The sequence below is a fragment of the Salvelinus fontinalis genome, chromosome 8 (genome assembly GCF_029448725.1).
Source record: "Salvelinus fontinalis isolate EN_2023a chromosome 8, ASM2944872v1, whole genome shotgun sequence".
NCBI lineage: Eukaryota > Metazoa > Chordata > Actinopteri > Salmoniformes > Salmonidae > Salvelinus > Salvelinus fontinalis.
The window spans coordinates 816688-960866 of NC_074672.1; the positions used below are offsets into that span (position 1 = coordinate 816688).

General features: G+C 42.7%; 2 protein-coding genes across 4 annotated transcripts; both read right to left on the reverse strand.

Moving 5' to 3' along the window:
* Positions 1 to 438: 438 nt before the first annotated feature.
* Positions 439 to 19987, reverse strand: LOC129860337 (telomere length regulation protein TEL2 homolog). Of its 2 annotated transcripts, none has more exons than XM_055930656.1 (20): positions 19681 to 19987; positions 19055 to 19408; positions 17821 to 18098; positions 17600 to 17668; positions 17340 to 17487; positions 17126 to 17228; positions 16971 to 17039; positions 16742 to 16883; positions 16450 to 16586; positions 15991 to 16187; positions 15697 to 15785; positions 8269 to 8360; positions 8062 to 8178; positions 7334 to 7405; positions 7058 to 7231; positions 6830 to 6921; positions 6566 to 6665; positions 6305 to 6369; positions 6079 to 6194; positions 439 to 1159 (listed from the first exon to the last, which is right to left on the reverse strand). In XM_055930656.1, exons 2-20 carry the CDS (start codon positions 19396 to 19398, stop codon positions 1041 to 1043), a joined length of 2523 nt encoding a protein of 840 aa, XP_055786631.1. In that variant the 5' UTR covers positions 19399 to 19408; positions 19681 to 19987; the 3' UTR covers positions 439 to 1040. The 2 variants fall into 2 exon arrangements, with proteins under 2 accessions (XP_055786631.1, XP_055786630.1); XM_055930655.1 differs by having other exon boundaries at positions 17821 to 18101; positions 19681 to 19984.
* Positions 19988 to 25887: 5900 nt separating this feature from the next.
* On the reverse strand, positions 25888 to 115987 carry LOC129860335 (rab11 family-interacting protein 3-like). Of its 2 annotated transcripts, XM_055930653.1 has the most exons (13): positions 112729 to 115987; positions 101039 to 101132; positions 96348 to 96424; positions 77764 to 77936; positions 58140 to 58343; positions 55731 to 55868; positions 52382 to 52417; positions 52077 to 52167; positions 51498 to 51742; positions 45069 to 45150; positions 44358 to 44495; positions 35078 to 35374; positions 25888 to 33100 (listed from the first exon to the last, which is right to left on the reverse strand). In XM_055930653.1, the coding sequence occupies exons 1-13, from the start codon at positions 114397 to 114399 to the stop codon at positions 32984 to 32986; spliced, it is 3363 nt and encodes a 1120-aa protein (XP_055786628.1). In that variant the 5' UTR covers positions 114400 to 115987; the 3' UTR covers positions 25888 to 32983. The 2 variants fall into 2 exon arrangements, with proteins under 2 accessions (XP_055786628.1, XP_055786629.1); XM_055930654.1 differs by lacking the exon at positions 55731 to 55868.
* Between the last annotated feature and the right edge of the window lie 28192 nt (positions 115988 to 144179).

The window sequence follows — 144179 nt, forward strand, 5'->3', positions numbered from 1 at the left end:
ATGTTTTTATAAAAGGCGACATTTTTCTTGTGCAAAGCAGAAGAAACATAGGCCTATCTGATATAGCCTAGCCTAAGCCCACTCCACCTCGCTCTGCATTGGACAGTTTGATTTCACAGAAGTGTGATTGACTTGGAGTTACATTGTGTTGTTTAAGTGTTCCCTTTATTTTTTTGAGCAGTGTATATATATATATATATACATTTTTTATTATGGAGGATTCTACTGTTTCAGGCAGCTGAAATTAATCTCCCAAATAATCACTTGTTGAGGTACACACAAGTCCACATGCGTGGTCTTTCTCCGGAGGAAGGATGCATATTATACACGTGTGTAAGGAAACATCATTTGCAGGACTTCCTGTGTAAGCAAACACCTATAGTACAGAGGGATGTTCCTGGTCAGGAAACAGAAAAAAAAAGACATCCTCCACAAACATTTTAATACATGTCATTTATTTTTGTCTAATGACATCCTCCTTTCCAGTCTTGGTATGTTTCAACTGCTTAATGAATTAGTTTGTGTGTGTATATACACTGAGTGTACAAAACATTAGGAACACCTGCTCTATCCATGACAGACTCAATCCAGATGAAAGCTATGATTCCTTATTGGATTTCAATCAATCACATGTATCTATGAAGCCCTTTTTACATCAGCCGATGTCACAAAGTGCTACACAGAAACACAGCCTACTACCCCAAACAGCAAGCAATGCAGTGCACTGTTCCACACTCCTCCTTCACATAAACATTCTTTCCTTTGGCGTGCATGTATTCATTTCAGGATATGGTGGACCAGCAGCACCTGTAGTTCTAGCTTAAAGGACATCCTTCAGTGTCCAGTGTCCGCCACATCCTCAGGCTTTCTGCCAGCCAGTTCCTTTTGGCAAACATAATTTGTACTCCTGTCACAACCAGTGTCCTAAAGCAGTCACTACCAATACACCAGCAGTCACAACCAATACACTAGCTGTCTGTTGCCTTTTGTACACCAGAGGGATAGGACTTAAAGGTCCACTGTGTATCATCATGTTGTGATCATGACTGCAGGACCAGTGCAGCAGGGTTCATTTCAGTCTTCAGACTCTTCTCCAGCAGCACCAGGCTCTGCACGGCCAGGTTCCTGCAATCTGCATCAGGGTCCACTTCAGCTACGTCTGTCAACAGCACAACAGGTTGGACCATGAGTATCATTATTACCGTAAACAGGTAGAAATTAACCATAAGGAACAATGAGGCTGTTCAATAAAACAAGCATGTCTTTTTTTAATGCAAGGCTTTTTAAAAATGTAACACAGTTGATTCACATTGAAAACCCAAACGTTTATGATTCTGTAACATTTTTAACATTCATGTGTCTTCTGGACTATTGGTAATGTCCTTGGGAGAATTTAAATTCCCATTGATGAGTGAATGGCGTCACAGACAGTCTGCGCAGGACAGGATATCCTGGATTCCCTCCATTTCCCAGCAATGCTCACCCCAGCTGTGTGTGTGTGTGTGTGTGTGTTATCTCAGATTGACACACACTGAGCAGCTGCATGAACATCTGGACTGTGCTCTTTTTAACCACATTCTTCTGGTCATCACTAAAATACACATAAACCAAGGTCAGCCCTGAATGATGTCATCAAGGGTGTGTAAAACTTACAGCGCTAATGTGACATGCTAGAGACCCAATGGTAGTCTTAGGGTCAGAAATACCCTGAAAACAATCTGCCATTTTCAGTTCATCAACAAAATCATTATATTTGAGAAGTGGGACTACTTTGAACTGATGTGCGGTGAGCTTTTTAGCACCAGTGACAGCTAAAGCATCACTCAAGTGGGTGCACGAACTAACTTGTCCCAGACCATTATACCAAATCAAATTGTTTTCGTCACATTAGCTGAATACAACAGGTGTAGACCTTACAGTGTAATGCTTACTTATAAGCCCTTAACCAACAATGCAGTTAAGAAAAAAAGTGGAGTAAAAACTAGATGAGTAAAAAATGAAAATAACAAATAAAGAGCAGCAGTAAAATAACAGTAGCGAGGCAATATACATGGGGTACCGGAAAAGAGTCAACAAGCAGGGGCACAGATTAGTCGAAGTAATATGTACATGTAAACTCAAAAAAATAAATGTCCCTTATTCAGGACCCTGTTTTTCAAAGATAATTCGTAAAAATCCAAATAACATCACAGATCTTCATTGTAAAGGGTTTAAACAGTTTCCCATGCTTGTTCAATGAACCATAAACAATTAATGAACATGCATCTGTGGAACGGTCGTTAAGACACTAACTGCTTACAGACGGTGGACAAAACTTAGGACACTAAGGAGGCCTTTCTACTAACTCTGAAAAACCCCAAAAGAAAGATGCCCAGGGTCCCCGCTCATCTGAACGTGCCTTGGGCATGCTGCAAGGAGGCATGAGGACTGCAGACGTGGCCAGGACAATAAATTGCAATGTCCGTACAGTGAGACGCCTAAGACAGCGCTACAGGGAGACAGGACGTACAGCTGATCATCCTCGCAGTTGCAGACCACGTGTAACAACACCTGCACAGGATCGGTACATCCGAACGTCACACCTGCGGGACAGGTACAGGATGGCAACAACAACTGCCCGAGTTACACTAGGAATGCACAATCCCTCCATCAGTGCTCAGACTGTCCGCAATAGGCTGAGAGAGGCTTAACTGAGGGCTTATAGGCCTGTTGTAAGGCAGGTCCTCACCAGACATCACCAGCAACAACATCATCGCCTATGGGCAAAAACCCACCGTCGCTGGACTAGACAAGGAAAAAGTGCTCTTTACTGATGAGATGCAGTTTTGTCTCACCAGGGGTGATGGTCGGATTCACGTTTACCGTCGAAGGAATGAGCGTTACACAGAGGCCTGTACAGAGAGGCCTCTGGAGCGGGATCGATTTGGAGGTGGAGGGTCCGTCATGGTCTGGGGCGGTGTGTCACAGCATCATCAGACTTTACCTTGTTGTCATTGCAGGCAATCTCAACGCTGTGCGTTACAGGGAAGAAGACCTCCTCCCTCATGTGGTACCCTTCCTGCAGGCTCATCCTGACATGACCCTCCAGCATGACAATGCCACCAGCCATACTGCTCGTTCTGTGCGTGATTTCCTGCAAGACAGGAATGTCAGTGTTCTGCCATGGCCAGCGAAGAGCCCGGATCTCAATCCCATTGAGCACCTCTGGGACCTGTTTGATCGTAGGGTGAGGGCTAGTGCCATTCAACCCAGAAATGTCCGGGACCTTGCAGGTGCCTTGGTGGAAGAGTGGGGTACCATCTCACAGCAAGAACTGGCAAATAGAAGGAGATGCGCTGCAGTACTTAATGCAGCTGGTGGCCACACAAGATACTAACTGTTTCTTTTGATTTTGACCCCCCCTTTGTTCAGGGACACATTATTCAATTTCTGTTAGTCACATATCTGTGGAACTTGTTCAGTTTATGTTTCAGTTGTTGAATCTTATGTTCATACAAATATTTACACGTTAAATTTGCTGAAAATAAACGCAGTTGACAGTGAGAGGACGTTTCTTTTTTTCTGAGTTTAGGTAGTTAAAGTGACTAGGTATAGATAACAAACATAGTAGCAGCAGTGTAAAGGAGGGGGGTGGGGGAGACAATGCAAATAGTCTGGGTAGTCATTTGATTAGGTATTCAGGAGTCTTATGGCTTGGGGTAGAAGTTGTTAAGGAGCCTTTGGACCGAGACTTGGCACTCCTGTACCGCTTGCCATGCAGTAGCAGAGAGAACAGTCTATGACTAGGGTGGCTGGAGTCTGACAATTTTTAGGGCCTTCCTCTGACACTGCCTGGTGTAGAGGTCCTGGATGGCAGGAAGCTTGGCCCCAGTAATGTACTGGGCCGTTCGCAATACGGTCGGAGACCGAGCAGTTGCCATACCAGGCAGTGATGCAACAAGCCAAAATGCTCTCGATGGTGCAGCTGTAGAGATTTTTGCGGATCTAAGGACCCATGCCAAATCTTTTCAGTCTCCTGAGGGGGAAAATGTGTTGTAGTGCTCTCTTCATGATTGTCTTGGTGTGTTTGGACCATTAAGGTTTTTTGGTGATGTGGACACCAAGGAACTTGAAGCTCTCAACCTGCTCCACTACAGCCCCAACGATGAGAATGGGTCCTCCTTTTCCTGTAGTCCACAATCATCACCTTTGTCTTGATCACGTAGAGGGAGAGGTTGCTATCCTGGCACCACACGGCCAGGTCTATGACCTCCTCCCTATAGATTGTCTCATCTTTGTCGGTGATCAGGCCTATCAATGTTGTGTCATCGGCAAACTTAATGATGGTGTAGGAGTTGTACCTGGCCGTGTAGTCATGAGTGAACAGGGAGTACAAGAGGGAACTGAGCACGCACTCCTGAGGTGCCCCTGTGTTGAGGATCAGCGTGACGGATGTGTTGTTACCTACCCTTTCCACCTGGGGGCAGCCCATCAGGAAGTCCAATATACAGTTGCAGAGGGAGGTGTTTAGTCCCAGGGTCCTTTTGTACAAGAAAGGGCAGTGTGGAGTACAATAGAGATTGCATCATCTGTGGATCTGTTGGGGTGTTATCCAAATTGGAGTGGGTCTAGGGTTTCTGGGATAATGGTGTTGATGTGAGCCATGACCAGCCTTTCAAAGCACTTCATTGCGAAAGACGTGAGTGCTATGGGTCGGCAGTCATTTAGGCAGGTTACCTTAGTGTTCTTGGGCACAGGCACTATGATAGTCTGTAATACCAACATGTTTCAAGCAGACTCAGTCAGGGTCAGGTTGAAAATGTCAGTGTAGACACCTACCAGTTCGTCAGCGCATGCTCGGAGTACACGTCCTGGTAATCCGCCTGGCCCTCTGGCCTAGAGGAAGTTTACCTGTTTAAAGGTCTTACTCACATCGGCTACAGAGAGCGTGATCACACAGTCTTCCGGAACAGCTGATTCTCTCATGCATGCTTCAGTGTTGATTGCCTCGAAGCGAACATAGAAGTAATTTAGCTCGTCTGGTAGGCTCGTGTCACTGGGCAGCTCGCAGCTGTGCTTCTCTTTTGTAGTCTGTAATAGTTTGCAAACCCTGCCACATCCGATGAGCATCGGAGCCGGTGTAGTACGATTCAATCTTAGTCCTATATTGATGCTTTGCCTGTTTGATGGTTCGTCGGAGGGCATAGCGTAATTTCTTAAAGATTCCGGTTGAATTTTTTTTCAATTTGACCTTTATTTAACTAGGCAAGTCAGTTAAGAACAAATTCTTATTTTCAATGACGGCCTATGACCAGTGGGTTAACTACCTTGTTCAGGGGCAGAACAACAGATTTTTACCTTGTCAGCTCGGGATTCGATCTTGCAACCTTTCGATTACTAGTCCAAAGCTCTGTCCCGCTCCTTGAAAGAGACAGCTCTACTCTTAGCTCAGTGCAGATGTTGCCTGTAATCCATGGCTTCTGATTTGGGTATGTACTGTCGTGGCCAAAAGTTTTGAGAATGACACAAATATTAATTTTCACAGTCTGCTGCCTCAGTTTGTATGATGGCAATTTGCATATACTCCAGAATGTTATGAAGAATGATCAGATGAATTGCAATTAATTGCAAAGTCCCTCTTTGCCATGTAAATCCTTCGTGTCCGACTCGTTATAGAAAAATTCTTCCAGTACGAGATGAGTAATCGATGTCCTGATATCTAGAAGCTCTTTTCGGTCATAAGAGACAACGGCAGTAACATTATGTACAAAATAACTTACAAATAATGCAAAAAAACACACACAATAGAACAATTGGTTAGGAGACCTTAAAACGGCAGCCATCTCCTTCGGCGCTATTATCCAGCGGCCAAGTGATTTTCCAAAGTTGTTTATGTTCCGTGTACTGCAAATCAGCTTTAGCTGCCAAGTACGGCCTACATGTAATCATAATAAACTACTACTAATGTCAATAAACTGTACTTCCTGAATTGACTGGGTGAGACAACTCTGTCAAGTATGTTGAGATACAGTAGTCTGGTCTCTACTCTTGTATATAGTAACAGAAGTGATACTCTATTGCTCTGCCCTGTATTCTCACCTGCCAGCCATGCTCTGGTCTCAAACAGCTGATCACTGAGCTCCACCAGCAAACTCTGACTGGGCATGCTCAGAAAGACGGAGCAGACAGCAAATAGGACTCCTCGCCGCACCATCCTATGTTGGAAATACAGAGGTTGGGTAAGCCATAGACCAGTTGGACAAAAGACCTTCCTTCCTACCCACACTCAAACAGTTTCCTATTTATGACGTGTGTATAGACTCACTGGTCAACGTGGTAGCGTACGGCCCAGACAAAATCCAACAGAGCTCTGCCCATCTGAGTGGCCACCTGCAAAACACCAGACAACCCATTCAATCACACAGTCAAGACACAGCAATGGGGATATTTTCTGAGGTGACATTATGATATGCAGTAGCGAATAATGGACATGTTTTAGACACCTCACTCAGTCAAATACTAGCCTAGTCAAAGCAAGGAGGACATTTTATGAGGTGACACCAGAAGAAATCAAGTTGTAGCCTACCGGAGCATTGACTGATAGGTGCATAAGGAGTCCCAGCGTGTGGATCAGTCTCCCCAGGACCAGGTGGTCACTGCCCAGCAGGTCAAAGGTCACCTGAGGCCTAGGAGTCAAGGTCAAGGAGAACTCTAATACAATTGTGTAGCAAAAGAGGTGTAAGACAAATAAACTTTGCTTCAAATGAAGAATACTGTATCTCTCACACACACACACACACTCTCACACTCACTTGCTAGGGACCCATACACATACATTCCAACACATTACCTGTCATAGTTTCTGAGCAGAGGGAAGAAGAAGTGGCCAGCAACAGGGGCATAACGGTTTGGGGTGGGCTTGGCTGGGGGGCGAGTGACGCCCTGAAATGAGGGCAGAACAAAACCCATCTTAACATTGATCAGGAATCAGATGTAGCTACTGTATGGTTATAGTCTTAATTCCAGTATTATTTAAAAGGCAAAGAAATAACTTTATTGAAGCTGTTGTGCAGCCTACCTTACTGAGCCGTTTGGTCTTACTCTGAATCCGCCTCTCCACCACTTGTCGCCAGTGTATGGGGTCATCGCCGGGGTAAAGGGGTGTATCTATGGTAACCCGCTGAATGGCCTTGGACGGACCTCCTTTGTCAGTGATTGGTTGAGAGAGCTCCTGCGCAGACATAATGAGGACCTGACATAGGGGAGACACAACAGTTAATAAATAGTTATGAAGCCTTTATAAAGGCATTCTACATTCACAAAAGATACTAGGGAGGAACCGTGTTCTCCTCACCTCTAAAATATCCAGCCGTTGTCGTATACTGTAGTTCATGGAGTAGAACTCCGTGGTCAGATACTCAGTCACCTGTGAATGAAAGGGATGAAAATTAAAAAGGACATGGTGTATTTAGCAGTGAATATTGATAATAGACACTGACTGTACAAAACATTAGGAACACGTTCCTGATATTGAGCTGCACCCCCCCTTTCCCTCAGAACAGCCTCAACTTATAGGTGCATGGACTCTACAAGGCGTCGAAAACGTTCCACAGGGATGCTGGATTCCAATGCTTCCCACAGTTGTGTCCAGTTGGCTGGATGTCATTTGGGTGGTGGACCATTCTTGATACAAACGGGAAACTGTTGAGTGTGAAAAACCCTGCAGCGTTGCAGTTCTTGACACAAACCAGTGCGCCTGGCACCTACTACCATACCCCATTCAAAGCCACTTAAATAGTTTGTCTTACCCATTCACCCTCTGAATGGCACACACACAATCCATGTCTCAATTGTCTCAAGGCTTCAAAATCCTTCTTTAACCAGTCTCCTCCCCTTCATCTACACTGATTGAAGTGGATTTAACAAGTGACATCAATAAGGGATTATAGCTTTGCCTGGATTCATCTGGTCAGTCGATGTCATTGAAAGAGCAGGTGTTCCTAATGTTTTGTACACTCAGTGTATGAAACTAAACCATAATATAAAAAGGTAGATGATTAAGATTAAGGTGAAATATCTTACGGGGACAGAGTCGGTGACAGTGAGTGCCACCATAGCAGCCTGCCTGAGACTCAGGAAGCCCACAGTGTTGTACCTGTCCTCCATATGCAGCAGCACCTTGCTCAGCTCAACACTGACCTGAGGAGCGACAAACATTAAGGGAACGACTATAACAAGGGAACTATATGCTTATCATTTGAATGTAGTAAACAGTGTGTGACCTCTCACCTCTCGGGCTGTAGAAGTGTTCTTCCTCACCAAGCCCTCAATGGCTCTCAGACTGAGATCCACCCTCACTGGGTCCTCAGATGAGAGGACGGCTGGGGAGAGATGGATGGAAGGTTAATGGACCAATCATTTAACAAGTTAGTAAAATAAAGAGAGCATTAGTAATCTTAAATGGGAAAGGGGGATACCTAGTCAGTTGCACATCTGAATGCATTCAAAAGACACTTGCACATATGAGCAATCTTTTTTTTACAGGTACATGGTAACAGTTGAATAAAATGAGAAACAAGAAGAAACATAAAAAGCTTTAATTCATATTCACATTTACAAAATGTACAGCATTTCATTTTTAAGACCTTCAGGAAAAAATGTCTGGAGGGTGAAAATCCCAAAACATTCTCTTTTGCTCAGAGTACTATTTCTATCCTAACTTCCTCTACGCCACAAAATCTTTTCTATTTTAAAGGTAGAAATGTCATGTTTCGGGTCATTAAAATGTTCTGCGATTGGATAATCCCTGTCATTTCTCCTGATTTATCGTTTATGTTCACAAATTCTGTTTGAGAGGACGGGTTTTACCTACATAACACAGCCCACATGGACATTTAATCATGTAGATAACATGGGTGGTGGAGCACGTAATAATGTCATTTATTTGGAACCGTTTTCCTGTCAGTCGGTGGCAGAAATTTTCACACTACATCATATTGTTGCACTGTGCGCAATCTCTGCATTTATAGCTACCATTCGGCAAGAGGCCGTAAAAAAGCCTGGCTGATTTTCTTTTGTGGCTGGCAGGCATTGAATTCTTTGAGTTAAAGCTGAATGAGTCAACAGACTGTCGGACCTGGCACAGCTCCTGGTATATGTCCGTTACGTTTATGGGGAGGTCAAGACCAATGTATCGCGTAAATTGCAACATCTCCTATATACAATAAGTGGTGGATTCTTAAATTTCGCTGGCAAAGCTAGGTCCGATGATAAAACATGCCAGTGTTTCTCGACAGCATCTGCCACTTTTCGCAAGTTCAAAGTATATGTGGTGGTGAACACGACAGAGTGTTCTTTAGCTCTAGTGGGTATTTTTGTAGCAGTTCATCTCGTGTTTTCACACATTGTGTGTAGCCTCTTCTTAGAAACATATTGCGCATCTCCGCTGCTTTTTCTAGATAGTCCTCTGTGGAGTGGCAGTCTGAAGAAATGGCTTCTTGGAAGTTTGAATGCATTCTCAATTTAACCCAACTCCTCTGAATCAGAGAGGTGCGGAGGGCTGCCTTAACTTCAACAAAAACATTTCTCAATGGCTGGCCATGCCTTCCACCTGGCGACTCCAACCTTGGCCAACAGCCCCGCCCCCCCCGCTGCTACTCGCCCAAGCCTCCCCAGCTTCTCCTTTACCCATATCCAGATAGCAGATGTTCTGAAAGAGCTGGAAAACCTGGACCCATACAAATCAGCTGGGCTTGACAATCTGGACCCCCTATTTCTGAAACTGTCCGCCGCCATTGTCGCACCCCCTATTACCAGCCTGTTCAACCTCTCCTTCGTATCATCTGAGATCCCCAAGGATTGGAAAGCTGCCGCTGTCATCCCCCTCTTCAAAGGGGGAGACACCCTGGACCCAAACTGTTACAGACCTATATCCATCCTGCCCTGCCTAGCTAAGGTCTTCGAAAGCCAAGTCAACAAACAGATCACTGACCATCTCGAATCCCACCGTACCTTCTCCGCTGTGCAATCCGGTTTCCGAGCCGGTCACGGGTGCACCTCAGCCACGCTCAAGGTACTAAACGATATCATAACCGCCATCGATAAAAGACATTACTGTGCAGCCGTCTTCATCGACCTGGCCAAGGCTTTCGACTCTGTCAATCACCATATTCTTATCGGCAGACTCAATAGCCTCGGTTTTTCTAATGACTGCCTTGCCTGGTTCACCAACTACTTTGCAGACAGAGTTCAGTGTGTCAAATCGGAGGGCATGTTGTCCGGTCCTCTGGCAGTCTCTATGGGGGTACCACAGGGTTCAATTCTCGGGCCGACTCTTTTCTCTGTATACATCAATGATGTTGCTCTTGCTGCGGGCGATTCCCTGATCCACCTCTACGCAGACGACACCATTCTGTATACTTTCGGCCCTTCCCTGGACACTGTGCTATCTAACCTCCAAACGAGCTTCAATGCCATACAACACTCCTTCCGTGGCCTCCAACTGCTCTTAAACGCTAGTAAAACCAAATGCATGCTTTTCAACCGCTCGCTGCCTGCACCCGCACGCCCGACTAGCATCACCACCCTGGACGGTTCCGACCTAGAATATGTGGACATCTATAAGTACCTAGGTGTGTGGCTAGACTGCAAACTCTCCTTCCAGACTCATGTCAAACATCTCCAATCCAAAATCAAATCTAGAGTCGGCTTTCTATTCCGGAACAAAGCCTCCTTCACTCACGCCGCCAAACTTACCCTAGTAAAACTGACTATCCTACCGATCCTCGACTTCGGCGATGTCATCTACAAAATAGCTTCCAATACTCTACTCAGCAAACTGGATGCAGTTTATCACAGTGCCATCCGTTTTGTTACTAAAGCACCTTATACGACCCACCACTGCGACCTGTATGCCCTAGTCGGCTGGCCCTCGCTACATGTTCGTCGTCAGACCCACTGGCTCCAGGTCATCTACAAGGCTATGCTAGGTAAAGTGCCGCCTTATCTCAGTTCACTGGTCACGATGGCTACACCCACCCGTAGCACGCGCTCCAGCAGGTGTATCTCACTGATCATCCCTAAAGCCAAAACCTCATTTGGACGCCTTTCCTTCCAGTTCTCTGCTGCCTGCGACTGGAACGAATTGCAAAAATCTCTGAAGTTGGAGACTTTTATCTCCCTCAACAACTTTAAAAATCTGCTATCCGAGCAGCTAACCGATCGCTGCAGCTGTACATAGTCCATCTGTAAACTACCCACCCAACTTACCTACCTCACCCCCATACTGCTTTTATTTATTTACTTTTCTGCTCTTTTGCACACCAGTATCTCTTCTTGCACATGATCATCTGATGATTTATCACTCCAGTGTTAATCTGCTAAATTGTAATTATTCGATTTATTGCCTACCTCATGCCTTTTGCACACTTTGTATATAGATTCTCTTTTTTCTACCATGTTATTGACTTGTCTATTGTTTACTCCATGTGTAACTCTGTGTTGTTGTCTGTTCACACTGCTATGCTTTATCTTGGCCAGGTCGCAGTTGCAAATGAGAACTTGTTCTCAACTAGCCTACCTGGTTAAATAAAGGTGAAATAAAAAAAATAAAAAAATAAAAATCGATGTCCACGTCATCGGCGGCCAGGAGCAGTTGTTGTTGGGGGTTAACTGCATTGCTCAATGGCAGAACAGCAGATTTTTCCACCCTGCCGGCTCAAGGATTCGAACCAGCAACCTTTCGGTTACTGGCACAACGCTTTTAACCACTAGGCTACCCCCCCCTATTGTCACATGACAATAGTAATGGAAACATTGTGATTTTAGAGACACAAAGTAATAAACAGCCTCTATGATGAAAGGGATCAGAGTCAATCTGTTACTGGGGCTCTTACCATCATCATGATTTACATCATTCAAATTCACCAAATCACTTTGTTTATAAGACCACTAGGCTTCTCATTTGTTGTCATTAAAATGTCCTGAATAACAGAAAGGAAATACCTTGGGTGTTCCGTGCAATAGCCTAGGCCAGGTATTCCCAAGCTGGAGTAGCAAAGCCGATGGAGGTACGCCAAATAAAAACGCGATTCACATAAAAAAACATATATAATAATCTATATATACCATTTTCCCCCTCCAAAAAATTCACATTTTCAAACAGTTTATTTCTAATAAATTTGGGTGAGTTTTTTCCACCCTCGCCTGAGTAGCCATAGAGACACATACCAGCTCTACCAGCAGTACTACACATCCACCTGTCAACGACACAAGTTGTTCTGCTTCCACGAGCACATCCAATGCTAGCATCAGTAATTCTACATTGGTTGTTAGCCCAGCTAGCATGGACACTGACAGTTGTGAATCTGATGTAGCCGAAGAGCTACTACACCCCTTACCCGGGAAAGCGCCGAACAGACATCGAAGGGGCACAAATATTTATTTGAATTTAACTAGGCGAGTCAGTTAAGAACAAATTCATATTTACAATGTTCAGGGGCAAAATGACAGATTTTTACCTTGTCAGCTTGGGGATTAAATCCAGCAACCTCTTGGTTACGGGCCCAACGCTCTAACCACTAGGCTACCGGCCGCCCCAATATGATGAGAACTACATTGATTTGGGGTTTACGTATATTGGGAGTAGTGCCTTTCCTCAGCCAGAGTGTGTTATGTGCAAAAGTACTATCTCATAACTCAATGAAACCTTCACTCTTGCGCAGAAACAAAACATGACAATTTGAAAAAGCCAAGGGAGTTTTTTGAGTGAGAATAAAGACGACTTTAGAGTAGTAAGATGTGTAACAGCAACAGATAACATTAATAAGAAGGGGCTAGATGAGTCTTATATGGTGAGCTACCGAGTGGCAAAGACAAGCAAGCCCTATACTATTTTGGAGGACTTAATTCTTCCTGCTGCCGCGGATATAGCTGGGGGAAAATGCTGGGGGAAAAAATACAAAAAAAACTATACAGACGATGACTTCATCAAAAAACACTGTTTCACAACGCATCAGTGACATGGCAGGAGATGTTTTGAAACAATTACTGCTTCGTATACAAGCCAGTGAATTCTATGTGTTACAGATGGATGAGTCAACAGACGTGGCGGACCTGGCACAGCTCATGGTATATACCCGTTACGTTTATGGGGAGGTCAATTAGGAAGACTTCCTCTTCTGCAAACCAGGACAACAGAAGAGGATATTTTTAAAGTACTGGACAGCTTTGTGACATCAAATAGACTTTGGTGGTCAACATGTATCTGTACTGATGGCGCAAAAACCATGACAGGGAGACATAGTGGAGTGGTAATGCGCTTGCAAGCAGTTGCTCCTGACGCCACTTGGGTACACTGCAGCATCCACTGAGAGGCTCTTGCTGTCAAAGGTATGCCTGACAGCTTGAAAGACGCTTTGGACACAACATTGAAAAATGTTAGGTTTGTTAAAGCAAAGCCCCTGAACTCTTGTGTATTTTATGCACTATACAATGATATGGGCAAACCATGTAACACTTTTACAACATACAGAAGTGCGCTGGTTATCAAGGGGAAAAGTATTGACACAATTATTTTAAATTGAGAGACGAGCTTTGTTTACTGACCATAATTTTCACTTGTCTGACCGCTTGTCTGATGACGAGTTTCACACGACTGGCCTATCTGGGTGATGTTTTTTCCACGCCTGAATGATCTGAATCTAGGATTACAGGGACTCTCCACAACTATATTCAATGTGCAGGACAACATTGAGGCTATGATTAAGAAGTTGGAGCTCTTCTTGGTCTGCATTAACAAGGAAAAGACACAGGTCTTTCCATCATTGAATATTTTTTTGTGTGCAAATGAACTCGAGCTTACGGACAATGTCAAATGTGATATAGAGAAGCACCTGAGTGAGCTGGGTGCGCAATTATGCAGGTCCTTTCCCGAAACGGATGACACAAACAACTGGATTCGTTCTCTCTTTCATTCCCTGCCTCCAGTCCACTTACCGATATCTGAACAAGAGAGCCTCATCGAAAGTGCAACAAGCGGTTCTGTGAAAATTGAATTTAAATCAGAAGCCTGCCAGATCTCTGGTTTGGGCTGTGCACTGTTAAGACACAGATACCCTTTGCAACCACGTACCTATGTGAGAGTGGATTGTCAGCCCTCACTAGCATGAAAACTAAATAAAAGGACAGACTGTGTGTGGAAAATGATTTAAGACAGACTCTCTCTAATACAACCCAACATTAAAGAGTTATGTGCCTCATTTCAAGCACACCCTTCTCATTAACCTGTGGTGAATTTTCGATGAACAAATAAAGTTGTATATGTAAGATGGCTAAATAAAGAGCAAAATTATTGATTATTATTATATTATTATTTGTGCCCTGGTCCTATAAGAGCTATTTGTCACTTCCCACGAGTCGGGTTGTGACAAAAACTCAAGCTCATTCTTATGTTTAATAAATGTATTGAATAGTGTGTGTGTGTGGCAGGCTTACAATGATGTAAAAAAAAACATTTGAAAGTGCGCTGACCATGGTGCTAGAGGGGGTACGCAGTTGGAGGTTGTATGTTTCGAGGGGTATAGGACTATTAAAAAAAAAAGTTTGGGAACCACTGGCCTAGGCTTTCCTACACAATTGCACACAGCAGCCTAGACTCCGTGTCTAATCCGACGCACAGAAACATGAAAACATTAACACGTTACATTGATGCTTTCTCTGTTAAATCTTGTAGACACGGCTGTAAATCCAGCAGACAGTAGCAGACAATCAACATAAATGAAGGGGTATTGGATTGGATCCAACTGACTTGACTGGCGCAATGAACAAGACATCAAAATATTCTGGACATTCTTACGAACACTGTTGTCCCGCACAGGCTGTTTTTTCATCGCATGCTAAAGGCTGTTTGTCACTTGACTGTCATTCAGAAAAACATTTCCTGGATCAGCTGATGATGGTCGACAATATCACTAGGCCTAACTAAACAATTGGATACCAAATGCGCACCCCACAAGAAGGTCTATTAGCCTACGCATAGCCTATTGAAGAATCGCGCAAGTTAGGTGATGGCCTATAATGGGTCTCCTATTCAGATGATAACGTTCACCCCTAGCCTACTGGTTAATCAGCTCACAGTCGTCTGGACACTCTCCTACGTGCAGTGGAGTAATATTTCCCTCTTTTTCATATCTAAAAAAATGCAACTCGTAGCCTATTTATAGACTTTACACAGGCTACTGGTACCGATCACTACAGCCTAATACTTTTTACAATGTTGACATTGAATTTATTTATATGTGCACATTTTTATGAATTAATGCATGAGTAGGCTTATGGATTACATTTTTCAAGATATTCCCCCAAACTTGTTTTATTTATTTAGTCTAAAATGAAGGCAACGAATGCAGGGCATTTTTCTTAATTTTATACAATATTCTGCCCATATAAACAAACATAATTTTAGAGCATAAATTAACCTATATATGATAGCCTTCAGACAGGTTTAAATGGGTTAACCCACGGAAGACATATGAAAGCCTTAACAAGTTTCCCCACGGAGCCCTCAGCACAAACGTGTTGTTCCCCAGCCAGTTGCGCACACGCGGGCGAGGACGAAGGACAAAAGGAGTTCGCTTCTGCTGCAGCTTTTGCTGTAAAATACAACGCGTTGCTTTGTCCATCTCCCACCCATGGAGAGACCTATATACTGTATCTTACCCGCCAGACAGTCTCGGAGGTAGCGAGGTGGGGCAGCTTGGCTCATCTCCTGGTCAGCTGACATGTCATAGGGGGTGAGCTCATCATCACTGGTTCAAACACACACAGGACAGGGACATAGAGCCTAATCAATACGACACTACTATACCATGCTTTCTTAACTGTCCATTGTAGTGATTTGAATTAAATATAAAACTTCAGTCTCACAGACAAAAATTATGTTAATACATGTAGTGTATAACAAGAGGTATCACAGAGTGTTATGGGTTTGATTATGATAATACTATCTCTTACCTATCCAGCTCTGAGTCTGGGTCAGCTCCTGATTTCTGGGCCACGGAAGCAGCCTGGGATGGTACTGCCTGAGAGGGTACAGTCTGCCCGTTGACGTCTTGAGGAAGATCCAATCTGTCATCAAGCGGCTCTGTTTCTTCCTCAGACAGTGGAGTCATCAGTGAGAGCAGCTCCTTGGTCTCCTCATCCTGCTCATACTGAGCGGGAGAAACACAACAAATGAACACACACCCTTTCCCGAGTCCTACACAGGACTCATAACAAGACAGACATAGCCTATCTCCTTTAATGTGCACTGATCTGAACAGTAAATAGGAGAAAGCATTATGGTATTTGTTTTCACCCGTTCAGTTCTTTCAGATCAGTATGAGCAGAGAAAAGAAAAATAGGGACAGTGAGCCACTTCAGACTATAGAGATGCACCCAAAGCCTTGGGAAGGGTGCCATACAATACAGTACTTCGAATTTGAGTTTGGCTCCATTGACGTCCATGCGGGAGCTGAGACACTCCCCCACCACCATGCCCATGCGCCTCACACGGACTACACTGCTGTCCAGGTGGCTCTGCATCCCTCCCAGCATGCACTGCAGCAGCTCTGACAGGGAGGAAGGAGAAAGGACAACAGGGTCGTGTTTGATTGGGCAGGAAAATGCCCAAAAGAACACCACCCAGAGACGGACAGGGCAGAAAGTAGTGTGAACACCTCTGACCGTGTTACATAATTCTGTGCCGTAGTGCTGGGAGTGTTACCTGAGCGTAGGTCCTGTAGCTCTGCATCACTCAGTAGTCCCACACACAGCAGCAGAGCCCGGCTCACATAGAGCTGCTGCTCCAGAGGGGTGTGTCTGACTGCACTGGGGTTAGCCCAGGCCTGGCACAGCGACCGCAGCACCTGGACACACGCACACACACAGTCAATAACATGATCATAAATACCCATATATCATAACAACACAAGTCTTATACATTATACACTCACCTGTATAAGTAGTGGCCTTCTCTCCCTGTCCTGAGCCAGGTAGCCCAGAAGAATGCTCAACACACGAGTCTGGGAGAAAGGAAGTTAAAGACTTCAGCTATAACAATTTCCAACAATGATAGATTGACTAGACTAACATCAGTTCACCGTCTCACCTCATACTTGTATTGGAGCAGCAGCAGTTTATGGGTGATGACAAACTGGGCCTTTTTGTTCTTCAACACCAGGTTCCCCATGATCCTGGACAGAGCATCAGGTCTAGGGGAAAAATAACACTTACATTACGAGAGAGAGAGGGGTAAATGGGGTGCATTAAAAAGTCTATTTTTGACACCTTTTGATAACTTCTAGCTATCTCCCATCCCTCACCCGTTGACAGCCTGCACCATTCCAGTGAGCACACTCTCCAGCCAGCGCTCTGGGACATTCTCCAGCAGCTTCCAGCACACCCTTTGCCACACCATGTCTGAACGCGTGCAGAAGGAGAGGCGAGGGGCCAGCACCCCAAATACTAACCCTGCAGAGAGAAACACACAATTATGTAACATTTCTGATGATACAATGGGAAAGTGTTACAGTTGACAATCATCAATGCATGAGGAACACATGCTGTTTGCAGCCTTGCTTACCACTGTGTCCCTGAACACAGGCCTTCCCCAGTGCCTGGGCCACAAAAGTCAGAGAGCAGTCTTTTCTATCTGGGAACAACAGTGTATTGACAGTGAGTTACACACATAAATAAAATAAATTTCCAATAAGACAGTTAAAGTTAAAACAGCCATAAATAGGCCCTTAATCAATCTTCTGCATTATATAAAGTAGACATAAACTGATGGATGGGCATACACACCTCTCAGAGCCTGACAGGTTCTCTCTAGCACAGTGAGCATATCTCTGGCCAATAGGGGGTAGTACTGCTGGGGGAGGAAGATGGTCTTGTTGTGGTGGTGCAGCTGGTTGGCAGTCAGGTCAGGCAGAGCCACCAGGCGGCCCAGCAGGGTCTCTCTGAGCTGGGGAGAGTCGGAGAGACCCTTCCCCTGACAGCGGGTCCACAGTAGGACTGTCAGACGACCACTCTGAAGGAACCGCTCTAGGATGCTGACTAAACGGTCCAGACCTGCACTGGGGCTGCTGGAGATAGATGATCACACACATTCATGCACACCAAAACACACACACAAACAAGGAGAATCAATTAGAGAAATGTACAAGATGAGTATATCATTACCAAACAGGTCGCCGGCAGCAAAGACACAGTTATTCACAAAGTCAAGTAGCCCATTATATTGACTGTCAATGCATTGTAATGCATCAATGTCAATTTACCTTCCTGTCTCGCTGTCGCATGGAATGTGCAAACAGCCCAGATGCTCTGTTTAAACATTAACAATCCTCACTTATGGTTTTGAAAACCTTTGGAAATGTAATATCATTGAGTAATATACTACCGTTCAAAAGTTTGGGGTCAATTAGAAATGTACTTGTCACTTAAAAATGTACACTTACAAAAATCACATTTTTTGGTCCATTAAAATACCATAAAATAGATCAGAAATACAGTGTAGACATTGTTAATGTTGTAAAAGACTGTTGTAACTGGAAACGGCTGATAATTAATGGAATATCTACATAGGCATACAGAGGCCCGTTATCAGCAACCATCACACCTGTGTTCCAATGGCACGTTGTGTTAGCTAATCCAAGTTTATCATTTTAAAAGGATAATTGATCATTAGAAAACCCTTTTGCAATTATGTTAGCTATCCAGCATCTCTGAATGCCTTCGTGTAACGGAAGAAGAAAGACAGAAAAGGGTAACTGAAAAATACTGTCAGCTGCAACTGTTTAGAAGGTGTACAGTACGTATATATTTTATATTTGTAAAATTATTTCTAGATGATATTAAAGTTAACTTCCAAAGATTCCAAAACCGACTTGCACTATTAACGTTTAGACATATAGCGTTGGGATTGTTGTATACATTGGCCGCGCTGTGGTCCATGGTTCGAATGAGTATGGGTATGGCCCCATGGATTCTAAAAGACTAAGTATCCACTATTAACATCTTCAAACATTTTTCTCACCTCATTGAGCTGATACCATCCATCAGCACTAACAGAGTCTGGTCTGGAGGACCTCGGAGGAACAAACCATCCCACAATTCTGTGCACTGGGCAACGGTAAGAAGCTGGAGCCAATCAGCATTGATGTTACTGATGAGAAACTGTAGGGTCCGGGTGTAGTGGGCTCGACTGAACTCTGCTCGCTGAGCTGATGTAATTGTACTCTGAGGCCCATCGTCCAGGTAACTGGTTAGTGTGTGTAGAGTTTTGGTCACCTCTTCCTTCTCGTTGGAGGTAGTGAGAGTTCGGACGCATTGGCCCACTGAGAGTCGAACTTCAACATCTGGGGTTACGGACTGCATCATTCTCCAACACCTGTTGGGGACAAGATTAGTTTATATGGTTCACGTGTTCTACCAATACTTTCAAATCACTGCTAGCTAGCTTCCTACCTAGGTAACGTTAACGTTACATAATAAATGCATACATCTGTCTGTTAACAGCATCATGAGATTTTATTTAGCTAGCTAACGACAGCCCGATCCCTTATTTGCTATTATTGGTCCAATTAACTACAGACGTTCACACAGACGTCAATAGAAGAAGTCCTATGTTGGGATACTGATGAAAGACTATTAGGCACTCACCTGAATGTTTAGCTAACTAGCCAGGAGCCACCATTAGCCAGAATAGCAGGTTGTATTCCCACACCTTTGGTCTACTCACGGGGTGATAAACGACACATTTGAAACGGTTTCACCCTGTGAATTAATCTAATTGAACAAATACTGCAGCCCAAAACAGACTAAGGTTCAAACTGCTTTAAAAACAACCTATATTCTTCTAGCTAGTCTTAGCTACTTTTTCACGATACAAAATAACAAAACGCCTGCTGCGCTAAATGAGTGCGCTAACAAAATATGTCCGTACTGAATAAAAGTACGCAATGTGTATCAACAAAAGTTCCGTGAGAGGACTTTTGAGTTACATTCAACAGGGCAACATGTTTGTAACAAGTCAGACTTTTTATTGCGACTTATCTTTTATTCTGAGCGAACCTGAATTGAAAACATGCATACACATACCAGTGTAAGTAAAATCAATATTCGACATCGAGGTAGGCGGCTACTTTCCACAATATAAAAATGAAATGATAATATTGTACTGGTCATATAAAACTCAATATTGTACTAAATATGTTTTATTGTACAAGCCTCTCCTAGCCCTATCAGACGAGGTGGTCAAACTGGCCAAGAGGAATATGACTGCTGTACAGCTGTGCTAGGATTGATCCGTCACTCCAGCATCTCTCCTCCTCAGAACTGTTGAATGATGCCAGAATATCCTCCATCTCCTCCTTCCAAAGCAGATCCATCCTCGGGTTCATTTCCATGAACCGTTGGGCTGTTAACCGCACACTACCCAAGCCTATCCCAACCACAGGGACCACTGGTATACCTGACACCATCATGGCTACCATCAGAGGACACACAGGCCCTATCTGTTCCAACACCCGCTTGTCATAGGTGGGGGTTTGTGGTACCTTTATCGGTGGTGGCAACCATGGAGCACCCTGATACTGCATGGTATGGTAGTGATCTCCATGGGAGAGGGGATAATTGTAGACGTTTCCATACTGTTGCTCAGTATGAGAGGATGGTGTATAGCCAGTATAGCTAGGACTTTGCTGTTCCCAGGGGACAGAGGCTGGTGGTGGGCTCTGGTAGTACATGTCCATAGCCAGCAGGTGGGTGTGATGGGTTGGAGATGAAGGGCTCCAGTATTGATAAGGTTGAGAGTGGAAAAAGGCAGGGACCTTGCTGGGGATGTTCTGGGGATGGACAAGGTCTCCATGGGACAGCGGAGTTGGGGATAGAGGGGGAAAGGCTTCCTCTGCATAGAATGGACGACACAAGAGAGAGCTATGTCAAACTATTGTATTAGACAGTTGTTTTTCATCCAAAACATAGACATATAATATTAATTACCTGAAGATTATACTGGGCACATGTTTGAATGCCTGCACAATTTACAAAGAAACTTACCATTTGAGTTCTCCCTTGTCACATAGAGGGACATTCTTTTATTAATTTGGTAAAATAAAACACTGGATTTGCAGCAAAATTATGTGAGAAAATGAATTATTGGTACAATCCTCCAATGAGCAGCAATCGAGGAAATATAATGGTCTATATCACAAAAACTTTTGGTCAAGACACTTCAAAGGATACTGCATTCTTCTCCATGGAAACCACATCCTTACCATGGTTACGAGATACCATTGTCTTTTTCATTATGTAGGTCTTCATTTTTTAAATTTGATTAAAACAACAACAATACAATGATAATACAAATAGTCGATCCATCAGTGGGTGCTCTGGTCAGTATGTGGTCTCGTATGCCTTCATATATTCTGTATCTACAGTCATGGCCAAACGTTTTGAAAATGACACAAATATTAATTTCCACAAAGTTTGCTGCTTCAGTGTCTTTAGATATTTTTGTCAGATGTTACTATGGAATACTGAAGTATAATTACAAGTATTTCATAAGTGTCAAATACTTTTATTGTCAATTACATGAAGTTGATGCAAAGAGTCTTTTTCAAGAACTCTGCAATCCGCCCTGGCATGCTGTCAATTAACTTCTGGGCCACATCCTGACTGATGGCAGCTCATTCTTGCATAATCAATGCTTGGAGTTTGTCAGAATTTGTTGGGTTTTGTTTGTCCACCCGCCTCGTGAGGATTGACCACAAGTTCTCAATGGGATTAAGGTCTGGGGAGTTTCCTGGCCATGGACCCAAAATATCGATGTTTTGTTCCCCGAGCCACTTAGTTTTCACTTTTGCCTTATGGCAAGGTGCTCCATTATGCTGGAAAAGGCATTGTTCGTCACCAAACTGTTCCTGGATGGTTGGGTGAAGTTGCTCTCGGAGGATGTTGGTACCATTCTTTATTCATGGCTGTGTTCTTAGGCAAAACTGTGAGTGAGCCCACTCCCTTGGCTAAGAAGCAACCCCACACATGAATGGTCTCAGGATGCTTTACTCTTGGCATGACACAGGACTGATGGTACGCTCACCTTTTCTTCTCCGGACAAGCTTTTTTTCCGGATGTCCCAAACAATTGGAAAGGGAATTCAGAGACAATGACTTTACCCCAGTCCTCAGCAGTCCAATCCCTGTACCCTTTGCAGAATATCAGTCTGTCACTGATGTTTTTCCTGGAGAGAAGTGGCTTCTGGACACAAGGCAATCCTCCAAAAGTCTTCGCCTAACTGTGCGAGCAGATGCACTCACACCTGCCTGCTGCCATTCCTGAGCAAGCTCTGTACTGGTGGTGCTCCGATCCCACAGCTGAATCAACTTTAGGAGACGGTCCTGGCGCTTGCTGGACTTTTTTGGGCGCCCTGAAGCCTTCTTCACAACAATTGAACCACTCTCCTTGAAGTTCTTGATGATCCGATAAATGGTTGATTTAGATGCAATCTTAATGGCAGCGATATCCTTGCCTGTAACTTCCGGCGCCGACCGAGATGGCCGCCTCGCTTCGCGTTCCTAGGGAACTATGCAGTATTTTGTTTTTTTATGTGTTATTCCTTACATTGGTACCCCAGGTAATCTTAGGTTTCATTACATACAGTCGGGAGGAACTACTGAATATAAGAACAACGTCAACTCACCATCGTTACAACCAGGAATATGACTGTCCCGAAGAGGATCCTGTGTTTTGCCATCCACCCAATACAATGGATCTGATTCCAGCCGGTGACCCTAAACAACGACGCCGAAAAAGGGGCAAACGAAGCGGTCTCCTGGTCAGGCTTCGGAGAGGGGCACATCGCGCTCCACTCCCTAGCATACTACTCGCCAATGTCCAGTCTCTTGACAATAAGGTTGATGAAATCCGAGCAAGGGTAACATTCCAGAGAGACATCAGGGATTGTAACGTTCTTTGCTTCACGGAAACATGGCTCACTCAAGAGACGCTAACGGAGTCGGTGCAGCCAGCTGGTTTCTTCACACATCGCGCCGACAGAAACAAACATCTTTCTGGTAAGAAGAGGGGCGGGGGTGTATGCCTTATGATCAACGAGACGTGGTGTGATCATAACAACATACAGGAACTCAAGTCATTCTGTTCACCAGATTTAGAACTCCTCACAATCAAATGTCGACCGCATTATCTACCAAGGGAATTCTCTTCGATTATAATCACAGCCGTATATATCCCCCCCCCCCCAAGCAGACACATCGATGGCCCTGAACGAACTTTATCTAACTCTTTGTAAACTGGAAACCACACACCCTGAGGCTGCATTCATCGTAGCTGGGGATTTTAACAAGGCTAATCTGAAAACAAAACTCCCTAAATTCTATCAGCATATCGATTGTGCTACCAGGGCTGGTAAAACCTTGGATCATTGTTATACTAACTTCCGCGACGCATATAAGGCCCTCCCCCGCCCTCCTTTCGGAAAAGCTGACCACGACTCCATTTTGTTGCTTCCAGCCTACAAACAGAAACTAAAACAGCAAGCTCCCGCGCTCAGATCTGTTCAACGCTGGTCCGACCAGTCTGATTCCACGCTTCAAGACTGCTTCGATCACGTGGATTGGGATATGTTCCGCATTGCGTCCAACAACAACATTGACGAATACGCTGATTCGGTGAGCGAGTTCATTAGAAAATGCATTGACGATGTCGTACCCACAGCAACGATTAAAACATTCCCAAACCAGAAACCGTGGATTGATGGCAGCATTCGCGTGAAACTGAAAGCGCGAACCACTGCTTTTAACCAGGGCAAGGTGACCGGAAACATGACCGAATAAAAAACAGTGTAGCTATTCCCTCCGCAAGAAAATCAAACGAGCTAAGTCCCAGTATAGAGACAAAGTAGAGTTGCAATTCAATGGCTCAGACACAAGAGGTATGTGGCAGGGTCTACAGTCAATCACGGATTACAAAAAGAAAACCAGCCCCGTCTCGGACCAGGATGTCTTGCTCCCAGACAGACTAAATAACTTTTTTGCTCGCTTTGAGGACAATACAGCGCCACTGACACGGCCCGCTACCAAAACCTGCGGGCTCTCCTTCACTGCAGCCGAGGTGAGTAAAACATTTAAACGTGTTAACCCTCGCAAGGCTGCAGGCCCAGACGGCATTTCCAGCCGCGTCCTCAGAGCATGCGCAGACCAGCTGGCTGGTGTGTTTAAGGACATATTCAATCAATCATTATCCCAGTCTGCTGTTCCCACATGCTTCAAGAGGGCCACCATTGTTCCTGTTCCCAAGAAAGGTAACTGAGCTAAACGACTACCGCCCCGTAGCACTCACTTCCGTCATCATGAAGTGCTTTGAGAGACTAGTCAAGGACCATATCACCTCCACCCTACCTGACACACTAGACCCACTCCAATTTGCTTACCGACCCAATAGGTCCACAGACGATGCAATCGCAACCACACTGCACACTGCCCTAACCCATCTGGACAAGAGGAATACCTATGTGAGAAAGCTGTTCATCGACTACAGCTCAGCATTTAACACCATAGTACCCTCCAAACTCGTCATCAAGCTCGAGACCCTGGGTCTCGACCCCGCCCTGTACAACTGGGTCCTGGACTTCCTGACGGGCCGCCCCTGGTGGTGAGGGTAGGTAACAACATCTCCACCCAGCTGATCCTCAACACCGGGGCCCCACAAGGGTGCGTTCTGAGCCCTCTCCTGTACTCCCTGTTCACCCACGACTGCGTGGCCATGCACGCCTCCAAATCAATCATCAAGTTTGCGGACGACACTACAGTGGTAGGCTTGATTACCAACAACGACGAGACGGCCTACAGGGAGGAGGTGAGGGCCCTCGGAGTGTGGTGTCAGGAAAATAACCTCACACTCAACATCAACAAAACAAAGGAGATGATTGTGGACTTCAGGAAACAGCAGAGGGAGCACCCCCCTATCCACATCGACGGGACAGTAGTGGAGAAGGTGGAAAGTTAAGTTCCTCGGTGTACACATCACGGACAAACTGAATTGGTCCACCCACACAGACAGCGTCGTGAAGAAGGCGCAGCAGCGCCTCTTCAACCTCAGGAGGCTGAAGAAATTCGTCTTGTCACCAAAAGCACTCACAAACTTCTACAGATGCACAATCGAGAGCATCCTGTCGGGCTGTATCACCGCCTGGTACGGCAACTGCTCCGCCCACAAGCGTAAGGCTCTCCAGAGGGTAGTGAGGTCTGCACAACGCATCACCGGGGGCAAACTACCTGCCCTCCAGGACACCTACACCACCCGATGTCACAGGAAGGCCATAAAGATCATCAAGGACAACAACCACCCAAGCCACTGCCTGTTCACCCCGCTATCATCCAGAAGGCGAGGTCAGTACAGGTGCATCAAAGCAGGGACCGAGAGACTGAAAAACAGCTTCTATCTCAAGGCCATCAGACTGTTAAACAGCCACCACTAACATTTAGTGGCCGCTGCCAACATACTGACTCAACTCCAGCCACTTTAATAATGGGAATTGATGGAAATTATGTAAAAATGTACCACTAGCCACTTTAAACAATGCCACTTAATATAATGTTTACATACCCTACATTACTCATCTCATATGTATATACTGTACTCTATACCATCTACTGCATCTTGCCTATGCCGTTCTGTACCATCACTCATTCATATATCTTTATGTACATATTCTTTATCCCTTTACACTTGTGTGTATAAGGTAGTAGTTGTGGAATTGTTAGATTACTTGTTGGTTATTACTGCATTGTCGGAACTAGAAGCACAAGCATTTCGTAAATGGAAATGTGATGAGCAATATTATACTAAATATCAAGATCAAACAAAATATCATTTTATTATTTGATTGATTTTCTTACTTCACTGTTTTCTTTGACCTTTTTACAATTACTTGAAATTATTATTCCCCAATAACAATAAGCAGGGGCGCAACTTTGGTTTTAGAAGAGGGTGGGACATAATATATATGTTTTATCCAGTCAGATAAACACTCCACACAGACTACCCGAATCATGGCCCTAAAGCACACTGTCTCTTTTTGTATCACAATTCAATTTTAAAACAGGGTGGCCCCCCTACAGTGAAAGTTGCGCCCCTGATAATAAGGATTGCATCTTTCAGGGGATATTCATTGAAAAATATACAGCAGTGAACAATACTTTTATCATAATTTACACATTATCCTTCGGAGTAAGAATAAACTTCAGTTGTACAATTTTTGTTTCCACAATATTCTATTTTTATAATTTAACAAACTGACAGTCACATATGGTCAGTGCTTTTCCAGGGCTCATCATCAGGTTAGTAATAGGCAAAAGTATGAATGACAGAGGCACAGTGTTAAGACTATCAGGCCAGATCTTCAGGGCTTAACAATGACAATTGGGCTTAGCGATGACAATTAATAACTTTTTTGTTTATGTTTTCAAATTACAGTGAAGGAGTGTGTGAGCTGATAGGTTTTACTTCTGACCATTTTAACTAATTATTTTGTTAGTTTGAACATTTAAGTGTTAAAAGAAATTGGAACTTGTTTAAAGTGCATAAGAGAATCCTATTGAATCAAGTTTAACCACGCAAAACAGAATGCCTGGACAGGACTCCGTCTAATCAGTCAGCTAACAATTATGCAAAGTCTCACAACTAGCTGTCTGAACTAGACAGTCTGAAATAAAAAATGAAACAAGGAATAATACAAAAAAATAAGGTAATCCTGCTGCTGTATACAGGTAACATAGGGTACAGTATGTGGGAAGATATGTCTTACGGTTTCCTCCTAGTAATGCACCACTGGCTGCTGGGTACTGTAGTAGTAAATGATTGCCTCAAGCCTCGTAAGCCTCATATCTGCTGGGGAAAGCTATCAATTACACTCAAAGGCAGAATGACTTGAACCAATTAGACAGTTGCATTGGTTTATGATTGACATAACACGTGGGCTTTATGAGGCCTCACTACCTGTCCCCAGGCAACAGGCGTAGTGCAACTCCACTGACCTCCATATGATATGGATGGGTAAACCTAAAGATCAGTTTAAAAGATTCAGAAAGTGATATACAGAAGAGATCTGTAGTTCTGTACAGTGCCTGTTCTCAGCTGGGGAGATATCAGTGACACATGCCAACTCTGTTAACTACAATGACCTTTAAGAGGTCACTGTCTGCAACGTCAGGATTACAGTGGATCACACTTCAGTTGGGCTGAAGTGGAATGACCACACCATATAAAAAACCATTTTGAATTGATCAGACCAGACTGAAACACATCAGTGTTGCCAATTCTATGGGTGCTCAATGCAACACTTTTGAAATGTACTGTGTGCTACCTTGATTACAAGACAACAATTTCAATCTAAATATTTCTCTCAATTCAACAATTTCTCCCCATGAGTAGCATTCAACTATTAAATCCATTAAATACCAGAATCGCTTGTGAATCCAGAAATGCCAAAACTATTTACAAACTTTTCCCTAAAAAACAACTTGTATTAGGGAGAAACAACAGAAAATAATCATTAACAAAGAGTGTGAAGTAATGTGAACTGTGGAATAAATGTATGAATGTGATTCACAGATGGGAGAAAATTATGTGTACATGCTAGAGTGGCATACATAAGACCTACTCATGGGGGAGGATCATATTATTTCTTAGCAGAAGAACAAAAAATAAAACAACAACATAAAAATACCTAGAATCTACAAGGTTAGAAAAAAACTTTACATGTTCCAGTGTGATTCACAGATGGGAGAAAATTATGTGTACATGCTACATGCTAGAGTGGCATACATAAGACCTACCCATGGGGGAGGATCATATTATTTCTTAGCAGAAGAACAAAAAATAAAATAACAACATAAAAATACCTAGAATCTACAAGGTTAGAAAAAAACTTTACATGATCAAGTTATTTACATCCAAGGCCATTTTTCATGGAGTGCTGAAAAGAAGGAGAAGAGCGTGATGACAGAGCAAGAGTTTTATAGGTGAAAGGTGGAGGAGGCTGCATTTGTCTTTAGTATAGCTGTGTGGTTGATACAGAATGCTACAAGTTGTCTGCAGTTCGAGCGGTTAAGAGACAGCAACAATAATATCCTTCAATATGTCAAGTATCTCAACCGTGTCAGAGAGTGCATTGGTGAATAGGCAGCGGTGATGATGTGTATCAATAGTCTGCCATTTTCATTTCCTCTTGCTTATTTCCAGAAATGTGGTTAAAAGTTCAAAAGATTCAGATTGGGGCTTAGTCAACCGAGGCTCTTACAGTAAAGAAGAGAGTTTTGTCCGTTTGTTGACGTCCGTTTGTGGTGTCTGTCCATCGCTCCCCACTGTTCTTCACAACGTTATTGCTTCATCGAAGTGTTAAACATTTTCTGCTCCTTTAAATCAAAAAGCTGCGGGAGAGTTACAAGATCTAACCTCTGACTTTCCGTTAGCCACAAGCAACAAGTCCGTTTTCAAATAATTTTTGCATTCTTAAGTAATTCATGTGGTCTTGAAGCAAAAGATATCTTCAAATTCCGATTACATTCCTTAACAATAAACTTTTTACATTTTGTTTTACAAACAATACTTTTTGTCTTAATCAAAAAATGAGTGCAAAAGTACAACCGATTCCATTCCCTCAATAAGTCAATAATGTCAAATATATTCAGCTTTTTTTATCAACATTTCATGGAAAGTAAGTCACTCATTATGGGTAACAAGCAGACCAGACATGTACTTCCCAATTGATAAGATGTCTCCCTTTTTGCTTTCACTCAGCTTGATTCCACGAAGGATCAGTTGGGTCAGTCACATGCCAAAGAACTACACTTCCCAGTGATCTCAGCTCAAATACAAAAATATAAACTAGTCAGAGCAACATTTTCTATCAATTTGATTTAGTGTCCAAGTTACACCATCCAATTCTTTCATGTCAGTATGAGCATCATTTAGTACAGTATCTATATCAGTTTTTAACTACCCCAAAGTTACATTAGAGGGAGTGATGTGATGGGATAGTGTTCTCTTATTGGAGTATTTAGCCCACCTGACCCCCTAGAACTCTGTTTCATTGTAAAACAGAGGTAAGGCCTCCCTTACCTGGGTTGCCTTAACTCACACTGAGAAGAAAATCCAAGTCAAATCAGGATAAACACGGTTAATGTAGTAGGCGGCACCACAAGACTGTATTCAAGAGAGCAGGCAGGGTCGACTTAATCTGACCTCGTCTCCTGACCAGTGCTTCATACAGTTTAAATGTGGTTTCAACACGGTTCAGTCTAATACAGGAGAACGCTCTCAAACGTCCCATGAGTTCCTTAATTTATTGATCTCACGGTGAAAGATGGTTTCGGCTGATATGTAGTTTAAGGAAAATACGTTTTAGAATCATGTTAGCATTGAGGCTCATAAGATTTAATTGCCTAAAATATGTTTAAGATGACAGCAACAAGTTAACTAGCTCTTCCACGCAGTCCAACTATCGAAAGAGTTCCCGCATAGAAAACACATTCGCACAGACAAGGGAAACTCAGGTCCTCAGAACCAAAGCCTACTGTATTCAGGGGGAACAGACAAGCACACAAAGCAAAGCTCAAATACCAGGGACGTTTAAACCACGTACCTTATTTTCTCAGATAACAGCCACAAACAGTGACAAACATTTTTTTTCATTAAAATCTTCAAGGGTAATCGGAGTGTTTTTTCCCACCTAAAATAGCTATACATATACAGTACATATATATACACAGTTGAAGTCGGAAGTTTACACACACTTAGGTTGGAGTCATTAAAACACATTTTTCAACCACTCCACAAATTTCTTAAGGGTAATCGGAGTGTTTTTTCCCACCTAAAATAGCTATACACATACAGTACATATATATACAGTTGAAGTCGGAAGTTTACACACACTTAGGTTGGAGTCATTAAAACAAATTTTTCAACCACTCCACAAATTTCTTGTTAAAAAACTATAGTTTTGGCAAGTCGGTTAGTAATTGTAAAGTAATTGTTCCAACAATTGTTAATTGATAATTTCAATTATAATTCACTGTATCACAATTCCAGTGGGTCAGAAGTTTACATACACTAAGATGACTGTGCCTTTAAAAAAACTTGGAAAATTCCAGAAAATTATGTCATGGCTTTAGAAGCTTCTGATAGGCTATTTGACATCATTTGAGTCAATTGGAGGTGTACCTGTGGATGTATTTCAAGGACTACCTTCAAACTCAGTGCCTCTTTGCTTGACATCATGGGAAAATCAAAAGAAATCAGCCAAGACCTCAGAAAAAAAATTGTAGCCCTCCACAAGTCTGGTTCATCCTTAGGAGCAATTTCCAAATGCCTGAAGGTACCACGTTCATCTGTACAAACAATAGTACGCAAGTATAAACACCATGGGACCACACAGCCGTCATACTGCTCAGGAAGGAGACGAGTTCTGTCTCCTAGAGATGAACGTACTTTGGTGCGAAAAGTGCAAATCAATCCCAGAACAGCAGCAAAGGACCTTGTGAAGATGCTGGAGGATACAGGTACAAAAGTATCTATATCCACAGTAAAATGAGTCCTATATCGACATAACCTGAAATGCTGCTCACCAAGGAAGAAGCCACTGCTCCAAAACCACAATAAAAAAGCCAGACTACGGTTTGCAACTGCACATGGGGACAAATATCATACCTTTTGGAGAAATGTCCTCTAGTCTGATGAAACAAAAATATAACTGTTTGGCCATAATGACCATCGTTATGTTTGGAGGAAAAAAGGGGAGGCTTGCAAGCTGAAGAACACCATCCCAACCATGAAGCACGGTTGTGGCAGGGTGGCAGCATCATGTTATGGGGGTGCTTTGCTGCAGGAGGGACTGGTGCACTTCACAAAATAGATGGCATGATGAGGGGAAATTATGTGGATATATTGAAGCAACATCTCAAGACATCAGTCAGGAAGTTAAAGCTTTCAAATGGGTCTTCCAAATGGACATTGACCCCAAACATACTTCCAAAGTTGTGGCAAAATGGCTTAAGGAAAACAAAGTCAAGGTATTGGAGTGGCCATCACAAAGCCCTGACCTCAATCCTATAGAAAATGTACCCAACTTATTGTGGGATGCTTGTGGAAGGCTACCCGAAACGTTTGACCCAAGTTAAACAATTTAAACGCAATGCTATCAAATACTAATTGAGTGTATGTAAACTTCTGACCCACTGGGAATGTGATGAAAGAAATAAAAGCTGAAATAAATAATTCTTTCTACTATTATTCTGACATTTCACATTCTGAAACAAAGTGGTGATCCTAACTGACCTAAGATAGGGAATTTATACTAGAATTAAATGTCAGGAATCATAAAAAAACTGAGTTTAAATGTATTTGCTAAGGTGTATGTAAACTTCCGACTCCAACTGTGTGTGTATATATATATATATATGTATATATATATACACAGTACAAGTCAAAAGTTGACACACCTTCTCATTCCATTTTTTTCTTTGTTTTTCCTACTTTCTACTTTCTGGAAAAATAGTGCAGCCATGAACACAATGAAATAACACATATGGAATCGATGTAATAACCAAAAAAGTGTTAAAGAAATCAAAATAGATTTGAGATTCTTCAAAGTAGCCAACCTTTGCCTTTGCTATGCATACTCTTGGCATTCTCTCAACCAGCTTCATGAGGTAGTCACCTGGAATGCATTTCAATTAACAGGCGTGCCATGTTAAAAGTTAATTTGTGGAATTGATTTCCTTCTGAATGCGTTTGAGCCAATCAGTTGTGTTGTGACAAGGTAGGGGTAGCATACAGAAGATAGCCCTATTTGGCAAAATACCAAGTCCATATTATGGCAAGAAGAACAGCTCAAATAAGCAAAGAGAAATGACAGTCCATCATTACTTTAGGACATGAAGGTCAGTCAATCCGGGACATCTGAAGAACTCTGAAAGTTTCTTCAAGTGCAGTCGCAAAAACCTTTACGGGCTATGATGTAACTGTTTTTATTTTATTTAACTAGGCAAGTCAGTTAAGAACAAATTCTTATTTTACAATGACGGCCTACCCCGGCCAAACCCTCCCCTAACCGGACAATGCTGGGCCAATTGTGCACCACCCTATGGGACTCCTGGGATCGAACCAGGGTCTGTAGTGACACCTCTAGCACTGAGATGCAGTTCCGTAGACCGCTGTGCCACTCGGGAAATTAGATAGGTGGAAATCTGTCATTTGGTCTGATGAGTCCAAATTGGAGATTTTTAGTTCCAACGGCTGTGTCTTTGTGAGATGTAGAGTAGGTGAACGGATGATCTCCACATATGTGGTTCCCACCGTGAAGCATGGAGGAGAAGGTTTGATGGTGTGGGGGTGCTTCGCTGGAGACAGTCAGTGATTTATTTAGAATTCAAGGCACACTTAACCAGCATGGCTACCACAGCATTCTCCAGCGATACGCCATCCCATCTGGTTTGCGCTTAGTGGGACTATCATTTGTTTTTCAACAGGACAATAACCCAACACACCTCCAGGCTGTGTAAGGGCTATTTGAGAAAGATGGTTTGGGATGAGTTGGACCGCAGAGTGAAGGAAAAGCAGCCAACAAGTGCTTAGCATATGCGGGTACTCCTTCAACACTGTTGGAAAAGCATTCCTCATGAAGGTGGTTGAGAGAATGCCAAGAGTGTGCACAGTTTTCATCAAGGCAAAAGGTGTCTACTTAGAATCTAAAATCAAAAATATATTTTGATTTGTTTAACACTTTTTTTTTTACATACGACATGATTCCATTTGTGTTACTTCATAGTTTTGAAAAACCCTTGAATGAGTAGGTGTGTCCAAACTTTTGACTGGAACTGTATATTTGTGGTCAGTCCCAGCAGTCAGTCTTTAAGTGTTTAGCCAGTCTCTCCCAAAATGGCCGTCTCTAGTGCTTGACCTCAAGCATGGAGGGGTTGGACTCCATGATGGCCACAATGATGCGGTCGATGTAGTCCTGTAGTCGGAAGTTGACATCCTCCTGCTTGCGGATGGCTTCCATCAACTGCAAACAACAAAACAGATGAAATGTTTAGAAGGATAGTAACTTATATGAACTTTTCATTTGCATTGAACAATTATTTAAGAAGTTAAAAAAAGGGACAGAACAATACAGATTTCAACAATCTGCATTTAAGATTCAGAATTTTGATGGGGGATGCATCATGGGCACCAAAGTTGCAAGAAATGTATTTTATTCCACCTTTATTCATCCAAATTAGTCTTACTGAGGTAAAAATGGACATGGAAATACAGTATATTTATAACCTGTATATCAATGCGGCAGGTAGCCTAGTGGTTAGAACGTTGGACTATTAACCAAAAGGTTGCAAGATCAAATCTCCGAGCTGACAAGGTAAAAATCTGTCTTTCTGCCCCTGAACAAGGTAGTTAACCCACTGTTCCTAGGCCGTCATTGAAAATAAGAAATCGTTCTTAACTGACTTGCCTAGTTAAATAAAAGTTGAAAAAAAAATGCGAAGCCTTCTCTGTATATCTAGTGCCTTCAGAAAGTATTCACACCGCTTGCCTTTTTCCACATTTTGTTTAGTTACAAAGTAGGAATAAAATGGATTTAATTGTCATTTGGTGTCAACAATCTACACAAAATACTCTAATGTCAAAGCGGAAGAAAAATGATAACATTTGTAAAAAATGTAAGAAAAATAAAACACTAATACATCTTGATTAGATAGGTATTCAACCCTCAGTCAATACAACTGAGAGTCTTTCTTGGTAAGTCTCTAAGAGCTTTCCACACCCGTTATTCTTCTCAACATTTTTCAATGTCTGTCAATTTAGTTATTTATCATTGCTAGCAGATTTAAGTCAAAAACAGTAACTCGGCCACTCAGGAACATTCACGGCTTTATTGGTAAGCAACTCCAGTGTACATTTAGCCTTGTGTTTTAGGTTATTGTCCTGCAGAAAGGTGGATTAATCTCCAGATGTCTGGTGTAAAACGCACAGAAACAGGTTTTCCTCTAGGATTTTGCCTCTGCTTAGCTCCATTAAGTTCATTTTTTTATCCTGAAAAATTCCCCAGTCCTTTAACGATTACAAGCACACCCATAAGATGACGCAGCCACCACTACGCTTGAAAATATGGAAAGTGGTCGTCAGTAATGTCTTGTGTTGGACACTTTGTATTCTGGATAAAAGTGAATTGCTTGCCACATTATTTGCAGTATTACTTTAGTGCCTCGTTGCAAACCGGATGCATGTTTTGGAATATTTGTATTCTGTACAGGCTTCCTTCTTCCCATTCTGTCAATTAGGTTAGTATTGTGGAGTAACTACAATGTTGTTAATCCATCCTCAGTGTACTCTTATCACAGCCATTGAACTCTGTAACTGTTTTAAAGTCACCATTGGCCTTGTGGTGTTTCCTTCCTGTCCAGCAACTGAGTTAGGAAGGATGCCTGTATCTATGTAGTGACTGGGTGTATTGATACACCATCCAAAACGTAATTAATAACTTCACCAAGCTCAAACGGATACTCAATGTCTGCTTTTTTTTCTTTTCCATTTACCAAAAGGTGCTTTTCTTTGTGAGCCACGGAAAACCTCCGTGGTCTTTGTGGTTGAATCCGTGTTTAAAATGCACTGCTTGATTTAGGGACCTAACAGGTAATTGTATGTGTGGGGTACACTATTACATGCAACTTATTATGTGACTTGTTAAGCATATGTTGTCCTGAACTAATTTAGGCTTGCCATAACAAAGGAGTTGAATACTTATTGGCTCGAGACATTTCAGTTTGTCACTTGCAATACATTTAGAAGATTTTTGAAAAACATACTTCCATGTTCACATTATGGGGTATTGTGTGCAGGCCAGTGACAAAAAAATATAGAAATGTTATCAATTTTAAATTCAGGCTATAACACAATAAAATGTTGAAAAAGTCAAGGGGTGTGAATACTTTTTGAAGGCACTGTATATGTGTATCTGCTGTCTACTATCTATATTGTGACTCACTTCTCCCCGGGACACAGAGTTGATCTCGGCCGCCAGTGACTCGGAGAAGGAGGCCGTCATCAGGTTCTTGGCTCCCTGGATGCTCAGGTTGATGATCTGGCAGTTTAGCTCGTCGTTCTGCTCCTTCAGACTGCGGTTGTCTTGCTTGAGGCGTCGGATCTCCTGCTCCAGCTCGGCCTCACGGGTGCGGCTCTGGTACTCTTGCAGCCCAGCACTGGGCGAGAGCCCCCTCCTGGCCTCTGCCTCCAGCTTGTACAGCTGTAGGTGCTCCAGCTGCTTCCGCAGGTCCTCAATCAGCTGGTTGAGGGAGGGGAGAGAGACAGAATGCTGTTAGAGAGAGATACTCTTGCAGTCTATTCTGCAAGAGCAACTAGTCACCAACCGTTGGAAGGGTTGGATGAGAAAAAAACAATAATTGTAGGTATCCTTTTTTACTAGGGCACTCAAACGATTTAAATAAATGTGATTAATCACATGATTTTCTATAGTTAATTGCGATAAATCAAATGTTTTGAATTTGCTCAAATTTGTCCCTAAAGAAAGATTTTTCAATTTAAAAAGCAGTGCATTGAGTTACAGGCATACTATGCTTTGATTGTAAGGGATGGAAACACAAAATAATCTCTATCAGAAACAAAATGCTCCAAATGTTTAAGTAGGCCTATTCTCTGGTATCAATGTTTTTGATGTTTAACATTTTGCATGCACGCGCACACATTCTGTTAAAGCTTCAGGTTAACTGTAGGAAAAAAATAGAACTGGCTCACTGGATACAAAGAGCATTTCAACCTGTCCAACAATATTATGAATTCCACAGATGACAATAACAACAGATCAGCCAGAGGAGTATACTACGACTGAAGCTAGATCTACTCAGGGTTTTCTAAAGCTAGCCAGCTTCAGTTAGCTTCACATTCAAGCTCAGGCTTTATCCGTACTACGGCGGTAGATATTGCTTGTCCGCCTGCTGCTAACTACATTTTACATTTTAGTCATTTAGCAGACGCTCTTATCCAGAGCGACTTACAGTAGAGTGCATACATTTTTTATTACATTTTTATTTTTTTACATACTGAGACAAGGATATCCCCTACCGGCCAAACCCTCCCTAACCCGGACGACGCTATGCCAATTGTGCGTCGCCCCACGGACCTCCCGGTTGCGGCCGGCTGCGACAGAGCCTGGGCGCGAACCCAGCCCAGCCTGGGCGCGAACCCAGAGACTCTGGTGGCGCAGCTAGCACTGCGATGCAGTGCCCTAGACCACTTGTAACTGCGTGCATTGAGATAATGCTGAAACATCAATCAATGGGTGGGGGTCTGTGCCACATTTTAATTTTTTCCGAAATCAAAATGAAAGAAAAGTTATCTTTCAAATTCAGCAGGCTATGGTGTGAAATAGGCTTGTTGAAGTGCCGTCTTTATTTTATTACTTATCGTTAATGCCGTCTTTGGTGTGCTTATCAATGCACAAGCACCTTTTTTCACATTCCTATCGATAAAATAATTATATTAAGTTATACACAAGTTTTACTGTGCGTGAAGTTTAAAATCTATTCTGACATTACTAAATGTAAAATGCAATAGGTATTTTAACATGACTATTTTTTAACACACAAAGAAACATTTTATCAGTCGTCTTCCTCAAATGAAGGGGATGATGACGCAATCTTTGCGAGAGGGAGGGAATATGATTTAATAGGTTCGCAACTCGCAGTTCAGACACTTCATTCAGAATAAATGGAGTTAGCCTGCGCGGGAGCAGGTTAGTTCTGAAGGATTCGTTGCCATTGAAATGAACCTGTCTAAAAGGTGAGCCACTTTGATGGTACCGGTTATCCCATGTTGAACTGGATGACCATTGTTGCCTTGCTAACTCCTCAAACCACGTACGTAGTATACGGCTAACATCTGAGTTAATGTAATACAGCTATTAGATCTAGCCTAGGAACAACTTATCCATGTTCTTCAACATGAACTAGCTACAAGTTGCTTCTACTAGAATTGTGATAATGTGCTTAAAGATGCACTATGCAGAAATCGCGACGCCATTTTAGTAGTTTAGTTTTCCTAATTTCAGTTTATGTGACAAAACAAGCAAATATAGTGTACCATTGTGCAACCTAAACTGCTGTCAAATATATTTTCAATAACCAAAAACATTTTATTTGAAGCAGGTGTACAAAACCTAAAAACGAAACTTAAGAACGGGAAGCATACAAATAACAGACATAACAGATCTATCACTTCTTAGACTGGTTTTTAATTAGAATGATAGATCTATAACTCACATTTCTATATAAATTTGGTCGGGTCTCCCAAAAAGTTACATATTGCAGCTTTAAATCTTTGACTGGAGAACTACAACAAAACAGTAGCTAAATGGAATGGATGTCCTGTTCAGATTCAAATCAATGTTGGAAGTTCGAGTTATATAAAGAGGCATTCAGCGATGGCCATTTTCAATATTTGTTTGGTTAGCTACAGTAGCTAGCTAACGTTAGCGTAACCAGGTCTTAATTAGAGCCGCATCCTGTCGGCACCTCTCAGACTTGCCCTTGTGTGTTCCGGCGCCTATGTGCCCGGCTTCGTTACCTCACACGGCATAATTTTTTATACAATTTGTTCACTGTAAACATAAAAAAGTGATCAGAGTTAAATAAAGTTGACTCCTGGTTATTTCTCCCGCTTCCCAGAAAGAAAAAAAAGTAAAAGCATGGTGATCCTTCTGTGGAATCATCCTAATCTGTCACGACTTCCGTCGAAGTCGGGTCCTCTCCTTGTTCGGGCGGCGCTCGGCATCGCCGGTCTTCTAGCCATCGTCGATCCACTTTTCATTTTCCATTGTGCACATTCCCCGTGAGCGCACAACGGGTTATTTTTGCTCAAGGTAGTAAGGATCTGCTGTCTCTTTGGCCTCTCCTCCCCACAAGTCATAATAGGGTCTGTCTGGGAAGTTGTTGGCTGCCGTTTTTGCCTTTAACGTTTTAGTTGCCTGTCTGCGGTTCAAGAGCCGTTTCTCTCTCCTTAGACCGGTGCTGGTTGGCCCTCTCCAGGAGTCTGAGGTGCGGGAGGTTCCTCCGCTCCCTCTGGACATCGAGGGGGCCCCGGCGTACTCCGTTCGCTCTATACTGGATTCGAGGCGTCGGGCGAGGGGCCTTCAGTGCCTTGTGGAGTGGGAGGGGTACGGTCCGGAGGAGAGGTGCTGGGTTCCGGTGGAGGAAGTGTTGGACCCTTCAATGCTGCGGGAGTTCCACTCGCCCTCCGGGTCGTCCCCGAGGCCGGCGTTGGCGTGCGGTCAAGGGAGGGTACTGTCACGACTTCCGCCGAAGTCGGGTGCTCTCCTTGTTCGAGCGGTGCTCGGCGTCGCCGGTCTTCTAGCCATTGTCGATACACTTTTCATTTTCCATTTGTTTTGTCTTGTTTTTCCACACACCTGGTTTCAATTCCCTAATTTTCTTGTTGTGTATTTAACCCTCTGTTCCCCCCATTGTCTTTGTGTGGGATTGTTTATTGTAGTGCTTATGCACATTCCCCGTGAGTGCACGACGGGTTATTTTTGTGCCCATTAATCTTGTTTTTCTGGATGCCGTTGGTTTTGCTTATTAAATCTCCGGTTATTACCCAGTTCTGCTCTCCTGCGCCTGACTTCTCTGCCGCCAATTACCTACCCCGCTACATAATCCTTCCACATTGATTTCAAACCTGCTCTCTTATTTGTACATATTGGTTATGGGGCGGACCCGGCGAGGTAAGTAACTGATCTTGAAACAGATCTTGGCAGTGGTGGTCAGCTGGTGAAGAGGTCCCTACGTAATCACGTCACGTAGCCTAGGCTAGTCGTCTCCCTACTAAATTTGAAACTGAGGGAGAGCCAAATCAAAAATGTATAAGAAAAGGCAATCAACTTTGATTAAGTTTTTCAAGTCCAAACGTCATGAAAAATATGGTGAATCAAACCCGAAACGAGCCAGAGAACTGTCAGTGCCGGATGAGAGGAGTGAGAAGAAAACTGCTCCTGATGGCAATGCCTTAGATAGCAGCGCTGCTTATCCTGCCAGTTCAGCATCACCACTGGCACCTCCACTAGCTAGTAGGTCTATTAATGAGTCAGTGCATCCACCAACGTAGTGCCCGGAACAGGTGCAATTTGGACAGAGGCTCAGTTCAAGACCAAGCAAACTTATAAGCCCTGGCTTGTCAAGTAAAATTCAAAGCTTGGCTGTCCAACATGCAAAAAGGTATGGAGTTTGGGCCCAGAATACACTGGAGGGATGAAACTAGCAAAAGAGTGAGTGAAATGTACAGTAACAAAGAGCCCCGAACATGCCCAAACCAAGGCCCCTTTAGCTGCAACATGCATTGTAGACAAGTCTAAAGAGAACACCTTAACACAGGTTGTAGTTAAAGCTCAAAATAAAAACATAGACACTACAGCTAGTCTTTTGAACAGTTTATACGGAGGCTAAACATCACAGACCCGCTCACGGTTTTGAGCAAGAAATTGACTGTCAGGAGTTAAATTAACTTGAGATGGGGAGAATTCTCCATTCCAATGTTGCTTGCTCCAACATACAGCAACATATTTAATCCAAAATGAAGCAAAAACGATTTGAAAGAATAGTACAGCTCTCTCCCAAAATCAGCCTAATGCTCGATGAGGCTACTAGTTTGAATAAAAGAGTGCCATCATTGTATATATCAGACTTCAGCTGGCAGATATGGATATACCGGCAAACATTTTTGTTGATCTTGTGGAACTGGAGGATTTATCTGCTGAGGGAATTGTCTGTAATCTGTATTAGAGGGTATAACGTTTACTGAGGACTTTCTCTCCAAAACCCTCATTGAAATTACGTGTGATGGTGCGTCTGTCATGCTGGGATGCAAGAGTGGAGAAGCAACAAGGCTCCAGGTCCTCTTCCCTAATTTAACTGTTTGGCACTGCTCGGCACACAGGCTTGAGCTTGCAGTAGGCGATGTGGTAAAAGTGATGGGATCTATCAATCATTTAAAAATACTAAAGGACAAGCTATTTGCGCTTTATAGAATATCCAACAAAAAATTAATGGAGCTGAGGGAGTGCACAGAGTGTTTAGACATTCAGCTGTGCAAAATCGGCAGGATCTTGGACACTAGATGGGTGGCATCCAGTTTTAGAACTGGAGAGTCTGTGTGGAACAATTACCCGGCTCTTCACAAGCATTAACAAGTATTTCACAACAGAAGCTGAGGATGCTTCCCACGACGGCGTGACCCATCAGAGCTGTAGTGGCCTGGCCATGCGCATTTCCTTGCATGCATTTGTTAACAATCTAGGCCTTATATGTGATGCACTTCCAGAACTATCAGAATTGTCACTCAAGCTCCAAAAGAGAGACTGCACAATTATTACTGCACACAAGGCAGTCACCAGGGAAGCGAGGGTGTTCAGGGCAATGGCAGAGCAGCCAGGCCGACACGACACACACAACTCAGCCAGAGAGGGATTCAGGAGAACTCTTTCCAATGTGTCAAACTGAATGGTGGAAGACCCAGTGCCTCTCTGCATACCTCCACCATATCAGGGCTACTCTTTCTGAACCTTGTTGGCCCACCCCTGACCCAATACAACCCAGTCCCCTATATGAGGTCATGGATTGCTAAAGGACACAAATGCGTCACAGACACCAGGAGCAAAACAAGAAATAGGGAGGAGAATACGCACAAGGAAATGGCTGTGTTGTGGGAGGTTTTGGAAAACTAAGGTAGGAACATCTTTTTCCATTACAAACTTGTTCTGTAAAGTTAATCTGAATATGCGCTTCATATTATCACATAGGCAGGAGGCCTATGTATTATAATATATGTTCTGCTATAGCTTACATTTATTTATTTGAAGTATATTCTGATATCAAATCAAATGATTGTGATATGTTTGTTCTACTGCTACATTGATGTCTTGAAAGGTATATGAAATTCGAGTCTTGCAAGCCCCACAGCTGGCTATGTGTGCATATGCATATGGCGGGTGTTCTGCAATGACGCCTAAATATTATGCTGGACATTCTGCCCTATCAAGCAAAAGAGCAGTAAATGCATTTGTTCAAAAAAATGTGTTTACATTTTTTATACATGCTTTATCATGTGGACAAAAATCCTGACTCCATTGTGTTGTGTTATGGAGAAAATGGGAGGGGTCATGTTTGCAGTAACTGCAAAAAGTTACAGTGAAACCAAGGAAAAAGTCAGAAACTGCCATCACACACACGTTAGTTACTGCCTTTTACCTTGGTTTCACTGAGCTTTGGGCTGCAGTGTCTATGGTTGACCATGGTATCATTTATTATTCTTTGCGGATACAAGTATCGAACTATATGACACTGACAGCTACATACAAACAAATATATTAACACAAGTTGGTGTTAAAAAAAAATCGTAATGGAAACGTATTCCAGTGGGTGTACCAAGCAAGAAGGTAACTGGTAACTAGGGTCAAAGGTCATATTAGAGGTCAGGGTAAATATAAATAAAAAATAACCTCACAGTAAGACAACATCTCAAATGGTCTGTTACAATTGTGACCCGTTTCAGGAAACTAGGCATATGTCGCCGTTCACTACTTCACAGGAGAGCTGTTTGAACAACTTTTTTTAAATATCAAAATGCATTCTTTGGCAGAAATGCCTTCTCGAACATGGGAACTTTCATGTGCCTTAATAACAAACGTGTATGCCATCTGTAAATACAAATAAAATTGTTAAATTACAAGCCTAGTTGGTTTAGCCACAGAAAAAGTCAGCAACCTTCCCGCTAGCCATGATTGGCTGAGATAATGAGTGGGCTGGATATGCCGAGAGATGAGTTTGGATTGGTTTGCCATACAGCACGCTTCTGTCCATTTAAGCTGGTCAGTATGTGTAGGTAATCCTGCTTAACGCAGCTTTAAAAATGTTTTTATCGCGTAGTTAACTGCATATATGTTGCTCTACATTTCCTGGAGCACCGAGTTTTGAAATCAGTGTAATTGAGTATGATAGCTAAGGTAATGGAGAAAACACCTGTCTCCGGATTACATCTTCAAACTAAGGGCAACCATGGCATCCGTGACAGGAGAAGCTTCCATCCATGATGTATATGGGTAAGATGGTCTAGCTAGCTACATTCAGATATTACACGTTTCTAATTTTGACAGAAAGTGGTTTAATTTCAAGTTAAAGTGTACTGTTAGCTAGCTAACATTAGCTTTCTGGCTCGCTAGCTAACGTTACGTGTATGATCTTATTATTCGTATCTCAGAAACATTTGCTTGGCTAGTTATAGCCTAATGTTAGTTAGCTAACATTGAACCTTGTTGGTTAGCTACCTGCAGATTCATGCAGGCTAGTAACGTCATTAGGTGGGATTACGGTTAATTGTTTACCTAGCTAGCTACATGTCTTAACAAAAGACTCCACTATGCAAGTAACCATTTCGGGTGCGTTCCTAAATTCAGTCTGGCCATTTACTCAGATTTCAGAACACTCTCGTCTGAGTGTGCTAGAGTGCAAATAACGGATGAATTTACGAACGCTCAACACCCATTGAATATGGACAGTGTCAGTAAACCTCTGCAAAAAAAACATAAATTAAATTATTGCCAGCAGCACAGTTACCAACGCTCTGGATAACATGAAAACAGCCTAACCAGCTCTGCTACGGTGAGTAAAATGGTCAGCGTTTGGGTGGCGGCTAAAGCTTAAGAGGGTGTGAATGATGTTGAATGGGTGTAGACAAAGAAGAGCTCTCCAGTAAGTACCAAAACATTCAAAGGACATTTTCTCAAAAGTGAAGTTATCAAATTTCAAAGCAGATTTACTTAACCATTGTTCCTCAAATGCAGTGTATGATATACCATTTTGTAGCTCTGTGTCTCTGATTTTATCTAATGTAAAAAACACAATTTCAAATTTTGCTACATAAGACCGAATCAAGGCGGTCGGTCACAGATTGGCTGGACAATGAAAAAATGTTTGAAGTAATTTTTCTCAGTTTCACTCTATGAGCAGTTACTAAGCTTTTACTTGGTAGGGCAGCATTGAAAATTAGGCTATAAGAAATTCAGACCTGTAAGCCCCACAGCTATACTAGAGTATGTGGGGATAGTATATGTTTGAGACCAACGTGACCGTGGCTGTGTGAGAAGTGCGCCAGTATCTCACATAACTAGAATGAGATTCACTTTCTATGATCTCTCTCGCTCTCTGCTCCGATAGACATGAGCCTGAACACTCATCTCTCAAGTGTTGCACTTAATCATTTATTTAGACTATGCTGTAGGCCACCAAAATATTGAATCAACTTCCAAATATTGAGAGATAGGCTTTTGGCACGAGTGCATCGGCCATCACCAGTGAGTGAGCTGCCCATCATTGGGGGAATCAGTGAAACTGGAAAGCATTTTTAGGACTATAATTCCTCCTCATATTGTAGCCTACAATATGTGTCTCCACACACCTAGGCCTAGGCTATTGATGGATTCAAGACAAGGTCGTTTTTATTGATCTCTGATTCTCAGTTTGTCAGTGTCAAAGAAGCCTGCAATTTTGATCATTTGTGTGGTATTAACAAAGATTCCAGTCATGAAAAAGTTCGTAGAATTGCATGAAATGCGTTTATAAAAGGCCAACATTTTATGCAACTACAAATGTACCCCCATGTATGCAACTTCTGTAAGTGCCTCTACTCTACTGCTCTATGCCACTACTCAAATGATATGAATGCAATGCTTTAATATAAAGGATTTTTTTTTCATGCATCGGGGGGGGTCCCCCCCCCCCCCCCCCCGTGCTCACTGTTTGTTCCTGCACCTCCCGGTTTACAAATTAAGCACTGAGCATGACTCGCTAGCTACTTGATGCTTTTGCGGTTATCTAAAGAAATACCTGGGAATGTGTTTATCATTAAACTTTCAGTAAGTTTTTCCTTGTTGCTCAAAGCTGTGCATATAGTGGATGTTTAATTAAGCACCACATTCAGACAGACATCACTACACAACAGAAGCTGCTGCCACCGAGTGAACACTGTGTTGTGTGTTGCACTTCATAGAGTCCGTGCAGAAACTTTGACAGACATATTTATTTCTTTATTATTATTTTTTCTACCCAGGAGATGAAAAATAACGAAAGCCAAAAGGAATCCTAATCCCAGTCATTGACGGAGCAAAACTAAATGACAGACAGGACAACATTTGACGTTTATTCAGAGTCAGATGGACGTACAGTGGGTTGCTATGTACAGGTGTTACCCTCATGACCTCTCACCTGCTGCGTGTGCTCCTTCTCCTTCTGGTTTTGGTGGCGTTCGTGGGTCAGCTTGTCGGACGTCTTCCTGCGGGTTTCCAGCTCCTCGTTCAGCCTCTCAGTCACATCCTCCACCTCATCCTCTAGCTTCCTCTTCTCCTAATGGGCAAACAAGAGGAAGGAGGGATGAGAGGAGAGATACAGTGAGTTCCAAAAGTATTGGGACAGTGACAATTTGTTGGTTGTTTTGGCTCTGTACTCCAGCACTTTGGAATGTGAAATTCCTACTTTTGGTCCCCTAAAATGGCGGAACTATTTACAAAAAGTGCTGTAATTTCTAAACAGTTCACCTGATATGGATGAAAACACCATCAAAGGAAAGCTGACCGCTTGCACTTTAACCTCAGTCATTGTATAATTTAAAATCCAAAGTGCTGAAGTACAGAGCCCCCCCCTCCCCTAAATAAGTGTGTCACTATACTTTTGGAGCTCGCTGTAAATACACAAGGTGTGCGAGGGAAGAGAAAGAGATGAGGGGAAGAGATAGAAACTGGAGAAATGGGGGTCATAAAGGAGAGAAGAGGTAAATAGACAAGCGATTGGAGCAAAGAGCTAAATAGACAAAGGATTGGCGGGAAAAGAGATGGGGGAAGAAAAGAAAACTGGAGAATTGGCACGATATGGAGGTGAAAGGAGAGGAACGGGAGGGACGGGAGAAAACAGTGCTCTTACCTCCTCTAGTCTCTCAATGTTGGCACGGTAACAGGGTACACAGGACCTCAGCTCACTTTTCTCCTCATCCAGCTGCTGCAGCCTACGATAGAAAACAGCACCGTTTGATAACATACACCAATGATATAGCCACAGTGCAGTACACATTGACAACCCCTATTCAAAATCAAATTATATTGTATTCGTCACATGCTTAGTAAACAACAGGTGTGGACTAACAATGAAATCCTTACTTATGGGTACTTCCCAACAATGCAGAGAAAGAAAATAGTGAAATAATAGAAAAGTAAAACATAAAAGTAATAACAGATACACAATGAGTAACGATAACATGTCTATGTACAAGGGGTACGAGTACAGAGTTTATGTGAAGGGGTACATGGTAACTGAGGTATATATGTACACATTAGGGATGCACGATATATCAGAATCGGATGATAATAGCTAAAAAATGACAACATAGGAATCGGCCCGATGTCGTCTAGTTTAACGCAGATGTGCTAAACCAATGTCAAAGCTGACGTGCATACAGTTGAAGTCGGAAGTTTACATACACCTAGGTGTTAGTTTACATACGCTCATTTTTCAACCACTGCACACATTTCTTGTTAACAAACTACAGTTTTGGCAAGTCGGTTAGGACATCTACTTTGTGCATGATACAAGTAATTTTTTGTTTATAGACAGATAATTTCACTTATAATTCACTGTATCACAATTCCAGTGGGTCAGAAGTTTACATACACTAAGTTGACTGTGCCTTTAAAAAACTTGGAAAATTCCAGAAAATGATGTCATGGCTTTAGAAGCTTCTGATAGGCTATTTGACATAATTTGAGTCAATTGGAGGTGTACCTGTGGATGTATTTCAAGGCCTACCTTTAAACGCAGTGCCTCTTTGCTTGACATCATGTGAAATTCAAAAGAAATCAGCCAAGACCTCAGAAAAATAATTATAGCACTCCACAGGTCTGGTTCAACCTTGGGAGAAATTTCCAAACGCCTGAAGGGACCACGTTCATCTGTACAAACAATAGTACGCAAGTATAAACACCATGGGACCACACAGCCATCATACTGCTCAGGAAGGAGACGAGTTCTGTCTCCTAGAGATGAACGTATTTTGGTGCAAAAAGTGCAAATAAATCCCAGAACCACAGCAAAGGACCTTGTAAAGATGCTGGAGGAAACAGGTACAAAAGTATCTATATCCACAGTAAAACGGGTTCTATATTGACAAAACCTGAAAGGCCGCGCAGCAAGGAAGAAGCCACTGCTCCAAAACCGCCATAAACAAGCCAAACTACAGTTTGCAACTGCACATGGGGACAAAGATCGTACTTTTTTGAGAAATGTCCTCTGGTCTGATTAAACAAAAATAGAACTGTTAAGCCATAATGGCCATCGTTATGTTTGGAGGAAAAGGGGGGAGGTTTGCAAGCTGAAGAACACTATCCCACCCGTGAAGTACGGGGGTGGCAGCATCATATTATGGGGGTGCTTTGCTGCAGGAGGGACTGGTGCACTTCACAAAATAGATGGCATCATGAGGGAGGAACAATATGTGGATATATTGAAGCAACATCTCAAGACATCAGTCAGGAAGTTAAAGCTTGTTCGCAAATGGGTCTTCCAAATGGACAATGACCCCAAGCATACTTCCAAAGTTGTGGCAAAATTGCTTAAGGACAACAAAGTCAAGGTATTGGAGTGGCTATCACAAAGCCCTGACCTCAATCCCATAGAAAGTTTGTGGGTAGAACTGAAAAAGCGTGCGTGAGCAAGGAGGCCTCCAAACCTGGCTCAGTTACTCCAGCTCTGTCAGGAGGAATGGGACAAAATTCACCCAACTTATTGTGGGAAGCTTGTGGAAGGCTACCCGAAACGTTTGACCCAAGATAAACAATTTAAAGACAATGCTACCAAATACTAATTGAGTGTATGTAAACTTCTGACCCATTGGGAATGTGATGAAAGAAATAAAAGCTGAAATAAATTATTCTCTCTACTATTATTCTGACATTTCACATTCTTAAAATAAAGTGGTGATCCTAACTGAGAGATTTTACTATAATTAAATGTCAGGAATTATGAAAAACTGAGTTTAAATGTATTTGGCTAGGGTGTATGTAAACTTCCGACTTCAAATTTATATCACGTACACCACAGTTCAAAAGCTTGGGGTCGCTTAGAAATGTCCTTGTTTTTAAAAGAAAAGAAAATTTTTAGTCCATTAAAATAACATCAAATTGATCAGAAATACAGTGTTTGTTAATGTTGTAAATGACTATTGTAGCTGGAACAGCTGATTTTTGATGGAATATCTGCATAGGCGTACAGAGGCCCATTATCAGCAACCCTCACTCCTGTGTTCCAACGGCGCGTTGTGTTAGCTAATCCAAGTTTATAATTTTAGAAAACCCTTTTGCAATTATGTTAGCACAGCTAAAAACTGTTGTCCTGATTAAACAAGCAATACAACTGGCCTTCTTTAGACTAGTTGAGTATCTGGAGCATCAGCATTTGTGCGCTCGATTACAGGCTCAAAATGGCCAGAAACCAAGAACTTTCTTCTGAAACTCGTCAGTCTATTCTTGTTCTGAGAAATTAAGGCTATTCCATGCAAGAAATGTCCAAGAAACTGAAGATCTCATATAACGCTGTGTACTACTCCCTTCAAAGAACAGCACAAACTGGCTCTAACCAGAATAGAAAGAGGAGTGGGAGGCCCGGTGCACAACTGAGCAAGAGGACAAGTACATTAGAGTGTCTAGTTTGTGAAACAGATGCCGCACAAACCCTCAACTGGCAGCTTCATTAAATAGTACCCACAAAACACCAGTCTCAACGTCAACAGTGAAAAGGCGACTCTGGGATGCTGGCCTTCTAGGCAGAGTTGCAAAGAAAAAGCCATATCTCAGACTGGCCAATAAAAATAAAATATTAAGATGGGCAAAAGAACACAGACACTGGAAAGAGGAACTCTGCCTAGAAGGCCAGCAACGTTTGTGCTGCTATTATTTCCAGAGGGGAGAAAGTGAAATCTTTCAATACCACAAACCTAATTATTCATTTGAAAGTGCATAGCCCCCCAGACGTTCAACGACTACTTAGAACAAAAGAAGAAAAAAACGAAGCACACACTTCCAACAACTAAACAAGTTCAAGGCGAGTAGTCATTTGAAAGAGTAAGAAAATTTCAGCGAGACTTCTTGCTATTAGCTTCACGAATGACATTTGGACCAGCGATGTCAGCCCCATGAGCATGCTGAGTCTGACAGCACAGTGGGTCGACAAGGATTTTGTACTGAGGAAAGCCGTATTGCATGCTTAAGAAGGTGCTGGTTCTCATTCCGCTGCCATTTCAATAGCATTTGAGAACATGTTTAAAACTTGGAAACATGAACACACTCCTAGCTCCATTCGAACAACTGACTCGAGAATTAAACTTATCAACTGCGTCTGCAGCAGATGTGATACCCTCTGTCATGGCATTGAAATGCCTGCTCAACAAACCTGCCGACAGACCGTGGGGTTAAAACTTGCAAAAGTACTCTACTAGAGGCTGTGAACAAGCGATTCGGTGGCATTCTCTCTGAGCCTCTTTACTGTGTCGCCACCATGCTCGATGCTAGGTACAAGGACCGCTACTTCGATGCAGACAAAACACAGGGTTTACGTGAAATGTTACAGACATAGCTGGACAAGATGGAAACGGACACAGTGCGTACGGCGAAGAGGACCCACGACAGAAGAGGCCACGGACAGAGAGAGCTGAAACTTCACCGCTTGACATGTATAATGAAATCCTGTTTGAGAATGAAACGACTGAATAAATGAACAACAAAACAGCACAGCAAGGAACTGAAAGAAATATATTTGGATGATGTTTTACTGGTAATGGGAACATATGTAAATTCCAACAAAATAACCATCAAACAGGCAAAGTGTCAATACAGGACTAAGAATGAGTCCTACTACACCGGCTCTGACACTCGTCGGATGTGGCCGGGCTTGCAAACTATTACGGACTACAAAGGGAAACCCAGCCACGAGCTGCCCAGTGTTGCGAGCCTACCAGACGAGCTAAATGCCTTTTATAATCGCTTTAATGCAAACAACACTGAAGTATGCATGAGAGCACCAGCTGTTCCGGGCGACTGTGTGATCACACTCTCCGTAGCCGATGTGAGCAAGACCTTTAAACAGGTCAACCTTCACAAGGCAGCGGGGCTAGACGGCTTACCAGGACGTGTACTCAGAGCATGCGCGGACAAACTGGCAAGTGTCTTCACTGACATTTTCAACCTCTCCCTGACCGAGTCTGTAATACCTACATGTTTCAAGCAGACCACCATAGTCCCTTGTGCCCAATAAAGTGAAGGTAACCTGCTTAAATGACTTCTGCCCCGTAGCACTCACGTCGATAGCCATGAAGTGCTTAAAAAGGCTGGTCATGGCTCACAACACCATCATTCCAGAAACCCTAGACCCACTTCCATTCGCATACCACCCCAACAGATCCGCAGATGACACAATCTCAATCGCAGTCCACACTGCCCTTTCCCATCTGGACAAAAGCAACACCTATGTGAGAATGCTATTTATTGACTACAGCTCAGTGTTCAACACCATGGTGCCCTCAAAGCTCATCACTAAGCTAAGGACCCTAGAACTTAACACCTTTCTCTGCAACTGGATCCTGGACTTCCTAACGGGCCGCCCCCAGGTGGAAAGTGTAGCCAACAACACACCTGCCACACTGATCATCAACACGGGGACCCCTCAGGGATGCGTTTTTAATCCCCTCCTGTACTCCCTGTTCACTCAGGGCTGCGTGGCCAAGCATTACAACAGTGATAGGCCTGATCACCGTCAATGATGAGACAGCCTATTGGGAGGAGGTGAGAGACCTGGCAGTGTTGTACAACCTCTCCCTCAATATGAGCAAGACAAAGGAGCTGATTGTGGACTACAGGAAAAGGAGGGCTGAACGCGCCCCCATTCACATGGACGGGACTGTATTGGAGCAGGTCGAGAGTTTCAAGTTCCTTGATGTCCACATCACCAACAAACTATCATGGTCCAAAATCACCAAGACAGTCATGAAGAGGGCACGACAACACCTTTTCCCCCTCAGGAGACTGAAAAGATTTTGCATGGGTCCCCAGATCCTAAAAAAGTTATACAGCTGCACCGTTGAGAGCATCCTGACTGGTTGCATCACCGCCTAATGTGGTTACTGCTTGGCATCCAACCGCAAGGCGCTAAAGAGGGTAGTGCGTATGGACCAGTACATCACTGGGGCCAAGCTTCCTGCCATCCAGGACCTAAATACTAGGCAGTGTCAGAGGAAGGCCCCAAAAATTGTCAAAGACTCCAGTCACGCAAGTCATAGACTGTTCTCTATGCTACCGCACGGAAAGCGGTACCAGAGCGCCAAGTCTAGGTCCAAAAGGCTCCTTAACAGCTTCTACCCACAAGCCATAAGACTGTTGAACTATTAATCAAATGGCCACCGGACTATTTATATTAATCCCTTTTTGTTTTTACATTGCTGCTACTTGCTGTTTAGTATCTATGCATAGTCACTTTACCTCTACCTACATGTACAAATTACCTAGACTAACCTGTACCCCCGCACATTGAATCTGTACCGGTACCCCCTGTATTATAGCCTTGTTATTGTTACTTTTATTTTTTACTTTAATTTATTTAGTAAATATTTTCTTAACTCTATTTATTGAACTGCATTGTTGGTTAAGGGCTCGTAAGTAAGCAATTCACGGTAAGGTCTACACCTGTTGTATTCGGCGCATGTGACAAATACAATTTCATTTGAATGTTTTTGGATCAATCCCAACCGCCCTATTAAAATGATTCATTCAACAAATTCAAATAATTCCTATTCTGTTCCACACACTGACATTCACAGCTGAGCAGACACAGCACAACAAAACTAAGCTGCTGTGACACCTATGTGTCTACTCTACTAAAAGATTACTGCTTTGAACTCAAAGGATTTGCAAGGGTCAGTGGTAATCTAGACCAGTAGGAGGCAGTGATGTCTCACAGTGCAATTGACATACACAGTCATTTGCAGTGTTCACAATCACAGTCTCTAAAGGCCTATGCAACAGGAACAACTGCTGGCCACCCTCACTATATTTGTATATAGAAATCGAAAAGTTGCTTGCCATGCACCTGGCCTATGGGTCCATCCATCCACTTCAACCCATCTCTCCATACTCACATACACAGTGCAGATATACATATAAACACCTGCGCCAGGTCCCCCATACACTTACAGACATACAAACAGACCTGCCCTATTAGCGTCTATAAGTCAACTTATTGTAGTTCTCACACATGCACACACACAACCGACACACATTCACCCCAACCGCCCACTCACCCCATACCACTGACCTAGCTTGCAGGTTCTCCAGCTCCAGGCTCCTCTCCCGCTCCAGCTTGGAGAGGGCGTCTTTGTGGCGGCGGGTCTCCTGGTGGAGGTGGTCCTCAGCGTGGAGCTCCTGCTCCTTGAGCTGCTCCTCTAGGGCATTGGCCCGGTGCACCAGCTGCAGGTTCTCCTGGCGGAGCCGTGTGTGCTGCTCCCCGCTGGCCTCCGAGTCCTTCTCCAGCTCTGCTGCACGACGCTCCAGCAGGAGCACCTGGGAGAGGGATGGGGTGAGGGTTAGAACAGAGCAGTGCTGTTTGTTTAATAGGATCTCTTTTAGTCCACAACAGGGGGGGGGGGGGGGGGGGGGCTAATCTGTTATGTGGTACAACAGTGTGTGGAACTGCCAGGTTTTTTGTGGCATTTAAGTGATGTTATTGAGAACTACATGATATTTTCTTTGATGTTCAGTGCTGTATAATATGGTGCTATTTGATGCTGAACTTTTTCTTTACATTAATATTCAGTGCTGTATAATGCTGTTTGATACTGTTTGATAAACTCTGTATGATGCTGTATAATGTTATGATGCCGTGTTGAACTCTGACCTTCTCAGTGATGTCGGTGTCGGCCAGATCCAGTATGTCCCGGGACAGTTCGCCCATGCTGTCCAGCGTCATGGAGCTGTTCCGGAGGTGTCTGAAACACCGGAGAGGAAATATGATAAATGGTTTTCATAAAGAAAGCCCTGTTCTGTCCCTGAAAGCTTTTGCTATTCCACACCAGACTTAGCTACAATTTCAAGATAAGTCAAGATAGCTGGTTATGTTTATCCCAAAAAGACAACATATTTTCACATTCAATTTCAAATAATATTCTACAGAATGAATTCAACGAATACATTTTGACCTACCGTGCTACTTTCTTGCTGGACAGCCTCTTGCTGGAGCTGAATGGAAACCAGACAGGAAACCAGTCAGGAAGAGAGAAAGTATAAGAGGAAAGAGACACTGTCCATCTCCTGGTGTCCCTCTTTCCTACTCCCCACCCCCTCATCCCTCGCTCCAAAAAGCAGAGGGATAAAGAGGTTGTTATACTGAGAGGATAGGGTCCTAAAGTATCGTACATGTTCATATGCACATCTGAGTACTCACACACACAACCAGGGTCGTGTTCATTAGGGCACGCAACAGAAGATGTTATAAAATGTGTTGCAACAGGAAACGAACATGCGTGTTTCTTATTGGACAAGTGTGAGGCAGGCCTAGTCCCTCCCTGTTACAGTACATTTTCTTATGTTATGTGCCTAATGAACACAACCCAGGCACAATTTATTAATATTTTTTTTATCAGCACTCATTGAAGAGGCACAAGATGATTAAGTCTATTTGCAAGGTTGCAATGGAATACTTGAAATGGAACATGAGAGCAATGACATAAGCCATACACCAATCATAATTTTATCTCGGCAGGCTTTTTATTTGAGAGAAACAGTGGTGAAGTTGACCCTGCTCAGTCAATCGACTGCTCTTCCCTCTGCCAGCCTTTAGCTGACTCGACAGTTAACCCGTCAACTTCTAGTGAATCTTTGCTTTCAATTCAATAATGTACTATCTGTGATGTGCTTTATACCTGCTTAAGATTGATGTAAAAAAACACACAAAAAAAACAGCTGGATCTGATATGCTTGATCCATTTTTACTGTAGCTCTCATGATTGTTGATTCATTAATCCATATTTCTAACCTGACGATTATATCTGGTACTATCCCCAAGGTTTGGAAGGAGGCCCATGTACTCCACCTTCGCCAAGGTGGTGACCCTTGTGACCTAAATAACTATTGGCCTATTTCTAAACTTTCTTGCCTAGCTAAAATATTAGAATCCTTGATTCAAATCTCAGCTGAGATCTTTCTTATCTTTGAAATATATTCTAAATGTACATCAGTTGGGTTTTAAACCAGATCATATAGCCTTATTTCTGCTGCATTCCTAGTTATACATGTGGTTAACTGTTACACATGTGGTTAACATGTGGTTAACTCTTCATTGACATGAAGAGGGCAGCACTATACACACAGGTACACATGGATTTTGTGTTGTAGATATGTGGTAGTGGATTATGGGCCTGAGTGCACACATTTAGTGTGTTCTGAATTCTGTAATGAATGTATTGTAATGTTTTAAAAATTGTATATCTGCCTTAATTTTGTCGGACCCCAGGAAGAGTAGCTGCTGCCTTGGCATCAGCTACTGGGGATCCATAATAAATACAAATGTCAAAGGCTTTCGATACTGTTGATCACTCACTGGTAATTCAGAGGCTTTCCTCAAATTGGCCTAGACAAGGCTGCATGTAACTGGTTAAAAAATGACTTAACGGATAGATCCCCATTAGCTGCTGCTTTTGCAACAGCTAATGGGGATCCTAATAAAATACCAAAAATGTATATCTACTGATGGTGTTAAATCAGGTTTTCTGGATATTATGAAAGGTGTAGCGCAGAGGTCGATTCATGGTCTTGTACTTTTTACGGTTTAGATTACCAATATCGAGTTGTCTGTAAAAAATTGTAACCTGCACTTGTATGCCGATTATACTGTCGTGTATGCTATTGCCCCCACGGTTGACCATGCTCTATCTGAACTACAGACTGCCTTCATTGTATTAGAAAAAAAACTTTATTGACCTGAAATGTGTACTGAATGCTGATAAAACTAAGTATATGAGCTAGAGCGCATAAAAATAAGTCTGATGATTTAAGCATATGTATTTTGGATGGTGTCCATATTGATCGTGTCCATGCTTACAAATAACTGGGCATCTGGATAGATGAAAAGCTGTCGTTTAAAAAGCATATTGCGGAGTTAGTTAAGAAGCTGAGAATAAAAATGGCATTTTTCTATAGAAATAGGTCCTACCTCTCGCTAAATAGTAGAAAGCAGATCATTCAGTTGACGTTCGTATTGGTCCGATGCTTTGGCGACGTCATCTATATGAACGCAGCTGACAATTCAGCCGTTAGATGCAGTTTATAATAGCGCAGTGCGCTGTAATACGAGCAAACATTTTTGTTCTCATCACTGCATTCACTGCAACCAGAAAGTTGGTTGGCCCTCTTTGATGTCACTTAACTTGATACATTGCTACGTGTTCATTTATAAAGCCCTTTTACAAAAAGTCCCACTATACCTAACAGCACCACTAAACTTTAGATGCACGAGTTACCACGCCCGGTCTCAGGGATGGCTAACTGTGGAAATTCCTTTGTTCTCTACTGAGTTAGATAAATCAGCTTGAAGTTTTCCTGCACCTTATTTGTGGAACAATCTTTCTTAAAGGTGATGTTCTGGTGGCTGTAGGGCAATTCAGAAGGCTGATTGAGAACTTTATTACTGATGAAAGTGTGTTTTTAACGACTGTTTTTCTTTCAGCTTGCATTTTGTATTTATATTTTGATGTGTGCATTTTCTGTAATTTAGGGCTCATCTGTAAGAGAATTTGGTCTCAGTATGACTCCCTGATAAAACAAAGGTTCAAACCATTGTAATTGACATCACTGACCTGTGAAGTTAATTCAGATTTATTATATTTTTTTTTACATTTGTCACTGCACAGATAGAATTCTTTCCATGAGCTTGACAGGATGTGAGATACAGTATGTATATATGAAACGTATAAGGCATGCACTGATATGAGCAATGGGAACTCCGGGCAAACCTTCTGTTGGCAACATAGCACCAACAGCTAGAGCAAAGCATGACAGTCCACCAAACTCAGTTTAAAAACAACCATGCCCTTTAACCTTATGAATCCTATTATAACAATGCAGTACAGATACGATGAGCAAGCTTGAGTTTGAGTGAGAGGTTCTCCCCAAAACAAGCTCAGTCAAGCCAAACACCAATGCTGTCAACACACCACAACTCACACACAAACGTGCACTGAAGAGTGAAGATGAGTGGAGCGAGTGAGATGTGTGTGACGAACCTATTCAAAAACACCGCCATAATCTGTGCATGTGTCTGTCTATTTGACATTAAACACAGCACGCGTGTGTGCATCTTACCAATTGAACATAACAGGGCAGCACATGCACAGACAACTAAAGTCATGTGTTTCCTTGTCCACACACACACACACACACACACACACACACACACACACACACACACACACACACACACACACACACACACACACACACACACACACACACACACACACACACGGGTAAGCTTAGTGGTGGTGAGAAGTGTTACCTATTCATCTCTAGGAAATTGAGGCGGGTGGAGAGGTCCTCCAGGCGAGAGATTTGTTTGTGACATTGGTTACAGAAAAAGTCCAGCGCCTCCTCCCTAAGGAAGCTCTGAAAGCTTGCAGGGAGAGTAGTTGGGGCGCTGGGGAGAGGAAGAGAGGGGGGGGAAAGGAGAGGGAGTGAGTGCCGGAAAAGTGGGGTGCACAGTGAGGAAGCTTTGGGGATCAAGAGCGCAGGATTATCAGAGTTTGTGAAAAGTGAGACAAATTGGGCTGTGGGGTTTACTGAAAGGTTGGAATCCATCTCAGTGTTGTTGCATCCGAGGTTTCGTCCTGTCATTGGGCTCACTTTAATACACTGAGTGTGTAAAACATTTAAGAACACCTGCTCTTTCCATGACATAGACTGACCAGGTGAATACAGGTGAAAGTTATGATCCCTTATTGATGTCACTTGTTAAATCCACTTCAAATCAGTGTAGATGAAGGGGAGAAGACTGGTTAAAAGAATGATTTTTAAGCCTCGAGACAATTGAGACATGGATTGTGTATGTGTGCCATTCAGAGGGTGAGTGGGCAAGACAAAAGATTTAAGTGCCTTTGAACCGGGTATGGTAGTAGGTGCCAGGCGCACTGGTTAGTGTCAAGAACTGTAACGCTGCTGGGTTTTTCACACTCAACAATTTCCTGTGTGTATCAAGAATGGTCCACCACCCAAAGAACATCCAGCCAACTTGACACAACTGTGGGAAGAATTGGTGTCAACATGGGCCAACATCCCTGTGGAATGCGTTCAACACCTAATAGAGTCCATTCCCTGACGAATTGAGGCTGTTCTGAGTGCAAAAGGTGAGTGTGCAACTCAATATTAGGAAGGTATAGTGAAGGACACTAATGTGAAGTAACAGCGGCAGTAGGTTATGTATGTGTGTGTTGCAGTAGGTAGTGACGCAACAGCGTGTGTTTGTAGACAGAGTGGCAGTGAAGCAGCAGTGTACCGTCTCTAGGTGTGTGTGTTTGTCTTGTAAGACGAGGAGAGTGGTTAACATCCTGTGTGTACAGAGGTGTCGTTTACACACATCTGTGTGAAAGGGGTCAGATCAATTTTACAGCTTTGACCAGTCGTACGTCTCTTGGCATCACCGCACACAGCACTGCACTAACCACAATGCTCCTGCAACACACTGTAAATCACAGTGGACTGATTCAAACTGGCTTAGTGCCCATTAATTCTAGTTGGAAGGAAGTTATGGTTGTAACGTTGAATTACCGAGGGGGAGAAAGGTTTAGTATTACTTGTAACTCAGAAGGAATCAATAAAGCCAAGCCATTTAGGCCAGCTTATTTCCATATTGTGACCGAGAGAGAAAATCTAGGTAGTTAGCTGGCTAAGCGCTTGGGAAAATATCACGCAAACGGGAATTACGCATTATCCGGCTTAGCGTCTCTGATGTAAACAAAGGGGGGGGGTGGAGTGACCGCAGAAAAACGAGAGGAAGTGCTCAGGGGTGTTCAGGCAGAGCAGTACCGTGTCAGAGGAAGGAGAGAGGGGAGTGAGTGGTCAGGTGAAACAGACACGTATCCATATTGCCCGGCTCAACCCCCAGCTTTGTTAGGCAGCATATGGACTTTCAATGTTGTCTAAATTCCATTCCAGAAACATGGCTCTGTTTCCCCTTGATAACTTGCCCTTGCAAACTCAAGGGGACTGGATGTGTGAAAGTATATGGTGTGAAGTAGCTCTGCCTGTCCTTCAAACCAATTTTTTTTTTATAAATGAGTTTGCACCATATTGCTTTCACCTGCCTAGTCCTTTCAGATACCTCAGAGCGAGCAATGAAGGGCAGAGAAGGGAGCGAGTATTTTGGAATGGAATCCAGCCAGTGTCCTCAGTTTCACTGAGTAAGCAGCAACAGGGAGAGAGAGTGTGAGTAAGTGAACTTTGCCCATGTTCCCTTTTATCTCACCCTTCAGGAACAGGAGGCAGTAGGGGTGGAATGGGAAGGACGTCTCCAGAGAGTCCTTGTCATGTTTGACCTCCAGTCTTTCCAAACATATAGCCAGTCAGTCTGGTTATAATCGGGGGAGGTTGTGACTGTTAAAATGTAGCTAATTAAATCTACCCTGCTACTCTATCCAGCAGGACAACAATTTCCCTGTTCCCAGACAGGAGCCAATGACGAAGACTACAAACAACTGTGTTTGACTTTAGAGGTGATATCCTAGGATTAAATAATATTATCGTTGGTAACAATATGGCAGATACTGTGGGAGACCTTCATCCGACATGTCTGTTTTCAACTGATTAGTGGTACTAAGCCTAGCCTACACATTCCTATATGTCACAGTCATACTTTGAGTGCTTAGTTGGTGTGGGCTATTGACTGGGTCCGTTCTTTAAGGGTGGTCCGTACCTGGGAGAGAGTAGCAGGGAGGAGCAGTTGTTCTGGTCCAGGGTCTGGAGGTGGGACGAGTCCCCCTCTCCATCTGTCCCCTCCTCAGTGGTGTCCAGCAGCAGCTCCGAGGTGTTGCTCTCCCCAAAGTCCTCAAAGTGCTCTTCCTCCCTGCCGATCACTGTCACCAGGGAGAGGCTGTGCAGCTCTGAGCTCAAGGAGAACCTGAGGGAGAGAGGGAAAAGGGAGGATAACAATGAGTGTGTATAAAAGAGAAAAATAGGATTAGAATGGCCCTTCAGGTACACACAGCAAACCTATTAAAAAAAAAAGTATTTTCCTGCACAATTTTGGAGGTACTGGATTTTGTGTGAATGTTGTCAGGGGTGGAAATGCAGGTAAATGCTGGTAAACCTTGATTGATCATTTACAGGCTTCATGGTTTGTGGTTCTATGCATCTACAAAGCATTCAGAAAGTATTCAGACCCCTTGACTTTTTCCACATTCTGTTACGTTGCAGCCTTATTCAAAAATGTATTAAAATATTTTTTTTGTCAACCATCAATACACAATACCCTATAATCACAAAGCGAAAACAGGTTTTTAGAAATTTTTGCAAATCTAAACAAAAACCCCCAGAAATACCTTATTTACATAAGTATTCAGACCCTTTGCTATGAGACTCGAAATTGAGCTCAGGTGCATCCTGTTTTCATTGACCATCCTTAAGATGTTTCTACAACTTGATTGGAGTCCACCTGTGGGAAATTCAATTGATTGGACATGATCTGGAAGGGCATACATCTGTCTATATACAGTCACACAGTTGACAGTGCATGTCAGCACAAAAACTAAGCCATGAGGTCGAAAAAATTGTCCGTAGAGTTCCGAGACAGGATTTTGTTGAGGCACAGATCTGGGGAAGGGTTTCAAAAAAATTATACAGCATTGAAGGTCCCCAAGAACGCAGTGGCCTCCATCATTCTTAAATGGAAGAAGTGGAACCGAACTGGAACCACCAAGACTTTTCCTAGAGCTGGCCGCACGGCCAAACTGAGCAATCGGGGGAGAAGGACCTTGGTCAGGGAGGTGACCAAGAACCCAATGGTCACTCGACAGAGCTTCAGAGTTCCTCTGTAAATATGGAGAAACTTCCAGAAGGACAACCATCTCTGCAGCACTCCACCAATCAGGCTTTTATGGCCAGACAGAAGCCACTCCTCAGTAAAAGGCACATGACAGCCCGCTTCGAGTTCGCCAAAAGGCACTTAAAGCACGCAGACCATAAGAAACAAGATTCTCTGGTTTGATGAAACCAAGATTGAACTCTTTGGCCTGAATGCCAAGAGTTACGTCTGGAGGAAACCTGGCACCATCCCTGCGGTGAAGCATGGTGGTGGCAGCATCATGCTGTGGGGGATGTTTTTCAACAGCAGGGACTGGGAGACTAGTGAGGATAGAGGCAAAGTTGAACAGAGCAAAGTACAAAACCTGCTCCAGAGCGCTCAGGACCTTAGGCAGGGATGAAGGTTCACCTTCCAACAGGACAACGACCCTAAGCACACAGCCAAGACAACGCAGGAGTGGCTTCGGGACAAGTCTCTGAATGTCCTTGAGTGGCCCAGCCAGAGCCCGCACTTGAACCCGATCGAACATCTCTGGAGAGACCTGAAAATAGCTGTGCAGCAATGTTCCCCATCCGACCTGACAGAGCTTGAGAGAATCTGCAGAGGAGAATGGGATAAACTCCCCAAATACAGCTGTGCCAAGCTTGTAGTGTCATACCCAATAAGACTCAAGGCTGAAATCGCTACCAAATGTGCTTCAACAAAAGTACTGAGTAAAGGGTCTGAATACTTGTGTAAATGTAATATTTAAGTTTTAAATTTTTAATAGATTTGCAAAAAATTCTAAAAAACTATTTTTGCTTTTCATTATGGGGTATTGTGTGAAAATCGATGAGGGAAAAAAACTATTTGATCCATTTTAGAATAAGGCTGTAAGGTAACAACATGTGGAAAAAGCCAAGGGGTCTGAATACTTTCCGAATGCACTGTACATGTCTGTGTGATTGTGAACAGCCCGTTCCACAAATCTCATTAACACTTATGAGGCTTTAGCTAAAGTAAGGTTAAGTTAGTCTCTCTTCACTTGACTCGCATCTATTACTGTTTATCACTGCTTTTATAAAAACTAGAGGTCAACCGATTAATCGGCATGGTAGGCAATGGCATGGCAATGCGGTGCCTGTTAATTTATCATCGAATCACAGCCTACTTCGCCAAACGGGTGATGATTTAACAAAAACGCAGTTGCGAAAAAAGCACAATCGTTGCACCAATGCACCGAACCATAAACATCAATGCCTTCCTTAAAATCAATACACAAGTATATTTTTTTTAAACCCGCATATTTAGTTAAAATAAATTCATGTTAGCAGGTAATATTAACTCGGGAAATTGTGTCACTTCTCTTGCGTTCAGTGTAAGCAGAGTCAGGGTATTTGCAGCAGTTTGGGCCGCCTGGCTCGTTGCGAACTGTGTGAAGACCATTTCTTCCTAACAAAGACCGTAATTAATTTGCCAGAATTTTACATAATTATGACATAACATTGAAGGATGTGCAATGTAACAGCAATAATTACTTAGGGTTGCCACCCGTTCGATATAATACGGAATGGTTCTGTATTTCACTCAAAGAATAAACATTGTTTTCCCCGAAATGATAGTTTCTGGATTTGACCATATTAATGACCTAAGGCTTGTATTTCTGTATGTTTATTATATTATAATTAAGTCTATGATTTGATATTTGACAGAGCAGTCTGACTGAGCCGTGGTAGGCAGCAGCAGGCTCGTAAGCATTCATTCAAACAGCACTTTCCTGTGTTTGCCAGCAGCTCTTCGCAATGCTTGAAGCACAGCACTGTTTATGACTTCAAGCCTATCAACTCCCGAGATTAGGCTGGCATTACTATAGTGCCTATAAGAACACCCAATAGTCAAAGGTATATGAAATACAAATGGTATAGAGAGAAATAGTACTATAATTCCTATAATAACTACAACCTAAAACTTCTTAACTGGCAATATTGAAGACTCATGTTAAAAGGAACCACCAGCTTTCATATGTTCCAACGTGCTGAGCAAGGAACTAAAACATGAGCTTTTTTTACATGGCACATATTGCACTTTTAGCTTTCTTCTCCAACACTGTGTTTTTGCATTATTTAAACCAAATTGAACATGTTTCATTATTTATTTGAAACGAAATAGATTTTATTTATGTATTATATTAAGTTAAAATAAAAGTGTTAATTCAGTATTGTTGTAATTGTATATAATTTATATAATTGTATATATATATATATATATATATATATAAATAAAAATCTGAGGATTAATCGGTATAGGCTTTTTTTGGTCCTCCAATAATCGGTATCGGCGTTGAAAAATCATAATCGGTCAACCTCTAATAAAAACAGATCTGGGTTCATCCACCTCCAGACCACAGTGGCATCATTAGTTAACATGGCTATACTAAACAAAAATATAAATGCAACAATTTCAAAGATTTTACTGAGTTACAGTTCATATAAGGAAATTAAACCATGAACCATAAATTCATTAGGGCCTAATCTACGGATTAGGGCCTCCCACTGGGGAGCCAGGCCAAGGCAAATTAGAATGAGTTTTCCCCCACAAAAGGGCTTTTTTACAGACAGAAATACTCCTCAGCCCCCGGCTCAGACGATTCCGCAGGTGAAGAAGCCAGATGTAGAGGTCCTCGACTGGCGTGGTTACACATGGTCTGTGGTTGTGAGGCCGGTTGGATGTACTGCCAAATTCTCTAAAACGATGTTGGAGGTGCCTTATGGTAGAGAAATGAATATTCAATATTCTGGCAACAGCTCTGACGATGCTGATAAAGATGGCAGCTTCGCTTCTAGTCCTTAAAAACAAAAAAAATACTGCACAGTTTTCTATGTATTATTTCTTACATTGTTAGCCCAGAAAACCTTAAGTGTTATTACATACAGTCGGGAATAACTATTGGATATCAGCGAGACGTCAACTTACAACCAGCACTACGACCAGGAATACAACTTTCCCAAAGTGCACCTCCCAGGGCATTCGAACTGATTCCAGAGGCCAACCCAAAACAACGCCTCCGGAGGAGAGGGTGCCGGAGCGGTCTTCTAGTCAGGCTTCGGATGCGCGCACACCAACCACCGCTTCCGAGTATATTACTCGCTAATCTCCAGTCCCTAGTTAACAAAGTCAACGAAATTAGGGCAAGAGTTACTTTCCAAAGAGATATACAGGATTGTAACATACTCTGTTTCACGGAAACAAGGCTAGCTTGTACAGCCAACGCAATTTTCTGTGCATCGCGCGACAGGAATAAACATCTCTCCGGTAAGAAGAAGGGCGGTGGTGTATGTTTCATGATTAACGACTCATGGTGTAATTGTAACAACATACAGGAACTCAAGTCCATTTGTTCACCTGACCTAGAATTCCTCACAATCAAATGCCAACATTATTATCTCCCAAGTGAACTCTCTTCCGTTATTGTCACAGCCGTGTATATCCCCCTGCAAGCGGATACCAAGACGGCCATCAAGGAACTTCACTGGACTTTATGCAAACTGGAAACCATATATCCTGAGGCTGCATTTATTGTAGCTGGGGATTTTAACAAAGCTAATTTGAGAACAAGGCTACCTAAATTCTATCAGCATATCGATTGCAGTACACGAACGAGTAACACGCTCGACCATTGCTACTCCAACTTCCGCGATGCATACAAGGCCCTCCCCCGCCCACCTTGTTGCTCCCCTCCTATTGGCAGAAACTAAAGCAGGAAGCGCCCATGCTTAGGTCTATCCAATGCTGGTCTGACCAATCGGATTCCACGCTTCAAGACTAACTTTTACAGGTGCACAATCGAGGGCTTTCGGGCTGCATCACCGCCTGGTACGGCATCAGCACCGCCCACAACCGCAGGGCTCTCCAGAGGGTGGTGCGGTCTGCACAACACATCACTGGGGACAAACTACCTGCCCTCTAGGACAGCTACAACACCCGCTGTCACAGGAAGGAAAAAAATATCATCAAGGACAACAACCACCCGAGCCACTGCCTGTTCACCCCGCTTCCATCCAGAAGGCGAGGTCGGTACAGGTGCATCAAAGCTGGGACCGAGATACTGAAAAACAGCTTCTCTCTCAAGGCCATCAGACTATTAAATAGCCATCACTAGCACAAGCAAGTAGCAACTCACCCACTACTCAGCCCAACACTGAAGTCCCTAGTAAGGTCCCGCACATAGAGGGCGGGTGATGAGAGAGACCGCATCTTTAAACGCTGTCCGCTGCCCCCGCATCTCAACCTCGGAGCAACTGGAAACAGACAACCTCCAGCCAACCAGAGCGGAATCCTGAACACTCATTTGCTACACCAACCCGAGTAGTACTGCCCAGTTCTCCAGTTAAGAGACGATCCCAAAGACCTTGTCCACTTGAGATCAGTCTACTATCCCCAGAAAATGGTAATGTAAATTGCACTCTTCTTTCCTTACAGTGAATGTTTAAAACCTTTCTGGGATAGGGGGCAGTATTTTCACATCCGGATAAAAAGCGTGCCCAAAGTAAACTGCCTGCTACTCAGGCCCAGAAGCTAGGATATGCATATAATTAGTAGATTTGGATAGAAAACACTCTGAAGTTTCTAAAACTGTTAATAATGTCTGTGAGTATAACAGAACTGACTTGGCAGGCGAAACCCCGAGCACAATCCATCCAGGGAATTTTTTGTTGTTGATGTCACTGTTTTCCAATGGGTTTCTAGGGGAGACCTGATTTATTAGGGCCCAGATTGCAGTTCCTATGGCTTCCACTAGATGTCAACAGCCTTTAGAAATTGTTCAATGTTTTACTTTTGAGAAATGAAGAAGTATGGCTGTTCTTTGTAGGTGTTACTCTGAAGGGCTTTAGTATTTTGTTGCGCGTGAACTGGAGCGGCTTCACGTTGTTTTTATCCGGTATTAGAAACAGAAACAGAAATTCCGTCTTAAATTGTATCATTTCTTTACATTTTAGGATACCTGAGGTTGGATTAGGAACATTGTTTGAAATGTTTGGACCAAGTTTACAGGTAACTTATTAGACACTTTGTAGTCATGTTGGAACCGATGTATTTCTGAATCAAACGCACCAAATAAATGGAAATTTTTGGGATATAAAAGGAATTTATCGAACAAAACGACCATTCAGTGTCACTGAGACATTTGAGATTGCAAAAAGAAGATCTTCAAAGGTAAGGCATTTATTATATCGCTATTTCTGACTTTTGTGGTGTCGCACCTGCCTGGTTGAAAAATTATTTCATGTGTTTGTAAACGGGGCACTGTCCTCAGAAAATCGCATGGTTTGCTTTCGCCTTTTTGAAAAGCCTTTAAAGCCTTTTTGAAATCTGACACAGCAGCTGGATTAACAAGAAATTAAGCTTTATTTTGATGTATTACAATTATACAACCAATTATAAGGTTGAATATTGATATTCCTGTAGTTTGAATTTGGCGCGCTACAATTTCACTGGATGTTGTCAAATCAATCTCGCTAACGGGATTCGAGCAGGATTCACGCTTAGGGATCCCTAAGAGGTTAATTAATAGGTTACCACCAACGTGGGCGACTAGAAAGTGTTCACCATAGTCTGTTCCCACAAATGATCAGTACTCACAAGTGACCAGTCGGTCATTCCCTGTTACCATGGGCTCTTCCTCATAGACTTGAGTCAAGATGAGGAGGCAGGCTGTGAGTGCCTGAGGGTTAATCAAATTTAGGGCTAAACAGGGGCACCAGGCAGGCGCAGTGACTGGCCAGGGCCCAGCCTAGTGGGGGGATGCTGGGGTAGGACAGGACGGGTGGATGGGGTAGGGTGGGTAATCCTGTTAAACTCCTAATCCCCAACCAAGAGCCAAGGCATCCCCAGTCAAGGCATTCACGGACTAGGTTTGATGGGAAGTTGTGAAGTCATCAGCCATCCCCCTTGCTAGAGGCGCAATAGAGAACAAAATAGAAAAGGCCCATCACCCACATTTGCTATGTCATGACATACCTGGACCACCTATTGAGATGTGCCGTTTGTTCAGTAGATCTGGTGTTAAATTAAGTGAAAAGGGCACTGGAGTGCCCTATTGTTAAACGTTACTGACACAGTGTTGAGTCATCGTGTGTGGGATCAGGAAATTAGTCTAGTTGTTAATGCAAGAGCACATGACTGAGGCAGGAGTGTGTTGTTATTGTGCTGATTTGCTTAATTTGTTTTGTTTACCTTTACCTCTGATGGTCAAATGTGACTATTGATCCCACCCCTGCCAATTGTAAACCTTTTTACACTGACATCAACTAAAAATGGTTGTGGTTGGTTTCTGTAATTCACCTGCAGTGATCTTCTGACCCATCAGTGACAGACAAGACAGGAAATGTGAAACTTAAAGAAGGAACTGAATTGAAACAGACAAATCTGCATCAGGGAAGACTGTATAGGTAAGGCCTGAGATAACCACTCTAAGCTGAAGTGAGAAAGTTATATAAGAAAACACCTGTATGGCAAGAGTAACAGGAGCATGATCTGACATAGTTAGCAGAGTAGAAAAGGGATGTCAGATAGACTGTTGTTTGGCAGTGGAATATATTTCCATTCAAAATGTGTCAACAAGTTGCCTGACAGCACAGAGAAAGGTCAACATTTACAGAAAGTGATTTATTCCAGGGGAAGTTCAGCTCTGGAGAGCCAGGGGAAGACCTTCCATAATTACGGCCAAATCGCTAAAAGTGCAGGACTGCTGAAACAGGATCAAGTGGAAGTGTTAGAGTCTCTGCCGGCCCGGGCTTTGGCCCCTTTCCGCATGAACGAAAGAGGTGTCAGGGAGCAGAGGAGGGAAGATGGGGCCCTCTCCAGAAGAAAAAAGGAAAAAAGTGGAAAAAAAGCGAACTCCACACTTCCTGGAATTCAAGGCTCAACTGTGAACAGGAAGTCCAAACACATCCCCTCCTTTCCGTCATCAAGCCGGAGAGATGGGTAAACGCAATCAGCAGACAAGGCCTTATATGCCCCTACACTTCCTCCTCCCTCGTGACTGACCCCAGCACTACATGCAAAAACAACTCATAAATACACTCAGAATAAAGACCCCAAACAGCAGCTATTGTACACTGCTCAAAAAAATAATGGGAACACTTAAACAACACAATGTAACTCCAAGTCAATCACACTTCTGTGAAATCAAACTGTCCACTTAGGAAGCAACACTGATTGACAATAAATTTTACATGCTGTTGTGCAAATGGAATAGACAACAGATGGAAATTATAGGCAATTAGCAAGACACCCCCAATAAAGGAGTGGTTCTGCAGGTGGTGACCACAGACCACTTCTCAGTTCCTATGCTTCCTGGCTGATGTTTTGGTCACTTTTGAATGCTGGCGGTGCGTTCACTCTAGTGGTAGCAAGACACGGAGTCTACACCCCACACAAGTGGTTCAGGTAGTGCAGCTCATCCAGGATGGCACATCAACGCGAGCTGTGGCAAGAAGGTTTGCTGTGTCTGTCAGCGTAGTGTCCAGAGCATGGAGGCACTACCAGGAGACAGGCCAGTACATCAGGAGACGTGGAGGAGGCCGTAGGAGGGCAACAACCCAGCAGCAGGACTGCTACCTCCGCCTTTGTGCAAGGAGGAGCACTGCCAGAGCCCTGCAAAATGAACTCCAGCAGGCCACAAATGTGCATGTGTCTGCTCAAACAGTCAGAAACAGACTCCATGAGGGTGGTGTGAGGGCCCGACGTCCACAGGTGGGGGTTGTGCTTACAGCCCAACACCGTGCAGGAAGTTTGGCATTTGCCAGAGAACACCAATATTGGCAAATTTGCCACTGGCGCCCTATGCTCTTCACAGATGAAAGCAGGTTCACACTGAGCACATGTGACAGACGTGACAGAGTCTGGAGATGCCGTGGAGAACGTTCTGCTGCCTGCAACATCCTCCAGCATGACCGGTTTGGCGGTGGGTCAGTCATGGTGTGGGGTGGCATTTCTTTGGGGGGCCGCACAGCCCTACATGGGCTCGCCAGAAGTAGCCTGACTGCCATTAGGTACCAAGATGAGATCCTCAGACCCCTTGTGAGACCATATGCTGGTGCGGTTGGCCCTGGGTTCCTCCTAATGCAAGACAATGCTAGACCTCATGTGGCTGGAGTGTGTCAGCAGTTCCTGCAAGAGGAAGGCATTGATGCTATGGACTGGCCCGCCCGTTCCCCAGACCTGAATCTAATTGAGCGGTTTGGCGGTGGGTCAGTCATGGGTCATTGATCCAATTGAGCACATCTGGGACATGTCGCGCTCCATCCACCAACGCCACGTTGCACCACAGACTGTCCAGGAGTTGGCGGATGCTTTAGTCCAGGTCTGGGAGGAGATCCCTCAGGAGACTATCCGCCACCTCATCAGGAGCATGCCCAGGCGTTGTAGGTAGGTCATACAGGCACGTGGAGGCCACACACACTACTGAACCTCATTTTGACTTGTTTTAAGGACATTACATCAAAGTTGGATCAGCCTGTAGTGTGGTTTTCCACTTTAATTTTGAGTGTGACTCCAAATCCAGACCTCCATGGGTTGATAAATTCCATTGATCATTTTTGTGTGATTTTGTTGTCAGCACATTCAACTATGTAAAGAAAAAAGTATTTAATAAGAATATTTCATTCATTCAGATCTAGGATGTGTTATTTTAGTGTTCCCTTTATTTTTTTGAGCAGTGTATTTACTTACACTGAGGGCAGACACCCTCTCGCTTTCATAGAGCAGATTGATATGGTCAACCTATAGGCCTAAAGTAAAATCAAGTTAATATAGTCGTAGCCTACATCAAAAATGGCTTGATGTAGGCTACATTTCTTCAATTGGTATCAAACACTTGACAGAGATATCTGGAACGTGAAAAGGACATTGTCAAGTGGGGTGGCAGGTAGCCTCGTGGTTAGAGCGTTGGGCCAGTAACCGAAAGGTTCCTAGATCGAATCCCCGAACAAATGAACAAAGCAGTTAACCAACTGTTCCTAGGCCATCATTGTAAATAAGAATTTGTTCTTAACTGACTTGCCTAGTTAAATAAAGGTAAAAGGAGAAAACAAAGTGGCTGTTCCAAACAGGTGATTGTTAATACTACAAAAACAGGCAAAAGGTGCCTTCCCCTAAACAGAAAACATAGTTAACACGTAACCTATCTGAGTTTAGGTGTGATAGGTTATAACATGTGTTGACACCTTCTGTTCTTGCACATTATCTCATTAAACGCTTATTTCAACACTGTCTGCTCAGGCAAATTTTCCAAGCAATATGGAATATGGAATATTTTTAAATGGTCATACCAAGGATAATTTTGCTATATGATTTAGGTTAAGACCATATATATATATATATATATATATATATATATATATATATATATATATATATATATATATATATATATATTTTTTTTTATATATATATATATATATATTTTTGCCTGTTTCTGATGAGGTGGCGGATCCATCCCTATATATATATATAGACATAAAATTAACAGATTCACTACATGGAACAACAGATAGTCCCCCAAAAAATCTAAAGTAAGTCTGTTCTGAAGTGTCTGCCCTATATCTCTCATAACACTGTCATGACCCATATATTTACACCTGTTGACATATATTGTGTTATTTTATGGCTGGTTATGACACCTACATACGAGTGTCAAAACCCACATTTATTCAAATTAGTTGTTCCCTGCCTAGAAGTTTCCTTGTATTATTTCTTACATTATTAGCCCAGAAATTTGATTATGTTATTACATACAGCCGGGAAGAACTATTGGATATCAGAGCGGTGGTAACTCACCAGCACTGCCAGCATTACGACTTTCCCAAAGTGAATCCTTTGTTCGCAACCCCCAGGGCAATTGAACTGATTCCAGAGGCCGACCCGAAATACCGCCGGCAGAGAAGAGGTACTTGGAGTGGTCTTTTAGTCCGACTTAGGAGACGCACACACCACCCACCGCTCCCGAGTATATTACTCGCTGATGTTCAGTCTCTAGATAATAAAGTTGACGAGCTCATGGCAAGGGTTTCTTTCAAGAGAGACATCAGGGATTGTAACACATTCTGTTTCACGGAGACATGGCACTCTCGGGATATACTGTCTGAGTCCGTCCAGCCGTCTGGGTTCTCAGTTCATCGCATAGACAGGAATAAATATATATCTGGGAAGAAGGGCGGGGGAGTATGTTTCATGATTAACGACTATGATTGTGATAACATACAGGAACTCAGTCATTTTGTTCTCCCGACCTAGGATACAACACAAGCGAATTCTCTTCGGTTACAGTCACAGCCGTGTATATCCCCCCTCAAGCCGATACCACAACGGCCCTCAAAGAACTTCAATGAACTTTATGCAAAGGCCGCATTTATTGTAGCTGGGGATTTTAACAAAGCAGATTTCAGGAGGCCGCCGAAGTTCTATCAACACATTGACTGTAGTACTTGCGCGGCTAAAGCACTCGACCACTGCTACTCCAACTTCCGGGATGCCTACAAGGACCTCACCAGCCCACTTCTCTGCAAATCTGACCACGACTCCATTTTGCTCCTCCCGTCCTATAGGCAGAAACTCAAACAGGAAGTACCCGTGCTAAGGACTATTCAACGCAGGTCTGACCAATCAGAATCCATGCTTCAAGATTGTTTAGATCACGCGGACTGGGATATATTCCGAGTAGCTTCCAAGAATAATATTGACGAATATACTGATATGGTGACTGAGTTTATCAGGAAGTGTATAGCAGATGTTGTACCCACAGTGACTATTAAAACCTAACCTAATCAGAAACCTTTCAGCAAAACTGAAAGGGCGAACCACCGCATTTAACCATGGCAAGGTGACTGGGAATATAGCAGCATACAAACAGTGTAGTTATTCCCTCCGCAAGGCAATCAAAATGGCAAAACGCAATTCAACGGCTCAGACACGAGACGTATGTGGTATGGTCTACAGACAATCACGGATTACAAAAGGAAAACCAGTCACGTCGCGGACACCAACGTCTTGCTTTCGGACAAACTAAACACCTTCTGCTGCCAGGCCTGACGGCATCTCTAGCCCGTCCTCAGAGCATGTGCAGACCAGCTGGCTGGTGTGTTTACGGACATATTCAATCTCTCAATCTCTCTCTGAAGTGCTTTGAGAGACTAGCCAAGGATCATAACACCCCTACCTTACCTGTCACCCTAGACCCACTTCAAACCCTTCTGGACAAGAGGAATACCTATGTAAGAATGCTGTTAATTACTATAGCTCAGCACTCAACAACATAGTACCCTCCAAGCGCATCATTAAACTTGAGGCCTTGGGTCTGAACCCCGGCCTGTGCAACTGGGTCCTGGACTTCCTGATGGGCTGCATCCCTGGTGGGGAAGGTAGGAAACAACACCTCCACTTCGTTGATCCTCAACACTGGGGCCCCACAAGGATGCGTGCTCAGACCCCTCCTGTACTCCATGTTCACCCATGACTGTGTGGCCATACATGCCTCCAACTCAATCAGTTTGCAGATGACACAAAAGTAGTTGGCCTGATTACCAACAATGACGAGACAGGGAAGAGGTGAGTGCCTCTCCAACCTCAAGAGGCTGAAGAAATTTGGCTTGGCACCTAAAACCCTCAAACTTTTACAGAGCATCCTGTCAGGCTGTATCAACGCCTGGTATGGCAACAGCACCACCCGCAACTGTATGGCTCTCCAGAGGGTGGTCCAGTCTGCCCAACGCATCACCATGGGCAAACTACCTGCCCTCCAGGACACCTACACCACCCGATGTCACAGGAAGACCAAAAATATAATCAAGGACAACAACCACCCAGGCCACTGCCTGTTCACCCCGCTATCATCCAAAAGGCGAGGTCAGTACAGGTGCATCAAAGCTGGGACCGAGAGACTGAAAAACAGCTTCACTCTCAAGGCCATCAGACTGTTAAATAGCCATCACTAGCACATAGAGGCTGCTGCCTATATATAGACTTGAAATCACTGGCCACTTTAATAAATGGAACACTAGTCACTTTAATAATGTTTACATATCTTGCATTACTCATCTCATATGGTATTATATACTATTCTACTGTATCTTAGTCTATTCCGCTCTGACATTCCATTCCTTTACTTAGATTTGTGTGTATTGGGTAAATGTTGTGAAATTGTTAGATATTACTTGTTAGATATTATTGCACTGTCAGAGCTAGAAACATAAGCATTTCGCTACACCCGCAATAACATCCGCTAAACACGTGTATGTGACCAATAAAATGTGATTTGATTTGCTTCATCTTAGCTAACCAGTCACCACCAGCTTTCTAGTGAGCTACCCTTTGCCTGGTTAAGAAACACAAGCTGCTTTACGAGTTAAATAGTAAAACAGTCTAGCAATGTTTTTTTCTCCCTTGAGTAGGCTATAGAAAAGTAGTCTAAATCTGTAGTCTTGCTCAACTCTCCCACTGCATTTCATATACAGTTTTGGTTGCCAACGTAGCCAAGTCTCCACCTTTTCCTCTGTCGTGCATAGGCAGGCCGCATTTTACATTCATAAAGCATATCGCGGGCTGTTCTAAAACTAGGGTACTTGCGGACTGGACCATTAACCATTTGTTTAGGCTAGGGCTGAACCCATTAAGTCTACTCGTCGATAGGCTGTTGGTTGACCGAGATTTCTTTTAGTTGAGCTGTCGCAAATAGATTTTTTCCCATGGCACAACGAGACACCTGTCTGATTTGCAAGGCACGTCTCTCTCCAATGCACTCTCTCCCGCCATTTCATGTCTATTCATTGTTTCATAACTTCATTGTGTGCATTGTTTGCAGTGTCTATCAATTCCCCATTACATACATCAACAGTAGTAGCCTATGGTTAATTCCCATTATTTCTAATCTGCAATGTTTGGTTACGGTAATTTCAATGTATTATTATTACAGTCCTTTACGATTCTCATTGTCAGAGTGGACACGTTGTATGCAGAACTCACAACCTATACCACACTTGTGAGAAACAAGTTTTTGTTTATTACATTCCATTTACGATTTCTGTAAATGTATTAATTGTCTTTTGTTTTAAACGCTCCTGTCAATATTGAGTAAGGATGCGCATCTGATTACGCATATAGAAGTAGGACTGGTCTACCTGGCCTGCGTGCAAATATAGGCCTATAAATGTGGCCATTTGGGGATGTCTGATAGTATTTCTGATTGTCTTAACTTACCATTACTAACAAGCTGTGGAACTTCTCAAATAAATGTTTTCTTCACCTCAAACAGTAAGTAAACAAAGTCTGTTTTAGAATCAATTGAGAATGACAATAGTTCCTCAAAGTACTTGAAAAATATGAACAGCTTTCATCCTTTAAATAACCACTCGGCATGAAAGGGAAAAATGTAATACTCTGATCCAGTGGAAACGTCATAAAATACCCGATTACTTCAAATCCCTTCCACAAATAGCCCACAGATGTGTTTGTCCCGAGCTCACTGACGCTGGAAACTGTGGGCCCAGAATATTTTGTATTATGTACGCTAATTCTACATAGCTGGAAATGGTAATAAAAGTTACTTTTAGATTTGTATCATTAACTACAGACAATGATTTTTAGAGAAAAGGTATATTATAAATGAAACTGTTCCACGAAAATGTGCATACGTGCAAATGTGCACCATCTCGCCTGACTAGCATCACTACTCTGGACAGTTTTGACTTAGAATATGTGGACAACTCCAAATACCTAGGTGTCTGGTTAGACTGTGAACTCTCCTTCCAGACTCACATTAAGCATCTCCAATCCAAAATGAAATCTAGAATCGGCTTCCTATTTCCCAATACAGCCTCCTTCACTCATGCTGCAAAACATACCCTCGTAAAACTGACTATCCTACCGATCCTTGACTTCGGCGATGTCATTTACAAAATAGCCTCCAACACTCTACTCTGCAAATTGGATGAAGTCTATCACAGGGCCATCTGTTTTGTCGCCAAAGCCCCATTTACTACCCACCACTGCGACCTGTATGCTCTCGTTGGATGGCCCTCACTACATATTTGTTGCCAAACCCACTTGCTCCAGGTCATTTATAAAAGTCTATTCTAGGTAAAGCCCCGCCTTACCTCAGCTCACTGGTCACCATAACAACACCCACCCGTAGCACGCACTCCAGCAGGTATATTTCACTGGTCACCCCCAAAGCCAACACTTCCTTTGGCCGGCTTTCTTTCCTTCCAGATCTCTGCTACCAATGACCGGAATGAATTGCAAAAATAACCAAAGCAGGAGTCTTATATCTCCCTCTCTAACTTTAAGCATCACCTGTCAGAGCAGCTTACCGATCACTGTACCTGTACACAGCCAATCTGTAAATAGCACACCCAACTACCTCGTCCCCATGTTGTTACTTATCCTCTTGCTCTTTTGCACCCCAGTATCTCTACTTGTACATCATCATCTGCACATCTATCACTCCAGCGTTAATGCTAAATTGTAATTATTTCGCCTCCATGCCTTATTTATTGCCTTACCTCCCTACTCTTCTACATTTGCACACACTGTACATATATTTTTCTATTGTGTAATTGACTGTACATTTGTTTATGTGTAACTCTGTGCTGTTGTTTTTGTCACACTGCTTTGCTTTATCTTGGCCAGGTCGCAGTTGTAAATGAGAACTTGTTCTCAACTGGCCTACCTGGTTAATAGATAGATAGGCTGTGATGGCTGGGGCTAGTATTACTTTGACTTTTCCGAGTTGGTCACCGATAGTATTTAGTCAAAGGCCTCATACATTTACTTTATCTGTTACAGTGCAAACCCTAGTGTCTGAGTGATGAGCAGTGATATCGTGGTTTCAGGACAGCTTTTAGTGGTGCGTGGGTAAGCTGTTTGTTCACCCGCACCGGCCCGCAATTGCTAATAGCCCATCCGCAACTGCCAACTATATGTGATAAAGTGAAAATCTGAGGCTGGCAAACAACCATAACCCTCTAATATAGAAAATGCACTACAGTCAGAGACAGCAGAACAATTTGACAGGATTTTGTTTGCGTAACTTAGATATGTTTCTGTTTATAATTTCTGATTTTTTTTGTAGGCTCTTTTGAGAGCTTGGGACTATACGGTTCTATCTGAATTTGTCCCAAAAAAATTATTAGGCCTCCCGAGTGGCGCAGTGGTCTAAGGCACTGCATAGTACACTAAATACCCCAATCCATGCTAATAAGTTTAAAAGAAAACAAAATATAAGTTGCTGACAATTCAAACCAATGAGGGTTTGTAAAGCCAATTATATCAGAATCATCTCTTTCCAAGCTCTCGATTTGTTAGTCAACTGTCTATAATTAGATACAAGCAGCTTCTCTTCTGTCATTATACAGTGCCTTCAGAATTCAGACTCCTTGACTTTTTCCACATTTTGTTAGGTTACAGCCCTTTTCTAAAATTGATAAAATCGTTTTTTTCCTCATCAATACCCCATAATGACAAAGCAGAAACAGTATTTTTTTGGTTGTTGAAATGTTTGCAAATGTATAAAAAATATCACATTTACATAAGTATGCTCAGTTTGGCCGGGCGGGCCAGCTATAGGAAGAGTCTTGGTGGTTCCAAACTTCTTCCATTTAAGAATGATGGAGGCCACTGTGTACTTGGGGACCTTCAATGCTGCAGACATTTTTTGGTACCCTTCCCCAGATCTGTGCCGACACAATCCTGTCTCGGGAGCTCTACGGGCAATTTCCTCGACCTCATTGCTTGGTTTTTGCTCTGACATGCACTGTTAAACGTGGGACCTTATATAGACAGGTCTGTGCCCTACCAAATCGTGTCCAATCAATTGATTTACTCACAGGTGGACTCGAGTCTCATTGCAAAGGGTCTGAATACTTACGTAAATGTGCAAAAAATTCAAAAAAACTGTTTTCACTTTGTCATTATGGGGTATTGTGTTTAGATTGTTGAGGATTATAATCTTTTTTAATCCATTTTAGAATAAGGTTGTAACGTAACATGTGTAAAAAGTCAAGGGGCCTGAATACTTTCTGAAGGCACTGTATGTTGCCCTAGAAGCCTAAATAAACCCTTGCTCACCAGAATGTCATAAATTGATAGAATGAATGCTTCAATCTAGTTGACATCGGTAAGTTCTCTCTCATCTCTGCTTCTTTCGCGGAGCAAAGACGTTTAAGCACAGAGAAAATGCAATAACCGTGCAAAAGAACGGAAAAGGTTTTCTGCGCAAAATGTCTAAATGACATCAGTTTGACCAGCTGAAAGGAAATAGAAAGCTGTGAAAATGATCCAACATGTTTCTGATAATATTTCAGTTCGGGTTGGATGCATATTTTACGTGGTTGAAATACCACTTTTTATGGCGCTGATAGAGATAGGGACGTCTGTAGAGGTACTAACTGTGCATTTACATTCTCTCAAACGCTGAAATAAATCAATCATATTTCTCCACTCCTGTTCCCGAGTCAAAATATACATTTGTGACCCACAACCTGGATTGGGTCCTATGTAGCAACATTTTAAATGGCGTGTTTTACATTGGATAAAAGTAGAGACTCAGAGCTAGAAAATTGTATATTGTACACTGCAGTTGAGGAACAATGGGAAAGTAATTCTACTTTGAAAGTTGATAAACTTGTTATCCCACTTTTGAGAAAATGGCCCTTGAATGTTTTGGTACACCTACTGGAGAGCCCTTCTTTGTCTACACCCATTCAGCATCGTTCACACCCTCTTAAGCTTTAGCGCCACCCATCTCTTTAAGGATTCACATGTGAATCCATGTGTTAAACAGAGTGAGTAGTGTAGGTAACAACCAAATATTTCATGACTAAAAGTGGTAAAAGTAGTAGCCTACAGGAAGGAAAAACTCCAGGTAAAAAAAAACACTTTTGGCCTATATCCTAACCTGACTTTGGTGCAGGTCATGTTGTTCTTACTGTCTCTGGTAAACACAGACTAAATCAAATCTAAGTTTATTTGTCACATGCGCAAGATAAAGAAGGTGTAAACGGTACAGTGAAATGGTTACTTGCATATTTGCATAGTAGCAATATCAAAAACAAAAAGTGTCCAGATAATTATTAGATGACGTTTACCCAGACACACTTGTCGAAAATTGATGGGTCATGTGAAAGAAATGCTATAGCCACCCCCCAGCCACATCTAGCTAAGTGGATGGGTCAATATTGTCTAGACATGTACACATGTTCATGAAATACAATAGATGCCAGTAATCTGCGGTAGAAAGGATTATCAACACACACTGAGCAGGCCACGTTAGACAGAAGGAAGCTGCATGGTAGACCAATCCAAACTCATCTCCCGGCATGTCCAGCCCAGCCATTAGCGCAGCCAATCATGGCGAGCGGGAAGATTCCTGTCTGTCTTTTTCCGTGGCTAAACCAACTAGGCTCGTGATTTAATAATTGTATTTGTAACGGCGGTCCTCCTCCTCTTCGCCCGAAAAGGAGGAGTATTGATCGAACCAAGGATGTTCAAATGCCTCTCCTGTGAAGTAGTGACGTGCGACATACGCCTAGCTTCTTGAAACTGGTCACATTTGGTATATAATGTTACTGCAAGAAATACTTAATTCTGCAGGCTATGTGAAAAGTTACAGCCCTAAAGTCAGTGTCTAGATTTCAGTGTCCCATCTGAATAGTAGGCTACAGTTCACTTGATGTGCCATAGGCCTATTTGAAGGCCTTGTCTTGTGACTGTCGAATCTGTATAGCACCTCACAATAATAACACACAAACAACATAGCCAGCACTGCTATCATACTATTTTACCACTTCACCAAATCTTTCGCAAACATTACTTTTACAGCCCTGCCTTCTCATTATTTTCAACTCTCCATTTCGTAGCTTTTCTCTTACTGAATTCAACTCTGACATTGTTCCATTTGCTTCAGTGGATCAACATGGACTTTTTCCTGCCCTTTTCCAAAAGCACTAAAGCTTATACTATTATGCACTAATGCCATATAGCCTGAAAACAATTAAAGATACATGTCAATGTAGCCTATAGATACAAATGTAAAATTCTTGTGCAATTTTATTTTTTATATATTGTTTTCTCTATTCAATTCAAGCTGCCCGCCACACACCCACCCTTCATCCACACAATATTTCATGAGCCTAAACCTGCCCTCCCCGTGGATTTAACTACGGGACATGAGTCAACCCGTACATCACTAATAGTTTTGACCCACTTCTGCCTCAACTGCTTCACCTCGACTTAGCTACAGATGTCATTGAAACATTACCTCAAGGTTAATGTTTATGGTAGTTCTAAGTAGGAGGGGAACGTGTATGGGGTTAGGGTTTGACTTTGGCCAACGGTATGTGGGTCGGGTTAAGGTTAGAGGTCACGGTCAGGACTGACTATTGGACCATGGGCCTGTCCTGAGGAGAAGCAGAGAAAAACGCAAAAGGACATGCAGCCCTATGCTCCACATGGAGTAAAGAGGCTTAAGTAAGTCAGAACTGACCTGTTGTGGCTGTCCTCGGGGTCGTGCAGCGTTGCGTCGATGCCACTGTCCGTCTCCACATCCTCGTGCATCTCTGGCTGGACTAGGGCTCCCGTGTCTTCGTCTGTGAACATCTCACACTCACTGTAGTTGCTCTCCGAGCCCAGGTAGGCACTATCCGTCACCTCGTTCTGCTACAGGAGGGAAATAGGAACATTTTAGTAATGTTATTAGATCAAGTTGGGAATCCTATAACTTCACAATAGTGGTCCAAAGTATCTGGGACAGAGAGAGAGTTAAGTGGACATCGTTTAAATTGAGAAACCATTAACAGGTGACTAAAAATAGCAGTATGAGGGCTGGTACAGTAGCGGATATGTGGGTGGACTGTATGTATTAGCTAACGAACAGTAAACACACCCAGTTGAGAGGTGATGACTACATACTGTAGGCTGTATTGTATACCAGTTTGAATGTTACACCCTACTTTTTTCCTAACTGTAACTTTGCTGACAGACTTGCTGACAAACAGGTAAGAAACTTTACTTGACACCCAACATCATAACACGGTCATAACCATGTCATAATATGTCATAACAGCTGACCCAACTTTGTCATTACACTGTCATGACACATTTTTACCTGTTGTGACATACACTACATGACCAAAAGTATGTGAACACCTGCTCGTCAAACATCACGCAAGATCAGGAAGAGGCCTCATACCTCGCGTTGGTCAACGTGTGAAGCTGGGCACAGTGAGCAGTTTGACAAGGCTACTGATATTCCCTGGGGTTGGTCAGCATGAAAAATAACTTGCAGGTCATTGACTGTCAACACAATTACATGCTTAGTTCAACACTGAAGGAGAGGACGCATCAGTTCTACATCTGCATGGCTTGCTGTTTGGGGATTTAAGCTGGGTTTCTGTATAGCACTTTGTGACATCGGCTGATGTATTTTTATAAATACATTTGATTGATTGATCAGTTGTCACAAAAGATGAGGTGTTTTCAGAAGGAAGAAAGTCATATGAGAAAAACATTTCAGTGAATCTGTGATTCATAACGTTTGAATACATTTGCTGACCAATGCATGATACATTTGGATCGGTTTGGGGTCTGCGGAACGATGCAGTCGTATCTTAAACATTTGAATCGTCACAAGCATACAATATAGGTCATTATTTGAATTACATATAGTGCATTCATAAGGAATTCAGACCCCTTCCCTTTTCCACATTTTGTTATGTTAGAGCCTTATTCTAAAATTGATTTAAAATATTTTCAAAATCCCTCTATATACACACAATACCCCATAATGACAAAAGGAAGAGGTTCTTAGAAATGTTAGCAATTTTTTTCCAAATACAAATAAATACCTTATTTACATAAGTATTCAGATCCTTTGCTACGAGACTCAAAATTGAACTCAGGTGCATCCTGATATGGGAGGTGCCCAAGAACCTGATGGTCACTCTGACAGAGCTCCAGAGTTCCTCTGTGGAGATGGGAGAACATTCCAGAGGAACAACCATCTCTACAGCACTCCACCAATCAGGCCTTTATGGTAGAGTGGCCAGACAGAAGCCACTCCTCAGTAAAAGGCACATGACAGCCCGCTTGGAGTTTGCCAAAAGCCACTTAAAGGACTCCCAGGCCATGAGAAACAAGATTCTCTGGTCTGATGAAAGCAAGATTGAACTCTTTTCCTTGAATGCCAAGTGTCACGTCGGGAGGAAACCTGGCACCATCCCTACGGTGAAGCACGGTGGTGGCAGAATCATGCTGCAAGAATGTTTTTCAACGGCATGGACTGGGAGACTAGTCAGGATCGAGGGAAAGATGAACTGAGCAAAGTACAAAGAGATACTTGATGAAAACCTGGTCCAGAGCACTCAGGACCTCAGACTGGGGTGAAGGTTCGCCTTACAACAGGACAACGACCCTAAGCACATAGCCAAAACAACACAGGAGTGGCTTCGGGACAAGTCTCTGAATATCCTTAAGGACCTTGGGAGTGTGGTGCCAGGGAAACAACTTCTCACCCAACGTCAACAAAACAAAGGAGCTGATCGTGGACTTCAGGAAACAGCAGAGGGAGCAAGCCCCTATCCACATCGATGGGACCGCAGTGGAGAAGGTGGAAAGCTTCAAGTTCCTTGGCGTACACATCACTGACTAACTGAAATGGTCCACCCACACAGAGTGTGGTGAAGAAGGCACAACAGGACCTCTTCAACCTTGGGCGGCTGAAGAAATTTGGCTTGGAACCTAAAACCCTCAAACTTTTACAGATCCACAATTGAGAGAATTCTGTTGGGCTGTATCACCGCCTGGTACGGCAACTGCACCGCCCGCAACCGCAGGGCTCTCCAGAGGGTGGTGTGGTTATTATTGGTCACATACACATGGTTAGCAGATGTTATTTCGAGTGTAGCGAAATGCTTGTGCTTCTAGTTCCGACAGTGCAGCAATATCTAACATGTAATCTAACAATTCCACAACAACTAACACACAAAAATCTAAGTAAAGGAATGGAATAAGAATATATACATATAAAAATATGGATGAGCAATGACAGAGCGGCATAGGCAAGATGCAATAAAATGGTATAAAATACAGTATATACATTTGAGATGAGTAATGCAAGATATGTAAACATTATAAAGTGGTATTATTAAAGTGACTAGTGACCCATTTATTAAAGTGGCCAATGATTTCAAGTCGGTATGTAGGCAGCAGCCTCTCTGTGTTAGTGATGGCTGTTTAACAGTCTGATGGCCTTGAGATAGAAGCTGTCTCTCGGTCCCAGCTTTAATGCACCGGTACAGACCTCACCTTCTGGATGGTAGCGGGATGAACAGGCAGTGGCTCGGGTGGTTGTTGTCCTTGATTATCTATTTTATTTAACCTTTATTTAACTAGGCAGGTCAGTTAAGAACAACTTCTTATTTACAATGACAGCCTACCCTGGCCAAACCCTAACTTGTACGGCGCTGTGCCAATTGTGCTCCGACTTATGGGATTCCCAATCACGGCCAGTTGTGATACAGCCTGGAATCGAACCAGGGTCTGTAGTACAACCTATAGACTGAGATCTAGTGCCTTAGACCGGTGCGCCATTCGGGAGCCCAAATGGCTCAGGGTTTTTGAGACTGCACTTGAAGAAACTTTCAAAGTAATTTCTGACTGTCGTTTCTCTTTGCTTATTTCAGCTGTTTCTTCCATACTATGGACTTGTTTTTTTTACCAAATAGGGCTATCTTCTGTATACCACCCCTAACTTATACAACCGATTGGCTCAAATGCATTGAGGAAAGAAATTCCACAAATTAACTTTCAACAAGGCACACCTGTTAATTGAAATGCATGCGTGCCAAGATTGTGCAAAGCTGTCATCAAGGCAAAGGGTGGCTACTTTGAAGAATTTGTTTAACACTTTTTTGGTTACTACATGATTCCATATATGTTATGTCTTCACTATTATTCTACAATGTAAAAATAAAGAAAAACCCTTGAATGAGTTGTGTACAAACTTTTGACAAACTATGTAAATGTGATATTTTTGGGGGGTTTTTTGCAAACATTTTTAAAAACCTGTTTTTGCTTTGTCATTATGGGGTAATGTGTAGATTGATGAGGGGGGAAAAAAGATGTACTACATTTTAGAATAAGGCTGTAACATAACAAAATGTGGAAAAAGTCAAGGTGTCTGAATACTTTCCGAATGCACTGTATTTTATAGTTGTTTTTGCTCATGTTTTTCAAGGGTGCCAACAATTGTTCCATACCAGAACGTACTATAATTTTGGTTACTTTCGGTACTTCTGTGAAAATGTCTCTCACAGATCAACTCTGTCCATCAACGCAGCTGCTGTCCCCCTACAGCACGAGGCGTGCACCGTGCCTATTCTACTTACTAATTCCTAGCCTGCACTGGGAGTCTAAGCTACATCATGTTAGCTCCCTACTCATGCTGCACAGAAATTAACACAATTGAATAGTGCGACAAGGCATGTCTACATTTGAAACTTAATTACTGTTTGCAAAACAATGTACATGCACACTACAACACTTTGCAATGCTTGAAGATAATTAGCTTACAACTGAAACTAACAAATTCACTACCTGTAGTACTTTGTTTGTGATGATATGCAAACCATAACGCAAAATATTCTGATTTCAAAGCTGATTGCCACCAAAAACACTCTCCATCACATCTCTCCATCAGCCAAAGATGATCTATTGAACAGTCAGAGTATGTGAATAGTGCTCAGACGGGCAGCACCCATTGTAATTCATTATAGGTCATATTTGATAGAAATCTGGTGTCACGCCCTGACCTTAGATATCTCTGTTTTTCTATATATTTTGGTTAGGTCAGGGTGTGACTAGGGTGGGTACGCTAGTTTGTATGTCGAGGGTTTTTGTATGTCTAGGGTTTTGTATGTCTAGGGGTGTTGTATGTCTAGGTGTTTTGTATGTTTATGTTGGCCTGATATGGTTCCCAATCAGAGACAGCTGTTTATCGTTGTCTCTGATTGGGGATCATATTTAGGTAGCCATTTTCCTCGTTTGTGTTGTGGGATCTTGTTCTATGTTTAGTTGCCTGTCTGCACTATTCGTATAGCTTCACGTTTCGTTCGTAGTTCTTTATTGTTTTTGTTTAGAGAGTTTCTCTTTATTAAAAGTATGTGGAACTCTATACACACTGCGCCTTGGTCTCATCATTACGACGAACGTGACATCTGGAGATTACTTTAAGCCAACCCTTTTCATGTCGCAGTGTAATATCATCAATCATAGACAGTTAATGAGTAACAAAAGAGTAGGCTATTTTCAGAGGAGACCATATTCACAATTTAACTGTTGCCAATGGCGTTTAAAAGCCAATTAGAGCAACGTCCAAACAGCGGTTGGATTTTAACAGTGAGGAGGCTGACAAAGTCGCTGGATTTGTTTTTGCCAAAGTGAGGCTTTTAATTTAGAAGTTTAAGAATTGATACAGCTGCCGAAACCTTACAATATATATTCTGTACAAAAATATAAACGCAACATGTAGTGTTGGTCTCATGTTTCATGAGCTGAAATAAAAGAACCCAGAAGTTTTCCATACGCACCAAAAGCTTTTTCTCTCAAATGTTGTGCACAAATTTGTTTACATTCCTGTTAGAGAGCATTTCTCCTTTGCCAAGATAATCCATCCACCTGAAATGTGTGGCATATAAAGAAGCTGATTAAACAGCATGATCATTACACAGGTGCACCTTGTGCTGGGGGACAATAAAAGACCACTAAAATGTGCAGTTTTGTCACAGAACACAATGTCACAGATGTCTCAAGTTTTGAGGGAGAGTGCAATAGGCATGCTGAATGCAGGAATGTCCACCAGATCTGTTGCCAGAAAATGTTATGTTCATTTCTCTACCATAAGCAATATCGTTTTAAAGAATTTGGCAGTACGTCCAATCGGCCTCACAACCACAACCATGGCATCGTGTGGGCAAGCGGTTTGCTGATGTCAACGTTGTGAATAGAGTTCCCCAGGGTGGCAGTGGGATTATGTCATGGGCAGGCATAACCTACGGACAAAAAAATACAATTGCATTTTATCAATGGCAATTTGAATACACAGAGATATCGTGACGAGATCCTGAGGCCCATTGCCGTGCCATTCATCCGCTGCCATCACCTCATGTTTCAGCATGATAATGCACGGCCCCCTGTCGCAAGGATCTGTACACAATTCCTGGAAGTTGAAAAAGTCCCAATTCTTCCATGGCCTGCATACTCACCAGACATGTCACCCATTGAGCATATTTGTGATGCTCTGGATCAACGTGTACGACAGCGTGTTCCAGTTCCCGCCAATATCCATCAACTTCGCACAGTCATTGAAGAAAAGTGGGACAACATTCCTTAACCACAATCAACAGCCTGATCAACTCTATGCGAAGGAGAGGTGTTGCACTGCATGAGTCAAATGCTGGTCACACCAGAGATGGACTGTATTTCTGATCCACTCCCCTACTTTTTTTTTTAAGTATCTGTGACGAACAGATGCATATCCGTATTCCAAGTCATGTGAAATCCATAGATTAAGGCCAAATGTATTTATTTCAATTGACTGATTACCTTGTATGAACTTTAACTCAGTAAAATTGTAGAAATTGTTACATGTTGCATTAAAATATTTGTTCAGTATAAAAAATAAAAAATAAATCACATTAATTACTACCAGCACACCTATCAATAAAGGTGCCACACATGCTTTTAAGCATAAATACAACCTGGGATATAAACATGTACGTGCCGCGGGATAAGCTTCCGCATTACCCATACCATTCATTAAGTATGCGCTCAATGCACCCCATTTCCCCATCAATTCTCAGACCAGGAAATGAACAAAACCCTTTTCAATAAACAAGGATAACAAGGTAAGCATCTACATTGAAGCTTAACCCTCACAATTTAATCGTCAAAAATGATTACATCACAATTGTACTTCCTGATCATAAATACATGAATAAAGTTATATAGTGGGCAACACACAACAATAGGTTTAACACGCACAAACCAATTGACGGCGTGCGACCGCAAACTCACATACGCCTCCTCTCATTTGCATTTCATCAACAATCAATACACTGCTAAACCTACATTATAATCAATAAACATTGTCTGGTTACTCATAAAATTAGGCTTAACTTTAACTTAGGTGACCGAGGACATAAGGACAATAGTCAAAGAGCCTCCCCTACCGGTCTGTGTGGAGCTCCAGGAGTAACCGGGCCCAGAGGGCTGTCCACCTTTCCCAAAACCATTATGTCTGCCAGGGGCTCACAGGTAGGAAGACTGGCCTGTCATGAGACCGACCACCCGTAATTTCCCCCTAGCGCTTCCTCCCTTTCACTCTCAGAATGCAAGAGTAAAAAACATAGAATGCCCAACACCTATTTCAGCTCCAGTGGGTTCTCAAAATGGGTGGAGTCTGTAGACTGAAAAGAGTCCGAAGGGCAGGGGAAGGAAACGGTATAGCATACGGCACCTCAACTACCAGCCAATCTACTCCTCTCACTGAATTTGATATATCACATGAAATAGAGGGAGCAATGTCCCCTTTAAATTTTTCAGTTTCAATGACTAGTTCCTGGACGAATTTGACAGGGTGAATCATTAAGCCACCCCCTCTTCTACCAGTCTTTATAGGCTTGTATGATTGGACAAATAATGCCATATACTGTATGTGCATAGCCATAAACTGACTCACTGTTTACTTATTTATTTTACTCACCGTTTACCTTAAGGAGACAAAACCAGCATGAAGTAAGCCTAGAGAATGAACCTTGTGCCTGGGGAGGAGGCTGAGGAGAGGGGGCTGGATTGGCTGTGTTAATGCACCTCTAGGCTTAGAGAAAAGAGAAAGGCCACAAGAAGAGGTTAGCCCACAATGGCTATGTACTGACAGAGAAATATTATCTCACAATGACAGATGGAAACCACACACTGGCTGGGTGTTGGTTTGAGAGCGTGAAGGCAAAGTTTGGTTTGCTTTCGTCGTAAAGCCTTTTTGAAATCGGACACTGTGGCTGGAGTTATAACAAGTGTATCTTTAAAATGGTGTAAAATACATGTATGTTTGAGGAATTTTAATTATGGGATTTCTGTTGATTTGAATTTGGCGCCGTGCAGTTTCACTGGCTGTTGAAGAGGTGGGACGCTACCGTCCCACATACCCTAGAGAGGTTAAAACCACATCAGGAGACCACTTTTGGTGAAAAAAAATAAATATATTTTTATACATTTGCATTTTTGGGTGTAGATACCCTTTAATTCAACTGCAGCATCAGAGAGACTTGATTGGTTAGCTGTGTTTCTGTAGCACGTGTATCTGCAGAGTTTGCTAAAACAAATTGCCACTGGAGTAACATAAATAATCATGATACCAGGTCAATATACTTTCTAGATATTTTATTGAGGTTTTTGGTTAAGCCTTTCCATCCACAAGAAGACTGTTGTCATTATTAGCATCATCGCTAATAGCTACACAAAGTGGTAGTCAAACAGCACACAAAGACGGGTCTGACTGGCTTACTTACTGCAAATTGAGAAATTATGTGACTAAACTTAACAAAAAAAAAAGAAGAAACTGTATTATGAAGCCAAGATCAATGATATAAAGAATGATAGAAAAAAACGTTGGAGTACTTTAAATGAAATTATGGGCAGAAAGACAAATTCAACAACATCTTTCATCGAATCAGATGACTTATTCATTACAAAACCATTTGATGTTGCCAATTATTATAATGATTATTTCATTGGCAAAGTGGGCAAACTTAGGCAGGAAATGCCAACAACGACCAGTGAGCAATAGTATTAATGTATAAAAAAATAATAATGAAAAAAAAGCGTTGCAAGTTAGAATTTTGAAAAGTTAGTGTGGGAGAGGTGGAATAATTATTGCTATCGATCAATAATGACAAACCTCCTAGCAATGACAACTTAGATAGAACGCTACAGAAGATGGTAGCTGACTCTATAGCCACTCCTATCTGTCATATTTTAAATCTGAGCCTTGAGGAAAGTCTATGTCCTCTGGAGGGAAGCCAAAGTAATTCCGCCACCCAAGGGTGGTAAAGTGGCCTTTAAATGATTCTAACAGCAGACCTATAAGCTTGCAACCAGCTCTTAGCAAATAATGGTGCTTAACCAAATACAATGTTATTTCTCTGTAAACAAATTAACAACAGACATTCAGCATGCTTATAGAGAAGGGCACTCAACATGTACTGCACTGACACAAATGACTGATGATTGGTTGAAAGAAATTAAAAATAAGATTGTGGGAGCTGTACTGTTAGATTTCCGTGAAGTCTTTGATATTATTGACCCTAACCTGTTGTTGAAAAAACGTATATGTTATGGCTTTTCAAACTCTGCCATATCGTGGATTCAGAGCTATCGATCTAAAAGAACTCAAAGGATTTTATTTAATGGAAGCTTCTCAAATGTCAAACATGTAAAGTGTGGTGTACCACAGGGCAGCTCTGTAGGCCCTCTACTCTTTTCTATTTTTACAAATGAACTGCCATTGGCATTAAACACAGCATGTGTGTCCATGTATAATGCTGTTTCAACCATATAAGCATCAGCAACCACACCTAATGAAGTCACTGAAACCATTAACAACGAGATGCAGTCTGTTTTGGAATGGGTGGCCAGCAATAAACTGATCCTGAACATCTCCAAAAATAAGAGCACTGTATTTGGTACAAATCATTCCTTAAGTTTTAGACCTCAGCTGAATCTGGTAATGAATGGTATGGCGGATGTTGAACACGTTGAGAAGACTAAATTACTTGGCGTTACCTTAGATTGTAAACTGTCATGGTAAAAAACATTAACAGTTGAAGTCGGAAGTTTACATACACCCTAGCCAAATACATTTAAACTCAGTTTTTCACAAGTCCTGGCATTTAATCCTAGTAAGAATTCCCTGTCTTAGGTCAGATATGATCACCACTTCATTTTAAGAATGTGAAATGTCAGAATTATAGTAGAGAGAATTATTTATTTCAGCTTTTATTTCTATCATCACATTCCCAGTGGGTCAGAAGTTTACATACACTCAATTAGTATTTGGTAGCATTGCCTTTAAATTGTTTAACTTGGGTTAAATGTTTCGGGTAGCCTTCCACAAGTTTCCCACAATAAGTTGGGTGAATTTTGGCCAATTCCTCCTGACAGAGCTGGTGTAACTGAGTCAGGTTTGTAGGCTTCCTCGCTCGCACACACTTTTTCAGGTCTGCCTACAAATGTTCTCTAGGATTGAGGTCAGGGCTTTGTGATGGCAACTCCAATACCTTGACTTTGTTGTCCTTAAGCCATTTTTCCACAACTTTGGAAGTATGCTTGGGGTCGTTGTCCATTTGGAAGACCCATTTGCGACCAAGCTCTAACTTCCTGACTGATGTCTTGAGATGTGGCTTCAATATATCCACATAATCTTCCTTCCATTAACCATTTTTTTTGTGAAGTGCACCAGTCCCTCCTGCAGAAAAGCACCCCCACAACATGATGCTGCCACCCCGTGCTGCACGGTTGGGATGGTGTTCTTCGGCTTGCAAGCCTCTCCCTTTTCCTCCAAACATAACGATGATAATTATGGCTGAACAGTTCTATTTTTGTTTCATCAGACCAGAGGACGTTTCTCCAAAAAGTACAATCGTTGTCCCCATGTGCAGATGCAAACCGTAGTCTGGCTTTTTTATGGCGGTTTTGGAGCAGTGGATTCTTCCTTGCTGAGCGGCCTTTCAGGTTATGTCGATATAGGACTCGTTTTACTGTGGATATAGATACCTTTGTACCTGTTTCCTCCAGCATCTTCACAAGGTCCTTTCCTTTTGTTCTGCGATTGACTTGCACTTTTCGCACCAAAGTACGTTCATCTCTAGGAGACAGAACACATCTCCTTCCTGAGTGGTATGACGGCTGCGTAGTGCCATGGTGTTTATACGTGTGTACTATTGTTTGTACAGATGAACGTGGTACCTTCAGGCGTTTAGAAATAGCTCCCAAGGATGAACCAGACTTGTGGAGGTCTACAGTATTTTTTCTGAGGTCTTGGCTGATTTCTTTTGATTTTCCCATGACGTCAAGCAAAGAGGCACTGAGTTTGAAGGTAGGCCTTGAAATACATCCACAGGTACACCTCCAATTTACTCAAATGATGTCAATTAGCCTATCAGAAGCTTCTAAAGCCATGACATACTTTTCTGGAATTTTCCAAGCTGTTTAAAGGCACAGTCAACTTAGTGTCTGTAAACAATTTTGTGAAAAACTACTTGTGTCATTGTAACGAACGTTGTCGGGAGAAGGAGAAGAGGACCACGGTGCAGCCCTGTAAGTGTTCATATTTTTAATTAAACAACTGAACACTGAACAAAACAACAAAAGCGACAAATGAACAGTTCTGTAAGGGGACGACATACACTAAACAGAAAATAACTACCAATAAACACAGGTGGGAACAGGCTACCTAAGTATGGTTCTCAATCAGAGACAACGATTGACAGCTGCCTCTGATTGGGAACCATACCAGGCCAAACACAGAAATACAAAACATAGAAACAAAACATAGAATGCTCACGCCAACTCACGCCCTGACAAAACCAAAATAGAGACATAAAAAAGGAACTAAGGTCAGAACGTGACAGTCATGCACAAAGACTGACCTAGATAGTTTGTGTATGCATTGATATGTAGGCTACGTGTGCCTTTTACATTTTTTTTTAAGGTAGTTCTGTCCTTGAGCTGTTCTTGTCTATTGATGTTTTGTATTATTTCATTCTGTATTATGTTTCAAGTTGTGTGGACCCTGAGAAAGAGTAGATGCTACTTTTGCAACAGCTTATTGGGGATCCTAATAAAATACCAAAAACATCTAATGTCAAAAAAAAAAATAATCACAGTATCGAACCGCAATAAAGTGCATGCGGAAAGAATTCAAACCCCTTGACTTTTCCCTCAAAAAATGTAAGTTACAGCCTTATTTTAAAATGGATTAAAAAGTTTCTTTCCCTCATCAATCTACTCACAATACCCCATTAAGGTGAATTCGTAAAAAAACTGAAATGTCACATTTCCGTAAGTATTTTGACCCTTTCCTCTGTATTATCTTAAAGCACATTTGACAGCGATTACAGCCTCAAGTCTTCTTGGGTATGACGCTACAAGCTTGGCACACCTGTAGTTGGGGAGTTTCTCTCGTTCTTCTCTGCAGATCCTCTCAAGCTCTGTCAGGTTGGATGGGGAGCGTCTCCGCACAGCTATTTTCAGGTCTCTCCAGAGATGTTTGATCGGTTCAAGTCAGGGCTCTGGCAAGGCCACTCAAGGACATTCAAAGACTTGTCCCAAAGCCACGCCTGCATTGTCTTGGCTATGTGCTTAGGGTTGTTGTCCTGTTGGAAGGTGAATCTTCGCCCCAGTCAGAGGTCCTGAGGGCTCTGGAGCAGGTTTTCAACAAGGATCTCTCTGTACTTTGCTCCGTTCATCTTTCCCTCGATCGTGACTAGTCTTCCTAGTCCCTGCTGCTGAAAAACATCCCCACAGCATGATGCTGCCACCACAATGCTTCACTAGATGGTGCCAGGTTTCCTCCAGACGTGACGCTTGCCATTCAGGCCAAAGAATTCAATCTTGTTTCATCAGACCAGAGAATCTTGTTTGTCATGGTCTGAGAGTCTTTAGGTGCCCTTTGGCAAACTCCAAGTGGGCTGTCATGTGCCTTTTACTGAGAAGTGGCTTCTGTCTCGCCACTCTACCATAAAGGCCTGATTGGTGGAGTGCTGCAGTGATGGTTGTCCTTCTGGAAGGTTCTCCCATATCCACAGAATAACTCTGGAGCTCTGTCAGAGTGACCATCGGGTTCTTGGTCACCTCCCTGACCAAGGCCCTTCTCCCCCGATTGCTCAGGTTGGCCAGGTGGACCAGCTATAGGAAGAGTGTTGATGGTTACAAACTTCTTCCATTTAAGAATGATGGAGGCCACTGTGTACTTGGGGACATTCAATGCTGTAGACATTTTTTGGTACCCTTCCCCAGATTTGTGCCTCGATACAATCCGGTCTCGATGCTGTATGGACAATTCCTTCAACCTAATGGCTTGGTTTTTGCTCTGACATGCACTGTCAACTGTGGGACCTTAAATAGACAGGTGTGACTTTCCATATCTTATACAATCAATTGAATTTACCACAGATGGACTCCAATCAAAATGTAGAACCACCGCAAGGATGATCAATGTAAACAGGATACACCTGAGCTCAATTTTGAGCCTCATAGCAATGGGTCTGAATACTTATGGAAATTAGGTATTTCTGATTTTATTTTTAATACATTTGCTAAAAATAAAGAATCTGTTTTCGCTATGTCATTATGGGGTATTGTGTGTCAATTGATGAGGGAAACAATAATTTTATACATTTTATAATAAAGCTATAACGTAACAAAACGTGGCAAAAGCAAGGGGTCTGAATACTTCCCAAATGCACTGTGTGTGTGTGTGTGTGTGTGTGTATGTGTGTGTGTATGTGTGTGTATGTATGTATGTGTGTGTATGTATGTGTGTGTATGTATGTGTATGTATGTATGTATGTGTATGTATGTATGTATGTATGTATGTATGTATGTATGTATGTATGTATATATATATATATATATATATATATATATATATATATATATATATATATATATATATATATATATATATATACACTGCTCAAAAAAATAAAGGGAACACTTAAACAACACAATGTAACTCCAAGTCAATCACACTTCTGTGAAATCAAACTGTCCACTTAGGAAGCAACACTGATTGACAATAAATTTCACATGCTGTTGTGCAAATGGAATAGACAAAAGGTGGAAATTATAGGCAATTAGCAAGACACCCCCAATAAAGGAATGGTTCTGCAGGTGGTGACCACAGACCATTTCTCAGTTCCTATGCTTCCTGGCTGATGTTTTGGTCACTTTTGAATGCTGGCGGATCTTTCACTCTAGTGGTAGCGTGAGACGGAGTCTACAACCCACACAAGTGGCTCAGGTAGTGCAGTTCATCCAGGATGGCACATCAATGCGAGCTGTGGCAAAAAGGTTTGCCGTGTCTGTCAGCGTAGTGTCCAGAGCATGGAGGCGCAACCAGGAGACAGGCCAGTACATCAAGAGATGTGGAGGACGCAGTAGGAGGGCGACAACCCAGCAGCAGGACCGCTACCTCCGCCTTTCTGCAAGGAGGTGCACTGCCAGAGCCCTGCAAAATGACCTCCAGCAGGCCACAAATGTGCATGTGTCAGCATATGGTCTCACAAGGGGTCTGAGGATCTCATCTCGGTACCTATTGGCAGTCAGGCTACCTCTGGCGAGCACATGGAGGGCTGTGCGGCCCCCCAAAGAAATGCCACCCCACACCATGATTGACCCACCGCCACACCGGTCATGCTGGAGGATGTTGCAGGCAGCAGAACGTTCTCCACGGCGTCTCCAGACTCTGTCACGTCTGTCACATGTGCTCAGTGTGAACCTGCTTTCATCTGTGAAGAGCACAGGGTGCCAGTGGCGAATTTGCCAATCTTGGTGTTCTCTGGAAAAAGCCAAACGTCCTGCACGGTGTTTGGCTGTAAGCACAACCCCCACCTGTGGACGTCGGGCCCTCATACCACCCTCATGGAGTCTGTTTCTGACCGTTTGAGCAGACACATGCACATTTGTGGCATGCTGGAGGTCATTTTGCAGGGCTCTGGCAGTGCACCTCCTTGCACAAAGGCGGAGGTAGCGGTCCTGATGCTGGGTTGTTGCCCTCCTACGGCCTCCTCCACGTCTTCTGATGTACTGGCCTGTCTCCTGGTAGCGCCTCCATGCTCTGGACACTACGCTGACAGACACAGCAAACCTTTTTGCCACAGCTCGCATTGATGTGCCATCCTGGATGAACTGCACTACCTGAGCCACTTGTGTGGGTTGTAGACTCCGTCTCATGCTACCACTAGAGTGAAAGCACCGCCAGCATTCAAAAGTGACCAAACATCAGCCAGGAAGCATAGGAACTGAGAAGTGGTCTGTGGTCACCACCTGCAGAACCATTCCTTTATTGGGGGTGTCTTGCTAATTGCCTATAATTTCCACCTTTTGTCTATTCCATTTGCACAACAGCATGTGAAATGTATTGTCAATCAGTGTTGCTTCCTAAGTGGACAGTTTGATTTCACAGAAGTGTGATTGACTTGGAGTTACATTGTGTTGTTTAAGTGTTCCCTTTATTTTTTTGAGCAGTGTATATATACACACACACACACAGTCGTGGCCAAAAGTTTTGAGGATGACAAATATTAATTTCCAAAGTTTGCTGCTTCAGTGTCTTTAGATATTTGTCAGATGTTACTGAAGTATAACTACAAGCATTTCATAAGTGTCAAAGGCTTTTATTGACAATTACAAGAAGTTGATGCAGAGAGTCAATATTTGCAGTGTTGAGCCTATATTTTTAAGACCTCTGCAATCCACCCTGGCATGCTGTCAATTAACTTCTGGGCCACATCCTGACTGATGGCAGCCCATTCTTGCACAATCAATGCTTGGAGTTTGTCAGAATTTGTGGGGTTTTGTTTGTCCACCCGCCTCTTGAGGATTGACCACAAGTTCTCAATGGGATTAAGGTCTGGGGAGTTTCCTGGCCATGGAACCAAAATATCGATGTTTTGTTCCCCGAGCCACTTAGTTTTCACTTTTGCCTTATGGCAAGGTGCTCCATCAGGCTGGAAAAGGCACTGTTCCTCACCAAACTGTTCCTGGATGGTTGGGAGAATTGGCTATCGGAGGATGTGTTGGTACCATTCTTTATTCATGGCTGTGTTCTTAGGCAAAATTGTGAGTGAGCCTACTCCCTTGGCTGAGAAGCAACCCCACACATGAATGGTCTCAGGACTCTTTACATGACACAGGACTAATGATAGCGCTCACCTTATCTTCTCCGGACAAGCTTTTTTCCAGATGCCACAAACAACCGGAAAGGGGATTCATCAGAGAAAATGACTTTACCCCAGTCCTCAGCAGTCCAATCCCTGTACCTTTTGCAGAATATCAGTCTGTCCCTGATGTTTTTCCTGGAGAGAAGTGGTTTCTTTGCTGCCCTTCTTGACACCAGGCCATCCTCCAAAAGTCTTCGCCTCACTGTGCGTGCAGATGCACTCACACCTGCCTGCTGCCATTCCTGAGCAAGCTCTGTACCTGTGGTGTCCCGATCCCGAAGCTGAATCAACTTTAGGAGACGGTCCTGGCGCTTGCTGGACTTTCTTGGGTGCACTGAAGCCTTCATTACAACAATTGAACAGCTCTCCTTGAAGTTCTTGAAGATCCTTTAAATGGTTGATTTAGGTACAATCGTACTGGCAGCAATATCCTTGCCTGTGAAGCCCTTTTTGTGCAAAGCAATGATGACGGCACGTGTTTTCTTGCAGGTACCCATGATTGACAGAGGAAGCACAATGATTCCAAGTACCTCCCTCCTTTTGAAGCTTCCAGTCTGTTATTCGAAATTCAATCAGGATGACAGAGTGATCTCCAGCCTTGTGCTCGTCAACACTCACACCTGTGTTAATGAGAGAATCACTGACATGATGTCAGCTGGTCCTTTTGTGGCAGGGCTGAAAAGCAGTGGAAATGTTTTTTGCGATTCAGTTAATTTGCATGGCAAAGAGGGACTTTGCAATTAGTTGCAATTCATCTGATCACTCTTCATAACATTCTGGAGGATATGCAAATTTCCATCATACAAACTGAGGCAGCAGACTTTGTGAAAATTTATATTCGTGTCATTCTCAAAACTTTTGGCCACCAGTCAAAAGTTTGGACACACCTACTCAATCAAGGGTTTTTCTTTATTTTTAACATTGCAGAATAATAGTTTATACATCAAAACTATGAACTAACACATAAGGAATCATGTAGTAAACAAAAAAGTGTGAAACAAATCTAAATCTATTTCATATTTGAGATTCTTTAAAGTAGCTCTCTTTGCTTTGATGACACCGTTGCACATTTTTGGCATTCTCTCAACCAGCTTCTCCTGGAATGCTTCTCCAACAGTCTTGAAGGGGTCCTGTCTGTCTGTCTGTCTGTCTGTCTGTCTGTCTGTCTGTCTGTCTGTCTGTCTGTCTGTCTGTCTGTCTGTCTGTCTGTCTGTCTGTCTGTCTGTCTGTCTGTCTGTCTGTCTGTCTGTCTGTCTGTCTGTCTGTCTGTCTGTCTGTCTGTCTGTCTGTCTGTCTGTCTGTCTGTCTGTCTGTCTGTCTGTCTGTCTGTCTGTCTGTCTGTCTGTCTGTCTGTCTGTCTGTCTGTCTGTCTGTCTGTCTGTCTGTCTGTCTGTCTGTCTGTCTGTCTGTCTGTCTGTCTGTCTGTCTGTCTGTCTGTCTGTCTGTCTGTCTGTCTGTCTGTCTGTCTGTCTGTCTGTCTGTATACTACAGTTCAAAAGTTTGGGGTCACTTAGAAATGTCCTTGTTTTTGAAAGAAAAGCCATTTTTTTTGTCTATTAAAATAACATCAAATAGATCAGAAATACAGTGTAGATATTGTTAATGTTGTAAAGGACTATTGTACCTGGAAACGGCAGATTACTTATGGAATATCTACATAGGTGTACAGAGGCCCATTATCAGCAACCATCACTCCTGTGTTCCAATGGCACGTTGTGTTAGCTAATCCAAGTTTATCATTTTAAAAGGCTAACTGATCATTAGAAAACCCTTTTGCAATCATGTTAGCACAGCTGAAAACTGTTGTGCTAATTAAAGAAGCAATAAAACTGGCCTTCTTCAGACTAGTTGAGCATCAGCATTTGTGGGTTCAATTACAGGCTCAATATGGCCAGAAACAAAGAACTTTCTTCTGAAACTCATCAGTATATTCTTGTTCTGAGAAATGATGGCTATTCCATGCAAGAAATTGCCAAGAAACTGAATATCTCGTAAAACGCTGAGTACTACTCCCTTCACAGAACAGAGCAAACTGGATCTAACCAGAATAGAAAGAGGAGTGGGAGGCCCTGATGCACATCTGAGCAAGAAGACAAGTACATTAGTGTCTAGTTTGAGGAACAGACGCCTCATAAGTCCTCAACTGGCAGCCTCATTAAATAGTACCCGCAAAACACCAGTCTCAACGTCAACAGTGAAGTGGCGACTCCGGGATGTTGGCCTTCTAGGCAGAGTTCCTCTGTCCAGTGTCTGTGTTCTTTTGCCCATCTTAATCCTTTCTTTTTATTGGCCAGTCTGAGATATGGCTTTTTCTTTGCAACTCTGCCTAGAAGGCCAGCATCCCGGAGTCGCATCTTTACTGTTGACATTGAGACGGGTGTTTTGCGTGTACTATTAGGCAGCATACAGTGCACTCGTACTACAGTGCTCGAAGCAAACTGATGGAATAACAGTCGAAAGAAAAGGTTTAATCTTGTGGAGGCAGCAGAAAGGATTAACAAATAGTCAAAGTCCACGCACGAGATGAGCCAAGAATTTCAGACATGCTCACCGCAGCTGAAAAAACATAATGGAATACATGTGTATATATGACCAGAGACTCTAACCATTCAATACTTGGTCGAAAGAAAAATACAATGTGAAAATTCTGCCAGATGTCATCGGACCCTGTGCCAAACCGTAGTGTTCAGCATGCGGAATATTCACGGAGTGGTAATGATAGCTTTGCTGGCCACTCACTGAATTACTGTGGAATGAGTGAGAGCGCAGAGTTCAGCCAGGGAATTCTGTATGCAAAGGGACAATGGTAACAGCACAACTGGACCACACAATGTCATAATATATTACAAATGGGCAGTCACAGTGGTATACCATGCTATACCACTATACAGGACTGCTCATTCACATTTGACCACCCTGGCCCATATCATGCTGCTTTATGTCGGGGGGTTCATTGATATTCTGTGCAGTCACACTGCTATTATAATGTATGTGTTGAGTGGTCATATTGTCAGCAGTAACTGTAATGTTACCAATAACTGTGATGACTATATCCAATGACATCACCTACCTCATCGTACTCCTCTGGGCAGCCCACTGCTCCGTCCCCTGGGCTGAAGTGTGCATCGTAGAGCTGGGGCTCTGTACCTGCAAACACATACAGAACAAAGTCAACACAATGCTATTGTAAAGACAGTGCCAATATGCCACGAAAACAATAGAACACTGCCACTAAACAGATGTCATTAGGTAAGCAGAGTAAATAGGGTCAACTCAAAGTCAACAAAGATTTAAGTTAGAGCAGTGGTATTCAAACTTGTTTGTCTCGCGACAACACTCCAAATCTAATGACACAACCTTATATTTTCAACAAATAACCACAATGAAAATAATTATCAAAATGAAAAGAAACCAATATATACATTTTCTAGGGTTAGGGAATCTTATTTTTCAAATAATATTTCTCAAAAACATTTTTATATTGTCCCATACAATAATCTGTATTTTTTAATTTTTGTAAAAAAAAAAAAAAGTATTATAATTTTAGCAACCCCACTGCAGTTCACCCGGGGTTGCAATCCCGACTTTGAATATCACAGAATGAAAGAATGAAAAATAGGCTGCATTGTGTTTAAGTCAAGTGAATAAAAAAAGGATTTCAACTTTTTTATTACAAGTGCAAACTTTAAAAGTATACGAAACATTAGGAACACCTTCCTAATATTGAGTATCCCACCCGTTTACCCTCAGTACAGCCTCAATTCGTCAGGGCATGGACTCTCAAAAGCATTCCACAGGGACGGTGGCCCATGTTGACTCCAATGCTTCCCACAGCTCTGTCAAGAAGAGTATATGTGAGCAGAGTTGAGCTGTCGGAAACTCCACATCCTTTCCAACTGCGCCGCTAAAAACCCCTCCTCGCTCACAGGAAATAAAACTGCCGCTCCAAATTTGCTTAATTCATTAAAATCCCCATTTCACACCCACCTATTTTTGTGACTACCTGGACCAACCATTTGGTTTGGAAATATTGAAAACAAACCATATGATTGGAATACAAAGTATTTGAATAAACATGAAAAGGTGACGGTAAAAAGCACTCATCATTTCAAATAGGCTACATGTGTTAAACAGCACATGAACACTAAATATGTCAGGAGCTAGATAGGTAGCCTAATAAGGAGCCTATTATTTAAATTCTATAGCCTACAACTAAATATATTGTGAAGCATGGGGCCAGCAGCATACCACCCCGCATCTCACCCCTGGCTTGCTTCTGAAGCTAAGCAGGTTTGGTCTGGTCAGTCCCTGAATGGGAGACCAGATGTTGCTGAAAGTGGTGTTGGGGGGCCAGTAGGAGGCACCCTTTCCTCTGGTCTAAAAAAACATTCCAGTGTTTGGGGACATTGCCCTGTGTAGGGTTCTGTTTTTCAGATGGGATGTTTACACAGGTGTCCTGACTCTCTGTGGTCACTAAAGCTCCCATGGCACTTATTGTAGGGGTGTTAACCCCGGTGTCCTGGCTAAATTCCCAATCTGGCCTTCACACCTTCATGGCCACCTAATCATCCCCAATTTGCTCGTAACTATTCCCTAGGTCATTGCTGTAAATGAGAATGTGTTCTCAGTCAACTTACCTGGCAATATATGTGAGTGCAACACACTAGGCTGGCAGGAGCATTTAAACATTTTGTTGTATTAAATCATTAGTCTATAAATTGTGCATATATGCTGTGACTTACTTAGAATTAAATACAAATGAAGAAAAAAATGCCTAATTAGGATCTGTCTACAGTGCCTTTGAATTAACTTTTAGAAACACGAGTTCAGCCAAAGTCTGTGGCTTCTCACCAGCTTTTACCCCCCAAGGCATAAGACTCCTGAACAGGCAATCAAATGGCTATTTGCATTGTGTCCCGCCAACCCCCTTTTTACACTGCTGCTACTCTCCGTTTATCATCTATGCATAGTCACTTTAACTACACCTACATATTACCTCAATAATCCCGAATAACCAGTGCCCCCACACATTGACTCTGTACAGGTACCACCTGTACATAGCCTCGCTACTGTTATTTTCACTGTAATTTGATTTTATATTTTTTTTTCACTTATCAATTGTTTACCTAATACCTATTTTTTCTTTAAAGATTGCACTGTTGGTTAGGGCTTGTAAGTAAGGCTTGTAAGTAAGCATTTCACTGTAAGGTCTACCTACACCTGTTGTATTCAGAGCACGTGACAAATAAACTTTGATTTGATTTAATTTGATTCAGGCTCATGTGATGATGCCTGGAGAGCAGTCCAGCAGTGGAGAATACCCTCTCCATGCTTGCAGAGCCACTGGGGAAGCTAAACACCCTTAGAGCCACTCTTGCAAGGTTGGGCAGGGATATGGAGTTTTTTCTTTTTGTAGGCCTAAAAGTTATGCTAAATAATCCTATCAAAACAGAATGTTCCTTCAGGCCTATTGGGCCAGAATCAATGCTAGTTAGCCTATTGTATAGATAATAGAACGAAATTGAACAAAACTTTAAGAGATCGGATTTTTTGTTTAGAAATACACTGCTCAAAAAAATAAATGGAACACTTGAACAACACAATGTAACTCCAAGTCAATCACACTTCTGTGAATTCAAACTGTCCACTTAGGAAGCAACACTGATTGACAATACATTTCACATGCTGTTGTGCAAATGGAATAGACAAAAGGTGGAAATTATAGGCAATTAGCAAGACACCCCCAATAAAGGAGTGGTTCTGCAGGTGGTGACCACAGACCACTTCTTAGTTCCTATGCTTCCTGGCTGATGTTTTGGTCACTTTTGAATGCTGGCAGTGCTTTCACTCTAGTGGTAGCATGAGACGGAGTCTACAACCCACACAAGTGGCTCAGGTAGTGCAGCTCATCCAGGATGGCACATCAATGCGAGCTGTGGCAAGAAGGTTTGCTGTGTCTGTCAGCGTAGTGTCCAGAGCATGGAGGCGCTACCAGGAGACAGGCCAGTACATCAGGAGACGTGGAGGAGGCCGTACTACTATCTTTTGCTGGGAAAATGGCTCTGTTTTTCTGTGGCTATGTACTGAGCTAACATAATTGTTTGGTGTGCTTTCCCCGTAAATCCTTTTTGAAATCAGACATGTTGGCTGGATTCACAACATGTGTAGCTTTAATTTGGTGTCTTTCATGTGTGATTTCATGAAAGATTGACTTTTATAGTAATATATTTGAATTTGGCACGCTACATTTTTTCTGGATTTTGGCCAAGTGGGACGTTAACTTCTCTAGGATATGTGGGACGCTAACTTGGTTTTCGAAGACCTTAGAAAGGCAGGGTAGGATATATATAGGTCTGTAGCAGTTTGGGTCTATAGTGTCTCCCCCTTTGAAGAGAGAGAAAGAGAGAACAGGCTAGTAATAGGGGTTGCAACAATTTCGGCAGATCATTTTAGAAAGAGAGGGTCCAGATTGTCTAGCCCGGCTTATTTGTTGGGGTCCAGATTTTGAAGCTCTTTCAGAACATCAGCTGTCTGAATTTGGGTGAAGGGCAGTTGACCGGGGTAAGGGTAGCCAGGTGGAAAGCATGGCCATCCGTGGAAAAATGCTTATTGAAATTCTCAATTATGGTGGATTTATTGGTGGTGACAGTGTTTCCTAGCCTCAGTGCAGTGGGCAGCTGGAAGGAGGTGCTCTTATTCTCCATGGACTTTAGTGTCCCAGAACCTTTTTGAGTTTGTGCTACAGGATGCAAATTTCTGTTTGAAAAAGCTAGCCTTAGCTTTCCTAACTGCCTGTGTATATTGGTTTCTAACTTCCCTGAAAATGTGCATATCACGGGGGCTATTTGATGCTAATGCAGTACGCCACAGGATGTTTTTGTGCTGGTCAAGGGCAGTCAGATCTGGAGTGAACCAAGGGCTATATCTGTTCCTGGTTCTACATTTTTTGAATGGGGCATGCTTATTTAAGATGAGTGAATTTACGAAAGCACCCAAATGTCCATTGAGAACGCATAACGACTATACCATTTAGCTAAGAATGTTGTGAATAATCAAGTCAATAAACGTTGGGTAGTTAGTTAGCCTATAGTTAACATACTGGCAAGTTTGATGTATAAGTAGCCAACTAACGTTAGATAGCTAGCTAACATACCGGTACATACTGCTGTAATGATATGCTAAGTGGCTCTTAAGGACAGCGTAGCTAACAAATTGTCAGCCAACATAAGGTAACTTATTGGAAAAGGAATTACTGTATTACATTGCTAAACATTTTGTTAACATTTGTCATAATTAGTTAAAGCAATGAATTTGTATCCGCTATCGTTGGACTTATTTTCCGACATTTTCTTCAAATCTGAAAACGATGTGAAGCCACGACCATTTCCTGAAGAATTGCATTATGGGCCCTTAAAGTACAGAAATCGTGTCCTTTGCGTGTATACTTCATATTTTGGCAAATTTAGTACGACATCCGGGAACTTTTGGCATACAAACTATATCCATACATATGACCATATACTCAATTCATGACACAAATAGTACAGTTAGTGTGGGTAGTATGAGTATTCGAACACAGCATATATCATTTTTACTTTTTAAAATGTAGATGTTCCAAAGGCCTGCACCAGTGGCATGTTGACAATAGGACAAAATGGGCCATGTCAGTCAGAGCACATCCGCCTAATTTTCCAAATAAAAGTCCAACTATGATGGCAATCATCGTCATCCCAGCTTCGAAAGGAAGATCCTCTGACTCACTTCCATTGCTGATGGCCGTGATTCCTCGATAGAAGTTCTCGAAGCTGATCACCCCCAGCCCACTAGGATCCAGGAACTTGGTCAGATCCTTCACCTGTAATATAGAGACAACCATGAGAGACCTTTCAAACACATCAAACATAAAGCTCACTTCACACTATCATTAAATCAGCTTTGTTGCCCAAATGCTTTAAGAATAAATCAGATTGCATCCTGTCCAAATGAACGTGATGTAACAGGCAATGAGCACACAGGGTAAAACTGAGCAAATTGAATTAAGAAACAGGGGACAGCATCCAAATTGAAAGGTTGTGGCTTTGCTATCTCAGAGTACATCTGAAAATGTACTACCTAAAACGACTGATATTTCATTGAGCTCAGTCACGTCATGGAAATATGTCTAGGGCTGTAAAAACATCCTTGAAAATCGTTAAAAAAATCATAAAACTGTCTCACTGAGGCTTCTGTGGTTAGGCTACTTCAACTGGTATGTTTCTTTCCAAGATGAGACAATAGGAACCAATACAAAAGTTATTTGTTTCTGCACACGTAGACATTGATTTCTTAACTCTTTTATAAAATGTACATAGAAATATGTGCTTCAATTTTACAGGGTTGCAGTGTCCTCAGACAAGGTAACCAAGGTTGAGCTCCAAGTGTCTCGCCTCCCTCAACACAAGGCCAACACTTCTAGGCCTACATAAAGCAAAACACACACACATAAACAAAACCTTGCTACACAACTTGAAATGCACAACTTGCAGCAATAAAGTTTTATATAACCAAAGACACAGTGTGCACCTAACCCGGCACTCAAATGACAAGACACTGTACAATCAATCAGTTACTTGATGTCCTACATCCATTCCCCGGGTAACCTGGCAACAAGTGAGGTGGTATCCAGGTAGATAGGCCTACAAGTGTGTGTGCTTTACACCCCAATGATGTATTAGGCATAGACCTCAAGAGCATTGTAGACCTCATAGGGGGTGCTGTTTTCACTTTGTAAAAATTTCGTTCTCAAATTAAACTGCCTCGTACTCAATTCTTGCTCGTACAATATGCATATTATTATTACTATTGGATAGAAAACACTCTAGTTTCTAAAACCGTTTTAATTATATCTGTGAGTAAAACAGAACTCAAGTTGGAGCAATCTTCCTGTCAGCAAGTGATAAATCTGAAATCAGCCAGGCTGTTCTGAGGTCAGTTTATTAATTTGCATGTCTTCTATTGGTTGAGATGCACTGCATACGCCTTCCCCTGGATGTCAGCAAATAGTGAGAATTGGAATGGAGTTGCTAGGCAGATCTGAGGCCATATAAATGGACTGGGAACGTGGGGTCCAGTCTTTCCTTCATTCGCCATGACGCAAGACAGACCTCAGGATGGCGTTCTAGAAAGCTCCCGTTATAGCCCTTAGATATATCCGGCTCTGATTTTATTCGATATAGGTGTTAAAGACATCATAATGTTGTTATTTTAAACCGAGTTATAACAGTTTATATCAGTATATTGCGATTTTCGGTATTTTATTTGTGCTGCGTTATGGTGAGTTGGACACGTCTTCGCCACATGGCTAATGTTTACTGCTAATTCCAAAGTTGAAGGCGACAATCTACAACCGAGCAACGATTCTTTTGGACAAAGGACAACTTGCCCAAGATTCTGATGGGAGCTCATCAAAAAGTAAGAACTATTTATGATGTTAATTCATTGTTCTGTTGAAAAATGTAAAACTCATATTCCGCCATTAATTTCGGTGCGGTCTCGCTTTAACGCACGCTGTATGTCGTAGTAACGTTAATTTTAAAAATCTAACACAGCGGTTGCATTAAGAACTAATGTATCTTTAATTTGCTGTCCAACCTGTATTTTTTAGTCAAGTTTATGATTAGTTAATGATTAGATTAGGTGCCTCTCCCAAGATTTCTCCCGACATTTTGTTGGCAGCTTGGCTACTATTCTCATTGTATAACCACGATTTGTGCCGCTAAATATGCACATTTTCGAACAAACTCTATATGCATTGTGTAATATGATGTTATAGGACTGTCATCTGAAGAATTCTGAGAAGGTTAGTGAAAAAATTAATATATTTTGGTGGTTTATACGTTATTGCTATGTTTGGCTTGAATCAATGCTGTTGTAATGTTTGCTATTGTGCTAAGCTAATATAACGCTATATTGTGTTTTCGCTGTAGAACACTTAGAAAAACTGAAATATTGTCTGGATTCACAAGATCTGTGTCTTTCATTTGCTGTACGCTGTGTATTTTTCAGAAATGTTTTATGATGAGTATTTAGTTATTCCACATTGGTCTCTATAATTGCTCTGGCTGCTTCGGTGCTATTTTTGACGGTAGCTGTGATGGTAGCTGCAATGTAAAACTGATTTATACCTCAAATATGCAAATTTTTCGAACAAAACATAGATTTATTGTGTAACATGTTATAAGACTGTCATCTGATGAAGTTGTTTCTTGGTTAGTTTGGTTGGTTCTTGGTTAGTTAGGTTGGCTTTGTGCATGCTACCTGTGCTGTGAAAAATGTCTGTCCTTCTTTGTATTTGGTGGTGAGCTAACATAAATATACGTGCTGTTTTCGCTGTAAAACATTTTAAAAATCGGACATGTTGACTGGATTCACAAGATGTGTATCTTTCAGTTGCTCACAACATTTGAACCGCTCTCCTTGAAGTTCTTGATGATCCAATAAATGGTTGATTTAGGTGCAATCTTACTGGCAGCAATATCCTTGCCTGTGAAGCCCTTTTTGCGCAAAGCAATGATGACGGCACGCATTTCCATGCAGTTAACCATGATTGACACACCTGTGTTAACGAGAGAATCACTGACATGATGTCAGCTGGTCCTTTTGTGGCAGGGCTGAAATGCAGTGGACATGTTTTGGGGGGATTCAGTTTATTTGCATGGCAAAGAGGGACTTTGCAATTAATTGCAATTCTGATCACTTTTCATAACATTCTTGAGTATATGCAAATTGCCATCATACAAACTGATGCAGCAGATTTTGTGAAAATTAATATTTGTGTCATTCTCAAAACTTTTGGCCACGACTGTAGAGAGGGAGCAACTGAAACTCTTAGCAAACTGTGGATTGACTGAGATGTACAGCCCTCAAGGTGATAGACCGACATATGTTTCCAGCTAGTCGATTAAACTCAGCTCACGATTTAGAGGCGAGATGGGAATGGTTTGCCTTGTTTTGTGGTTTAACACTAAAATGATGAAGAGTTCAGGTTAAATGTTTACAGTCAAGCTCTTCCTGCTCCCCATCTCTGCTATGCAAATCTTCCATAAATTAGGTTGACCAGAGGGTGGGTGGTAGTGAATAGATGGGTCGTTTAAAGTGGTTGCAGATATTGTAACAGCAGTAAATGAGATGGAGGTTGACATTTCAGAGGTGAGAGTGGGTGTTCCCCCGCAATGGAGCTTTTTACTTGATTCTCCTCAGAACAGGCCAGTCAACCTGAGGGCAGGGTCACTATAACACACGGGAAACGCCTCTCTTCACACCTCGAGTAAGAGAGTGGGTGAGACCAGCACCCATCTACCAACAGGTGCCCTTCTTTACGAGGCATTGCAAAACCTCCCTGGTCTTTGTGGTTTCATCTGTGTTTGAAATTCACTGCTCGATTGAGGGACCTTACAGATAATTGTATGTGAGGGGTACAGAGATGAGGTAGTCATTAAAACACCTTAAATATGCACTATGCAGAAATCATGCCACCATTTCCTGGATGCTAAAATTCTAATCATCAGCTTAATTTCAGTTTATGTGACAAAATAAGCAATAATAGTGTAGAGAATCATTCTACCGTCGCAGTGAAATATCTTTTCCATAAACAAAAAGATTTTATTTTCAGCCGTTTGAAGCTAGTGTACAAAACTGAAAGTAAAAAACTAAAGGGAAACACAGAAGAAGCGCACAGAAAAGATATACCGCTTCTTAGACTTGATTTCAATGAGACTGACAGATCTATGACATACATTTCTATTTGAGTTTGGAGAGGTCGCCCAAACATTTACATATTGCAGCTTTAAACGCTATTATCGCACACAGTGGGAGTCCATGCAACTTATTATGTGACTTGTTAAGCAAATTGTTACTCCTCAACTTATTTAGGCTTGCCATAACAAAAGGGATTAAATACTTAGACTCAAGACATCCCCTTTTCATGTTTAATTAATTTGTAATAATTTAAAATAAAACATGAATCCACTTTGGCATCATGGGGTATTGTGTGTAGACCAGTGACAAAAAAGCTATAGTTAATCCATTTTAAATTCAGGCACAACATTTTGAAAAAGTCAAGGGGTGTGAATACTTTCTGAAGACACTGTATTATCTGTCCTCTTCTTGTTCACTGTTCTCTCCTCCCACTCATCCACACTGTTGCCTGATTGTCACACCACAAGATCACTAGCTCCTCTTCCTGGAATAATTCCGGGATGGGATTTGCATTCAACTCTGAGGCCCCATTAAAGAACCACGACAACAATGCAAATATCAGATATCTGATATCACACCATACATGCAATTTCTTCACCCATCTACAATGATCAATTCAGGGAATGTCCTATACAGGCCGAGCAGTGTGAAGTTAGCTAGGCTAGAAATGAATTCTCCTCTGCTCAGACCTACTTGTGAAACATTTTTGGTTACACACACGAGACTTGCCAAGAGCTTTCACCACAAGGAAAATACAATTATTTGTGAAACTTACAGGCACAATAAATAGCCACAAGGAACGACAATGTTTACCACATTCAGAAGATAAGTTGCTATAAACAAACTTTATAGGCCCACACTGTTATGCTTAATGCCTTTATGGACCTTTTTAGGCTATATTTTGTTTATGGCATGGCATCTCACTCATTCACATGAATTATGGTGCAGAAACCAGAAAGAGCATTGCATTTCTGCAACCTCATTACTGAGAAGCTTGTATTACCGCTGAGCAAGGAGGGAATTACCAAGATTAATCTGTATATAGGTTAGGCCTAGTCCTATTGTCCTTTTAACAAAACCAAGATGGATTTTTGATATCACTAACTCTTGGTAGCTAAATTATATGGGCTCTATATGGCTGTCTAGCCTACAGGATGGAACATTTGTATTAACTAGGCCAGATACCATACAGTCCTTGAATCAACAACCCCAAATCCACTCAAAAGGTCATTACATATCATTATCTAAATTCTGGAGGTAAGTCTACTGCTTGATTACTTTCCTAAATTATGAAAGCAAACAAGTCTGAGCCTATTTTTCTTTCTATAGTCACGATAGGTCATCTGAGTAGCAATTGAATTAGCTGTGAAGGGCACAAACTTGCCCACAGCTCTTGGAAACCAGATATGTAAATACCGCATTTCATTGCGAGACACTGATGTTATCAATCTACACAATCTGGTTTGCGATCCAAAACAAATCCTTGAGAAACATAGAAGCAAGGAAACCTCAAGGAAACCTCAAGGATACTACGGAGCTTCACGTGGGAGAGTCCATCAGAAACCAAACACCATGGAATAACACCGCGTTAGTCTACACCAGCGAACTGGGAAGGTTTATAAAATGTCATGTTAATTTATCTTGTGCCACAAATACAGAATATGGTACCTCACGGTGATGGTCGAGAGTGAAGCAGCCACCTCCCTCTCAGAAAACGGGGTCATGGGCAGATGGCGGTACCCTACCGATTACAGCCCCTCTGACTCAGGGGGATACATTCTACTCTTAATCCTCCCTAACCACTCCGCCTAGGGAGCCATAGATGCCTACGGCGGTGTACAGTACTGAACAGGGGTGACAGGGGCTCTTTAAAATGTGGGATCGGGATTAAAATAGGTGATTAGTCAGCCAGCAACAGAGCCTGCTAATCTATCCCATTCCTGTTGGAACCAGCCTCCTGTGCATAGAGTTATATGGTTCATAAACATTTGGAATCAATGTTTTTTTGTTTGGGATACATTTTAAAGAGAAAAATCTGAGTCTCTGTTTGATTCCGTTACCATAAGTTCATAAAAGTTCATAAAATGCCCACACCAACAAAAATGCACTTTTTGTAGCCGAAAGACTATTCCCAGAGCCTACCCATGATTATGCAAAAAAAGTCAATAAGTCATCGTTTTAGTCAAAGTATGATGGATTTCTCTGTTCAAGCTCAAATACATGTTGTGTGCTTCCTGATCAAATTACGTACATTTAGATCCGACTATACGCGTCTTGTGAGGGCTGGCTTTAGTTCATTTGGAACCACCTACGAAACATGTACAGTTGAAGTCGGAAGTTTAAATACACTTAGGTTGGAGTCATTAAAACTCGTTTTCAACCACTCCACAAATTTCTTGCTAACAAACTACAGTTTTGGCAAGTCGGATAGGATATGTATTTTGTGCATGACACAAGTAATTTTTCCATCAATTGTTTACAAGTCTGGTTCAACCTTGGGAGCAATTTCCAAACGCCTGAAGGGACCACGTTATCTGTACAAACAATAGTACGCAAGTATAAACACCACAGGACCACGCAGCCATCATACCGCTCAGGAAGGAGACGCGTTCTGTGTCCTAGAGATTGACGTATTTTGGTGCGAGATGTGCAAATCAATCCCAGAACAGCAGCAAAGGACCTTGTGAAGATGCTGGAGGAAACAGGTACAAAAGTATATATATCCACAGTAAAACAAGTCCTATATCAACATAACTCGAAAGGCCGCTCAGCAAGGAAGAAGCCACTGCTCCAAAACCGCCATAAAAAAGCCAGACAACAGTTTGCAACTGCACATGGGGACAAATATCGTACTTTATGGAGAAATGTCCTTTGAAACAGATGAGATGAAACAAAAATATAACTGTTTGGCCATAATGAACATCGTTATGTTTGGAGGAAAAAGGGCGAGGTTTGCAAGCAGAAAGACACCATCCCAACCGTGAAGCACGGGGTGGCAGCATCATGTTGTGGGGGTGCTTTGCTGCAGGAGGGACTGGTACTCTTCACAAAATAGATGGCATCATGAGGGGGCAAAATGATGTGGATATATTGAAGCAACATCTCAAGACAGTCAGGAAGTTAGAGCTTGGTCGCAAATGGGTCTTCCAAATGGACAATGACCCCAAGCATACTTACAAAGTTGTGGCAAAATGGCTTAAGGACAACAAAGTCAAGGTGTTGGAGTGGCCATCACAAAGCCCTGACCTCAATCCTATAGAAAATCTGTGAGCAGAACTGAAAAAGTGTGTGCGAGCAAGGAGGCCTACAAACCTGACTCAGTTACACCAGCTCTGTCAGGAGGAATGGGCCAAAATTCACCCAACTTATTTTGGGAAGCTTGTGGAAGGCTACCCAAAACGTTTGACCCAAGGTAAACAATTTAAAGGCAATGCTACCAAATACTAATTGAGTGTATGTAAACTTCTGACCCACTAGGAATGTGATGAAAGAAATAAAAGCTGAAATAAATCCTTCTCTCTGCTATTTTTCTGACATTTCACATTCTTAAAATAAAGGGGTGATCCTAACTGACCTAAGACAGGGATTTTTTTACTTGGATTTAATGTCAGGAATAGTGGAAAAACTGAGTTAAAATGTATTTGGCTAAGGTGTATGTAAACTTCCGACAACTGTACTTGTGTGGACTGACTACTTCCTGTTTACAACCTGGTGCTACATCTTACTGCTGTCTATAATGCACTTAGTTCAATCTGGAGCTGTTGTATGGTCTGACTGAAACAGTGAGTAAGAAAAAAGCTAATATTATTCTGAAGAGCTACTGATGTACACTTGGCTATAGTATGCAGGCTGGCAAGGCACAACAGTGCGGTGAAGTAAATCCATATGAAGTAGCTAAGTTCATATATATATATATATATACTGCTCAAAAAAATAAAGGGAACACTTAAACAACACAATGTAACTCCAAGTCAATCACACTTCTGTGAAATCAAACTTTCCACTTAGGAAGCAACACTGATTGACAATACATTTCACATGCTGTTGTGCAAATGGAATAGACAAAAGGTGGAAATTATAGGCAATTAGCAAGACACCCCCAAAAAAGGAGTGATTCTGCAGGTGGTGACCACAGACCACTTCTCAGTTCCTATGCTTCCTGGCTGATGTTTTGGTCACTTTTGAATGCTGGCGGTGCTCTCACTCTAGTGGTAGCATGAGACGGGTCTACAACCCACACAAGTGGCTCAGGTACTGCAGTTCATCCAGGATGGCACATCAATGCGAGCTGTGGCAAAAAGGTTTGCTGTGTCTGTCAGCGTAGTGTCCAGAGCATGGAGGCGCTACCAGGAGACAGGACAGTACATCAGGAGACGTGGAGGAGGCCGTAGGAGGGCAACAACCCAGCAGCAGGACCGCTACCTCCACCTTTGTGCAAGGAGGTGCACTGCCAGAGCCCTGCAAAATGACCTCCAGCAGGCCACAAATGTGCATGTGTCAGCATATGGTCTCACAAGGGGTCTGAGGATCTCATCTCGGTACCTATTGGCAGTCAGGCTACCTCTGGCGAGCACATGGAGGGCTGTGCGGCCCCCCAAAGAAATGCCACCCCACACCATGATTGACCCACCGCCACACCGGTCATGCTGGAGGATGTTGCAGGCAGCAGAACGTTCTCCACGGCGTCTCCAGACTCTGTCACGTCTGTCACATGTGCTCAGTGTGAACCTGCTTTCATCTGTGAAGAGCACAGGGCGCCAGTGGCGAATTTGCCAATCTTGGTGTTCTCTGGCAAATGCCAAACGTCCTGCACGGTGTTGGGCTGTAAGCACAAACCCCACCTGTGGACGTCGGGCCCTCATACCACCCTCATGGAGTCTGTTTCTGACCATTTGAGCAGACACATGCACATTTGTGGCCTGCTGGAGGTCATTTTGCAGGGCTCTGGCAATGCTCCTCCTGCTCCTCCTTGCACAAAGGCGGAGGTAGCGGTCCTGCTGCTGGGTTGTTGCCCTCCTACGGCCTCCTCCACGTCTCCTGATGTATTGGCCTGTCTCCTGGTAGCGCCTCCATGCTCTGGACACTACGCTGACAGACACAGCAAACCTTCTTGCCACAGCTCGCATTGATGTGCCATCCTGGATGAGCTGCACTACCTGAACCACTTGTGTGGGTTGTAGACTCCGTCTCATGCTACCACTAGAGTGAAAGCACCGCCAGCATTCAAAAGTTACCAAAACATCAGCCAGGAAGCATAGGAACTGAGAAGTGGTCTGTGGTCACCACCTGTAGAACCACTCCTTTATTGGGGGTGTCTTGCTAATTGCCTATAATTTCCACCTGTTATCTATTCCATTTGCACAACAGCATGTGAAATTTATTGTCAATCAGTGTTGCTTCCTAAGTGGACAGTTTGATTTCACAGAAGTGTGATTGACTTGGATTTACATTGTGTTGTTTAAGTGTTCCCTTTATTTTTTTGAGCAGTGTATATATATATAAATTCAGTCAACACATATCTTTAGAATATAATTAACATGTTTGGTTCTCTTTGAATAAAAACCTTAGTGTAACAACAGTTTTAGTAAGTAATTTGCTACAGTCCAGTTACAGCTTCTGTAACAAAACAAAAAAGTTTTTTCGGGTGTGCGTGCAGGACAGAAAAATATCAATTCTTACACTATTATTCTAAATTCAAACACCTTCTTCATCATTCAGTTAATTGAAATTCAATGTTGAAGTCGTGCACAATTATCAATTTCTCCTTGGTTAATATCGCCCATTCATTGTCTGGAAGAGACACATTAGGCCTTGAGACCCAAAAGCATAATCAGTGCTCTAACTCCCCCTTGTGGTGGTCTGGAGCAATGAAGCAGTGATGCAGGGTAATGTACTAAACCACAAATTATCTCTAAATCCAGCGGCATAATCTCAAAACGTTCAATTGATGAACCACTGTATGTACCTCGCTTTGTGCACGGGGGCATTGTCATGCTGAAACAGGAAACAGACTTTCCCAAACTGTTGCCACAAAGTAAGCACAGAATCGTCTAGAATGTCATTCTATGCTGTAACATTAAAACATACAATTTTTTATGATCCTCTGTGGCCAAATCATGCTTTCTGGTGTGGAAGCCTATTTTGAATGATTTTATTTATGTATAGACAGTAGTAAGCTAATTAGGTTATAATTTTGGCAATTAAATTCAATTTACTTTAGGGGAGGTTTAGCTTACGGACAGTTACACTGGTATTTGCATCCAACCTTGCGCCTGTTATTGGCAACTGAAAGGTCGGGTGCTTACTGGAAGTAGGCCTTGGTCTACTTGTTATAAAACAGACCTGAGACTGGCACAAACACAAGAATGTTGAAGAGAAGAACCTGACACCTTTTTAACTTCGTTGTTTATTTACTAAAATTAGCTTTTTGTGTACAGATAATAAGACATCAACACCTTAGCCCAGCCTGTCCTCTTAGCCAAATAATAAAAATGGCCTCCATAGCCTTGCCGAGGAATACATCAGGATGTGTTCTGAGTAAAACTAAAGGACTATTAAAAAAAACTAAGATGAAACTCTACCCACATCACCCCAAAAACAATTATTTATTTTCACAAAAGGGATGCCAATCAAATTATTTGACACCTTTCACTGCCCGACAGCAGTGGAGGGCTTTTGTATGGTTTTCTTGACATGGCAACATTTCCTAAGTAAAACCACTTAATTGAAGTGATAGGCCTGGGTGTAACGCAAGATGCCTGGGACAGATTGGAGAATGGGTGAAAGTCACAGGTGGGGCAGGACAGAGCAAACATTTCTCGAGATTATCCAGTACAATGGGATTAAGTATGTTGCCTAATGACTCATTTGGCCATTTCCTGGCTCGCTTTGTTGAATAAGGCTGAAGGTACTTGGCCAGCCCTGTCAGAATTCATTTCAGCCCATGTTTTCATTCAGATTTATCACTACGTTCATGCCGAATCCCAGCTCTTGAACACTGACCATCCTCACATAATTCACGTCAAAACCAAGCTATAGAGCATGAAAATATTCTCAAGCCTTGTCTGGTCATGTTTCAATAGTGTATTACAAACCCTTTGTAGCCTAGTTTACTTTTATTGCTGATAAAATAAATGTAAAGCTGGAGGTTTACCTTTACAGTTTGAATTATATAATAGCCTGTGTTGCTCAGCAAAGCCCTAGTGCTCAGGTTTATGGTTCTATCGCATTTTGGGGTAACGTAAACCCCCAGTGAGCTCCCTCATCATGGAAAAGAAAAGCATTTGAACAATTAAGAGTGTATGCCTATTCTATGTGAGAATATGTTGCCTGACATGTATAATCTAGGCTCCTCTTACTCTGAAACTGGTTGTGATAATGAGCATTAGCAGAGGCCTACCAGTTAGCTTGGCTGCCTAGCCTTTCGTACAAAATAGCTTACAAATAAAACCCTTTTACCCTTTGAGGAAACACTGATAGAGGGATGGATTTCAGTTTATGTAATTAACTAAGCTTTTAAAGGAAGCGCTCTAAAGTAAAGTGGAGAATCAATAGTAAATCATTTAGAATGAGCCTCGTGATCTCTAGGTAAACAAGCATACAGAACCCTTTCATATTGCCAATTAACCATAACCTTATACTCAATTGTCCACTGACTGGGACCAGAATAACAAAAGCAACACACAGACAAAAATCTAAAAGGAGGTGTGTCTCACCTGGTCAGCCCCATAGGCAGCAGCAAACTCCATAAACTCCTCAATGCGTAGAAATCCATCCCCATCCTGGTCCAGAGCATCAAACACGGCCTTCAGAGGTGACGGGTCTTCCTCTCTCCGATTCACTATGGGAACCACGGGCATGGAGTCAGACCCCACCATCTTAGAGAGTGAGAGATTCTCCACTGCTTGTTCACTTGTCCATCCAGACTCAGAACACGAACCATTCAAGTCCAGAACCAGGCAATCAAAACTATCCCGTTTGTGACAATCTGTGGTTCTGGCAAATAGGTCCAAGTCTGCAAACCTTTCCCCATCGCTCTGTTCAGTTTGTAAAGCAGGAATACCGTCACCCTGTATAGCCTCGGGTGGTTTCAAGTCCAAAGTTTCCTCATCACGTAGCACGTCTGAGGTAATGCACTGATCCAGAGCCATTTCCTCCTCTCCCTCATGTTTAGTAACATCAAAGATAATTTTGTCTTCCATCAAATCCTGGGAGCCATTTTTCTCTGAGCTACAGCCACTGGGCAGGTGATCCAGGATCGAAGCATCTCTGTCAGAAAGTACCTTTGGCAACAGGGGTTCAATCAATGGTGAGGAGTTCAGTAGGAGGGACGAGTCCCCCTCACCTCTGTGGTCTGAGAGAGTCAGGATTGCAGTAGCCAACGTGTGTTCATGCTCTGAATCCTCTGCAGTTGAATCTGATGGAGCACCTGTGCAGGTAGGTGAGTCGAGATGAGTAGGACAGAGGCTGGGGCCACAGTCGGGAACCTCCAGATCCAGCAAAGGCACAGATCCCACCTGAACCTCTGGAGATAGGCTAGGGCGGTCAAAAGGGATGGTGTTGTGTGAGAGGCTGCTCTCAGGTAAACCTTCTGAGGTAATGTTACTGACTGTGGGCAGGTCAGTCACAGGTCCTAGGAATAAACCTTTGTCCCCATTTTCAGGTGGCACAGTCTCCCCACCTTGCAAGGGAGGAGGTTGGCCTCTGTCCTGATCCAGAGATGGAAATAAAAGCTTCTCACTGACACCCTGTGGGTTTACCTCACCTGAAAGAGCAGGGCCGGAGGGAAAAGGGGAGTGTTCAGATAAGAGGTGAACTACCAACAAAGAGGACACCTCAGTGTTAGTATCTGGAGTCCTATCTGAAACCTTCACAGTGGAAGGAGGTTCACTGAGGGTTATCAGCTCCCTGTGACAGGTAACAGGGTCTCTGTCACCCACAGGTGGATTTTGTTCGTCGCAGGCTGAGATGTCCCTGAACAAATTAGCAATTTTGGAGAATAACAGCCCAGGTAGTGGACTGTCACTGACATTGTTTTGTTCCTCAATTTTGTCTTTGAGAGGCGATACCTCTGCTGGTTTACCCAGGGGAACATCTTGGGAATGATTAGATTGACATCCCTCCCAGGGCAAGATCTGGTCTCCACCAGAGTAACTGGAGGTCCTGAAAAGGCTATCTAAATTTAAGGCGTTCTCCTGAAAAAGCTCTTCCAGGCTTAGAGATACACCCTGGTCGACTTTCTGGAAATCCAATCCTGTCTGACCACTTTCTCTCTGAGGCAGCATGGCTCCTTTGTCTGAATCCATGAGGAGGAATCGATGGGAGGGTATGCGTTCTGGATCCCACTCTGAATACCCCAGAGGGCTAGACATCAGAGTATGTTCCATTTGAGTAGATAGCTAATTCCTGAGTAAACTAGAAAAGTATAATTTATTTCAAAGCCAACATCCAATTCTTCCTCAATTTCAATATTGTTATTCTACACATGGTAGTCAACGTCCTTGACAAGATCTACGGGCAGATTTTGCATGATGGTAAATAAAACACCTGCCTTCACTGTCTCGTTCTGAATGTATGACATTTTAGCACTGTGTAAACACCTTAGTGCTTAAAACCAGTGTACTTCCCATATTTATTGATTTGTCTACTTGCCATAGTTGTTGCCTAAATAATCCACGACTCATGCATTTACCCCGTCTAAGCATGCACTTTTTAAATGTTGTCAACAAGACAAATTTGCATTTTCAGATGAATTTATAATTAATTCCATAGAATTATGAACTTTGATTTCTACTTTGGAATTCAACAAATACATTGGTGACATGGGACTTATCAAAATAGTGCTATAACTAAATAGAAATGTTCTAAGAACCAACATATTACTGAGGCAACAACAGGCTAACGTCATAAAAGGTCTCTATGATTCACAAAAAACATGAAGCGATATCACACAGAAGAAGACAAGTTCCTGTAATAGTAAGTGACTTGATCAATTTAGCGTGTTATCTAAAACACTCATTCATTGTCACCATCTCCAGCATTGGGACTAACGCGAGGGGACCTTCTTGCTTACACAACTGACTGCCGAACACATCAGTTAGAAAATATTTAGCATAACATGGGATTCATGCTATAAATTGGATGCAATAAATACCACGAACGCGTTAAAGTTATTTTAAATAGTTAACATGTGCTAACAAGGTCCAAAATGTTATCCACAATTTGGTTGCAAAGTGTGACCATTTGTAACAGGCTAGACAGCTAGCTTTTAGCCAATGCGATATACGTTGTGCTTGACAGTGCCAGTGGATGAAAATACGCCAACCTTGGAGTGAGTAAATAAATAGCTTTCTAGCTAACTTGGCTAGTTAGCAACGCTTGATTCTTTTTACATAAGGCATATCCAATTGAAATAGTTAGGCTTGCTTACTGACTGACATGTTTAATAATTTAATAACATTGACTTAACGCTTCCAAACCTCCCCACTCTCATATCTTGAAGGACGCTTTAATTAGCTAGCAAACGTTAACTAGCTAACAAGCCAAATGATCAATCTCTGATTCTGAAACTAAATTGGACTGGCTATGAGGACATTTAACAAATATAATCTTCCCAGTAAAGTTAGTTTGTTCGTTTTGTCAATAATTCTAATTTACATCCGCGTTTGGTGTTTTTCTCCATACGTTTCGAATCCAAGATAGCTAATTTAACGTTATTCCAAGAATCATCCACCTGTGTCAGGAACTAATTCAGTCTGCTTGTTTAAAATTTCTTCAGCTATTCCCAGCCTCTCGAAATGTATTTACCATCCCAACGCACTCCAAAGACATGATGACCGTCAGAAGATGCTCCGAGATGTGTCAAACATACAAAATATGTTGCCAATATTTAGCTAGAACAGGCCGTTCACAATTTCATCAGCAGCAAATGCCCCTGCCACCCCCCTCAGCCGCATACAGCAGTGACGTTTCACGCACGCGCATAGAACCAACCGCAGTTTCCAAAATAGGACGCAAAAATACAGTACATGACCAAAAGTATGTGGACACCTCCTTGTCGAACATCTCATTCCAAAATCATGGGCAATTAATATTGAGTTGGTCCCCTTTTGTTGCTATAACAGCTTCCACTCTTCTGGGAAGGCTTTCCACTAGATGTTGGAACACTGCTGTGGGGACTTGCTTCCATTCAGCCACAAGAGGATTAGTGAGGTTGGGCACTGATGTTGGACGATGAGGCCTGGCTCGCAGTCAGCGTTCCAATTCATCCCAAAGGTGTTCGATGGGGTTGAGCTCAGGGCTCTGTGCAGGCCAGTCAAGTTCTTCCACACAGATCTCAACAAACCATTTCTGTATTTACCTCGCTTTGTGCATTGGGGCATTGTAGTACTGAAACAGGAAAGGGCCTTTCCCAAACTGTTGCAACAAAGTTGGAAGCACAGAATTGTCTAGAATGTCATTGTCTGTTGTAACTTTAAGATTTCCCTTCACTGGAACTATGGGGCCAAGCCCAAGCCATGAAAAGCAGCCCAGACCATTATTCCTCCTCCACCAAACTTTACAGTTGGCATTATGCATTTGGGCAGGTAGCATTCTCCGGGCATCCGCCAAACCTAGATTCGTCTGTCGAGCTTTACATCACTCCAGCTGACGCTTGGCATTGCGCATGGTGATCTTAGGCTTGTGTTCGGCTGCCATGGAAACCCATTTCATGAAGCTCCTGACGAACAGTTCTGGAGCTGATGTTACTTCCGGAGGCAGTATGGAAGTAGGATTGTCGCATCCGAGGACAGACGATTTTTACGCACTACGCGCTTCAGCACTTGGCAGTCCCGCTCTGTGAACTTGTGTGGCCTACCACTTTGGTGCTGAGCCGTTGTTGCTCCTAGACGTTTCCACTTCACAATAACATCACTTACAGTTGACCAGGGCAGATCTAGCAGGGCAGAAATTTGATAAACTGACTTGTTGGAAAGGTGACATCATATGACAGCGCCATGTTGAAAGTCACTGAGCTCTTTAGTAAGGCCATTCTACTGCCAATGTTTGTCAATGGCTGTGTGTTCGATTTTATACACTGACAGGTGTGGCTAAAACAGCCAAATTCACTCATTTGTGTCCACATACTTTTGTATATACATTCACATTGTACCTCTGTGTAGGCTTTTAAAAGCATTGTCTAACCATTGTTTATCTGATATTTGTACATCTATGGGGCCATGCTCATTATCCAGAAAACGTCAAATAACACCAACAGTGACTGTGAGTGGTACCTAGTCTTCCTAATGTAAACAATAAATTAAATGTTCTTGGTTTTCTTGGGCTTTTTATCATAATGGTGAACGATTAATGTAAATGGTATATTGAGAATGAAGTTCAACATCTGAGCAACACAAAATGTGATGTCTTACTTTAGTGTCTACCAAATTAGTAAATTATCTACACCAGTGTTTTCTTCTCTTTTGAAGAAAACAAATATTGGGAAAAATATGACCCCCCAAAAATATATATTTACGTTATTTCAATTTTAATAGGCAGGAAAACACTTACTGAGGTCAGTGGTGTGAAATCTCTAGTTATTGTATATTTATAGGCCTACTTTTTTTTTTACTTTAGTTTCGGTGTGTGCGCATTGCTCTGTCTACCTGGCCTCTGCGCGCCCGCCGGTTGGCTCAATGTTTGATCCTCTGCTCGCGCTAGATCGCAGAAACTATGATTGATAAGACAGCAGCTGATGCACTGATACTGTAACATTTTCAAATAACACGGTGTACCGTAGGATCGATGACATGGGCGTTGACATTGTTGCTCAATTGGTGAAAAAAATTCGAATTATTCCGGTCTATTTTCTCTGCAGTTAGACGAATCGACTGTCGTTAATGGGGAAGCCCAGTTGATTGCGTGTGCGATAGAGAGACATTTCGGAAATGTATGAGCACATTCTGTTCTGCTAGAAGCTATCCGGGAGAACTACAAGTGAGGATATGTTTAACGTTGGTGACGTTTTTTTTTCTGAGCACAATCAGGATTGGAAATCCTGTGTTCATGTATGCACGGATCGTGCTGCATCAATGCCTGTGAGAGTGAAATTATGAATTGCCCACATATAGAAGGTAAATCCCACTGTGTCCAGGCCTCTGAATCACGGAATGATTTAGAGGCTCTGAGGTGACAGCACTAGCAGCTACTGCTTCACACCGACGTCTAATCAGATGGAAAACGTTACAAAGGCTTTTTGAGTTGCGTGCCGAAGTGATTTTCTGTCTGAGCACTCACACCCCCTTGTGGATGTGTTCGAGAACACAGACTGGGTATCCTACCTTGCTGATGTGTTCAGCATACTGAACAACGTGAATCTAACTCTGCAAGGTAAAGACACACGCATTCTACAAGTATGACAAAGTGAGCGGATTCATGAAGAAGATCTAACTTTGGGAGAGGAAATGTGAAGTTGTTTCCAGCAACTTGACACCTACATTTTTTCAGGTGACGTTGACAGGGCTCCTATGGTGCAAATAGTAAGCTCACATTTAGCCAAGCTCAACTCCTTATTCCCTGACAATGAAAAGAAGTCTGCCCAACTCGACTGCGTGCGTAAACAATTTTTTAAATAAAATGTACACCTAATTTAGGAATCACGCTGGTCGCACACGCATGACGGGGTACTTCAGGCAGGTGTACAGTACCCAAAAAGTGTTGGGAACCACTGATCTGCACACGTTGCAGCCAAACCAAAGGCGCCAATTTCAGCTCCATTACACATTGGCGACCCCCTTTGGTGGATCTGCGTGAATGCATATTTAACGAAAGAAAAGGTTGTGATATTCAATATGCAGGTGTAACGGATGTGAAATGGCTAGCTAGTTAGCGGGTACGCGCTAGTAGCGTTTCAATCAGTTACGTCACTTGCTCTGAAACCTAGATGTAGTGTGCCCCTTGCTCTGCAAGGGCCGTGGCTTTTGTGGAGCGATGGGTAACGACGCTTCGTGGGTGTCAGTTGTTGATGTGTGCAGAGGGTCCCTGGTTCGCGCCCGGGTCGGGGCGAGGGGACGGTTTAAAGTTATACTGTTACATTGGTGCCGTGACCCGGATCACTGGTTGCTGCAGAAAAGGAGGAGGTTGAAAGGGGGGTGAGTGTAACGGATGTGAAATGGCTAGCTAGTTAGCGGGTACGCGCTAGTAGCGTTTCAATCAGTTACGTCACTTGCTCTGAAACCTAGATGTAGTGTGCCCCTTGCTCTGCAAGGGCCGCGGCTTTTGTGGAGCGATGGGTAACGACGCTTCGTGGGTGTCAGTTGTTGATGTGTGCAGAGGGTCCCTGGTTTGCGCCCGGGTCGGGGCGAGGGGACGGTTTAAAGTTATACTGTTACACAGGCACAGTTTTTAAGTGTCATTATTAAAAGGTTTATTAGGAAAGTTCTGGACATTGTATGTGTAAATTGTAAGTGCTTTACAATAAAATTTTAACAACTGGACTACATGATGGAAAAACTACAGTGTTCATCAGCATATTGATTCTTAATCCAAAGTAGTTGAGTAATTAGAATCTAAAACTGGTGTGGATTAACTCAAAATAACCCAACACTTAGAACATGATTTGGACCGTATATCCAGTTTCAACATGTGGATGTGAAGCCTTAGGTCAATATTTTTTTGCTAATATTTGAGTGTATACCTCCTATTTTCCTTTTAACCACTATCAGCTATGGCAGCTTTCCAGTCTCAAAGATTGTACATGGCAAATCCATTGATTTATATGTTGCATATTATTCATAATATGCCACTTTATCTTCACCATCTACTTGTCTCTTCAGTTAAGAAGCTCCCGAGTGGTGCAGCGGTCTAAGGTAGTGCTAGAGGTGTCACTACAGACCCTGGTTCGATCCTGGCGCATAATTTGCCCAGCGTCGTCCGGGTTAGGGGAAGGTTTGGCTGGGGTAGGCAGTCATTGTAAATAAGAATTTGTTCTTAACTGACTTGCCTAGTTAAATAAAATAAAAAGAAACACAATTTGTATCTGCATATCAAAAAATAACAGTCAATGATTCTCTATCTAAAGTATCCAAGGAAAATTGAACAAATTAGGAAATCAGTTATGTCAAACATAGGGCAAAACACCACCCCTATAACTATGCCACTGCGCCAGAAAAAGCGCATTTCTAGATTAAAGTTAAATGCACTATACTTAGCGTCTTGACAGTATCCACAAAACAACTTCACGACGTCCTCCTCCTAGATCTACATCTCCACCTCCTCTTCTGTCCTACAGATGTGATGGGGGGAGGGGCCATGTCAAGAGTTTAGCAGATTGAGAGGAAGCTATACCGAGCAGCATGGATACGTCATTGGCCGAAGTGAGCCAACTCCCACCGTCCTCCACCATGATGTGGCCCGTCAACAGGAGGAGGCGAGGCTGTTCAGGAACAGCTCACCGTGGGCCAGCTCCATCTTGTTGCCGACCCGCTGCGGTGGGATGGATGAGAAGGCATCCATGCTCTCTGCTCTGTTGCCACCTGAGGACAAGAGAGAGGAGGGTGATAAACAGAATTTGGGGCAAAGAGAAATGAGACTTCATTTAGTTTACCTCTCCTCAGGCTCTGTTCTTGATAACTTTGACCTCACTAGCATAGAAATAACACAGAATTACCCAGATCTACTTAATCAAGTGTATACTAAAAGTTAAAGAGTGGCAAGATTATTCACTAAAAAGTATGTGTGGCCATGTGTGATTTTGGCATATGGCTTAATAAATCAAACGTGTGTATCAAATCCCACCTAGGCAGCCACAGCCTACGGAAGCCCTCTGTGCCCGAAATAGGACCTGGTGCCAGCGTGTTAACCCTTACCCCACTTGGTCCCCACTCAACGGCCAGGTGCTTGATCATGGCATCTGGGGGAGAGAGATGTGGACAGGAAAAGGGGAGTGGGGTGAAGAAAGAGAGGGAAAGTTATCTGTGGGCTTCCTAGGTTATGTCTGAGAAAAATAGGTGAAACTCAAAGACTATGGGAACCCTTTGGAAATACCTGGATTTCTGCATAAATTGGTCATAAAATGTGATCTGATCTTCATCTCGGTCACAAGAATAGACAAACACAGTATGCTTAAACTAATAACACAAACAGCTTGCCTACGGAGCTGTGAGGGGAACGGCACCTCCGTACCTTCAGGCTCTGATCAGGCCCTACACCCAAACAAGGGCACTGCGTTCATCCACCTCTGGCCTGCTCGCCTCCCTACCTCTGAGGAAGTGCAGTTCCTGCTCAGCCCAGTCAAAACTGTTCGCTGCTCTGGCACCCCAATGGTGGAACAAACTCCCTCACGACGCCAGGTCAGCGGAGTCAATCGCCACCTTCCGGAGACACCTGAAACCCCACCTCTTTAAGGAATACCTAGGATAGGATAAAGTAATCCTTCTAACCCCCCCCCCCCCCTTAAAAGAGTTAGATGCACTATTGTAAAGTGGTTGTTCCACTGGATATCATAAGGTGAATGCACCAATTTGTAAGTCGCTCTGGATAAGAGCGTCTGCTAAATGACTTAAATGTAAAAATGTAAATGTAAACAATTCTACATTTTCATGTCTATTGAACACACCGTGTAAACATTCACAGTGCAAGGTGGGAAAAGTATGTGAACCCTTGGATTTAATAACTGGTTGACCCTCCTTTGGCAGAAATAACCTCAACCAAACGTTTTCTGTAGTTGCAGATCAGACCTGCACAGCGGTCAGGAGGAATTTTGGACCATTCCTATTTGCAACACTGTTTCAGTTCAGCAATATCCTTGGGATGTCTGGTGTGAACTGCTCTCTTGAGGTCATGCCACAGCATCTCAATTGGGTTGAGGTCAGGACTCTGAATGGGCCACTCCATAAGGCGTATTTTCTTCTGTTGAAGCCATTTTGTTGTTGATTTACTTCTGTGTTTTGGGTCGTTGTCCGGGTGCATCATTCAACTTCTGTTGAGCTTCAATTGGCGGACAGATAGTCTAACATTCTCCTGCAAAATGTTTTGATAAACTTGGGAATTCATTTTCCTGTCAATGATAGCAAGCTGTCCAGGCCCTGAGGCAGCAAAGCAGCCCCAAACCATGATGCTCCCTCTACCATACTTTACAGTTGGGATGAGGCTTTAATGTTGGTGTGCTGTGCCTTTTTGTTCTCCACACATAGTCTTGTGTTTCCTTCCAAAACAACTCAACTGTAGTTTCATCTGTCTAAAGAATATTTTGCCAGTAGCGCTGTGGAACATCCAGGTGCACTTTTGCAAACTTCAGACGTGCAGCAATGGGGTTTTTTGGACAGCAGTGCCTTCTTTCGTGGTGTCCTCCCATGAACACCATTCTTGTTTAGTGTTTTACGTATTGTAGACTCGTCAACAGAGATGTTAGCATGTTCCAGAGATTTCTGTAAGTCTTTAGCTGACAGTAGGATTCTTCTTAACCTCATTGAGCATTCTGCGCTGTGCTCTTGCAGTCATCTTTGCAGGACGGCCACTCATAGGGAGAGTAGCAACAGTGTTGAACTTTCTCCATTTATAGACAATTTGTCTTACCGTGGACTGATGAACATCAATGCTTTTAGTGATACTTTTGTTCTTTTTTCTGCTCACTCCACTCTACAGCCAGAGGTTGTCATGTCTCTTGATGTTGAAAATGTTTTTGACCGTGTTGAGTGGGAATATCTATTTACAGTACTAGAGAGCTTTGGGTTTGGCCCGTCATTCCTTTCCTGGATTAAGATGGTGTACTCGTCCCTAGTGGCTTCTGTTTGCACCAACAATGTTACCTCCAGCTACTTCCCTCTCCACAGGGGGGCCAGGCAGGGTTGCTGTTTATCCCCTTTCCTATTTGATATGGCTATTGAGCCTCTTACTATCGCCCTGCAGACACTTTTCTTTTATACTCTAACCCTGTGGAGTCTATACCCTATCTCTTGGACATGCTACAAGGTTTTGGGACATTCTCTGGTTATACGTTAAACCTAACCAAAAGTGTGCTCCTCCCCATTAATTAGTTAGCAGAAGGAATTGGGTTTGCCAATTTCCCATTTAAGGTGGAGCATCAGGTCTTTACTTATTTGGAGATAAAGGTCGCACGATCATTTAAGGCTCTGTTTAAACAACTTCAAAACACTCCTGGAGCGCACTAAGCAGGATTGCATACGGTGGTTGTCTCTTCCCATTTCATTAACAGGTCACATTAATTCTGTTAAGATGACTGTACTACCTAGGTTTTTGTACTTATTCCAAATTATTCCCATTTTTCTGCCAAAGTTGATGTTCAAACAACTGGACAGCTACATTTCCAACTTCATTTGCAATAAGTCAAATCCACGAATGAGAAAGGTATATCTATAGAGACACCTTCCCAATTCTTTACACTACTACTGGTCAGCAAATATATATCTAAATGTGTTTATTGAGGTTTCTACATTTGAAAACAAGGATGGCCCAACTTGGGCCATCATAGTTACTGTCAAGCCTTCCAACTTCTCCGGACTCACTCCTGTGCTCCCCAATGCCCATGTACCTTGGCACCCATGTGTTGAACCCCATTGTTAAGAACTCCCTTAAAATCTGGTCCCAATTCCGAAGTCAATTTAGCCTTAAACAAGCAAGCGGCTTCTCCCCATTAACATCGAATCATCCCCATTGAGAACGTGTCTGTGCCTCGACCTAGGTTGGGCAAAACTAAATATGGCGGTGTTCGTCTTCGCAATCTCACTAGAATTAAGACCTCCATAACCACCATCATTGAAAGAGATCGTGATACCTCACATCTCAAAATAGGGTTACTTAATGTTAGATCCCTCACTTCAAAGGCAGTTATAGTCAATGAACTAATCACTGATCATAATCTTGATGTGATTGTCCTGACTGAAACATGGCTTAAGCCTGATGAATTTACTTTGTTAAATGAGGCCTCACCTCCTGGTTACACTAGTGACCATATCCCCCGTGCATCCCGCAAAGGCGGAGGTGTTGCTAACATTTACGATAGCAAATTTCAATTTACAAAAAATAAAAAACGATGTTTTCGTCTTTTGAGCTTCTAGTCATGAAATCTATGCAGAGAACGACTGAGGCAGAGTTGCGCATTAACACAGTTGAAGATACCATCGCCCGACATGACCAGGTCTTGATAGAACTACAAAAGGACAATGCCTATCTCAAAAACAAGGTAGATCAGATGGAGAACCAGAGTAGACGTAGTAATATCTGTGTGGTGTGATTGAAAGAGGACAGCGAGGGCCGTGACCCGGTCCGTGTCTTCACTCAATGGATCCCGGATGTCCTAGGCATAATCAACTTCACCAAGCCACTGGAAATCGAACGCGCCCACAGAACATCAGCGCCGAAACCCCGGCCAGATGAGCCCCCACGGGCCATCCTGATCAGGTTCCTCCGCTTCCAAGACAGAGAGAAGATACTGCAACTCGCAAGAGCCAAAGGGGACATCACCATCGATGGCAAAAGGGTCAGCCTTTTCCCGGATATGAGCGCGGATCTCGCCAGACGTCGCAAGCAGTTCAGACCTGCCGCCAAAGCACTGAAGGAGAAGAACATCACCGGCTACCTCATCCACCCTGCGCGGATGAAAGTTCAGTACAAAGGCTGAAGCCATCTCTTCAACACACCGGGAGAAGTGTACACTTTTCTCAAAGAACTGAGCAACGTCTGAGCCAGGACGGTCTCTCTGGGGGATAAGATGCAGTTTGTTTGTTTTCTCTTATCCGGACTGAACTGCTGATATCTTCCGGTCGCTATAATTGATTTGTACATTTTCAACTAACCGTATCTTTTCGGGGTGAGTTCTATTACATTTCCAGGAGAGTATATTTTGGTTTAGTCCATATCCACTGGGCGAAGCAAATAAGTGGGTTTAGGCCCACTGCTTTCACCCTCATTTATGTTAATCTTTCGAAAAGAGACTCAAGCAGCCCTTACCGTGGGCCATAAATATTCAGCCATAAATGTCTATTCACAACGTTTGTTTTCAACTTAGAGCAACTTAGAGAGAGGTTTTAGTTTATGCCAAGGTTTAGCTAGTAAGAGCAAGATGGAAAGCGAGCAGCAACGTATCTCTACAAGTGTATTCATGTTTGATTGTTGGGATTGTTGTTTTAGTCTGACAATCGGGGTGGGTGGGATTTTATTTTTTTCCTTTTTTCTATGTTTATTGTTTCCTTCCTAAAGAGACACATAGGTCACTTCTGTGTTCAAACCAAAGTTGAAACATTTCCTAACTATCTACATATGATAGATTTCCATTCAGTTACATATTTGAAACTCAACCTATGCTTAATCCACTAAAATATGTCACATTCAACGTAAAAGGTCTTAACAGCCCGATTAAAAGGAAGAGAGTCTATACATACCTTAAGAAATTAAAGGCTGACATTGTGCTTTTACAAGAAACACATCTTACAGCCAGTGAACACAAGAAATTGAAGAGGGAATGGGTAGGACAAGTTTTTGCATCCTCTTTTAACTCCAAAGAAAGAGGAACTGCGATTTTGATAAGTAGACACATCCCCTTCTGCGTCAACAACACCATCTCTGATCCCTCTGGCAGGTTTGTTTTGGTGCAGGCATATGTTTTCAGAGTCTTGGACACTATTGAATATTTATGCTCCTAACTTCGATGACCATATGTTTATTCAGAATGTCTTCCTTCAGGTCGCTCAAGCACCACCAGGATGGCTACTGGTTGGAGGAGATTTTAATTTTTGTTTAGATACAGTTCTTGATAGGTCCTCTGATAAACCATCCCTTCTTACCAAGCCGGCAAACTCACCATGTCATTCATTAAAGATCTCAATTTACTAGACATCTGGAGACAGTTGCACCCACAGGATAGGGACTACTCTTTTTATTCACACCCACACAAGACACACACACGCATAGATAACTTTTTACTATCGACACAACTGTTTCATAGAGTGTTAGATGTCGAGTATCTCCCCAGATTGCTTAGTGACCATTCTCCTCTGGTATTATCAATCTCCATTCCTACCAAGGTAAATGGAGCATATAGATGGATACTAAATTCTACATTCCTAAAGCAACCTGAATTTTGTGCATTCATCAAAGAGCAGATCAATATTTTTACTCTGACAAACAAACCCTCCGCTCCTGAAAGTTTCATTCTTTGGGACACAATGAAGGCCTATTTGAGGGGACAGATCATTTCCTATACTAAAGGGCTGAAGAGAAAACACGGTGCGGAACTGAGTGCCCTTGAATCTGAAATCTCCGAGCTAGAGAAAACCTACCAGAGAGGCCCGACTAAAGATCTATACAGGCTTTTGGTAAATAAAAAACTGAAATATAATATTCTGAACACATATCAAGCTGAGAGGGCCATCACTAAATCAAAACAGCGTTATTACGAGCTTGGAGAGAAAGCTCACAAAGTATTGGCATGGCAACTGAAAGCAGAGGAAAGTAAGAGGACAATTAATGCTATAGAAACTCTTACTAATGAAATATCTTTCGACCCGACTGAAATTAATAATACTTTTAGGAAATACTATGAAGACCTCTACACTTCCCAATCAAGCGATGATCTATCAGAGATCGACTCCTTTCTCTCCTCTCTCAACCTCCCATGCCTGTCAGGGGAAGACAGCGAGCGCCTGAGTGAACTTCTCAGTTCCTGAATTGTTAGAGGCCATTAAATCCTTACCTTCTAATAAATCTCCTGGGGAGGATGGCTTCCCTCCAGAGTTCTATAAAGAATTTAGGGAGCTGTTGGTCCCCTACCTTATGGAGGTACGTAAAAAAGCCAGGGAAGAGAACTGCTTTCCAGAGTCTTTCTCTCAAGCAGTGATTACTGTAATCCACAAGAAAGGGGAAAAAAACTAGAGTGTGCCTCCTATAGACCAATCTCTCTCCTTAACACAGATTGTAAATTGGTCACCAAGATGCTATCTAAGAGACTTGAGTCATGTCTTCCCCTGTTGGTCAACCCAGATCAGACTGGCTTCATAATTAATAGATTGTCCTCCAATAATCTCAGAAAGTTCTTTGATATAATTCACCTTGATAAAAAAAAAAAAAAAACTAGTGTCGCAGTCTCCCTCGACGCTGAATAGGCCTTTGATAGGGTTGAGTGGCCATACCTCTTTCGCGTCTTGGAAAAGTTTGGTTTAGGTACCGTGTTTGTAAATTCGATAAAATCACTCTACAAATATCCTAAAGCTAGGATTGCTACCAATGGGATTACTTCCTCCTCTTTCCCTCTCTATAGGGGGAACAGACAAGGTTGCACAATTAGCCCCCACCTCTTTGCCCTCGCCATCGAACCGTTGGCTGAGGCTATTAGAACGTGCCCTGACATATATGGCTTTGAGGTGGGCCCCCATACCCATAAATTATCACTCTTTGCGGACGACCTTATCTTATTTCTAACAAACCCAGAACACTCCCTCTCTCACTTGCAGATCCTACTATAGTGTTATAGTTCTTTCTCTGGATATAAGGTCAATTTTGATAAAAGCGAAATCTTACCGTCGTCTGTCTTTGACCATCATACCATCAAGCACAAGTTTCCTTTTAGATGGTCGCCTATGGGCTTCACATATTTGGGCATAATGGTGGATGGTAACCTGAACAACCTCTATAAACTCAATCTGGCCAGTTTGTTGCAAAAGGTGGAGGGTGACCTTTATAAATGGATGGACTTACCTCTCACCCTACTGGGTAGAATCAATGTAATTATAATGAATGTCCTGCCCAGATTTCTATATCTGTTTCAATTTCTCCCTATCCCTGTTCCCGCAGCATTCGTATCCTCTCTCGACAAGCTGACCAGACGGTTTATCTGACACGGCAAAACCCCTAGGGTTGGCTGGATAAACTGACCCTTGATTACAGTCAAGGGGGCTTAAACCTCCCCAATTTTAGAATGTACTACTGGGCTGCACAGTCTAGGTTTCTGGCTCAGAGGTTCTCCCTCATGGTTGAACATTGAAAAGCTTGAGGTAAATGATGACACCGGGGCAGAATTGTTTTACAAATGGGGCAGAAAATCTATAAAAACCATCACAGACAACCCTTTAATCATACATTCTGTCCTGGCATGGTGCAAACTGCATGAGCTGTTCGGACGAGGGTGATTCCTTTCCCCTAAAACCCCTTTATGGAACAATAGATTGATTCCTATGTTTTTCCAGAATAGTAACGTTAGACTATGGTCTGATAAGGGGATCACTCTTCTGGAACATTGTTACGAGGAGGGAGTTCTTATGTCTTTTGATCAGCTGAAACAGAAATACCACTTGCCTAACAGGGACTTCTTTAGCTACCTACAACTACAAAACTTTATTAGGGTGACTCTCAAGGGACAATGGAACCTACCTAAGATGTCACCTATTGAACAACTCTGCCACGCAGACCAACCACTATTCAAGACCATTTCCCGTGTTTACGATGCTCTTATGTCAGGACTAACACTGCCTGGGCTAGATAAACCCCGACTTAGATGGGAAAAAGATCTGGGTATTGATCTTGATGAGGGTCTATGGAATGACCTATGCAGGGATGGCGTTACATCCACATTGAACTCCAGATACAGACTGATCCAGTTTAATTTCCTCCATCAGCTCTATATCACCCCATCTAGACTGCACAAGTTCAACCCTGATATCTCCTCCCTATGTTTTAGATGTGGCTCAGATGAAGGAACATTCCTCCATTCCACTTGGCAGTGTTCAAAACTACACGGTTTCTGGCAGGGGGTATGCGATACCATATCCTCAATTCACGGGGTTGCATTCCCTTTAGACCCGGAGGTCTGTCTACTGGGCAACTTTACTAACACCAATCTTAGGCAAAGCCATACTATAAAGCTAACAGAAATATTGCTAGCGATTGCCAAGAAATGTATTGCCTTGAAATGGAAATTGGATTCCTCCCTGCCAGTTGCAATGTGGCTATCGGAAGATAATAGTTGTATCCCACTGGAGAAAATCACTTACTGCTTGAGGAATAAGTTAAAGACATTTTATAGAATTTGGCAACCTTTTATTGACTATGTGGAGAATCTCCCCCCACATCACATTGATTGAATCTCTATATAATCCTTATATAATGTTTCACACGTAATGTATAATATGTAGCCTACGGCAGGTGACCATATGATCCAATATCTCAGTATATATTTTCTTTTTATTGTATGTTTGTATATATAATTATAATTATTTTTGAATTTTTTTGTTACGCTCGCCTGTTACTGTCACTTTGTCCTATTGTTGTCTATCTTTTCACTTTTGTTTTGAATGTTCTTAATTGAAAAATGCAAAATAAAATATATATATTTTTAAATGTTGTGGATCTTAATGTTTTTCCTCATAATCCTGGACTATCGGACCACCATTTTATTACGTTTGCAATCGCAACAAATAATCTGTTCAGACCCCAACCAAGGAGCATCAAAGTCGTGCTATAAATTCTCAGACAACCCAAAGATTCCTTGATGCCCTTCCAGACTCCCTCTGCCTACCCAAGGGCATCAGAGGACAAAAATCAGTTAACCACCTAACTGAGGATCTAAATTTAAGCTTGCGTAATACCTTAGATGCAGTCGCACCCCTAAAAACAAAAAACATTTGTCACAAGAAATTTGCTCCCTGGTATTCAGAAAATACTTAAGTCCTGAAGCAAGCTTCCAGAAAATTGGAATGGGAAGGGCACTCCACCAAACTGGAAGTTTTCTAGCTTGGAAAGACAGTACCGTGCAATATCGAAGAGCCCTCAATGCTGCTCAAACATCCTATTTTTTACAACCGAATTGAGGAGAATAAGAACAATACAAAATAAAAAAATGTATACAGTCGCAAAGCTAACTAAAAAGCAGCATTCAACGAGAGGATGGCTTTCACTTCAGCAGTGATGAATTCATGAACAACTTTGATGAAAAGATCATGATCATTAGATAAAGATGACGGACTCCTCTATGAACCTGTGTATTTGTAACGGCTGTTGGTGGAAGAAGGTGAGGACCAAGGTGCAGCGTGGTACGTGTACGTCATTTTGGGAACAGGCTACCTAAGTATGGGTTCTCAATCAGAGACAACGATAGACAGCTGCCTCTGATTGGGAACCATACCAGGCCAAACACATACAAAAACAAGGACAACATAGAACAACAGACATAGAATTCCCACCCAAACTCACGCCCTGACCAACCAAAATAGAGACATAAAAAGGATCTCTACGGTCAGGGCGTGACAGTAACCCCCCCCCCCCCCCAAAGGTGCGGACTCCGGCCGCAAAACCTGAACCTATAGGGGAGGGTCTGGGTAGGCATTTCACCGCGGTGGCGGCTCTGGTGCGGGACGTGGACCCCGCTCCACCTTAGTCTTGGCCCACTTAGGTGGCGCCTCTGGTGCCACCTAAGTGTGGTAGAACCCTTAACGCCGACCCCGGACCGGGGAACCCTCACAGCAGGCCCCAGACAGGAGGGCGACTCTGGCTGCTCCGGACAGGAGGGCGACTCTGGCTGCTCCGGACAGGAGGGCGACTCTGGCTGCTCCGGACAGGAGGGCGACTCTGGCTGCTCCGGACAGGAGGGCGACTCTGGCTGCTCCGGACAGGAGGGCGACTCTGGCTGCTCCGGACAGGAGGGCGACTCTGGCTGCTCCGGACAGGAGGGCGACTCTGGCTGCTCCGGACAGGAGGGCGACTCTGGCTGCTCCGGACAGGAGGGCGACTCTGGCTGCTCCGGACAGGAGGGCGACTCTGGCTGCTCCGGACAGGAGGGCGACTCTGGCATCTCCGGACAGGAGGGAGACTCTGGCATCTCCGGACAGGAGGGAGACTCTGGCATCTCCGGACAGGAGGGAGACTCTGGCTGCTCCGGACAGGAGGGAGACTCTGGCTGCTCCGGACAGGAGGGAGACTCTGGCTGCTCCGGACAGGAGGGAGACTCTGGCTGCTCCGGACAGGAGGGAGACTCTGGCTGCTCCGGACAGGAGGGAGACTCTGGCTGCTCCGGACAGGAGGGAGACTCTGGCTGCTCCGGACAGGAGGGAGACTCTGGCTGCTCCGGACAGGAGGTCGACTCTGGCTGCTCCGGACAGGAGGTCGACTCTGGCTGCTCCGGACAGGAGGTCGACTCTGGCTGCTCCGGACAGGAGGTAGACTCTGGCTGCTCCGGACAGGAGGGAGACTCTGGCTGCTCCGGACAGGAGGGAGACTCTGGCTGCTCCGGACAGGAGGGAGACTCTGGCTGCTCCGGACAGGAGGTCGACTCTGGCTGCTCCGGACAGGAGGGAGACTCTGGCTGCTCCGGACAGGAGGGAGACTCTGGCATCTCCGGACAGGAGGGGACTCTGGCATCTCCGGACAGGAGGGAGACTCTGGCAGCTCCCGACAGGAGGGAGACTCTGGCAGCTCCCGACAGGAGGGAGACTGGCAGCTCTGGACAGGAGGCTCCGGACTGACGGCCTTCGTAGGGGGCCTCGTGCCATAACTCCTCACTGGAGGCTTCGTGCCATGGATCATCACTGGAGGCTTCGTGCGATGGATCATCACTGGAGGCTTCGTGCCATGGATCATCACAGGAGGCTTCGTGCCATGGATCATCACTGGAGGCTTCGTGCCATGGATCATCACAGGAGGCTTCTTTCCATGGATCATCACTGGAGGCTTCGTGCCATGGATCATCACTGGAGGCTTCGTGCCATGGATCATCACTGGAGTGGAGAGACACACAGGCCTGGCTCTGGGAGAAGGCACAGGACTCACCAGGCTGGGGAGAAATGCAGGAGGGTTAGTGCTTAGCACAGGCACAGAACTCACCAGGCTTGGGAGACATGCAGGAGGCCTTGTCCTTGGCCGAGGCACCGGATGCACTGGGCCGTGGAGGCGCACTGGAGGTCTCGAGCAACGAGCCTGCACAACCTGTCCTGGCTGGATACCCCCTGTAGCCCGACAAGTGCGGAGAGGTACAGGTACAAAAGTATCTATATCCACAGTAAAACGAGTCCTATATCAACATAACCTGAATTGCCGCTCAGCAAGAAAGAAGCCACTGATCCAAAACCGCCATAAAAAAGCCAGACTACGGTTTGTAACTACACATGGGGACAAAGATCGTACATTTTCAGAAATGTCCTTTGGTCTTATGAAACAAAAATAGAACTGTTTGGCCATAATGACCATTGTTATGTTTGGAGGAAAAAAGGTTGAGGCTTGCAAGCCGAAGAACACCATCCCAACCGTGAAGCACGCGGGTGGCAGCATCATGTTGTGGGGGTGCTTTTCTGCAGGAGGGACTGGTGCACTTTACAAAATAGATGGCATCATGAGGCAAATGGGTCTTCCAAATGGACAATGACCCCAAGCATACTTCCAAAGTTGTGGCAAAATGGCTTAAGGACAACAAAGTCAAGGTACTGGAGTGGCCGTCACAAAGCCCTGACCTCAATCCTATAGAAAATTTGTGGGCAGAACTGAAAAAGTGTGTGCGAACAGGGAGGCCTACTAACCTGACTCAGTTACACCAGCTCTGTAAGGAGGAATGGGCCAAAATTCACCGAACTTATTGTGGGAAGCTTGTGGAAGGCTACCCGAAACGTTTGACCCAAGTTAAACAATTTAAAGGCAATGCTACCAAATACTAATTGAGTGTATGTACTCAACTTCTGACCCACTGGGAATGTGATGAAAGAAATAAAATATGAAATAAACAATTCTCTCTACTATTATTCTGACATTTCACATTCTTAAAATAAAGTGGTGATCCTAACTAACCTAAGACAGTACATTTTTACTGGGATTAAATGTCAGGAATTATGAAAAACTGAGTTTAAATGAATTTGGTTATGGTGTTGAGGACGCTATTGAGGAGTGAGGACGCTATTCCCGTGGTTCACTATCATGCCAGCCAGGTAGGCTATACTCCTGTTGTAAAGATAAGCAATGTGCTTAATATTAGGAAAGTTGAGAGATAAATATTGTAGGCCTAGCCGATGGGACGCTCCTCTTTTTAAATAAAGTCCATCACTCTGTTTTCTCTCGCAATGGAATAGCCTATAGAAATGTTTCAACACGAGCTCAGGGGCTATCATGAAGTATTTGATTAGATTTTCGATTACATTAGCATTGATGTCAGAGTGATTAAAGGGACAATCGAGTGCTGAATACCAGACAGTTAGCAAGTTTGGTAGGCCATCAGCAGCATCAGAGCTTGGAGAAGCCTAATTTACGTGACTAAACGGTCACGTGAAATTTGACTGCCTTCATGACTCATGACCGCCGGTATGGTGGTAATATGGTCACCGCAAGCAACAGCCCTAGTGACAGGTCAATTGTGTGAGTCAGGGGCTGAGCCAAGAGGCAAAAAAACTATTACAGAGTATTTTAAAGTTTTTTTGTCCAACCACTGGAGCCTGCTCTCATTGTTCAAAATACACCAGAGAGCATAATTTTGCCACAGAGGATCAATACGTTCAACCAAAATAAATAACTGTATTAAATATTAATATTAAGCGCACACAGGTAACTGCCAAAATAAAGGTAACACCAAAATAAAGTTTCTTAAAATTGTATTGGGCCACCACGAGCTGCCAGAACAGCTTCAATGTGCCTTGGCATGAATTCTACAAGTGGACCTAAATCATGACAGGAAAATGCACACCATAACATAGACGTTGTATCCTTCATTTACTCGAGTGTTTCCTTTATTTTGGCAGTTACGGATCGCCTACAGTCGGGAAGGCTGCAATTTGGGCAGCATGCGTGCCAAATATACAGCTTGTGGGCATAGACATATAATCCATAGAATGGTTTTGTAACCTCTTACCCTGGCAATTTGAGTGTTAAACTCATGTGTACACTAGCAATGGCTGCCAGTCCTGACTTGAATGGGAACTGCCATCTATGGATTATATTTCTATGATTGGTTGCGGTGGTCTATTTGCCTTTTGCAAATTTCCTAATACAATCGCGGGACAAACGTACAGTTTGGAATCTCATAGCAAAGGGTCTGAATACTTATGTAAATTATTATAATAATTTTTTGTACGTTGAATACATTTGCAAACATTTCTACAAACCTGTTTTTGCTTTGTCATTATGGGGTATTGTGTGTAGATTGCTGAAGATGTTTTTAATTTAATCAATTTTAGAAAAAGGCTGTAACGTATCAATGTGGAAAAAGTCAAAGGGTCTGAATACTTTTCGATGGCACTGTATATACTGCCCCCTAATATTGTATGATCTGTGTGTCGCTTCATTGGCCTGGGCTATTGTTTGTTTGAATTCAAGACCAGATTGATCTCAGTTTGTCAGTTTCAGAGTAGCCACTCATTTCGGTCATTTGTGCGGTCTTAAAAGAGATTCAGCTAATGTCTTCTGTCTTGTAAATGATGTAGAATTGCATGAAATGCGTTTTTAAAAGGCAAAAATAGATAAATTAAGCACCATAGACTGCCATTTCTTAATTCAAACCTGACGTCAAAGCTATTTTTTGTGAAAGGACAACAAGTGCATTTGGGGAAATGTGATTGTAGTGAGAGAAGGGACTGTTCAAATGTCACACACATGCTGTACAATAGTTTTCCATCCATGCAGGGGATAGAACATGTGTTCCTTGCTTATTCATAGCAATGAAGGGAGAGAATATCTAGTGTTCTTTTTTTCAACATGCTTAAACTACAAATGCCTCAAGGCTCACACAGACATGATAGACATGTTTCTAAGTTCTACCGCAAGGCCAGAATGAATACATGTAATCAGGACCTTTAGTCTCGGGACCCCAGACCTAGGAAAGAGCAGGAACATTGTTACATTGTGGGAGGAAAGCTGTCGGTCTCTGGGGAGACTACAGGACCTTCAGATAAGATACACAAACAAGAAAATCATTGTCAATAGTGTTTCAGTAACACCATATTCTGGGTGCACACCCATGAATACAAAGCATTTTTTTTCTTACACTGAACAAAAATAGAAATGCAACATGCAACAATTTCAAAGATTTTACAGAGTTTAAGTTCATGTAAGGAAATCAGTCAATTGAAAAAAATTATTATGCCCTAATCTATGGATTTCACATGACTGGGAATAGAGATATGTATCTGTTAGTACCTCACAGGTACCTTAAAAAAAGGTAGGGGCGTGGACCAGAAAACCAGTCACTATCTGGTGTGACCACCATTTGCCTCATGCAGCACGACACAGCTTCTTCGCATAGAGTTGATCAGGCTGTTGATTGTTGTCCCACTCCTCTTCAATGGCTGTGTGAAGTTGCTGGATATTGGCGGGAACTGGAACACACTGTAGTACCCATCGATCCAGAGCATCCCAAACATGCTCAATGGGTGACATGCAGGCCATAGAAGAACTGGGACATTTTCAGCTTCCAGGAATTGCAACATGGGGACATGCATTATCATGCTTAAACATGAGGTGATGGCGGCAGATGAATGGCACGACAATGGGCCTCAGGGTCTTGTCACAGTATCTCTGTGCTTTCAAATTGCCATCAATAAAATGCCATTGTGTTCGTTTTCCGTAGCTTATGCCTGCCCATACCATAACCCCACCGCCACCATGGGGCACTCTGTTCACAACGTTCGTTGACATCAGAAAACAGCTCGCCCTCACGAAGGCATATACGCTGTCTGCCATCTGCCTGGTACAGTTCACCCATGAAGAGCACACTTCTCCAGCGTGCTAGTGGCCATCGAAGGTGAGAATTTGCTCATTGAAGTCGGTTACGATGCCGAACTGCAGTCAGGTCAAGACCCTGGTGAGGACGATGAGCATGCAGATGACCTTCCTTGAGACGAGTTCTGATTGTGCAAACCCACAGTTTCATCAGCTGTCCGAGTGGCGTGTCTCAAATGATCCCGCAGGTGAAAAGCCGGATGTGGAGGTCCTGGACTGGCGTGGTTACACGTGGTCTGCGATTGTGAGGCCGGTTGGACTTACTGACAAATTCTCTAAAACGATGTTGGAGAAAATGTATGGTAGAAAAATGTATATTCAATTCTCTGGCAACAGCTCTGTTGGACATTTCTGCAGTCAGCATGCCAATTGCATGCTCCCTCAACTTGAGACATCAGTGGCACTGTGTGTGACGAAACTGCACATTTTATAATGGCCTTTATTGTCCCCAGTACAAGGTGCACCTGTGTAATGATCATGCTGTTTAATCAGCTTCTTGATATGCCACAAAGGAGAAATGCTCACTAACTGGGATGTAAACTAATTTGTGCACATAATTTGAGAGAAATAAGCTTTTGGTGTGTATGGAACATTTCTGGGATCTTTTATTTTAGCTCATGAAACATGGGACCAACACTTTACGTGTTGTGTTAACTATTTTGTTCAGTATATATGTATCTATGCATGTTTAGGGAGTGCAGTATAACAGTGTGTCATTTACAGGGCCTATGGCCCTTCATAACCAGATGTAAAGTGTTCCTGGTATTCCCTCCCACTTTTCAAAAACATTAACCCCTTTTTCCAAATCAGAGGGAAGTTGAAATCTATTGATCGATTAGCTCATCTCTTATGACCCTCAGATTTTTAGAAAGGGATGACCCCAGGGAGTGTTTCTGCTGGTAAACGGACACCAGATTTAGTTGGTGAATGCAATGAGTTTCCGGGATCGATGCATTAGTGGTGATGCATTAGAGTACATTAGGATGGTGGATAACTTTCTCTCATTCTGTATTTAGAGATTTTATTGACTGGAAGAGCCCTGTGAAATGGATCCCTCATTGTTCAGGGCTATTCCACCCAAAGCACTTAGGCTGTGTGTATGCCTACAGTATCTATTAATGCATGCCAGCCTGGACAGTTGTATCAACAGTTTTCTGTCTCCTGATAAAGGGCCCATTATATTTGAATTTGGGGAAACAGTAAGTTGAGTGAGGTGATGCTTTGTAATAGTGAAACAATGTAGCAGATATTGATGCTGGAGGAGAATATCAATCAAATACCAAGAGCGCAAGACATGGTTAGTAAGTAACATATTTTGGGGGGAGACAGTCAGAGCCTGCAGAAGCCCTGCGGGGGTTAAACAATGTTTTCTTTGATCTATGTTTTCTTCATTACATAAGCGGTCAACATGTGTTTCCCTCTGAGTTTGATAGCTCACCACCAGGTGGTGGTGGCAGCTTACACTTTAAAACACAAGCAGAGCAGTGTTAATTTTTGGCACTCTTTTTTTTGATAATAATAGTCTAGTCTTAGTCATTTTTGACTAAAATATCATTAAGTCACATTTTTGTCAATTGAATAATGACTTACTCGAGTTAATGTCAAAATGACCAAAACAGCAGGCAATTTTAGTCAAAGTCAATGCCCTTTTATTTTAGTCATATTTTGGTCACATCACATTTGTATTGCCTCATTAACCTACAGTATAGTAAACATAAATCACTGACTTCCATGTGCACAAACATACATAGCCTTGTCTTACCAACGTATTTTTCTGCATAACATCCTATTTGTCCCAAGTATGACAAACATATACACTGAGTGAAATAAACATTAAGGACACCTGCTCTTTCCATTACATAAACTGACCAGGTGAATCCAGGGGAATGATATGATCCCTCATTGATGTCACTTATTAAAACCACTTCAATTAGTATAGATAAAGGGGAGAGACAGGTTAAAGAAGGATTTTTAAGCCTTGAGACAATTGAGACATGGATTGTGTATGTGTGCCATTCAGACGGCGAATGGGCAAGACAAAATATTTAAGTGCCTTTGAACGGGGTATGGTAGTAGGTGCCAGGCACACCGGTTTGAGTGTGTCAAGAACAGCAACATTGCTGGGTTTTTCACACTCAACAGTTTCCCGTGTGTATCAAGAATGGCCCACCACCAAGGACATCCAGCCAACGTGACACAACTGAGGGAAACATTGGAGTCAACATGGGCCAACATCCCTGTCGAACACTTGACACCTTAAAGAGTTCATGTCCTGACAAATTGAGGCTGTTCTGAGGGCAAAAGGGGTGCAACTCAATATTAGGAAGGTGTTCTTAATATTTTGTATACTCTGTGTATACTTTCATATAACAATATCCATAGTCTACTACTGTATATCCCTATAGGCTTTTCTTTAAAAAAAATATTATTTTCATTTATCTGCATGCCTCTTGTACTTGATTGAGTATTTTTATTAGTATAATATATATACTGAACAGAAATATAAACGCAACATGCAACAATTTCAAATCAGTCAATTTAAATAAACTCATTAGGCCCTAATCTATGGATTTCACATAACTGGGAATACAGATATGCATCTGTTGGTCACAGATACCTTTAAAAAATTGGGCCTCACAATGAACCTCAGGATCTCGTCACTGTATATTTGTGCGTTCAAATTGCCAATCGATTAAAATGCAATTGTTTTCGTTGTCCATAGCTTATGCCTGCCCATACCACAACCCCACAGTCACAATGGGGCACTCTGTTCACAACGTTGACATCAGCAAACAACTGGCCTCACAACCGCAGACCATGTGTATTTAATCCCAGTAAAAATTCCCCGTCTTAGGTCAGTTAGGATCAACACCTAATTTGAAGAATGTGAAATGTCAGAATAATAGTAGAGAGAATGATTTATTTCAGCTTTTTTTTCTTTCATCACATTCCCAGTGGGTCAGAAGTATTACGGGTAGCCTTCCACAAGCTTCCCACAAATAAGGTGGGGGAATTTTGGCCCATTCATCCTGACAGAGCTGGTGTAACTGAGTCAGGTTTGTAGGCCTCCTTGCTCGCACACGCTTTTTCAGTTCTGCCCACAAATTTTCCATGGGATTGAGGTCAGGGCTTTGTTGTCCTTAAGCCATTTTGCCACAACTTTGGAAGTATGCTTGGGGTCATTGTCCATTTGGAAGACCCATTTGCGACCAAGCTTTAACTTCCTGACTGATGTCTTGAGATGTAGCTTCAATATATCCACATAATTTTCCTACCTCATGATGCCATCTATTTTGTGAAGTGCACCAGTCCCATTTGGCACCCCCATTTGGAAATTGCTCCCAAGGATGAACCAGACTTGTGGAGGTCTACAATTTATTTTCTGAGGTCTTGGCTGATTTCTTTTGATTTTCCCATGATGTCAAGCAAAGAAGCACTGAGTTTGAAGATAGGCCTTGAAATACATCCACAGGTACACCTCCAATTGACTCAAAGGATGTCAATTAGCCTATCAGAAGCTTCTAAAGCCATGACATCATTTTCTGGAATTTTCCAAGCTGTTAAAAGGCACAGTCAACTTAGTGTATGTAAACTTCTGACCCACTAGAATTGTGATTCAGTGAATCATAAGTGAAATAATGTGTCTGTAAACAATTGTTGGAAAAATAACTTTGTTGGAAAATTTAAATCAGTCATGCACAAAGTAGATGGCTTTTTCTTTGCAACTCTGCCTAGAAGGCCTGCATCCCGGAGTCGCCTCTTCTCTGCCATGACAATTCAGGAATGGCTTCGGGACAAGTCTCTGAATGTCCTTGAGTGGCCCAGCCAGAGCCCGGACTTGAACCCGATCAAACATCTGTGGAGAGACCTGAAAATAACTGTGCAGCGACGCTCCCCATCCAACCTGACAGAGCTTGAGAGGATCTGCAGAGAATGGGAGAAACTCCCCAAATACAGGTGTGCCAACATTGTAGCGTCATACCTAAGAAGACTCATGGCTGTAATTATTGCCAAAAGAGCTTCAACAAAGTACTGAGTAAAGGGTCTGAATATTTATGTTAATGTGGTATTTCAGTTTTTCTATTGTAATAAAATTACAAACATTTCTAAAAACCTGTTTTTGTTATGTCATTATGGGGTAGTGTGTGTAGATTGAACAGGAAAAACAACTATTTAATACATTTTAAAATAGGCTGTAACGTAACAAAATGTGGAAAAAGTCAATGAGTCTGAATACTTTCCGAATGCACTGTATGATCTCTGTTGGCCTAGTAGCCTAGGCCTAGTAAAGATTTGTGATATCACTTCTAACATGCATTCCCTTTTAATGTGTCATAAATCAAATCAAATTGTATTGGTCACAACCAGTCATGATGTTTTCTTCTGATTGTCAAACAAAATAATTCCACCATTCACAAAATAATTCCACCATTCAAACAGTGCAAATCAAATTTTATGTATCACATGCGCAGGATAAAACAGGTAAAACCTTACAGTGAAATACTTACTTAATGGCCCTTAAGCAACAATTCAGTTTTAAGAAAAATAAGTGTTAAGAAAAAAATAGATAAGTACAAAAAAAATTAAAGGAACAAATAATTCAACAGCAGCAGTAAAATAACAATAGCAAGGCTATCTACAGGGGCTACCGGTACAGAGTCAATGTGCGGGTGCACCGGTTAGTCAAGGTAATTGATGTAATATGTACATGTAGGTGGAGTTAAAGTGAGTATGCATAGATAATAAACAGAGAGTTGCAGCGTAGTAAAGAAGGGTCTGGATAACCCTTTGATTAGCTGTGAAGACTTTTGGAACAAGACTTGTCGCCTCAGTATCGCTTGCCGTGCGGTAGCAGAGAGAACAGTCTATGACTAGGGTGGCTGGAGTCTTTGACAATTTTTAGCGCCTTCCTCTGACACCGCCTGGTATAGAGTTCCTGGAATGCAGGAAGCTTGGCCCCAGTGATGTACTGGGCTGTACAAACTACCCTCTGGAGTGGCTTGCGGTCGGAGGCCGAGCAGTTGCCATACCAGGCAATGATGCAACGAGTCAGGATGCTCTCGATGGTGCAACTGTAGAACCTTTTGAGGATCTGAGACCCATGCCAAATCTTTTCAGTCTCCTGAGGGGGAATAGGTTTGTCGTGCCCTCTTCACGACTGTCTTGGTGTGCATGGACCATGTTTGTTTGTTGGTGATGTGGACACCAAGGAACTTGAAGATGCTCCTGTTAATCCGTCTGGCCCTGCGGCTTTGTGAATGTTGACCTGTTTAAAGGTCTTACTCACATTGGCTGCAGAGAGCGTTATCACACAGTTGTCTGGAACAGCTGTTGCTCTCATGCATGTTTCAGTGTTACTTGCCTTGAAGTTATTTAGCTCTGCTGGTAGGCTCATGTCACTGGGTAGCTTGCGGCTGTGCTTCCCTTTGTAGTCTGTAATAGTTTGCAAGCCCTGCCACATACGACGAGCGTAGGAGCCAGTGTAGTACAATTCAATCTTAGCTTTGTATTGACGCTTTTCCTGTTTGATGGTTTGTTGGAGGGCATAGAGGATATCTTATAAGCTTCAGGGTTAGAGTGCCGTTCCTTGAAATCGGCAGCTCTACCCTTTGGCTCACTGCGAATGTTGTCTGTAATCCATGGCTTCTGGTTGGGGTATGTAAGTACGGTCACTGTGAGGACGACGTCATCAATGCACTTATTGATGAAGCCAGTGACTGATGTGGCGTACTCCTCAGTGCCATCGGAAGAATCCCGGAACATATGGCATCTGCTTCATCTGACCACTTTTTTATTGACCGAGTCACTGGTTCTTCCTGCTTTAGTTTTAGCTTGTACGCAGGAATCAGGAGGATAGAAATGTCTTACCAGAGGCCTCTGACCTCTCCTGCCGAAAAAGCGTTAAACCCGCCAGCTGAATGTTATTCATGTGGTCGTTCAGCCACGACTCGGTGAAACAAAATATTTTTGTCCCGTTGGTAAGATATACGTGATCGTAGTTTGTCTATTTTATTATCCTTTGATTGTACGTTGGCTAATAGGACTAATGGTAAAGGGAGATTACCCACTCGCTGTCGGATCCTTACAAGGGACCCAGACCTGTGTCCCCGATATCTCTGTCTTTTTCTCTTGCGAATGACGGAGATGAGGGATGGACATGTCGGGCGTCTGAAGTAAATCCTTCCTGTCTGACTCGTTAAAGAAAAAGTATTCCTCCAGTACAGGGTGAGTAATCGCTATCCGGATATCTAGAAGATCTTTTCGGTCATAAGAGACGGTGGCAGAAACATTATTAACAAAATAAGTTACAAATAACGCAAACAAACACACACAATAGCACAACCGGTTAGGGCAGGTGTTCCCAAATTGGGGTACGCACAATGCCGTCGGGTGCACGCCAAACAAAAATGTGATTCACATTTAAAAAAAAATATATATATATTTTTGACACTTATTTTGTAACTTTTGTTTTTCTTCACACTTTCAAACAGTCCATTTATATTTTCCAACAGGGCTATACATTTGGGTGAGTTTTTTTTCTCACCTGAGTAGCCATGTTTCACTGCCAAATACAATTAAACCATCTAGTGTTCAGCGAAATAACAACACAATGTAAAATACAGGTAGCCTAGTCAAATAATTAAAATCCAATCACATTAACCGTTACTCTCTCGCGGGAATTCCACTAACGGTCCGTATGTCGCCAAATGTAGCTGCTGCTCATTTTGGTATCTGTACTGATGGTGCAAAAGCCAAGACAGGGAGCCATAGTGGAGTGGTAATGCAGTTGCACGTGCAAGCAGTTGCTCCCGACACCACTTGGGTACTCTGCAGCATCCACCGAGAGGCTCTTGCTGCCACGGGAATGCCTGACAGCTTGAAAGACGTTTTGGACACTACAGTGAAAATGGTTAACTTTGTTAAAGCAAGGCCCATGAACTCTTGTGTATTTTCTGCATTATGCAATGATATGGGCAGCGACCATGTAACACTTTTACAACATACAGAAGTGCGCTGGTTATCAAGGGGCAAAGTATTGACACATTTTTTTAAATTGAGAGACGAGCTTAAAGTTTTCTTTACTGACCATAATTTTCACTTGTGTGACCGCTTGCATGATGACAAGTTTCTCATACGACTGGCTTATCTGGGTGATGTTTGTTCTCGCCTGAATGATCTGAATCTAGGATTACAGGGACTCTCCACAACTATATTCAATGTGCAGGACAGAATTGAGGCTATGATTAAGAAGTTGGAGCTCTTCTCTGTCTGCATTAACAAGGACAACACACGGGTATTTTCATCATTGTATTATTTTTTGTGTGCAAATGAACTCAATCTTACGGACAATGTCAAATGTGATATAGCGAAGCACCTGAGTGAGTTTACCGCAATTACGCAGATACTTTCCCAAAACGGATGACACAAACAACTGGATTCGTTATCCCTTTCATGCCCTGCCTTCAGTCCACTTACCGATATCTGAACAAGAGAGCCTCATCGAAATTGCAACAAGCAGTTCTGTGAAAATGTAATTTAATCAGAAGCCACTGCCAGATTTCTGGATTGGGCTGCGCTCAGAGTATCCTGCCTTGGCAAATCGCGCTGTTAAGACACTGATGCCCTTTGCAACCATGTACCTATGTGAGAGTGGATTCTCGGCCCTTGCTAGCATGAAAACTAAATAAAGAGACAGACTGTGTGGAAAATGAAAGAAGACAGACTCTCTCCAATACAACCCAACATTGCAGAGTTATGTGCATCCTTTCAAGCACACCCTTCTCATTAACCTGTGGTGAGTTATTCACAATATTCAATGAACAAATAAGGTTTAAATAAGATAGTTAAATAAAGAGCAAAATGATTGATTACTATTATTTTATTATTTGTGCTCTGGTCCTACAAAAGCTCTTTGTCACTTCCCACGAGCCAGGTTGTGACAAAAACTCACACTCATTCTTATGTGTAATAAACGTAATGTATAGCGTGAATGTGGCCGGCTTACAATGATGGCAAAAAACAACATTTGAGAGTGCGCTGACCCTGGTGCTAGACGGGGTACGCAGCTGAAGGTTGAATGCTTGAAGGTGTACGGGTCTATAAAAAGTTTGTGAACCACTGGATTAGGGGATAGTAAAACGGCAGCCATCTCCTCCGACGCCATTATATGAATAGAAAGAGACATCTATTACAAAAAACCTACTGTGCGTGTATTGTAAGGACATTCTGCGATTGTCATTAGGCTTACACTTGTAGCCTGAATTGATGCGTCCACTGCTGTCTGCATGTAGGCCACTCATCTCCGCCTTGTCCATATGTAAGTGGTCTCGATCTCGGCCACTCATCTCTGCCTTGGAAAAATGTAAGTGCTCCCTTCAAACCACAACGCAATTTGGAGCGGTTTCAAGTCAATTCGCTCATTTTGCCATGCTGCTGACATGTGGTAATGTAAAATAACGGTGTAATAGCCAACAGTTTTCTTGGCATTGTG

Excerpts from the sequence above, each read along its gene's own strand:
- LOC129860337 (XM_055930655.1), bottom strand. The coding sequence starts at position 19,398 with ATGATGCAGTCCGTAACCCCAGATGTTGAAGTTCGACTCTCAGTGGGC. Across the intron at positions 18,102-19,054 it reads GATGGTATCAGCTCAATGAG|CAGCCCCAGTGCAGGTCTGG; the intron begins GTGAGAAAAATG and ends ATCTATCTCCAG. Across the intron at positions 8,179-8,268 it reads ACACTTCTACAGCCCGAGAG|GTCAGTGTTGAGCTGAGCAA; the intron begins GTGAGAGGTCAC and ends GTCGCTCCTCAG.
- LOC129860335 (XM_055930653.1), bottom strand. The coding sequence starts at position 114,399 with ATGGAACATACTCTGATGTCTAGCCCTCTGGGGTATTCAGAGTGGGAT. Across the intron at positions 35,375-44,357 it reads AGAAGGAGCACACGCAGCAG|CTGATTGAGGACCTGCGGAA; the intron begins GTGAGAGGTCAT and ends TCCCTCAACCAG. Across the intron at positions 33,101-35,077 it reads ACTCTGTGTCCCGGGGAGAA|TTGATGGAAGCCATCCGCAA; the intron begins GTGAGTCACAAT and ends TGTTGTTTGCAG.